Consider the following 141439-nt stretch of genomic DNA (forward strand, 5'->3'; position numbering starts at 1 on the left):
CTTTCACAGTCTACACATACAAAACTTTATCATACAATAATTTAGTCAAATCAAGATGAAGTGAAAGATGGCTTGTGTTTATATTTAACACACCTGCTGGTGATTAGTTATCCTTTAATTATTGATTTCCAGCTGAGGCCGGGTCGCATCTCTGAGGGGTTCAAAACTCGAGTGAAAGTAGAGTGAGGAAAACTTTGTTATACCCGGAGAGAAATGCAAGCTTTGACTCAGAAATAGAAGCCTTGATAGAGAGAGAGAGAGAGAGAGAGAGAGACACTGACAGAGAGAGGGAGGAATGAGAGTACAATACTGTGGCCTGGTTTGTGGTTCCAGAGGGATAGAGACACTTTCGCATTTCCCCTGCAAAACGAGATAGGATGAGCTCTTTTAACACACACACACACACACACACACACTAATATATACACACGCACACCTTGTTCCCTCCTTCTAAGTGAGCCAGGACTAGATTCATGCGGCTTTGTTGTTGAGGCAGCAGGAAACTTATTGCCCCAGATTTAAGCGAACCTCCTTCACACATGCAGCAGCTGACTGTTGCCACACTTCAACTGGATTCAACTCTAGAAGCTTTTTTTTAAATCATAATTTCATCCTTCTTTTTTTTTTGTCTTCTCTGCGTCACTTCTTATCTCAGACATCCAGTAAACTGCGTGTGTATGCGTTTATACGTGTATGTGTGTGTGTAACAGACAGCCTGACCTCTGACCTTCTCCTGCTGTGAAGCTTTCATTCCCATAGGCTGGGGGCTGTGGTTGTCACACACACACACACACTGTTGGCTCTATTGGTATAGCTGTCGCTCGGCCACCCATTCAGGGCTCAGTCACGGCCACTTAGAGCGCAGCAGACTCAGGGATTCAGACGAGCTGTGATCCAATGACATGTATTTATAATGAGGGGGCTGCGGGGACGTCTTTGTTGGACGGACACAATGTCAGCATAACGGTGTGTGTGTGTGTGTGTGTGTTGGGGAGAGGGGGGGTTAAATACAGAAAGAAGGGAAGTGGAGGGAGAGAGTCTGGTAGACCCCCCCCCCCACATACCCTGCACACTCACACCCTCCTCATGGATACAAATTCAGGCTTTTTCTGCGTCTGTTTACACCTCTCCTACTTTTCCGACTCTTTCACACACTTTCTCTGTCTTCCCTTCTTGATCCGTAGAAAAAGATCTACCTCGTTACCATGAGAATATCATCTAAAGACCGACCTTGTCAAGAGGAAGAGAGGAAGAATTTGGGGGACAGACTGGATCAGTTACAATAGTTAAAATCAGACAAGTTAAAGTCCTAAAAGAAAGTGTCAAGTCCTTGCTGTAACTTAAAGTCACGTCACAAGTCTTTATAAGAAAATTGACAGGTCAAGATGATGTCTTTCAGGTGTCTGATCACTGACTATAATCTGTTAGTATTTTATACAGAACAGAACACAAGTCCTTTCAATGGATAGACTGAATAATTGAACATTTAACCTGTGTGGCAGAGGACTGCCTGTTGTTTTCATTTTTTGTTTGGTTTTAGTAACACTTGGATTCTTTTATTAAGTTTCACGTCAAGCCAAAACTTTAAAGTCAAGCATCAAGTATCTGAAGCCGCACAGCAGTCAGGTCCAAGTCAAAATCTCAGCTCTGATTCAAATTAATTTTGGCTGAATCGAGGACATCAAAATCTAAGAATATCGTCCAAAATATTTGTAATGTGACTTATAAATCACCGTAGATAATAAAGTATACAAAACAATCACCGCCATCTTTTAAAAATAGTTTTTAATGAAGGCAAGATAGCTGGAAACGTTTGGTAAATAAGAGAAGCATTTTCATTTTGATGGACCTGCATTGAGGCTCACGCTGTTCTCCACGATAGAAATTGTTAAATCAAGGACAACAAATCTTTTTTGTGTGGAGGAGACAAAGATATTAAAAAATTCTGTGGTTATTTTAGGATTGTTTGACAGTGTACAGAGCAGATGCTAAAATAAGTCATGTTGGAAATGGTCCACCCTCTTCCTCTGACCCTCTGTGTCTCTCTTTGGCTCATATTCTTATTTTTGTCGCTGTTGTGTCACTTTAAGGGCCTCTTAATCTTCTCAAGGCTCCAACCTTCACTCCTGCTTTTATTGAATTTATCAAAACTTCAATATTTAGATAAGAGATAAAATATCCCTGTGAACTAAAAGGGTATGTGTGTGGTGTGGAGACTGGACTGCAGGCTCCCCTCTGCATACATTAGCCAGTCGTTGGGACTGCGTGGGCAGAAGAAGAGCCCTTGAGAGCCCTACAGGCTCGGAAAGGCCCCTCATAATTGCCCAATGTCTGAAACGCTGCATCTATCCAGGGACTGTAGTCTAGCTCTGATCTCCTCAATCACAACTACCTCCTCCTCTTCCTCCTCACAACCCACACACACCTTGATTTTTACTGTCCATCACTCTGTTCTGTTGGAGCATTAATAGAAACAAGAAACCTGCATTTAAAATCAGAGAACCTGAAGTGGTTTTAGGTTTTACAGACGGTTTCGTTGAATAATTAGAACGTACAAAAACAGAGGCAGTGTTTAGTCTGTCTTCTTGTCACTGGTTTTCATTTATCCTGATCCTGATTAAAGTCTGGACAAATTAGGATTAAATCCCTTATCTCTGCTGGTCGGATCCTTATCTTGTTCAGTCATGACGGTGCAAAACCAGACAGCAGAACGGAGTCTGGTGTGTGTGTGTGGGGGGGGGGGTCTTTTCCCTCGAGCATAATTGTGGGGTTCCCTGCTGACCGTGTGTCCTCTTGACGCTCCAGACTTTAGAGGTCAGAGGTGGACGAGTGTAGACTCAAGCACAGACAGATATTGGTAGTCATGAGGAGGGAGTCCCTCCCGAATCTCTACCCCCCCCTTTTTTTTTTCTTTTTTAAAATCCTACTTTCGTCCAAAACTGCTGAGTCAGTCCTGTGACGTGACACATGTGCATGATTATTCTCTATGAAAGTTCAAGTGCAAGTGTATGTTAGGTAATCTCACTGGCTGTAAATAATATGACAATTCTGTTGTGTTTATTTTGTTCTGCGTCACTAATTTCCTCTGTCTTCTTGTCTCTCTGCAGATTGATGATGATGATGATGATGATGATGGTGCGGTGAGAAAAATCGCTGATTGGCTGAACAACTTTCGACTCAAAGAGAAGGACTTTCGGGCCAGATTGGACCAATTCAACCATTTTTTGTTGATTTTGCGTTTTGTGATTTTGTACAATTAAAGCCTCTGACGCAAACATTTTGTGATGGACAGTCGCTGCTGTAAACACACACACACACACACACACACACGTAAGCTGAGCCACTAAATCTGGAACAAATCCAACACAAAGATGCTAACAAAGAGAGACTTGTAACACCAGATACAATTTTCTTTTTTCACCAGCTGTGCCTGAAGTTGTGTTTTTTTACTGATAAATACCAAATGTGTTTTAAGAATTAAGATATTAAAATTTATAATGATTCAAGTCTTTTATTTTCCTAAATATATTATTAATGGTGTTAATTGATGTAAAGTGACATGTGACTGACGGTTAAATACATCCATCCAGGTTTCACTGCTGTGATTGATCCTGTTGTGTGTAGGGTTAGGGACGATATTTTCCCAGAGTTATTTAAAGTGTTTTTGTTTTTACTAAAAGTCGGAGCTTTCACTTCATACTCTGTCTCGATGTCAAGGTTGAGTCCGCTGAAAAATACCCTGAAGTATTTTCCAACTGTCATTTGAATCATTTCAGTTCTTGTAAAACTTTGTGTGTGTGCATTGTCTAAATGTCTCTGTGTTCAATAAAGAGAAGATAGACATTTTTCTCCAGTGAATTTATTCACTTTTCATGCTAAATATATTTTCAATAAATGCTCCTAACTTTGACACAATGCTCCCGCATTTATAATTAAAGCGGGGCAAATGTTTGTTACTGTATCCTCCACATGAGTTGTTTCTATTAAATTCAAATTCAGGTCTAGCGGCGTCATTTAGAAGTGGAAATTGTAAATGGGGGGAATTTTAATTACATAAAAATACGCACTTCTAAGACGTCTATAACATAAAAGACTCTTTTGAATGGACTTTTGAGTTTCTTCTGGGATTCAGACTTGAAAAAAATAAATTATTGTCTATTTGTCCAAAGGCCCAACACCAGCTAACAGAGCTACTGTACAGGCCAGACTCCTCAGAGAAGGCTAATTAATTTAAAATGTCTTCTAACCAGAGCCACAGTTTAAATACTGAATGTGCCTTTAGTGCAAAATTGCAATAAAAGCTCTGCTCTATTCTTATTTTAGTTTTCTTTATTTGACATGAGCTTTTTATCTAAAACAAATGCTGCATTTTCTATTTGAAGCTGAACCTGGGGAAGAAATTTAGGCCTACGTGAAACTATCCACAGGCCCAGAGTACAGTAGGCTTGCATCATTTTATCTATTTGATGTATTTTCAAAAAAAAAGAAAAGAGAAATGGTTCATTATTATTTAAGGGGAAAAAAAGCTGCTTTTACAGCTTTCAACTGCAAAATCAAATAATCTCTAACATGGTAAAAAGCCTTGTGGTTTTCTAACAGAACAACATGTTTCTTTGTGGCACAACCAGAATAAAACATGTATTTTTCATCGATCTTTAATCTTTAGTCTAGTCTTTTTACTGGCCTTTGTGTTAAAATTAAAAAACTTGTTTTAAAAGGAAATTGAGTTGAGAATACATTAGAAATGGAATAAATGGTTGTTTTGCTGCTTTTATTTTAGAGAGAGAGAGAGAGAGAGAGAGAGAGAGAGAGAGAGCAGCCATCATCTGAATAAATGCAAATTGGCTCTTCCTCCACCTGGCATCATGCCAAGTATCTATAGCAACCACATCCTCTGACAGCCTCCGTCCATCCCTCCCTCCTTCACTCTCTAATTAGTCGTCTATCTTCCCTATAGCTCTTTTCTTCTGGCGCTTTTTTTCTCCCACGTTCCCAGAAATCTGTGCACAAAGAGTCTGGTCCGAGCTGCCTGTCCGGTTCAAGACGAAAACCCGGAACAAACCAAATATCTCATCTCATTCAGGCTGAAACACTCCGCAAATAAAATATTTAGAATAAAATATGTTTAGATTTCTTTTCTTTCTGCAAAATGTCGATACATCACCATCTTATCTCAAACCCCGGATGTATTTCAATAACGTCAGTCATTTTAATTAATCAGGACTGTTTTCATTTTGCTCCGTTTCTTCATCGAGGGGTCATGTGTTGCTGTGTTGCGTTCACGGTCAAGTTCAAAGCGCCAGCGAGGCCTCGGGCAGAGAAGCAGCACCATCTGACCCAGCTCACCTCCCCTCAGCCCCCAGCGCCGCGCAGCACCGCCACCTGTCGGCCATCTGTGGAACTACAGCCGGGGGACTTCATTCGTTCACGGGGATGGAGCGTCCTCCAGTGGTCGTTGGATGTCATTACATACCATGTTGTCTTCAGTCTGAACAAAGACACCTTGTTAGGTATGGGGGCCCAAAAGTGACAAGGGAAATAAATATATTAATAAATGAGCACGATAAATTGAAAATAGATATATATTTTTCAGTGTTTATGGATTTTATAGTTTTTTGTCAACAATTATGTATTCATATGTCTATTTATTTCCATTTCAATGTATTTATTTATGTATATTTCCATATTTATGTATTCATTTCCACATGTATCTATTATTTTGTATTTATTAATTGATCTCCACTTTATTTATATATATTCCATGTCTTTGGGCTACAACTCTTAACAGGCCATTAAATTAGCTTATTATTAAGGAATGTGTCCATACAATTTATCTGCTTCAGGTGTTAATTAAAGAACCTGAGCCTTTCACACTTTGTTTATGTAATGTTTTAATTTATTTCACTTTTTGTATTATATTGTATTTTTTCTTACTTGACATTTAGGGCTTAATTTACAATACAAGAAACTATGTGTTTATATATTTTTCAATTAATGTATGCAATGGATGTCTAAAATCTGGATGTTAAGTGTCCCTGAAGACCACACTGAACATACATATATAGAGTTTTAATCTAAAACCAAAAGTAACTCCACAAGTACAAACAGACATTATTCAGGGACAGAATAAAACAGTGAAATAATAAACAATAGATAATCAATCTGTTGTCAACATCCACTTTTATTTGAGAATTTGATATTTCCTAACAGATACACCATCATCACTAGAGACTGGACACAGGGTGTGGTATTAGTAGGTACGTTTACATTCAGTTGGCACACATCAGTGGGATTTACAAAACAGCGTATCACTGCTGCACTGAAACGAAACAATACAAGATGATCTGTTGTAAACATGCAAACACAGTAGCTCTGTACGTCTGCATGTGTGTGTAGGACGACCCACAAATAGGGTTAAAACAGTACAATTTGCTTTTACGAGAGCAAATAAAAATCACATATTTTACCAGTTTTCTGTCGTAGTGTTTCAGTATTTCTCCTCAATAAGCCACTGTCAGGTTCTCAACAAAAAAATTACTTTTCTTTTAAAAAAAAAACATAAAACTGTTTGGCATTTCATGATTGTCTGGGGGTTTTCAAAGCTTGTAGTCAACTCTCCCTTTTAAAGTGTATTTCATCATATATTTACCAATCTCCTTGATCTATAGGTAGATCAATACTCTTTACGTTCTTCCAATTAAAATCAGGGTACAAATAACCATTAAATGTACTTTTAAATTCTTCCTAAATTGGTTGGGATGGATTTCTAGAGTCTGTTAGGGAGCCGAGGATCATGTCTCTCACCCTAGACAGCAATATCATGCAAGGCAGTTTATAAGTTTTACAAAATTCACATACAAAAACTGGACCTGAAATAACACATTCAGTCTCAGAGGTCTAACAATCCCCAAACTTCAAAACCACCTTCAAAACCATCTGCTGCCCCCGTAAATACTCGCAACGTCAAGACCGAAGCAAGGCTAGAAAATGGAAGCAACCTTCAAAAAGGTTAGTAGAAGTAGCTCAGTCATAGTAAAAACTTTACTATTCCTTGCTAGGCACTTAAGAGTCAGTAACCACCTTCACTCAGCTTTCAGTTACTGTGTACTTTCTACTATGAAGCTTTCTTGCACGTTTGAGCTCAGAATGAGAGCAGGTTTCTGTCATTGATCTAAACTCTACACGTTTCCCTCCTGCGTCCTAAGGCAAGGGGTAAAGATAACACACTGATATTAAAAGACTAAACTTGCATCTACTGTTCTGCCGTTAACCCGAGTACATTGTGGCTTTCCACTGTTTGCTGATTAAAATAATATCTGACTATGTTTAGATGTCTGTCACCAGAGCGCTGCTAAAATTCTCCTGATTCACTGAATAATGAAGGAAACAATCAATCAATACGATCAATAAAATGATGAGGGTCTGACTGAGGCAGGTCAGGGGAAGGTGGAGTTTAATGAATGGGGTAAAGAGTAGTAGCCTACTGGATGGGGCTGAGTATCCAATCTCAATACTTCTCAATACCGAGCAGCGAGTATCGAAGCTGGCGACGAATGCTTGCTCAGATTCGTACTAGGTATGGTTTCAGAATTAGCATCAATACATATAAAATGACTCCAAGTCCTAAAATAGAAATAATTAGTCATAAATTGAACAGTTAATGGACAAAAAAAAAAGTATAAATTCCAATTTTGATTAATCTTTTGCTGATTAGAGATTCACAAATGCAAAAAGTTGCTTTTCTACAGCAGAACATAATTAAATGAATATTTCAGGTTGCACGTAAGAAATGTGAAGACATTACTCTATGTGTAGATTAATCAATAATGAAAAATGACTAGTGAAGCCCTAGTAGAGTAATACAGAAAATGCACAGGATATTGTTTTTGGAGTGTCTTTGTTGAGTGTCAGTTGAGATCCTCACACCTGTTTCCCAGAGAACCTGCTTTATTCTGATGAAGGTGACACTTTGCTGCCCTCTGTTCCACTTGGCTCTGCACCCAGCTGCTCTCCCAGCTCAGCCACCCTGCCTCGGCATGTGTGCTCTAATTATAGAAGCCATTGACACTCCTCAACGACCACAGGCCTTCATCAATACCGTTGAAACTGCCTCACATACGGTGAAAAATTAAAACTGTTAAAAAGTCCTGTTTTTGACAGTATTCCACATTTAAACATTGATATGTGAGAATTTCATGAACATTTGAGGTAAAGTACAATACTGAGAAAACTAAAATGTAATAAATTATGCCTGTAACAGAGAACTGAAATGATCTTTTCAATAGGTATGTGTATATTTCCAATCAAGCCATCAAGCCATTAGAAAATACTGCTCCAGCTCTACAGCATGAGTGAAATGCACCCTCGTTATGAAGTTACTTCTATGACGAAAGCTGAACTAGTGTCTTGTCAAGTTTTAAACAAAACACAATGCAGCTGCCATACCAACAGCACATGGAAGACAATATGTGTATACTCAGTATGCGACTGTGTGTGTGTGTGTCCTTTACCAGCAACATGCTGCTTAGAAACACCTCTCAATATGTTGTAGTCCAAAACAATACCATTCAAAGTTAAAACAACACCTCTCACACAGCGTCAACACAACAGGACATTGTAAACTTCATTAAGGTAGTATTCATCGCAGGGTTGTTGTATTGGATTACATTAGACTGTACAGGTGTTCCTACTAAACTGTGTATATGATGACTTATACACTCTGTATGTCAGCAGGAGTCATTTTCAGCAAGTTACTCAACTAGTTCTGCATATCATCTGTCTAATCACCTGCATTAATACTTCACACAACAAAACAGTCTATCACAATTGACAATATTTTAAAAAGCCCATTATATGATTACAGTGAAAACAAACAAAATAATGTGGGCACTCTTCATATCTTCATATCTGTTGGCACTGGCATAAAATATAGCTCATCTGTCTGCTGTCAGCACAGTGGCTGAACTACAAATAAAAGTCTGTGAAGTTGATCTTTAGGAGCTCCACTAAAAGATACTGAACTCATAGAAATTTCAATATATTGAACTCAAACAAAAACTGACCATTTGACGGCAGTAACAATGCAGTTACCTCTGTGCTGGGCAAGATTTTTGCTCTAAACTCTGAGAACTTTTGTGCTTTAATAAACAAACACCGCTAACACCATATAATCTGCAAATACCTCAAATCCTAACCTTTGGTATAATTCCTTAAAACAAACTCACTCACAACAAAACAAATCTCAAGGGGGCATATTTTACTCTTATTAAACCAAATGGATCTTAAAAGGTCAATAATTCAAGGGTGGCAACCTGCATTGCATTGGTCAGTTTTAAGTAGTCACACAAGGCAGTTGGGAAACTTCAGTGTGTGTGTGTGTGTGTGTGTGTGTGTGTGTGTGTGGGTGAACCTCTAAAATCTCTGATTGATTAATACACTCACAGGCCTGGTCCACAAGGGCAGGAGCATTATAATTTATGTGTACACACATAAAAGCATATTGCACTTAGATGTACATGACAACAGTGTGTACAGGTACTCAGTACCATTCAATAGACCTCACGCCTACAGGGACTGTACGTCCCCCTGTTGCACACAGATAAAGCGAGATAATTCATTAATATTACCCTCGCATCCTGAGCCAGAGTGTGTTTGCTTCTATCCAGCACTCACACACACTCTTCACTCACTCACTTCCTTTGTTTCTCTTTAGAGGAGGATGTATGGGGATATTATCACCCCACTATCCCCATTTTGCTCACTCTGTATCGCTATTATCGAGCCGTGTAGCCCATCTGATGCAGCTTCCTCAAGAGAATCTGAGTAAGGTCAAAGGTGGTGAAGCTGATTCCCACCGCAATGGGCCCTTTGACCCAGTTCATACTGAGACCTTTGTAGAGTCCACGGATAACCCCCTCCTCGGACACAATCTCCTTCATGGTGCCCAGGATGGTGCCGTACGTGTGACCCGTGACTCCTGCGGTCTGCATGCGGCGTCGCACCACATCCAGAGGGTAAGACGCCGACTGGCCGATAAGCCCCGCACAGGCTCCAAACGCCAGACGCTCATATGAGTAGGGCTGCGAGCGCCCACTTCGCTCTACATGGGAGAGGAGGATATAAAGAAGTGCCATTCAATAAACAGGTATTTTACATATGCAACATAAACATGAGGTGTGAAAGAAAGGGGTTGTAAATAAATACACAGATACATTTCAACTTGACAGTGGTGGTGCATTACCTGCATGTAATTTCTTCAGTGTCTCATAGGTGAAGAAGCTGAGACCAGCGTAGGGCACAACACCCAGCATGGTGGGAGTAAAGCCTCGATACAACGTCTTCAGGCCCTCTTCTCGGGATATCCGCACAAACACGTGCAGAATGTTGCTGTACCTAAACAGTGGAGGCGCCATAAACAAAAAAATATGACCACAAAACTGATTCTGGCATACCGGCTTTCACTATAAACAATAAACGATCATTTTCAAAACTTTTTTCATTCAGAAAAAAATCAACTCTCCCAGTCCCAGTACAACTTACTGGGCGGTGTCACAGCTTTTGATAAGCCTTCTAAATGTTCCATATTTCATCCTAAACCTGAACCTTGTAGCAACACACTCATACCAATGCAGCCCCTTGTGTTATTGTGCGTATGTGTGATAAATACCCACTGATGATGACTAAAGATGACCTTACATTTCCTTTGGCGTTACAGCCATCCTAGCTCGCACCATGTCCAGAGGATAGGTCAGCATGGTTGCCGTGGTACCAGCCATAGACCCAGCCAGTAACCTTGGAAATGGAGGTAGGGCTCTGGAACACAAAGAAAAACAATTATTATAAGTATGTATACCAGCCTTTCACATTTTTCATTACTCCACAAGACATAAAGAAAATGTTATCAAATTTCAAACAACTTTCCAGATAGAAATCCATATACGAGTCAACAGACCTGAGTAGTAGGTCCACCGGTATAAACTAACACACTTACTTCCCCTGAAAGCCATAGTAGCCTCCCAGCAGCCTCTTGTACTGCTCGTGTGCACAGAACTGGATGGCAGCGTATGGGACAACTCGCACCATGGTGGCAGAGTTCCCCCTCCACAGACTGAAGAAGCCATCCTTCAGGTAGGTGCGGTAGATCAACCTGTAGGCCTCCTGTAATGCACACAGATACACATACATGCTCATACTCAGTTTGAAGTGATGATAATCTATTTTTGTCTACAAACTTGTTCCTGTGATATATTCTTTGAAGGTCAGACTGAAAATGAATATGTTAATAAATGTACGTTGCATGAATCTAAGGGTATGCAAGTTCATTTTAACTGTGAACTAAACTTCAAAACAGGTGGCTTATGTTAAATGCAGTGTATGTGAATTTATCTCTTATTCTGAATGAGAAGCAGACTGTTATTTTACCAAGAAACTCACATTACATATGTGATCAAACTTACCTTTGCAGAGAATCTTGCTGAAGACACTGAAAGACAAAACATATGTGCAGTATAAATAACGTGTGCAATGTTTCTCGTGACATTTTCTGATATTCTCATTGCTATGAATGCAAGAGCAACGCAGCTAAAACATAATATTAGTTCTAGATATAATTCCATGGCACCCATGTGGGTCACTCCTAATCTAAAAACAGTTTCCACTTTTAGGTCAGCAGAGCACCCAACTTGCCTTGGAAGATGATTTTAGTCCTGTCCAATGGGGCGACAGCTGTCTTGGCCACGGCTCCTGCTAAAGCCCCTGAGAAGAGCGAGTTGAGGACAGACCGAGTGTGCTTCAGGCCCTGCACAGCAATGAAGGAATCACATTTAGGGTCACCAACACCAACAGAGTGAATCCTGTAAAAACTGCGTCCTTGCATGAACAAAGTTGTGTTTGAGATGCTGTTGATCATTAAACCGGAGTTATATAAGGATAATAGATGACATCTGACCAACCACCTCACAAAACCTTACAAAGAGCAGATGTCCTTAAATGAACCGAAGACAAAGAAGACACGCTACTAAGCTCAGCTCAGTTCATCTCTTTCACATGCACTACAGCAGAGCAACGAGCAGAGAGAGGAGAACAAAGTTTGACCACACAACGACACTGAAATAGCCACTACAATTCTGCCATTGAAGATAATTACACATATTGTCTTCAATCTACATAATAACATTAGGAAATGTGTCAGGTTCCCTCGACAGGAGCTAATCACAAAAATAAAAAAGGACAACTATGGTAGAATCAACAAACATAAAAGGGAAGGGAAATGTCACTGGGTGACATTCTGTTGTTGTTCTGTTGACACTGCAATAGTCACTCTTTGGGCTTATAGATGCTTAAACATTTTGTTTAAGATAATTCATCCAAAATAGAAAATCCCAATGACTGTATTTGTAGTCACTTTCAAATGAGAAGTTCAAATGATTCCAATTCACAGATTTAAAACTGAGCTGAAAAAATGACATAAATAACACATGGACTTCATTTTTGGGTGGATTCCTGTAAGTGTCGAAGGAACGATCACGTAGATACAATTTACCCTCATAACTTACTTCTGACTGACTGGAGGAAGCCAGCGGCAGCACTTCTCCCTGCGCGAGTGATGCCCGTTGTTCCTGGACGCCATTCCCCATCCCAGAGGACTACACACAGCTGTCACTGAGTGTGCTCATGAATTCAACCACCAGGGGGGCAGTAACACCAGGCACTTAGAGCTACAGAGGGGAAGAAGGGGTCGGAGAGAGAAACAGAGGTCAGTTTTAGGTTCAAATTTAGCCTAAATATAAAACAACGATATTTAGGTGGCTTATTACTCTTGTTACTCTCAGGGAACTGTGTCAGGATCAAGTGACAAGCATGACTCTGACTCTATGAGGATTTGTCATGTAAAAACTTCATCATGTGGTAATCAGTACCAAAGTATTCAAGTCTAACCTTGTGTAAACCTGTAGGCAGAGAAACATATTCTAGTTTAGTTCTTTCTTTGAACTGCTGACTAAAGAACTGTCATGTCAGCTTGTAATGACTGACAGAGGGTGCTTATCTTTAACCAAGAATCTGTAAATACAACACGCACCTCTAGTAAATAAATAGTTACCTGGAGAATAATCCAGTTACCTTTAACCTACTGCTGCACCTTTGAAGGATATATAAAGACACAGAGCAAAGCAGAACTAAACCCAAAGATATCACATGAGGGACAGCGTTGAGGACTTGTAGGTGAAAGGTGTCTGTCTGAGCAAAGCTTAAAAGAAACACAACTGAAGTCCCTCCCTTATCAACATAGCAGATTACAGTCTCACCACATCTTGCCTCTGTAGTCAATGAAGACTTACAGGAGTAGAACATTATCTGGGGCAAATCACCTATATATGCAACCTTCACCCCCACAGCGTTACTGGTCTTCTGTTAAATGCTGCACACGTTTCCCAGGCAAGCATTGTTCAAACTAACTTTACTATAAATCCAAAGCACGTCAAATATGTAAACCTGAATTGCAGGAGAATGTGTTTGCGTGTGTATTTTTGTAAGACTGCAATATTTCATGACTGATTTACCTACTATTTACTTCTTGAATTAATTGTTTTATAACATACATATATACAATCTACACAACAGCAAAATTAGTGAGTTTTATTCTCTGACTGCATTCCCTTTTAATCTTCAGTCAGTGTTTTCCAGGGAGATATTACTGAGTTTATATTGTAAATTTGCTGTTGTAAAACATTGCTGTTTCTGCTGTTTTTAGTTGTTTTTTGTTTATAAATAAATTATAGTTAATTCATTTTTGCACAGTAATAATAAAGAACGGATAAAACTATCAATAAAGTATCAGAGCGATAACAACTATCGATAAGAGTAGTAGCATTATCAAAACTGAATGAATGGGATATCATAACATTCATTACTATATCAAAATCTCAACTGATGTTGACTGCTGTGTTTTTAAGGCCAGTAATAGGCAGAGAGTTTAAAAATCCTGTGACGATATATTTGCTTTTTTTTACATAAACACATGACATACAACAATATTTTTGATAAATGTGGTTGTGAAAATGTGATAAATGTGCTTTAAGGTGGTTATTACAGAATTGTGACCAAGATATGTAATGAGCAAGACAACCAAAGTTGAAAAATAAACTTGTCAGAGCTCCCAGGTGGACAAACTATGTGAAGTACATCTTTGCCATATATCTGCACAAAGCTAATAACAGCAGAGCTAATTCATTGGTTTAACTCTATATCTGAACGATTACAACGGTGTGAGGCAGTAAATGTATTTATTAATTATTTTTTAGTTAAGTTATATAACTATGTATGATGTAGCTGTTTCAGAACTACATTATTCCATTGAATGTTTCAGTGCAGCCACTAAATATAAGCTTGATCCAGCTTCAAAGCAAGGACCAGAACTAGTAGATACAGTGCATTTGTTAAATAAATTCACATTACTGGGAATAAATCCACTTAAAACATCAGAGTTCAAGGAGTTTAGCAACAGTGAGGAGAATCAAGCAAAAGAAGATGGAAGGAGAAAGCCATGGGACAAGAGAGCAAACAGAGGGTCTGCTGAAAAGCTGGGTAGTCATGGGCAACTTACTGGCATCAGTACAACAGAGCGTCAAGCCAGATCCTCAAATAAGCACTTAGACCCCTAATGTGTCCCCTTTTCACCTCACCCACTGTCCTTACTCACAGGCCGTCCCTCACCCCTCCCAGCAGCCTTCTTCCCCATGCATATCATTTTACAGTTCCTTGTTCCTGACTACTAACTATGTGTGTTTGCTGTGCCTCAGGCTTGGCTGCAAACTGCAAGACTTTCCCCACTTGTCATCCATGATCCAATACATTGGGTCCTGTGCTACATACACAGCAATGCAGAGGAAGAGCTGTCCCTGCAGATTAATAGTGTTAATTAAATAGAGGGTAGTGCATTCTTTGTGCTGAGCTGTTTTTGTGAGAAACTTCAGTGAACAACCTTTCAGCTGTAACACACAAATGTATCAGTAAACTGAAGTGTTTTCAGAGTGTGTCAAGATAACAATAACAGCCTGAAAATTATAGCAACTCCGTGTGGAGATACAGGGTGGACAAGACAATAAGTACTTTATCAAATTTGTTCCTTTATTCCAAAAAATAAAATGCTACTTTAATGTGTGAGGCTAAAAATGCAAATCTTTGGGTTGCGACTAACAATAATTTTTCCAATTTATTGTTCAGTTTACAAAATGTCAGAAAATAGTGCTCACAATTTCCCTTAGCCCAGGGTGACAACTTCAAATTGTTGTCAGACCAAAACCCAAAGATATTACATCTACAAGGATGTAAAATAGCACATCCTCACATTTAACTTTCATGCTTGACAAATGACTTGATTGATGATTGATGATGATTTATCGATTATCACAACTGTTGGTTACCAATTTTATGTCGATTGACTATTTGATTAATCGACTAATTGTCTGAGTTTGTGGTGGTGCTGTAGTGAACTGCATTATATTATGTGTTATTTTGTCCGTCTCCTGATATTTGACTGTTTTGTTAGGCCTCGTTAGGAAATAGTTTTGTAACCGCATTATATCCCATATGCTACCATTTTCTTGGCATGTAATGTCATTGTAATTAAAATTATTTGTGCCAACACTGACACTACATAACCACAAACAGGATATGGTTACAATTCAGCAGTATTGGTCTAGAATTAGACATCCATTCATAAAATAATCACCATGCTTCTCCTTCTATCTCACTGCCTGGTGCACCCAGCAGTCCGGTCGAAACTTGTCCACCAACAAAACACAGCCACCCTTTGCAGCCAGCTAGCTGTCACTTGTTACGAACACTAGATTTCTTACCTTACAAATTTGACACCACCTCGGAAGATTTCTGATGCTTTGATATCCCTCACTTGGTGGTTTGTTTTTAAGTCGTTAACAGGTTCCTCGGAAGCTGTTTCTAAGTTAGCCAAATAGCAGGTTAAGTAACGTTAGCTAGCTGTTAGCTTACCGCTACATTTACGTTAATGTTACTCTCGTCGACAGCGTTGCAAGAATATCAACAGTGAACTTGGGTCTTGATAAAAATGGCTCCTGGTGTTGAAGGCACTGGCTTCCACACAGTTCTCAAACTCATTAGCCCTGCAGTGACTTTAAGTGACTGACACCATCCATGCTGTTGTATTTCTACTGTTACAACTCCTGACAGCGACCCGAGGCAGTTAACGTTAGCTTTGACCACAGTGAGGTTTGACAAGGGCGAGCGCTGTGGTATTGTGGGAAATGAAGTCTGAATGAGGAGGGGCACGTTAGGATAGGTCGGTTAGAGGGGCGTGAGTAGGAGCCACACTAGGCAACGACTTGGCCCACTGTAGTTTCTCTTGGGCTTTTATCTTGTCCGTGAAGTACACCGGAAGTTAGCTTCCAGAGTGTCTTCAGCCTCAGACTCACCAGATAAAGTGTATGATATCTACACACAGCCACACAGCAAGATAAAGGTGAAGCACCCAGAGTGAGTTTTATCATAATCATGCATAATATACAGAGTAACGTTGTCAGCGGTAGGTCTAAATAACACTGTAATAATGTATATACAAACTAAAAAGCAAAAAAGGGAATGTTTAGCTCTAGTAAAAGTATAAGGCAGTCAATACATGTTAAAATTTGGCTTTGCAAACATGGGGAAGGAGTCTACACAAAACAGTGCAGTTTAACTATTTGCATAGCAGCAAATTCATTTATACTTACCCTAAGCACAAAACACACAGATTGATATGACATCTCATGAACATAAATGTGGTACGGATGTGAAAGAAAATGTGCAAACAAAATATTAACAGCAAACAAAACAATGTACAATAGGACAACAATAACCTTTGTATTTGTTAAAAACAGAAGGTCTGTAAAAAATGTTCAACCGCTCAAGGGCATTATGTAGACTGTGTGGACAGGAAGCTTGGTTCTTTACACTGCTAACAAGCCTTTTCTACAACAACTACTCTGTACAAATATGCATATGCATTTCAGGCAAACTCATGGTAAGGGTGTATGGTGATGCTCTCCTCCACTTTCAGTTGGTGAGGCTTCCATGTTTGCCGGTCCACAGCTCTCGGAGCTCCACCTGGCATCCCAGATCTCTGAGGGCTGCTTTACAAACATCACCGCAGTCTTGATGGGTCTGCAGTGCCTGAGCTATCAGGGCCTCTGCTCCCAGCTCCAGGATTGGTTGGCTGTAATTACGCGTACGTGAAACCAGGTTTCTCATCAGCATACACGCCTGTTTCTGTTTATAAAGAAAGAAAACAGGGACAGAGTTGGCAGTCACAGGGCCAGTTTTTTCAAAGTAAGCATATGAATTATTAATGACCTCATATTACCTGCACACTGACCACATCAGTATGTGCCTTCATAGCTTGCACGGCTGCCAAGGCACCTCCATTCTCCATGATGACTTTGCAGTTGTTGGGTTTACGCAAAGCAAGGACAGAGAGGCATGCACAGCCCTGCTCACACACCTACAGCAGAATGTGACATAATCTTAGGACATTTGCAGAATTTATTTGTAACTCAAATGTATTTTTATCCAACAAAAAACAAGTGTTTTAGTACAGTTAGCATGTAGGTATGATATTTAACTCACAGCAGAGTTGCTCATGTGTCTGTTCATGGCAATGACAATGAGCTGGACTCCACCTGCATTAACAACTGCATCTTTCACATCATCATTTCCTGCTACAGCTCGTATTGCACTAAGGACCTGCCGAACCAACTCCTGCAAAGAGAAAACCAGTTGCAGTGAGCAGAACGCACATGGAAGTTGAATCTTGAATTTGTATCACAATCCCCTGTTTTTAGTTATCTACCGGTGACTCATAGCTGTCTGCAAGCAGTGTCATCATGAATTTCAGTCCTCCTAGATCACAGATGTCTTGACAGAACTCGTTCCTTACAGCCAGACGGGACAAAGTTGCACAGATCTCACTCAGAACTGAAGTATTATCAAGGTGAGCTGTGAGGGAGGAACACAGCAAATAAAAGGAATAACATGAATCACATCAGAATCTGATTTAGAAAAACTAAAGTAGCTGAAGCTATTGTGCTAAACACCCCCATAAATTAGTCATCAGCTGGCCTTACCTTTCGCAGCCTCAATTAAAACTTTCAGTCCATCGTGCTCGAGAACAATAATCTTGGCGTGTTCATGAGCATGCCCAAACGTAACTCGGACATCATCGTCAAAGGTCATGACCCTGAGAGCCACAGAGGCCTCCTTGACCAGCTCAGCACATCTGCTGTGTTGTGTAGTGGCACCAGTCAGCAGAGGCAGGACGCCGGCCTTTACCAAATCCTGCCTGTTCTGTTCATGTTTCAAACAGCAATGACGTACAGCGCAGATAGCTACACGTGTCACAGAAGAATCTGCCTGGTACTTCTTAAGGACATCCAAAAGGAACTGCTGGCCCTCTGCATCCAACAAGTCTGGTTGTCCATCTGTCAGTGCAGCCAGAGCGGACAGGGCGGTCAACACAACCCCCTGCTCCTCCACACTCTTTTTGCAGTGAGAGAGGATGACGGGGAAGGCGTCTTTTTGGGCAGCCAGGTACCTCTGGGCAAATCCAAGAGAACAATGCTCAGTGAAGCATTTCATGTCTGCCGTCACATCCGTAGCGACAGCAGAATCTTTTGCAATCCGGAGGGAATCCAAAGCCTGCACGTAAAAAAAAACAAAACACAAGTACACAGTGAGACTTTTGATAAGTTTGCAGTAAGCAGACTCTTTTCACAAAACGAGTCAAGACTTACCTGTAAGACCTCATGTGTTTGCTCTTCTTGTTTGTCATCAGATGATACAGCTGGTACAGCTTGTACTATACAACTGAGGTCCACACCTGCATCCACACATAAGTTTAGTGTTAAAGATGGCACCCTCAGTTTTAATACTTCACAAAATAATCTGGATCAACCACTGACAACTGATTACAGAGCATTATTCCAATGGCTCCAGTGAGATGTATCACGACAGACTGCCATGATAAATAATTTAGTAGGTTTTAGTGATTGAAGCATCTGCAGTTTGGCCATCAGTGGTTTAACTTCTTTTGAGGAGCAAAGCATAAACAGACATGCTGATATTTTGCAATTAATGTGTTTTTTACCCATAGACACTACCAGGCAGTCATTGTCCTTTCTAGCTATGTTACCTTGAGACTCAAACTGCTCCACAGCCTCCCTCAAAGCCTCATCAGGATCCATCTCAAACTCTTCCATGTTTTCCCTGACAGCGGCATCAAATGTTTCCTGCGTAATCCTCCGCTTCGCCATTTTCCACACGTTAATTTCCACTCTGAAATGAAGAGTGATAATGGTGTGAAAACATGAGCAACATCCGATATAGCTAGTATTAGCTATTGTTAGCCAATAGACGTTCTGTTTCTGCTCTTGTTGCCAACTGTGGCTATTGAAGATTACAAAGCTACCGTTACATAAAGATGTTGTAGAGTAAGAGAAATATAGTCATAAAAGACGCAAGTAGAATCACTTAACTGTTACCACCGCCCAGTGACAGACAACCTGCTCAACTGTTATGAATGAACCGACAACCACTGTCGATTTACGCACTTTTCGTAGACGGTTGTGCTCGTTACCTCCAGCTCTCAGCAACGAACGCGGGGCGTGAATTATGCGTAAAAATTGACTGTGAATAGTACGTTCCACAAAAGGTCCCACTCGTATATATTCTCGGCTGGGACATAGACTGCAAAATATTAGTTCCACTAATAGCTAGTTTAAACTGAAGACAACGATCTCATAGCTTTTTTTTTTATCAACCCGGTCACGACTCGTGAAAATAATTACGAACGGAGTACCTAGTTTCGTATCAGAAGAGGGAAGCGCTACGTGATTGACCGTAACGGGCATTTTTAAGTGAAAGTTTTATTTTGACGACTTTCCCTCCAAAATAAAGGAGGTATTTTAGTGACTTATAATATCCCCGTGGTAAACTCCCATGTCTAGTGGTTATATACCGTTTTTAGAGGTGGGTAGCTGTAAATATTTTATTGTTGTTACTATTATGTCACAACAATAACCTGAATAGCACGAAAACGTATGTTATGTTTGTCTTACTGTCGCTCATGTGGTTTTATTTCGAAAAAACAGACCGGACATTCTTATTCCTCTTACTAGCTTGGCGGTAGTGCTCAGTTTAATGCAAATGAATGAGGTACAAAACACATGTGTGGCCAGCTGTAGCTGAGGATACATTTGGCGGACGTTGGTCCAGTGATAAATCAGTATGTGTTGTTGTGTTGTCTGCGGACGACTCAAGATGGCAGCGAGCACAGAGGCCCCGGATCCCTGGTACCTAGCCCTACTGGGCATTGCTGAACATTTCCGCCGGAGATCCGTCTGTGCGTCCACTGTCTGCAGGCAGTGTTTCAGTTCAAGCCGCCTCTGAGGGTCGAGTCCCGGACTCGCCCCCAGCTGGGCTCGGTGCTGTCCAGACTCACCTGGAAAAAGTGGTGACCGGCGGCGGTAGCCACAGCGTCTGATACCCGGCATGAAACATGTCCACTGGAGTGTGATACTTTTTTTATCTGTTGCACCAGCTCACTGTCAAACTCCATGCTCAGTGTGGGGCTGACACTAATCATTTGCACTTTTTATCCGCAGTGGTTCATATCACAACAAGTATCATTTTATGGAGTATGATAGGAAATTGCTCACAAACAGATACAAAGTGTGTTACCTCAGCATCAATGCATCATCTCAAATCATACATACATGTTATATAAAGCTGATAATGGGATGATAACAATCCCTTCATGCTTTATATCAGATCTCTCAATGTGAAGTATGAAGCAGCAAGTATCCTATCAGAGTTCTTCTGTCAACAGGTGTCTTCTCTTGCATCCTGTCATCCTGTAATAATAATATAATGTGAAAAGTAGTAGTAGGGAATTTTTAGTATTATGTTTCATCACGTTGAAATACATATTAGGTTATAACTTAAATGCAAGAGTAAAATAATGCACTTTCTTTTGCAGCTTGCTCCATCATAGTTACACAGCTATTGGCTTCTGTTTTCAAGAACTTGGTGGACCAGATTTCTCAGCAAACTCCCTACTGGCACTGCAGACTGCCTTTTCAGCTTTTTCAGCTTCATATTTGGTAAATTGATCTGAAGCATGTATAATTTATGTGTGGGGTGATCTTCTCTCTCTCAGCAGCTACATGCACTAGAGAAGGACTTAGTATCGGCCTGTGATCTCCTAGTAGTCGGAGCAGAGTATGCAAGAGTCATGGGCTCAGAGTACACAAGGTGAACGGATCAGTTTCATGTTTGAATACACTGAGAGATTGCACATCGATCTGTGTTAGAGAGCTCTGCTTTACTAATTAAAAGAATTGTGAGCTTAAATAATTCTCTGCTAATTAAGAGCGCTATTTGTGTTGTTTTCTCACTGTTAAATTCTGTAAACTGCATGTGCATTTGTGGCTCTGCAGCTGCTACTGGTGCACCCTCTGCTGACGCTGTGTGGGACCACTGTAGAAAACTGGCAAGGAAACCCCATTCAGAAGGTGTCACTGCACGTTGCTTTCTTGGTGCTGCAGGTTGCACACTACCTGGATGCTGGACAGGTACAGCTGTATCCATATGTCTCACTACTGGAAGACCACTAAAACCCCACACCAAGAGCTGCATATAAAAGTAAAATAATTTGATTTCTTCGCATTTTTTACACAAACATTTGAACATTTTAAATGCTGTCCACATTCCAAGTCATCCCGCTGGAGCATATCATCATGTGCCAACTGGTTACTGGCCACAAGGCCACGGCTTTACAAGAGGGGTCTCACCTGCTGTAGCACTTCATCTGTATGTTGCCAGACAGATGCTGATTATGAATAAAAGCACAGATTCTTTAACACCAGTTAAGTCTTTATCTTAGCTTTTTGATTGTCGTTTAAAATTGTGATGATGCCTCTCTGTATTTTAGGTTTCTCAGGTTTGTCAGCTTTGCCAGCAGACTCCCAGGCTGTTTACAAATCATGCTGCGCAGCTTCACACACTACTGGTAAGTCTACAAGCAGAGAAAACACAACTTAACAGAAAAGGAAACACAGGTATTCTTATGATGAGAAACATGGGACAAGACACATTTGTGTGTATACAGCAAAAATGTGTTTGCTGTAATAGTGCACTCCGTATTCTCTTCCCTTTTCTGTTCATGGTTTTGTTTAAGTGCCTTGGTTGCAGAAAAAAGAAGCTGCAGAAGTGTTCACTGTTTACAAGATGCATCTGTCCCAGATAATATGAACCATTCACATCTGTTTCCTCTTTTGCTGTGTCAGGGCCTCTACTGTATCTCGGTGAACTGCATGGATAACGCTGAGACTCAGTTCACTGCTGCTCTACAGGTGAGTTTCATCTCGTCAGATGTTAGATCACAAGGTCCCTGAGGATTGTGAACTTTCTGTGACCTCCTGGGTTTATCCAGATCTTTGAACCCCAGTAGAATATCAAAGATATGGTTTCATTAATCCGCTAACAAGTCTGTTTGAATCGGTTCCTGAAAAGTTAATACTTTTTAAGACAGAGGGTGATCATGTGACAAAGATAAATATAACGTTTTTTGACATTTGAAAAGAGATTGGCTACTGGTTATGTGACTCTTAGATGATTCAGTGTTGTCAGTGTTTTTTTTCTGTTAGATGATTCATGTGAAATGTGGACGTTTACTGTGACCAACTTGGCGAGTGTCTACATCTGGGAAGGCAACAGACATCAAGAGGTCTGGGAGCTGCTCCTTCCTCCAGCATTTAAACATGTACAAATGTAGATTTATATGTTTTTTTCTTTTAGTTTGGTTCTAATTAATTCTTTTGACTCCACAGCTGTATAGCCTTCTATAGAGGATTAATCCTGGTCACAACTTTCCTGTCAGGTAACTATCGATACAAGATCACATCTTCCATGTTTTTTTGCAGAATTTCAAAATAATATGACTTTGACCTCTTCAGTTCTCATTGTCTACAAGCCGTAGCGTTTTACATCAGAGGGCTCCTGTCTTTCTTCCAGGGACGTTACAGCGTGCACTCTAAGAGTTACATTCAGTCTTGATGTTCTGTCTTTATGTTTAGTGCAAGAAAGCTTAACATGTAAACTTGCCTCAACAGGAGAGACCCTGAACATGTCTAAGTAGCAAGAAGTGTGCAGCTCTGGTCCTCTGCACTCCTCAAAGGTACAGCGGCCACTCAGCCTTAACTCACAGTGAAGTCAATGTTAGGTTTTATGTTAATATTATGTTATGGCAACATTTTCCCAAAAAGATGGATAGACGATATGTTTTCATTTTGGCCTGAAGGGGGCGCAAGAGGGCCAAAATTGTTTAAGAAAATATATAAACTCAACTCATTATGAAATGTTATTTCATCATTCTCATTTTCATAATAACTATTTTATAAGAGTTTGTTTTTATTTCATAATGGCATTTTCCTGGTAACACTTTTATTTCATGTCACTTTTTATTTCATAATATCACTTTTCATGACTGAGATGAAGTCACAACCCTCTCAGCTTTCAGCCAATCACATGCCCCCTGGCTCTTAAACTGGCAGGCTCAACAACTGTTACCAGAAGTGGCCAGTTAGCACCTGTTAGCTAGAGCAACAACAATGTGAAAGTCGTTCTGAATCAACTAGCTGCTGCTGTAAATAAACAAAATCATATTTCATAATAATGAGTTGAGTTTTATTCATTTGTTTTTATTATTATTTATTTCACAAACTTTTGGTTAATTTGTATATTTAACACAATTTATTCATGTGATAATTTATTTCATAATGTATTTTTTATTGGGTTAATATTGGAGATTTATGTTTGTACAATTCAACACAATGTGTGTCCTTTCCAGCTGACCATTTTGCACCAATATTCAACATACAGGGATCCAGATACAGTTTTCAGTTACAGCATAAATACACCACAGAATAATGAAGCCACAACTGAATTAGAAGTGGACAAGGCTTCAGGAAAACAACGAAGTGGCTGAATAAACTTAATCACTCTGCAATAACTTGATACGTCTGAGCATATTCAAAGGTGGATCTGATGTTAGGACCCAAAATCGTTGAACACAACACTGCAGCTGTCATCAGCGTTCACAGTGATCTTTCCCGCAGATCTGCATAAGGCTTGTGGAAACTCCACGGACGCTCACGAGGCAGCTCAGATGTTCCAGAACCTTTCCCAGCAGCTCCTGCAGGACCACATCATGGCCTGCAGCCTTCCTGAACACAACCTCATCAGTGTCAGAACAACATCAATCAGTCAACCTAGAGATAATGAGTCAATCCACCCTGCCTGGATTTTGAAAGAAGCTATTGTGCAATGTGTTGTGTTTTTTAGTGGACAGACGGCCTCCCCCCTGTGCAGTTTCAGCCTCAGAATGGACCTACTACCAGCCTGGCCAGCCTGCTCTGAGAACAAAATCCCACCCTGACAGGGAAAAGGAGAAGCAGAGGAACATTTGCAGAAATAAAGACATGAAAAGATGAACAGGAAAAAAAGGAGAAGCAGCTGATGAAAGGGTAAGAGGAAGAGTAGGCAGGATAATGAAATTAGAAACTGCACTGCGTCATTTGGCTTCCATTCGATGCATTCCTTCACTTATTTGGGGCACTGGGGCATCACGACTGGATTTTAAGTAATTGAAGTTTTTTGGAAAGCATAAGGTGTCAAGGGAACATTTTTTATTACACTGACACACTTTGGAGTGGTTGTAATAATTTGTTCTACTATCACTTCTTCTTCCCTGCCCTTGCCGGCACATTGCAGCATTTCTTGGCATTTTACCGCCACCTATTGATCAGTGCAATAGTGTGACACCAGAGATAAACAAAACAGGGACCCACTCATAGAAAAACAGCTCCATAGCTCTTCGAGAGCTCTAAAACTCCACAGGGAACCTTTAAATTCAGCTGCTTTAGCTCATCTCTTTACTCTTTCTTGCAAGACCATTATGGAGGTAGTATTAATTTGGATGAAGTAATGTAGAAATGGTACTCTTAGCTTTTAAGATTTAATTAGCGTTAAATTTAAACCATCCATTGGCCAAACAGACAGTCAAATGTGACTCCGTCTATTGTTGTGCATGAACTCAATATCTGTCTTTCCAAAACACTGGTTGGCCAGTTCTCATACACAGTATTTGTTTGGATACATTTGGATATACAGTGTACTATATATCTGTAAGGATCTTAATGTGGTGTAGCGGTATGACTGTTTACTCACTAAACAAATGTGACCATGAGATAGAATTTAAAATGATATTAGATTTACCAGCTAACCATTTTATATAAGTGGAAACGCTGGTTTGCTTGACATCCAATAGTATTTATCAATGTTTTGAAGGTAGAAAGTGTACATGTTTTGAGGCTGTGATGCATCAAATGATTATTTGGATATTTTTTAAACACTGCAATTCAGTCGTCCCACTGCCTGACTGTACTTCCCTTTAGATTTTTACTCTTTCACTCTCACTGTGGTGTACGTTTATATGCAGTGCACATTTTGCTTGGAGGCAAGAAACCAGTAAAGATAATGAGATTGACTGTTACCTGTTCACACATATGTTGTTTCATGATGAAACTCACATTTATATCTTTTCCATGTCAACATTTTTCTCATTTCCAGTTTTACTAATTTCTTCCAGATGATGGCGGTATAAATCTGTATTTAAATAACATTTTATTTATTGTTGCGTTTCATTATACCAGATGCATTTGTTGTTTGCCATTATTGTAGATTACCATTTGATATATTATCAAATAACTGGTAGGATTTTTGATTTAGTTACATTAATGTAGGAACGGTACTTTCTTTTTTTTATCTAGTAAAGATGTTTGTTATACAGATTTCTGTGTTTATTATTTCAAAATAAACACAGAGTTTGGTCACTTGCAAAGTAATTACGGCAATACAAATTACAGTATGGATGCCATTTATTGTATTGGCATTTTACAGTATGTTATAAGATGTAATGTTTGATCGCATGTTCAGCACATTTATATATGTCAAAGTAGCTTTATTGCAGTGCAGACCTTTCAGATTCATCTGCACTACGCTACATTACCACACAGTGATGGATTGCACAACTCAACCAAGTTTCAAGTGTCTGCGTATTCATTTTTATGGCGTACAGAAATTAATGGAAACCACATTGCTGCTTAGAAAAAAATCTGAAACTTCATAGCATTCATTTAAAAATGTAATGCGTACATGATGTATGGTTAAAGAGCTGCAGTTTGCTAACATACTGGAACTGTCCTTTAAGGCCAAACTTTAATCTTGAAATCTAAATTTGAATAAGTGCATTTTTCAACCCCAAGAGCTTACATTTTAATTACAGCCTGTTCTCTTCAAAAGCTTTAAGGTATTAAAGCCTTAGCCGACAGTCATCAATAACAGGTTGAAAAGATAACAAGAAAGTTTAACCATCTGCTGCTAATTAACATCCTTGAGTTAAATGAGTTCCAAACTGAAACTTCTGGATGTTGTTGGGTTAATATGCTCTCTGCATGGCAGTGTCTGCACTATTTATGCCTGACCAAAGATTGTTTCACTGTGTTAAAAGAAAATACAGAATGCTCTGTGTGGTTTTGCTATTCAATAAGACCGACAGAGTGATGAGTCTTATAGGTTAATTGTCATTTTTTCATTTCATATGCAGTGTACTGGAGTACAACGATAAACAATAAAAGTGCTCTCCGACTGCACTGTAGATGTGGACATTGTTGCTGTCCTCAGAGGAACGACTGAGTAAACTGTAAAGGACATGACAAAACTCTGACCGTCACCTGTTTAGAAAAAGGTCATCAAAGGTGTTTCAGATCATAACCACTGGCATCTAACTGCCTGAGAGACGGTTCCAAGCTTTAAAAAGAAAACTGGAAGTTGAAGTTTCTGCCCTTTTGAGAGAAAGAGATACTGAGAACAAACCAGAGAGCAGCACATGTTGGATGAAAAAGGAGATGATGAGGTGTTTGTCCACAACATATTCAAAACCTTAGTATCCCAAATATAAAACAAGACGTTTGGTGTTTGAGCACAAGATAACCCATCAGGCTGAAGTACAATGTTACAGATCATACAGGGTGATAATATGTGCCTGTATATAACACCGTAAGTTATTTTGAAAACCTGCTATTTGCCTTTTGCAGTTGGGTGGACACGCATGCAATGCAAATAAAGTACACCAGGGACACATTTCTGATGTTATACCATCTGCACTACATGTATTATAATAAATACACTTAATACATTTTATAATCAGATTATACTGGTTACATGTAACTACACCAGTGTTATCTGATTATAAACTGTAACTGTGATCCATTACAATTGTTGTAGAAACAGCAATTGACTTTGTGGAGGCAAAGTGGTTTAAACGTGAAAGCAAATACAATTATCAGCTGAATCTATGTAGACTGTGCCATTACATTGCTCTAAACGTATTAATTCAGCCGTCAATTTGAGGATGTCCAATCGGATCCGAAACATAAACTAATTGACAGCTAATAAAAAATATTTGAATTTATAAAAATGATAAATGTGCGTGCTTGAAATATAAATATCCACCATATGGGAGTAAATAATTGTTAGAATATGAAATTAAACTCAGGGCTGAATATTAATTAATGTTAGTTGTCTTGCTTCACATTCAGAAAACATCTTATTGTGACATTTTAGTCATAATCGTCTGTATTTTTCAAGAATGAACTTGAGGTTAAACATCTGCATTCAATGGAGACCCCGTCCCAGAGCTCATCTTTTCTATACAAATACATATTTTGTTAAAGAAAGAACATAATTAGCCGACTGCGTTGTAATATTTCTTCTCTCCTCCCTTATTTCCTCGTGTCCGGGGAAACTCTGCTCTCCGAGGGTGGAGGGTGAGTGAGAAGTGAAAAGTTTCGGGACGCTCTAGGTGTCTTGGACGCAGCTGAAATGAGCCACTTCCTGCCAAATAGTGAGCCCGTCTGATCGTGACTGCAGCAGCCACTTCCTGCATTGTTACAGTACTTAATGAGGATTAAGTTGAAGCTGTCATGCCGTAACGGGCGGCCATTAGGCCTACTCCACACGGAGGGAGGAGGAGAAGCTGGAGACTGACCTTCCTCCTGTTTGATTTCAGAGCTGATCCCTTCACCTGGAAAGGACCTGCTGACTGACTCTGTCCTGTCAAATAGTAGATACAGGCCTCTATATACAGAATATTAAATAATCTCCTTTTAGGTTCAGTGTATAACATTAAATATCTCTCCATGATTACAACACATCAATTCATTTTCAGAAAACACTTGTTTATTGCAATTTCAAATGTCTTACATCATCATTGTTGTGTAATAGTTATAAACAATGAGTAAACATTTACAGTTCTTAAACAGAGGAGGTGGGCAAAGACACAGGACCACCTAACAATATTATGTAATCCAATACAACATCACAAAGTTCAGCCTCAGAAAATGCCATTTGTTTAAAGTGAAGACTATGACCCAGTCTCATGGCTTGACCTTTGTTATGAGGTAGTAATCATTGCACAGCTGTTTCATTGTATTATATTACCAGGTGTTCATGTCAGTTTTCCACTTCTGTATATTTATTAAAAGACTAATTAACCTTTAATTTACCAGTGTTTGCAGGGCCATTGCCAGGATCCAATATAGTGCTGAGGGCGTGAGTCCAATGCCCTAGAAAACATCTTACAAGACACCAAAAGGGAACTTTCTGAAAATTGTTTTAATTACTTGGGTTTTTACTATTTTACTTATTCAACTGTTTGCTTATTGTTTCTGTAAATATTTCACAACATGAGATTTTAAATTCAGTTTGAGATCCTTCTCTATAAAGCCGGGAATCATATTCTGGTGGGGAAATAGTTATTGGACATTTATTTTAAAGGCAAGTTGTCATAAAATGTACATCTGTTTGATCTTCACTGGAATCAGCCATTTCATTACCAGCCATGTGCATTTTAAGCCAGCTCTGCCAATGTGTCTATTATTGGATGGAGCGGCTTTAAATTTTGGACAGACATTCATGGTCCCCAGATGATGAATCCTGGTGACTTTGGTGACCTCTGACTTTTACATTTTTGTAAACATTTTTGTTTTTGAGTGAAATATCTCAACTATTTGGTGCAGGCATTTACCGTCTTTGTGATCTTCAGTGATCGCCTGACTTTTTATCTTCTCATTCGACGCGTTTCAGCTTGTGGCCTTCATCGGGGTCATCATACAGCACTTGTTGTGCCAGAAACCCTCCACTCTACTATAATGTAAACAAAATCCCAGACAAAATACTGAGGACATGACCTCAGTGCCCTCAAGAGTAGCTGGTCTTGATTGTTTGTTGATATAGTTATAACTGACTGAGGTAACGTCTACTTATCCCTGAGTCCACGGGAGCAGTGACAATATTTACAGAAAGGACGTGATTATGAAAAAATGGCCCCTTGGTACAGATTAGGTTGCATTTACACAAGACAATCTGCAGCCTCTGGAGATGGAGTGGTAGGATGAGAGGACAGAAACAATCAGACCTGATGACACAGCATCATCTATAGAGAGAGAGAGAGAGAGAGAGAGAGAGCCTTTTTGTCATTTAAAGAACAGCAGGATAATGCTGACAAAGCACTCAAACACCCCAACCCCCCAGCTGCCCACTTCAGTCTTTATGGACAACTACTTCTCTTAGATCACAGTATTTCAAACACATATGTGTGTGTACATGTGTGTATGTGCATGTATATGGGTGTTTGTGGATGACAGAGGATTAGTTCAGTTCACAGGGATGCTTTGAAGGTCTTGTCATGAAAGAGGCAGCCAGCTGGATCCTTTATGGAAGCTATTCTGCAACTTCTGATGTAGTAACCCGTGTGTGCTCTGGACTTGCATGTATGGATCTGACTGTAACTGCAAGCCTGGTTGACTGGTCATTAATTGCAACCCTCTTCTTAATCCCTACTGTAAAGCTAAACGTAAATACTGTATGTTGTTTAGGTTCACGGCTTAGGACCCTATTCTGAGTTGCAAGGTTGATGTTGCAGGCTTACAGTAATTCTGAATCAAGTATTAAATGGGGGGGGGGGGGGGGGGGGGGGGGGGCTAGCATAGGTCCTTAAGAGCCATGAGGTGATTATATGATGCTGAGGTTGGGATGTGATGCTGATGCAGGTCTCTGTTGAGAGCCGAGAGGTGAACATGAAGCAGAGGATGCTGGTGTAAGACCAAAGTTTGAGTTTGGGGGATAATATGATGACAAACATGCATAATACTGCATATCTATATAATACAGTGGCCATATGAATGCATGTTGTACTAGACATCCGACCTATTAGGGGGGCTCCAGGGGAAAAATTGCTGTTGGTCCCCTATTAACTCCCCACCTCCCGCCCTCAGTGTATACACTCTGTTGCCTCAAAGTTTCCATCCAGTACAATGCACACAGTAGACTATACACAGCCTCAGGTTAACTGTGTGTCGGTTATTGATGTTAATTTGATTTTAGGACTATTTAGGAATATGTGCCATGTAAGCATAATATAAACAATAATTAGGATCTTAAATCTAGATTTAGACACAGGGCCCCTCTATAAGACAGGGTTACAACATTATGGAATAATAAAGGACCCACATTAGCTGATATTATACTCTGGTGGTGCAAGTTCCCTAACAAATTTGAAGTTAATCAAATTACCAAAAAACTGTTAAACCTGGGGCTTTTGAGGCCCCCCTGCAGGGTCTAAGGCCCCGGGGAATTAAATGGATTACAACCTGGCAAACCAGTCTTGCTTCCTGGATGTCTTCCACAGTATGTCAGCTATGTACTGTTAGTGCTGCACGCATTTACAACAGCTGTTCACCCACTGTTTACTATGTAAATTGGTATTGTTCTATATGTTGCATGTTTCTCAATTGTCATGTTTTATGTGTTTGGTATAGCCACATCCCGTATACTCATCATACTGGCACGAAAGTGGTTTTGAGTCCTGACCTGGGGTTGCTGGTTTAGGTCTCTAATGTATGTTAGGACGCAATTGAGATGCTGGTGAGTGTTTTGGGGGAAATGTGTGATGCCTTCATTTTTATAGATCCTTATTGTAACATAGTGTGTGTGTGTGTGTGTGTGTGTGTGTCTGTGTGTAAGTGTGTGTTGGAGGAGATCTCTGTACTTGCTAGTACAGTCATGGGTCAACCCGAGGAGCCTGGGGCCCCTGCCATGGTCGTCCTGCTTTGGCCCTTGGTGGTCAGTGGCTTACATGATGTGATCCGGTCGCCCTGGTATGCCGAGGTGCGCATGCCCACTAAGAGGACGCAGCGGCTCCATGTGTGTTGAGGCGCATTATTTGGCAACAGACGCGGCAGTGGGGAGGGCCGAAAAAAAGAGGATATCCCCTGGATTTCTAAAAAGCAACGATTTATCGAGGTTAACTGCAGATTAAACATTCCTTGGTCGACCATCGGCGAAGAACGGGCAACAAAGCGAGCGAGTAAGTTGACTGAGGTGAAGCTGAAGTTTTTTAGTTAGTGGATCGAGGGGAGCCTTTTATTCGGAGTCGTCGAGAGGAGCCAGGTTTTCCTCCACCTATCTGTGACGATAAAGAAGCTGATGGGCTGTTGAAAAGTAACACTTCTCCGCAGAGCCAAAGGTTGAGCGCTGGGTGGGAGAAGGGGGGGTCTCGCTCAGACAAATATTATTTTATTTTACGTTTTCTGTCGCGTGCCAGCTTGTAACTATGATCCCTGGACTTGATTTTGTGCGGTAGAAGTCGTTAAATGAGGTAAGGATTATAACGTGACATCGCCAGCGGCTCTTTGGCGGCAAGCTCGGTCCGTGGGCCGGTCGATGAAATTTATGAGTTCCGACTCGGTTTTTCCTCTGGAGGGGACACCCAGGTAAACAGTCCCGGTGAGCCACGTACAGCCCCACTTTTTAAGGGCAGTAGGATGAAAGTTTGTGTCCCTCTTTTTAAGCTGATGGTTGTCCCGCATAGGGGTGCAGCCAGGTCAACGATTCGGGCTCGGTTCTGGTTGCGTGGGTCAGGTTGTTGAGCAGCCGCCCGGCTGGAGGACTTTTACTACTTTGACTTGAAGTCGCTGGCAGCCGTTGGTGGTCAGACGTTAGCTGCTCGTGAACATTTACGGCTCCGTGTTGTTGTTTGTGCGGCGTAACGTTAGCTAATGTTAGCTCGCTAACTAATAACACGCTCACCTCCGCTGAGGCGGTGTCAATAATAAAAAAAAGCCGGCTGGTTGCACATGTAGTGTGGGCTGGGTTTAGTTTTTAAAGGGCTGAGTTTGCTGTGGATGGTGTACTGGGTGGTGTAACGTTAATGGTGGACGCTGCTGCCTGCTTTTAAGCCCCTTGGCACCAGTGTTGGTTCGGCTATCTGGTAGCTAATCTTCCTACTTCTCTCTGTGACAACCGTAGTCTTCCTCCTCTTAAAGCTGAACACACACACACACACACACACACTGACACACACCGCACACACTCCCTCTCTGTCTTTTCCTCTCACCCAGACAGGCACACACACATACACACATTTCCAGCCACCACAGCCATACGAGTTTGCAGCGCTTCGGGACAAAGCTGTGGCTCATGATGTGTGCCATCAAACCTGTTTATACTAATGTTTATATTGTCTGTTTATCTGTAAACACTCAGATGGATTTTGAATATTTAATGACTAAATATGACGGAAGCCGGTGTTGCTTATGGTGTGTCACGCATCATTGTACACCGTGTTATGAAGGCTCTGGCTACTGCTGTCAACTTTATTTGTGATAGTTTGAGACTTTAAAGCTTAATTGCACTTTTGATGAAATGCCGGTTTTGATTGAGATTTACTAAGGTCTTATTACATAATGTCTGTACTGTTATTAGAGACTTAAATCAAATGCTTTCTCAAGACTCATTTTAAAAAGGAGTGAATGGCGGAATAAATGAGTGGCTTCAAGTTGTTACATGACTGAATTATTGTATTGGTTAATGTTACTGAGATGATTGTTTTTGTTGGGGCTGCAACTAGATTATTTAATTATCGCTCAATCTGCTTATTATTTTCTCAATTAATCATTTGGTTTATACAATGATCGCAATGTATGATCCAGCCCAGTTTACCAGAGTCCAAGGTGAGGTCTTCAAATGTCTTGAGTTGTCTTGCCAAAACAGTCCAAAATCTTAGGTTCACTATTATAGAAAAGTAGGAAAACTAGAAAATACTTACATTTGTCAAGCTGGAACCAGTGAAGTTTGCTTGAAAAATTATTTTATAAATTTAGTGACTAATTGTTGCTGATTAATTTTCTGTCAATCAACACAACTTTTGCAGCTCTACTTTTTTATATCATCATTTATATCTTATCAGTAATTATTGGATAATTAGGACCTGTGTACCACAAAGCCACTTAAAATGAAGTACTGTACATGCCGTGTAGAGTGGGGATGGTATGGTGGTGAAGTGATCTGCTGTTAGGAGACTTCATTGCCTCTTTGTAGAGATCTGGAATGAGCACTCAGTTGTTCGTGCGAACAAAGACCTTGTAAAGGGTTATGTGCATGTTAACAATCTGTTGCGTGGTTGCATTGTTTATGAACTGTCACTGTGAACAAAATACAGGTTTAGTGAAGGGGTTGTCTAACACTGGCGAGAAGAGAGGAGAATATTTTGCTTTTTCACCAGCACTACTGAGCCACCTGTTATGACAGACAGTGCTGAAGTTGTACAGTATGATGCTCTTGTTGTCCGATCCACCTCAGAGTGATTGCATTCATAGTATTAAAATTACAAGACTGGGTGAGTCAGGAAGTTCTCAGAAGTTTTGTTGTTTTCCAGAGAGCACTGTTCCAATGATCACACACACGACTGATCCAGAGGAGTTGTGTAATCAGCCACTGTTCTGGAAAGGGTCGTCTGCTGGCCACATTTTAAGCCGCTGCACATGATTGCAGGGGTCACAGGGCAGCTGTTTGGTCAAGCCTCCATGACTTCATCAAATATACAGGCAGCAATTTGTCTCTAATTGCCTTTTTTCTGCTTATTTTGTTCAGTCAGTGGTGTTAGGTGCTGCATACAGCACTGGCTTGTTAAGAGCTGAAGTTATTTAATGGAGCAAGTCAGTGAACCACACACACTGACTTTGGCTATGACCAGCTCCAAAGCTAAATTGTTCACTTACACCAACTCAGATTCATTTTTTTCGTTGTGTTCAGGCCATGAAGGTTTTGTTTCTAGTTGGTGCTTGGAGAACCATCATTGGTATTGCTTGTTATTGTGACAGATGCAACAAGATAATTGATAAAAATATTTAGCTGGTGCAGCAGTTTCACAAGGTAGCGTGGTTACACAGCTTTCTGAAAAGTCAGTGCAGTGTAGGAATATGTTTTCACAGGTTAAAGGTCTGTCAGACATTGATGATGGCTGAGAGTGAGTCTGCCAGCCTGAATGAAGGGTGATTGAGTGACTGATGGTTGACATGATCCATGAGCAACTAGATAAATAACCGCCTCGGGTCTGGAAGAATAGACCCTCAGCAGGAAACAAGACAGGTGTAGATAAACTGTAGATTCTGGTGAGCAGGGCCCTGATAGTGGTCGCAACCTGATACGAGATTAAAGTAGGGTTAGGGTACATATTCTGCATTTGTGAAAGCCACACTCGCCAAGAGTCAAGTACCTGCACAGTGCAATCTGGTAGTACGGTAGTGATTTAATTATATTGCAATTTCTAGCAGGAGGATTGAGTTGGAACACTTGGAAAGGAACTTTTTAAAAAGTCTTCAAACCCAAACTGTACAGGTAGTACATGTAGCAAATAAAGCAAGAATGAGATATAACTTAATAACTTAGATCTGGGCTTTTTCTGAGCATCAAAAACGAAGAAGTAACACTCAAAGTATCTACAATGGTCTTTCAGCATGCTGTTGGGTCTTCCATTGAAGGAAGTGCAGATGGAAAACTATTGGTTTGATAAAAATGTATTTAAAGAGTGACAGCCAAAGGAAGCAGTCCCACAGACTTAGGGACACATCACCATGACCACCGCTGCACGCCACACAATGACGTCTATACAGTGCCATTAAATGCTGTTGGAGGATTTCCATCTTATTTGAATATTTATCAGGATAATGTTGTGCAACAACCCTCATTCTGATAATCGTACCATGAAGTTTCTATAATCACACAAATGCAGACTGATAAAAATAGTATAACATTGAAATGGACAGTGTAGCTCTTTATCCAGATATGTTAGTGAACAGTTTACTTGTATGTTAACTTTGTGCACATAGCATGAATTTGTTTGTCAGATGTGTAAAGTTGAGTTTTCCTTTCTGTTTTGGTTGCCTTCAGAGCCTTTGCACTGGTTGCATATGATGTCAAGTTCTTGGGTGGCTGGGTGGGTGGCTGGGGGTGGGTTTGATCCACCATATATTCGTCTGTGTGTGCGTGGGGGCTTGATGGAAATGTGTGTAAACTGCCATGGAGATGAAATGTGAAACCTGTCAGCCATTCAGTTCCCCCGTTACAAAGATAGGGTCAGTGTCCGTGTAAGGATGTGGGGTGTGGGGTGGCGTTCCCCGTGTCTAACTTCATCCCCCAGCATCATTTCACAACTACATGCATCAGAATTAATAATGCCGTCACAACCCCCCCAGCACACACATGCACACATGCGCTCACACTGTATAATGGCCGTCACTGTGGAAGCCAGGCTGTCTGCTCCAGCACCTGAAGGGTTAAAACTAGCTTCAGCTTCTCGCTCAGTCATACACACACACACACACACACACACACACACACACACACACACACTGACAGAGTCACACACACACACTAGCCAACCGGTTTAAACCAGTTCACAGGAAAAGTGCTTTGTGTGTCCCACTGAATCCTGGGAAGGGTCATGTCATGTGTGTCTCAGTGATGTCAGAGTATTTAAATAATAAAAACTTAGTCAGATCTCTGTTATCAGATGATTGCTCTGCATACTGCTATGTGACTGTATGTGTATTGTATAGGTGCATCATGGATACACTGTGTGCTTTATGCTTGCCGCCATAACCGTTGTGAGAACAGGAAGGGGAGGGGGTAGCAGTGTGTACAGTGTGTGTTTCTGAGAAGTAGTAGGTTGTAAGGGTTAATTGTAGTCCTTTTTATCCCCCCCAAAAAACATAGCTTTCTGTAGTGCGTCGCTGGGCAGACTAAGGGCCTCAGCAGACTTGGCAGGAGTGGGTCTCTATTCTGTAACATACATGCATGAATATAACTCAGGACATAACGGTGCTGTATTTGTTCTTCGTGGTCGTCCTGTAAACAGCGACGGTCTGAGTGCACTACATCTCTGAATATCGCATGTGCTTTCTGTTTGAGATTCTGTGAACTTTGAGCACAGGTCGTCTTCATGGGCATGCCATACAGCATGTTCACCTTTCACACATTTGATAGTGACCAAAGTCATTTCAATGAGTGTGTGTGTGTACACGCACAATAGTATCCTGGGTTTGATCTTTGATATGGTTTGATATGACGTTTACATGGAATGTGGTTAGTCATGTCATACAGACAGCATCCAGGTTTCTGATTATTGATGATAATTGAGATAGTGGGTGCATTCGGCATTCACTTTCTTTTCCATATGTGTTATGCTACAAAATAACTACAATAAAAGTTTGTATGCCTGATCCATGGTAAGACTCGAAGGCAGAGTGAAAATCCAAACGTCTCAGAGAGGGACGAGATACGATAAATGTTAAATATGGGGATAAAAGAGTATATTTTCAGACAGTCTCTCCTGGAAGGCACTCATAGGGTTCACACACTATCAGACGAACCTTACCTAATCGTGTGTAATAAAAGATGCTGTATGATAGGAGTGTGGTTGTGTAGTTCTGACCAATCAGTTGACATTAAGTGTCTAGGGGGAATTTGATGCCACTGATTTATCAATACTAAGATTGACTCTCGTAAAGTACACATTTCTGTTGTTATTGTACAAGATGATAAAGCTATGGTGTCTGTTATACATACGTGATTCTTTATACACTGATATGGAACGTGCATCAGATGTGAACACAGAACAATGTGACAGGCCCTTATTTATTTCTTTTTCTCTTATTTATTTTATCAAAACCCTAAAGGTGAACAAGTTGATTTGTTGTACAGGGGATATCAGATGGTGCTCCTCAATGCCTGACCCAAGGAAAGAAAGTTTATACACAAGCTAGAGTGGACAAAAATAATTTCACTTGCACACATAAATGACTAAAACGTCATGGGTCGTTATGAATGTTTTAACAGAAATCATGCTCCAGTTAATTCTGGATATTCCCTTCCAGCTGTCTGATGTCTGCAGCATTTTTTTGTTGTTACCTATGTTTAAAAAGACCTTGTTGCAGTTAAGAGATCCATCGATTTTAATTTTTTTTTGCTTTGCACTGAACATTTGTTTTAAGCACAGTTTTTCTACTTTTGGTTTTTGGTTTAGACTGAAATTGGGATAATTGGATGTTTTGGAATTATACTTGAGTCAACATCTTGTCATGTGACCTTACTAATCCAACATGTTTTGTCTGGGGGCCATTTTAGTCACTGTTTGTCCCCTAGAGCTGATTCAAGGTCAGTTTTGTCTACTGAAGTTCTGCTGTGATCAACTTCATTTTGAAACTGAATCACATTTATTCACCGATAATCATTAATTGTTTACAGATTGCCAGAATGCTCGTCACCAATCTAACTCTAGTCTGAGTTAGAAGCTTGGATGTTGTGATGAACATGACATGACTCTGTTTAGAAGGCTTAAATAATACATTTCTGTATCTTGTGAGATTTGACCTGTAACTTTGATCCTGTTTGAATGTATAAAAATAAAGTAATTTCTTCCTGTATCTGCAGGGGATGTCTGAGGAGGCTGTCCGCCAGACACGCAGCCAGAAGAGGGCGCTGGGGAGGGACGTTGCTCCCGAGTCTATAGAACCCTCCGATGTTGACAATGAAAGCAAAAAGCCTAAACTGGACCCGTCTGAACCCACAACAGTGGCACAAACTAAACCTACACCCGACCCTGTACTGGAACAGGACAGTGTGAACCGGACCGGGAACGGATCAGATCAAGAGAAAGAGCAGGAGCAAGAAGAGAGCCGGTTGGCGTTATCTTTAGTGTTACCTCTGGCCTCTCAGACGGCGAAGGATGATCAGGAGCGCACCCAGAGACAACAGACGGTTGAACCCAGCTCAGACAATCGGACTGACTGTAACGACAGAGCCAGCAGGGTGAAGACAGAGCCAGCCATGGATACAAGGAGCCGGGTACGACTGACGGAGCCCAAGCCGTCCAGTGGTATGCTGGCCGCAGGCGAGGTGAAGGCCACCATCAAAGTGGAAGTTCAGACGGGAGAGCAGCCCGTGGACATGAGCACCTCTAGAGGGTGAGAAACTTTCTTCAGCTGTGACAACCTCATGAAGTTACCTGTCAAAACCGTGATGTTGTAAATGTGCAGGAAACTCCACACAGAAGTTATCTGGTTTCTCTGAAAGACTGCAGGGTAAAAAAATCACTTATTAGAGTATAAAAAAATATTAATTACACTTTATTTGGATCTAAAAAGACTAAAAAGGTTTAAAGTTACTTTTATGATCCTGATGTTCTTTAAACTTACTGTGTGGGGGAGAGGGGGCTGGGGGCTAGTGAGGGGTTTGTTGTCCTCAGAGGTGAACTTTTATCTTTTAGTCTACCTCCATTTTCCTCCCTCTCACCACCTGAACCCTAAAAACTCCCCTCACACAAAATGAAGCCGTGTGTCACAAACCGGTTCCAGCCGGTTGTTGCCATGGTTTCCACAGTGGAAGGAACGGTGAGGGGAGGGGGAGGGGGAGGGGGGGGGGGGGGGGGGAGTGAGCGTGTCACGTGATGATGACTTTGAGGTCATGTGACTTCTTTGGAAGAGTAGTGATTAATCCACAGGAAGTGATGATGGCGGTAAGCCCTGAGGAGAGACTAACACACACACACACACACACACACACACACACACACACACACACACACAAGGAGGACGGAGAGACAGGCCTCACGTTATCATGCGTTGACTTTAACGACTTCTTATGCTTCATAGAAGTACATAATCTGTATAATCACAAGGCCATCCTTGTTTTTTAGAGGAGCATTACTCATGTTCTTCAGTTTTTGAGTGCCACTAGTCAAAGAATTTAGGTCATCCGCTCTCACATATAGCCTGCAGTTGAACTAGTCGCTTAGCAGGAGCAGCTATGTGTGTGCATAATCATGTGATTTTTGTGGACAGAAGTGAGGGTTGTTCCAAACTGCCTCCAAGACATGGTTTAATTTCCTTAGCTTGCTTTGACGCTATGACATAAGTAGCCCAATACAGGTCACCCCCTAATGCCTCAGACGCCCAGTATGCCCTGCCATCATATCCGGTTTCAACAGGAAATATATGCTCTCAAACAACCGTTGCATTGTGAATTGAAGACCTTTACTGGAGCTTTAAGTCCCACCTTGCCCCTCCTTGGCATTCAGGACTTCTCTGTTGTTGGAATAGCATCATGAAGACAAGCCGTGTGGAGAGATGTCTTGACTTGCTAGATTATTGTGGAGTGAATCAGCCCAGGGTCATAAATTATAATTGTGGTTGAGTAGCAGATATGCATGAATACAGACCTTACAAATGGATGCAAATTTTTGAGCCAGTTGAGGTGTACGTCTTTCGTCTTGCCTCAAAAAGCCATAAAATGTTCTTAGCCTCAACCCCTGCACTGGATCAGTCAGTACAAACTCATACTGCGCAGCTAAACATTGTTTAAAGCCAAATAAAATTATTTTAAATTCTAAAGGAGATCTCAGTGTTTTCAAAAATACCAAATATGTCTATGTCTGTATATGTCTGAATTTTTAGGGAAATGTGTATAAAATGATACACGAGGCATTAAAAATATATTCATTTGATGGAATGGTGGCACCATAAAAAAAGTCCTGGCTGTGAATATTTCACATCATAAAGCTTCAGTGACGAGCTGGAACAAGATACATAATATTTATGATACTGTCAGATAGTGTGGAATAAGATAATTTTGACAACCTTAAATCTACTGACGGTTAAATAAAAGGGGGACACTGGATAGTAAAGAGGTTAAAATGGATTAAACAAACTTTTTCCCATTGTGGAAAAAAATCAATGTATATTCTTTTACATTGCAAAGAACATTTCATTTGAATAATAATAATTTTATTTGATGAATAATTTTGACATAACTGATATGATGCTATTTTGTTTTATTAGTGCATGATTTATAAAACACTGAAATATAAATTTGAATTTCATTGTCCCGCTCATGTCCAGCATTATAAAAAGGGAGAAGCGCCCTCCGTCCCCTGAAGATGACGATGTCATCATCCTGTCAGATAATGACTCCCCGAGTCCACCAATGAATGGCCTGAGCCACTTCAAGGAGCTGGACACAGACCTGCTCATGGTGAGACACATCTACACAACACTAGAAGTCGTGCATTTCATGCTGTTATCATACTGAGATGGATCCTGAGACCAGTTTGAAGCAGAGCCTAGGCCTTGTGTATTGGCTGTGGCAAGTTGGATCAGTTGGGACTTTGTGTCAACAAGTTGTTTTCTAACCTCAGAGACTTAAGCTACACTGTAGGCATTTCATTGATGCTCAGAGAAACTGAAAATGAGTGAGCAGATAGGGGTTCAATGTCCTGCTGTTAGTGGACACACATGGACAAGTTGAGGCTCCAACATCCCATTAGTTACTGGAAAGGGTTTTTTTGTAACGCGAGTGGTGTAAGTGATGTTGTGATCTGTCGAGTGTAGAAGAGCAGCCCAGCGGAGAGGGAGCGTATCATTAAGCAGCTGAAGGAAGAGCTGAGACTGGAGGAGGCCAAGCTGGTGCTGCTGAAGAAACTTCGACAAAGCCAGATACAGAGGGAGACTCTCCAGAAGGTAAACAGAACACCCACATCGACACAGTGTCACTCAAAGTCACACATCCCCACAACATAAGCTTCCATGTCAAGCATTCAGTTTAATATCCTCCTCCGTTTCTTTTTCAGCCCTCAGCTCCGTCCGGCTCCTCTGCTCCTCCTCCTCTAATTCGAGGAACAATTTCAAGCAATAAAGGCTCTCAGCAGGTTAATGCTCTACTTTCACACACGGCACTCAGGCAGCATATTAGTGTGAAGGCGCCTTCATACTCTAGTTCATACTGTTTCTGACTGTGTTTTTTCTCTGGACAGATTTTGACAGGCAGGAGTTCAGGCACGGTCATCCCTCCGCCGCTGGTGAGAGGTGGGCAGCAGGTGTCGTCCAAGCATGGCTCTCAGATCATAATGCCGCCTCTGGTCAGAGGGGCACAGGTGAGTCATGGGGAAATGTTAATGATATTATTAGCATGCTAAGATGTTAAAGCTACATTTTTAGATATTTAAATCTTGTCTTTGTCAGGGCAATGATAGTCTGAGTTGTTCATTCTTAATGTTGTTTTTCACTCTCCGAGACAAACTGCAGGGAAATAATAACACTTAAACTTAGGACTTATGATCTCTCTTTGCACCTTTCTCTCTTTGTGTGTGCCCTTTGCCTTGGTGCTTTTGATGTCCCTCCCTTGTCCTCCGCTACCTCTGTCTGTGATGTCCCTCCGTGTCATCCCTCTCATTGTCCTGGTTAGCCCATCTCTGTATCTCCACAGCAGATCCAGGCTCTCCGCCAGCAGCAGCAGCAGCAGTTGGCTGCCTCTGGAGGCTCGGGCTCAGGGCCCCCTCCTCTGTTGTTGGGCCCCAAGACCTCAGCCCCAGCAGGCCAGAGAGGCATGGTCCAGCCAGGCCTCATCAGAGTCGGCAGTAGTGCTAACATGCTGGTCAGTTTCTCACAGGTGCTTTCAAGTCAATTTAAAAAGAGAAAGGGAATATGCACACATGTTTTTTTATCACCCAGGGTGGAAGAAATACTAAAATATCCTACTCAAGCAGAGGTATTTTTATATGCCTGAATATTATTTGTGTAGAGTTACATGTACTGCTGTTCAGGTTGAGAAAATTTACAAAAAGTATTTAATGTCAGTTGTAGCTCTAGTTTAAAGTTGTTGATGACATTCTCATAACATCACATATGTCATTCCACATTCAATTAACTACATTTCAGTCAAAAATGTAGAAATACAATTACAGAAACATTTACTCACTTATATTAACAAGTACTCCCATCCTTGATTACCATTTTGCAATTCAAATGTACCATATTTTTATTTTTCTGAATACCAAGATTGAGGTGTAACAAAGGTGAGCCAGTGAGCCGGTTAAATTTGGCATGCTAACAGTTTAAAGTGATTTCAAAATAAGAAATCTGCCTACCGACACCAAGGTTGACACAGCAAAGTGTTAGCATGATTTTCTTTGCATTCAACGAGCTAGCTAACTGTAGCTGTGTGCCTTTTAGAAATCATGGAAGGAAGGAAGTCATGTTCTAGCTTCTGCTTACAGTTCAGTTAACTTTGTTAAATTAACAGGGTGCTTCATTTTTGTTATGTAGTACAGAAGAAACGTTATGTACATATTTAGTTAAATGTAATAACCAGTCAAATTAGTTTTTAATGTTTCCTAGTGGGTTAAAATGTTGATCAATGGGCACTTGTCTGCCAATCAGTAACGAAACATTTCCATGGCCATGGCAACATTATAACAGTTAGTGCCTATGAAAATATACGTCTAACACTACTAATAACCTTACCTTTTGATAAACATGACACAGTTACCCATAACCAACTTTTTTTAGAGAACTGATGGACAAAGAGTGAAGGTAACGTTGCACTGTGTGAAGTAGCTAGCTAATGTCAGTGACTTCAGATTTAACTTTGTTAGCTTGGTACCTGTGGACTGAACAGGTGGTTTAGCTGAAGATTGTATCTTGGGTAGACACATTAGTTTACATGGTCACAGAAGCTTTGAATAGGGCTACAAATGTCTGATCAGCGTTCTTCTCATTAAACATCTTGCAGATAATCAACATTAACAGCCCTTTGGTAACTTCTGTATTGCTCAGACAAGTCAAAGACATTCTGATCTTTACTGGATGTTTACACCTTTCTTGTTTCTTCCTGTCTTTCCTTGTTTCAAAGGCCTCACCATCCAGTTTGAAGGGCTCTTCCTCAGGAAGCAGCGGCATGTCTCTGGTTAATATGAACGACTCACCAGCCAGCCGCCAAGCTGCAGCTAAACTAGCCCTGCGTAAACAACTGGAGAAGACCCTCCTGGAGATTCCCCCTCCCAAGCCCCCTGCCCCAGAGTTTAACTTCCTGCCCTCTGCAGCCAATAATGAGTTCATCTACCTGGTGGGACTGGAGGAAGTGGTACATAATCTGCTGGATTCCATCCACAGAGGTGTGTTATCTTTAGGTTTGGGTTGCTGGTCGCACACAACAAGCAATTTTGTGACATCTACTCTGGCTTAATTGTGATGGGCATTTTAGATCAAACAGGTAATTTGTAAATGAGAAAATAATCGGCACATTCCTCTATAATTAAAAAAAAATTGTTATTTCAGCCCATAAACATAAGACTGTTGGATCTGTTCAAACAAGCGTTAGCAATTGCCTTGCCCATTTTTATGGAACTGAAATATTGTCCATGTGTAGTCAGGACATTCAGACTTTCACCCAGAATTATATGTCTGCCTGTGTCTCTTTCTTTCTAATTACTTCTTGACGCCATACAATTACCTCTGTCGGTTTTCAATCTGTACCTCTGGGTTTCCCATCTCTCTCCGTCCAGGAAAGACTGGCCTATCTCTGTCCAAGCCCCTTGTCAGAGACCCCTTCATCTGCACCCAGTGCAACACTGACTTCACTTGCCGCTGGAGGCACGACAAGATAAAAGGCGGGGCAGTCCTCTGTGAACACTGCATGTCATCAAATCAGAAAAAGGCTTTGAAAGCTGAGCACACCAACAGGCTGAAAGCTGCATTTGTTAAAGCACTGCAACAAGAGCAGGAAATAGAGCAGCGTATTATGCAGCAGACATCCTCACCAGTCTCCCACAGTAGCTCCTCATCCTCTTCATCTGCCTCTTCGTCGATGAAAGTAGAGCAGCTGGTGTCTCAGCAGCTGAAGCAGGCTCAGGCTAGAGCGTCATCCCTCCAGCACCACCACCAGGCCAGCCGAGGATCCAACCTTCTTCACCGTCACTCAATCAAGCAGGTTGGAATCAGTTTATCTTTGAAAGAGAAACACTTCGCAGTCGATACAGCTGGAACTCAAAACTCCTCTCTGTGTGTCTGAACTCCCCTCAGAGCTCCCAGGGCCAGCTGTCTCATGGTGTCTCATCAGTGGGGTTGAGGGGCGTCCCCCACTCCTTCTCCTCCTCCTCCCAGCTGCAGAGTGCGGTAGCGGCTGCAGCTTTGGTCAGCCGGCCAGGTAAGCATGCCCATGTTTCCCACCGCTCTGTCCAGAGTGCAAAGGTGAGCAGCAGTGGAATCGGCGGCGGCAGGAATATCAGCGGAGGTAGTGCCTCATCCACTGCATGGAAGAAGCAGAGCAACAGCAACACAGGTAGACTCACATTAATAGCAGCCCAACTCTGGCACCTGACATCTGCTCTCGTTCAAATTCCTGTCTGGTCCAAAAGCAATCCTTGAACACCCTAGTGCCGTCCTTTTTCTAGTGTTAAGGAATCTTTATACAAAAGTTGCAATGTAGTATAATCTCACACATTAGAGAAAAAATAAAATATAGTTAAGAAACATGCTGGAGGAAATGTTTTCGGACAAGGCAATCCCACTCTCCAGTGATCTCCATCTTTCTACTTTAGTCCCTCAGTTTGGTGGTGTGGCCATTTTTTTCTGGGTGTCACTAGAGTAGAAATGTTCCCTTTTTTCTCCTTTGTTTCTCTCTGTGTGTTGTGGGGTCAAATCATACTGCTTTTTTTTCACATTCAACTTAAAAAAATGTTTAAACTGGCAGCATGCAGCCAGCTCCACACCTTGACCTGCTGCTCTGTTGCATGTTCACAGGAGTCACTATGGCCTACGTGAACCCCAGCCTGACAGGTCACAAGATGTCAGCCACTGTAGACGCTCGTCAGAGGGAGTACCTGCTGGACATGATACCCTCTCGCTCGTCGATCTCGCAGACTGCAAACACATGGAAATAATTGAAACAGTACTCTACTATTCATTGGTAGTTTTTTTCCAAGTTCCTCAGCTCCAATAAAATGGTCAACAGCAACCCCCGGAGGACTGTTAAGCAAATACAATCTCCTAAAGTGAAGAAACGTTCCTTGCTTACCTTTTTGTATGATTATTGTTTTAGTTTTATTCTTTTGTGTTTATTTTGAGATTCACTTGTGGTAGTTGTGCAGAAACCGTTGATTGATTTGATTGGGGCAAAGACAAAAAAAACACATACTTGAAGGGCTTCCCTGGGAACCTGTGTCCTCCAAACTGGGTGGTTAAATGATGGTGTGATAAGAGGTTATGTACTTTGATAAAAATGAGTACTCTGTTCTGGGCTTATAAGCCCTTTCTGCCATGATGTGGGTCAAACTGACCCAACCCTTTGACACTTGAATGGTTATAGTCATACCTGAGAGTACACATTCAACAAAATACACATTTATTTTAAGCAAAAACAAAATAAGTTGTAAAATGTTCAGTACTTCACCCCTGTTGTTAAAGGTTTGAATTTATTTTGTATTTACAGTAAGTTATTTTGTTTTTTTACTGATGTTAAAAATCACTCAGTATATTGTGGTTTTCACAAATGAAGAGTTTATTCTAGTTTTTTTTAGTTTTTTTCTCCTGTTTAAAAGCATGCCTACCTTTAAACCTCTTTGTTTATTTTGCGCCTTAGCTGAAGAAGCATGGTGTCCTTGCTTAATTCATCTGTAATTACCATCTGTAATTTGCTTATTTTATATTAATGTCAACATTGTAAGATTATTTTAAGTGTTATGTCTTCGCTGAGAAAGTGCAAACTCTGAAGGAGCTGAATTTGCCATACTGGAGCCAGAGATCTTGCCTCCAATTTATCCGACCGTAATCCATGCAATATGCGACATATACTTAGCCCTGGATCAGTTCTTAAAGGGACTGTCTCCCAGCTACCAAGACCCTGGAATACACAAGAACGTCTTTATCTCTTACCCCTCACCATATTGCATAATTTCTCTGCTTCCCGATCTTAACTGCATTGTACAAAATAATGTTTAATTTGGTTTACTTTTTTCCTAGCTCCTAAAGAAATAATAAAAAATATACATTTTAAACAGTTGTTGTCATGTATTATGTGTAGATAATACAACACTGGTATGATATTTCATCCAGAAACAAAACTTTTCAGTGCTCTAACTTTCTCATATGATCAGGGTTGTTGAATCAATTCCCTGGCATTCACTTCTGCATCTTGACAAGTTTTAGTGTCGGTCTAAAGCAAGTGACTCCTCCTGTGTGTAAGTAAGAGTAATGGACATTTCAATGAGCAAAAATGTAGCGTAAAGGCTGATTTGGAAACAACAGTTGACAAGTGAAATGAGAAACAGGAAAGACAGGTGGGTGAGATCACATACCATTATGTTTATTTAAGTCAAGGATCTTGATACCGCTACCACCACTGCTTAGATGTGAACCATTGAGGTAATCTGTCACAAAAGAAAACGTTTCTGCTCAAGTCTACAGGATGATTGTAATGCCAGGTTTATAACGAATGGGAACTGCCTGCGTGGAAGATAGGAAGTACACATTAAAACATCTGAAACACTAGCAAGTATGTCTTAATGTTAAGTTTGTATGGAATTTTGAAAAAATGATTAGAATATACTAAAACAACTGGTATGGTTCTTTAATGTTAGCTGTCAAGTGCCATAAAATGTAAAAGTTATCCTCCAGACCGGCGGGGGCGGTAGAGCTCCACAGAGGCTTTTACGCACGAGAGAAGAAGCGTTCCTGCAGTGACGTTACCACCGTGTTGTGCCGAAGGCTGGAGGAAGATGGCGGGGTCCAAGGTGAAGCAGGACATGCCTCCTCCGGGAGGCTATGCTTCGTTTGATTATAAGAGAAATCTACCGAAACGAGGACTCTCGGGTACTTACATTACACACTCAGTTACCGAAATATACAGATCCATACACGATTTCTTAAATATGCAGTCCGGTATGACATTTGCTACTCTCTTCACAGCGGCTAATGCTAACAGGTCAGCCACAGAAGCTAGCGTTAATCTACTAAAATAAAAATGTTGAAGTTGTTGGAGACTCGTATATTGTTGCCTGTCATGTGGAGGAACAACACATGTGTCATTAACAATACAATATGAAAAATGTTTAAGTGGTTAAACAACATTTTTGTGCGAATTATTATTGACAGTGGTGATGGCTACTTGCTAACTAGCTAACACTGGCAATTGGCTCAAACAGGTTCAGTCAAACATCATTGTTACATTGTTCTAAATGTGAAATGAGCTTTAGATTTTATTAAATACAGTCCATTTCAAGTTCAGCTTGAGTTAAGCATAGACTGCTTAGTTGCTATGTGAGAATCATAAGACCATATATTAAACTCTTTGATTTACCTGTGACTGGTGTTGCACTGAAATCTGAACAATCAGATTCTGTGCTAGTGCGAACAAAAAATGAACGAACAAATATTTTCTGCTGATAATTTGCACTGATATGCAGATGTATGTATGGTATAGTAACCCTAACCCTGCCTCCAGTATGGAAGTATTTAGATGTCAAAAGGCTTGAGAGGACACAACATAATGGAGAACTACTCAGTCAACATTTTAGAGGGCACAGACACGGATTTAGAAAAGCAGAATCAGATTTGTGCGTGAGGGAGGACAACTGTGAGTGTAACAGATTATTCTAGCATGCAAGCAATTGTGCTACTGCATTTAGGAAAGCAACAGGGATTTTCACGCTCGTGATTGCAGTCTGACTCCTGTGTATGGAAGTATATTGAAGACAAAACAAATTCTGAGTGCTACTCTGTCTGCGAGTCAACATTTGAGAGCGCATGGAAGTTACATTACAAGTCAGCTTCACGAGGCGTCCTTCGTGTAATGGGGTGAAACAGATCATTTTGGTTTTTTGTTGATTTTTTTTTTCCAGCTCAACACACTATAGGTGCACTCAACTGGTCCAACGGGTTCTGACAATGTAAATAAATGTCATTTTTCAGATGGGTGTGTAGTTGAGCTAGTAGAAACATTTGTAACACACATCAAATATGTCAAACTGGTTTGATCAGTCGCCAATGTATAGGTGCCTTATGATAGTGTGAGCACATCAGAGGAAAGCTTGGGAAAGTCTAATAACTTATTCTTTTGTCTCTTAACGTTGGTGCTTATTTAAAAAACCCACCATGGTTTCATCTATAATGACATCTAAATAGAGTCATTTTGATACTGAAACTGATCTGATAATGTGGTTGGGAGGTAACTCAAACATTAAATCATTTGTGGGTAGATACAATGGTGCCTCAAACTGTCACTAATTACTTCTTTAATCAACAGGATATAGCATGTTCGGCATTGGCATTGGCCTCATGGTGTTTGGTTACTGGAGGCTTTTCAGGTGGAACCGAGAGAGGAGGTGAGATCATTCTTGTAATTATGCTTTGGGTTTAAGTGTTGGTGACAGTCAGTCTGTATAATATTTTCCAATCAGGCTGAACTAGCGGTGATGTTTGTTTGTGCATTGCAGGCGTTTGCAGATCGAGGAGATGGAAGCCAGGATAGCTCTGATGCCCCTGCTGCAGGCTGAGCAAGACCGAAGGTGACCAAAAAAAAATCTCACCCACACAAACACACGTTTAGATTTTAAATCTGGTGGTTACTCCTGCAGGCCAGCCCTTTATGTAACAGTTGAGTTTCTCCTCTGGCCAGGGCCTTACGGATGCTGAGGGAAAATTTAGAAGAGGAGGCGATTCTCATGAAGGACGTTCCAGGTTGGAAGGTAAAGAAAAGCTGTGATTTCTCTTTGTTGGACTTGACATTTGAGAAATTAACATCCTTGACTTGCTGAGATTAAATGCTGCTTTCAGCCTACTACTGTAAAGCGCCTTGCGCCTGCTACATGCTTCATGTTTAGGTGTCTGAAAACTGATTATAACATTCACTCATTTCATACACAGATTGGTCAAAAATGACCCTGCAGGTGTTTGGGTTTTTTTTAAATAATATTTTCGTGACTGAAATATTTCAGCATTTCATATTTCAGGTATTCTTCAAAAATATTGTTTACTTATATGCATTTCCAATTTAAATTTAGAAGAATAAAGAAGCATTCATCCTACGTATATTTAATTTTTGACCTCCAAAAGATGTGTGTCACTAAATCGATGGACAATTGTCTGTCTGCGTTTTTGGTCTATGGTCTACTTTATGGCTAGCTAACAATACTGTAGTTGACGTATTGTTAGCATAACTAAGTAGTAGCTAAGGTAGTTTAAGCAATAAGCTTCTATAATTTTGTATAAAAACAATTATTACATACTGAAGCTGCCTGGAAGTCTGAAATGGCCATAATACATGCAATATTTATGCTATGAGTAAACATACCAGCAGCAGCAGCACTTGAACTTAGTATGGTATTTTTTACAACATCAGTGTCTCTGATACAAACTCTCTTTCACACTCGCGCAGGTCGGTGAGAGTGTCTTCCACACAGACCGCTGGGTCGCACCTCTGTCAGAGGAGCTGTTCAACCTCCGGCCCCGTGAAGAGCTTTTGCACAAGCGTTTCGGCTTCTTGTGGTACGTGTAAGCACCACCAAGACTAACGGTGTCCTGAGCTCCAACACCTTCCACAGCCAGTACCACTTGGACCTGAGCCCTTGCTCAATTCAGCTTGTAAATGTTCAATATTAAAAGTATCTTGTTTTTTCTGTACCCCATCCTCTGTTTACCCGTTGTCTTTTTTTAATTTTGGGTTGAATTTCACAGCATAAACTTGTTAGACAAGATCATGTCCAGTGGTGGGACATACTTTTAATCAAGTATTTGAGATCGTAGTGTGTTACCTGAATTACATTTTATGCTATATTACACTTCTAACCCACTTCATTTGAGGCAAATATTGTATTTCTTACTTAACCAAATTTATTTGATAGTTATGGCCACAAGTTACTTTTCATTCTCCTCGACAGCATATGATAAGTTTATAACCGTTGGGTGCATTGTTATTCAAAAGACCCAAAAGTTTGTGAGGGAGAAAAAATCTACAAAATTACAAAAGTAAATGGCTGCTTACACAAATGCATCAAGAATGACGATGCAATAAATTATCACATTTAAAATTGTAAATAAAGTTGTACTTGAAATGAAGATCTAAATACTTTTTCAATGTCACAAATTGAACACAACCTCTTTCATCGGTTTTGCCAGTACTAATCAAGTGGTTACATTTGAAGCTTTTCCTTTTGGTTGACAAACATGAAAACATTTTGTTGCATAGAAGAACCAAAATGTTTGAGATATTCACCATTATGATTCCAGCTAATCAGGCTGAACACCAATTTTATCAACTAGTCCTCGACTCTTTAGTTAAAGTCTGGTGATGAACACAGGTTACAGACAAATCCAGAAGTTAAACGGAGAGAACAAACTCACAGGTTGGTGCTTCAACTATAGTAGTGAAAAGTGAGCCATAGTTCCCAACATACTATGCCCGACACGGAGCTTCTTGATCTACATTACTAAAGCCAATATTTCAAGTCTAACCTGAAATGGAATTTTTTGGGGTGCATTCTACATCATCCAGCACCTTGAATTAATTAATAACTTCTTAACTTCTAATTGATAAAGTCCACTAAAAATTGAATGATCCAATCAATGAGTGTCAGTAAATCACCTGAGGCAACTAAAAGAAAAAAAGTGTAAAAGAAAACACAATTGGCAGTTCATGGTTGTCAACCCCCCCACAATTTTATTTTTGAAATTGCAATACAAAAACAGCAGAACAGTTCACAAGTGTCTTGTTAAATTGGTGTTAAAATTATGATAACAGTACATCTTAAATGTAAAAGCCCATTGCTTGAAAAGGGAATTGTTCAGTCACTATGGTGTCCAGGTCTGTCACCCTGCCCCTTTTTCCTCCCTCTTAAAAATCAGACATCAAGGACTTTGGCGAGCAGCCTAACATTTGAAAAATGTCTCTCAGGCAAGCCAACGTTTGATATTCAAAGACCTCAAACTTCTAGTTGCAGGTTCCTCCATGTAGCCACTGCTTACAGCTGCACCACTGATGCCACACGTTGGACCTGAAACAGGGCAGTAAGATAATGTAATCAGCCAGCCATATTTTGACTGCACCAATAGCAAAAAGTAGTGAAGGCTCAATTGTTCAATAAAGCAAGATTTTACCTGATAACAGCATCAATTATTGCCATCTAAAGCCGCACACTTCAGTTGTGGAGATCCAGAGAAGCCTCTGACAGTCAGATTATTCTAGAGAGAAAGATTAACAGATGGATTAAGCCTGGCAACAAACATTTGACATAAGACAAAAACAATAAAATGCATGCAATCCTATACACAAGTCTGAAACTCACCACTTATTGAAATGTAAGTGTACAAAGAAAAACTGAATACAGTCTAGACACCTTGTGCGTCAATTAGGACTGCTGTGAGACATTACTGGAGCAAATTTGAGGACTAGAAGTGAGTGAACAGAAGTGGACTGAGCACAATACTACCCACGACTTAAGAGGCCAATGCTTTTTTTGGTGGACTCAGGAGGTGGAGCACTACAATCCAGAGGAGCATCATAGAAACATTTTCTGAATGGACTTTTAAGAATCAGGGAAGAGGCCATGGCATGTTGTAGGCGACATCTGAAGCAGAGGACTAAAAACGACTAACTTGAAGGTATTCATGGAAACAATGAGAACTGAGTTTGAAGGATGTGAGCAAAGCAAAAGGAGATTTTTACCTCACGTGCATTGGCCTACTTTCTCCACATATGACCTAGGCAAGAGAGCAGCTTTCATCTCTGATGAGCACTTGTTGGTAGGCGCAACACTTCACTCTCCAAGGACTTGTAGGTTTTTGAAGTAGCTGACCTCTTGAACGTAATGAAGCATTAACATGACCAGACACCAGCTGATGTTTTCCCAGCATTTCCATGTGCTACTTTAGGTCAACCCGCACTGGAGGTTTGAGTTCAAATCACTATAGAAGTTTCCTATCAAAAACACATTTGGCTAGTTGATGGTTTTGAGACCTGTACAGGATTCACGGGGCCAAAAACCATCTTTTGTTTCGAAATCTCAGGAAAAGCAGACAGGCAGCTCAGCAAATGGACTTTAGAAAAATAAAAAAAGAAAAAGAAAAGAAAAAAGCACCCAATTAAAGCTTATCCCTCTATCATCTTATCAAGAGAACTAAACTGCCCTCCAAAATAAATCCATGTGTAATTTCAGTGCTTTGAGCAGGTGACTTGGTTCTCACGCAGCATTAGACTCCCCCATGCGATAGTTTTGAAAGGCAAAAGAATCAAGATTATTTTCCACAGTCTGTTTAATAGGCTCCATGAAGCCAAACTGACAAAGAAAAAAAAATGTTGATCATACAAAGAACATAAAGTACAAAACTGTTCCCGGTTGAGATATTACTTTGGGGAAACGAAGTTACATTTTCTTCAATCACTTAAACAAGATTAGTCCATTTTACAGCACATTTAAAATGCAGATGTTGAGCAGAGCACAGAAGATACCTTGGACAGACTTCATGAACAGCCGGCCACTTCGGATGTGTAGTTCACCAGTCTGAAAGGAATTCACTCTTTTGGGAAATTGAACACACAGGAGCCTCAGCTTAACTAAGTTTTTTTAATAGTAAAAGGAATTTAGCATAAAATCCCCCAAAAGCCTGTTTAAGAGTAATTAGATCTTTCCTCACTCAGTTTAAAACCTGGCAAGAGGTCGGTCAGTCAGAGACTGAAAGGGGAAATAAGTAGGAAAACAAAAAAAAACAAACAAGCCCCATCGGATATTTCAATATAAAACAAAAACTAAAGGAATCAAAAATCAGGAAACACTTTTAACGTGCTGGACCAAAAAAAGTCTACAGCAATGGTAGTGGCTGTTCAACGAAAAGCCATGTGGAGAGCCGTTGTTTGATCCCCAAATTGGGACTTAGTACTAATCAGATTACACAGATGCCTTTTAGTTAACAAACGACCTTTGAGGAATAAAGATGCCCAATCAAGCAAGGTAAGAGTCTTGAACTGTAATTTGTAACATGGTTTGTTAAGGAAAGGCTACATTTTTTTTTTTTAAAGATGCTTGAGCTACTACAACAGAACTACAAAACTAAGGTCAGCAATAACACGTGGACATTTTTCTTGAGGAGCGCATCTTTGAAATACAGCCAGCCAAGTGATGATCTTGAATCAGGGAGATGTTTACTCGTGTGCAGCTGAGGATAGGAAGTGGGCACACAGGTAAAGACACTGAAAGTTCCAACACTGGAGTTTCACAACATCCCCTTCAACCCACCTGACAGTCCAAAACCCTCCCTCAGTTTTTGCATTAGGGGATCCATCAGCTTAGATACGAACAATATTAGAATAAGCAACATTCAGCATTCGCTAAGTGTTTCATTGTTCGCCAGCCTCGTTATCAGAGTGGGGCTGAGGGGAGAGAGGGGGGGCTAGCAATTTGGCAACCGTATACAGAGAGGCATCAACTTGGGCTCAGGTACAAGACTGAGGGGCGTACATGATACATGTCTTCATATGTTGGGGCTGTGAAGTTGTCTTAAATTCAATGTTACATGACGCCGAGTGTGATTAGGTGTTTATAAATCTCATCCTAACACAGCCAACAAAATGTTTAGAGTATAACTTTTCATAACGAGTATAGTGTTATACTAGATTCATTAGGTTTAAAATTACATTAGTGTTTAAATGCAGGTTTATTTGGAGCCATTTGAAAATGACAGCCCCAACATAACTCACAGTACATACACAGTACAAACATCATTCATGCTTACCATAGCCATCGTATCCATCGCGGTAGGTTCCAGAGCGGTCACCATATGAACCCTGACCCCTGGAAATTAGGCAAACAAGAATTAATATTGCGTTACATGTACTCTTATGCAAGCAATTCTAGGAGGTCTCATCTTGACATTTAATAAAATGTTTCTTACCTATTTTCTCTGTAGCCACCACCTGAAGAGTATCCTCCTCCTCCACCACTCCTGTATCCACCGCTGCCAAAGTTCCTGTCACTGCTCTGGAAGCTTCTGTCCCCATAACTCCTTTCGCCATATCCCCTGTCTCCGTTGTATCCACCACCTTCAGCGACCATATAGGAACATCGATCAACAAGGTGAGTAACATGGTTGTAAACAGTAAACAGTCCTAAGCCAGTTCTCACCTCTGGCATAACCTCTCCCACCTCTTCCCCTGGATCCGCTGAATCTGCCGCCTCGTGGTCCTGATCCGAAGCTTCCTCTGGAGCGTGCCCCCTTTCCTGCTTCATCCACGCGAATAGTCCGACCATCTAAAACCTGCAACACAAAAGCAATTAGTTATTAGTTTAAAATTCAATATGCCATGTAGCTTCAAACATTAGTAAATTTAGTGTGCATGCATCAGTAAAACACACAACTGTGATCAAGTAAGTGGTTAATACTGATTAATATCAAATTAGCCATTTTGGTATAAAGAGCAAAAATAAAAAACTCTTAACATTATAAAAACATCACTGGTGTGGTGTCCATTTACCTTGCCGTGCATGGCGCTCAAAGCATCTTTGGCATCTTCTGAATTTTCGTACTTCACAAAGCCGAAACCGCGAGATCTTCCCGTCTCTTTGTCTCTGATCACATCCACTAATGGAGGCAATGAAATCACAATTATTGTAAAACACTTAGTTAAAAAAAAACAAAAAAAACACGCTTCGCGTTGTAACAGCAATGATTTACTAACTAAAATAAATAATGGGGAAAAGGATTCGAGGGATTTACCTTTTTCGATGGTTCCGTATTTGCCGAAGGCCGAGGCCAGAGTGTCCTCGCTGGTGTCGAAGCTCAGTCCTCCGATGAACAATTTACCCTCGTCCGACATTTTTAGTGTAGCTAGAAGAAAAACACCAGATTACCTACAGCCAGCAAACATTTACATAAACGACCTCGCTTTATAAAAACATTGAAATTACAGTCTGCTCACGCAGTACTAAAGTAGGTCAGTGATCCTCGTTACACGAGATGGCCATTGTTTTCTCATTATTTTGTAACATAGCGCTTTATTGCTTGTGTAAAACAAGACATTTCCGATTTAATCTTGGGAAAAAAAGTGTTTAATTTATTACCGCAATCGGTATACGCTAATCGAGCCAACGTTAGGCCTCAGGCCCGTAAACGTGGTGCCTTTAAATTAGCGGATTAGCTCGCTAGCATTTTCCTTTCAGCGCCATTTTGTAGCACCGAGCTCATGGTCCTCACTTTTGTTTCACTGGCCGACATAGCAGTTAGCTTCAGATGCGGCTCGATGCCTTATTCCTAGCGTTACGTAACGCGTAACTATTCCTATAAGCGAATAAAATTATATTCATTCACTCACTTATGCACTTTTCCAGCAACACAATACAAACAATTTTAGCACCATTCTAATATTGTCCGACTGTTTTGCGTCGCTATCAAATTTAAGACTACCGTTAGTGTTTTTTTTAAACGTAGCATTTAATATCTAATACCAGGACAATCGCGAAAATGTTAATAATGCCGTGGAAATGTAGATATATGTGAACATGTCTAATTTACTCTTAACATTACAGAAATCCGTAAAAAAAAAAAATGACAAAATAGCCATTACCTTTTCACTGACAGGTTGCAAGTGGTAGTCGCGCGGGGCTGCAGGTCGAATGAGAGAGGAGAAACAGCGCGCTCCGCTTTTCACTGCTCTGCTCTATGACTTCTTCTTCTTTGCTTTATTGCGGGTCACCAAGTAAAATGGCGGGTTTATACCGCCACCTACTGTACCGGGTGGTGTAACGTCATGTCTGTAAGAGTCAAAGAAAACCCTCCAGGAATGTTCTCTGATTTGAATAATAATGTGGCTGTAATGGTGGCTTCTCAACAAAGAAGTGAATATGCAAACATTTTTCTTTTCAAAAGTTAAACTACTACAATTTTATCCTCACAAGAATACTTGTACCTTATCAAAAACATCATGAATTACCAAACTGAAATGAAAGTGTGTGCACTTTCAATTGTAGGTATCTCACTAAAATGTAATTGTTTTATTAAAACTTGCCTTACAGACACTTGATACTTGATAGTTTTGAGTTTGATAAATACTCCATTAGTGAGCATAAACTCATCAGTCTTTTGCTGCCTGGCTGAATACAGCTCCATAGCCCTCCATTTGTACAAACCTGCTCTAGTCCAGCAGCATCCTATGACTAGTAGGACTGCGAGGAGATGGTCACAGGAGACCACTGAAGCTATGCAGGGCTGCGTTTAAGCAACAGACTGCGATGTGCTCTGTGATTCACATGGAGCAACATTGATGAGCTCATGGATTGCAGAACAGGGTACATCAACTTCTGTGTGAATAATGTTGTTCCAACAGGGCCAGCAGATGCACCAAGCTCCTCTTGAATGAGAAGAAGAGGGCCTTCAGAGACGGGGAGAGGGAGGAGGTGAAACAGAGAATTTTAAGGTGAGGATTAAGCAGGGCCAGCTACAGGGGGGAAGCTGGAACAAAAACTCCAGCAGAACAATGTGAAGGATGTGTGGAGTATCACTAGCTACAAGGAGACTGATAGAAGAGCTGGGGGAGGGGGTGGCTATTCACCCCTCCCCCAGCTCTTTGGACCATCTGCCCCCCTCAAACCTCCTGTCCCACTGCCTCCCCTCCCCCACCTATTCTCTCCAACATCACCATACCTGTCCCCCCCCCCCCCACCAGCAGCTCTCAACAACAACTCTACAGGGGTCATCACACCGGCCTTCACAGCGGGGCAGATGAGAACTGTGTAGCCCCCAACCAGGCAAGGCTGCGGGTCCTGACGGCGTCAGCCCGAGGGTACTCAAAGGATGTGCTGCCCAGCTGTGTGGAGTACTCCAGCACATCTTTAACCTGAGTCTGGAGAGGTGCTGTGGAAGACATCCTGCCTGGTTGGCCTACCAGCCAAAGGTGGTAGTGGAAGACACCATCATCTTCCTGCCTCACCGTGCCTCTGCTCACATGGAGAGGCCGGGTAGCACTGTGAGAGTCATGCTGTTTGATTTCTCCAGTGTGTTCAACACCGTCCGGCCTGACATGTCGCAGGGAAAGCTGACGAGGATGCAAGTCGACGCTCCACTGGTGTCCTGGATTGTGGAACAACCAGACTGGTCAGCCACAGTATATTAGACTGCAGGGCTGTGTGTCTGACACCATGTGAACAGCAACATGTGGCACCCACAGGGGACGGTCCTATCACCCTCTTTGTTCACCCTCCACATCTTCAGATACAAGTGTGGGATAGATGAAGGCCACCATGTTACGTGTTCCATGTCTGAAAAGAACTTGACACACAAATATATCCAGGTCTTTCAACTTTATCCTTTATTCTTGGCCATATCATCTTTCCTTCCTCGTGTTTACATTTTAATATTGCATAAGAAAAACTTTTTAGAGGAACATCCTCTGCACCGAACAAAACAATACAGTTTACATTCAAGACATATACGATTAAGGCATTGGAATACACAAATAAACATACGGTCTTTGTACAAAACACTAAGATGTATAACATGAAAACATACATTGTGACTTATGCTACATAACAATGAGAGCCATTGTCACTGAAGGACGGACTCAGATGGGCTAACGTGCTCAGTACAGTGACAGCCGCAGGAATCAGACTCCTCGGATCTTTTGGGCTTACATTCTTCAGAAATGCTCATAGTTTAAAAATAGGAACAAACACATCCCTCTCAGAAACCTTTAGTGGCCCTGAGTGCACTCTGCTGCTCTTTCACCCATTCCACAAGGTCAGAGGTCAGCTCTGGTTTCCACGACAGGTTCCTCCTGGTCTGCCACTGCTATCACAGTGGGTGGGTATTTTCCATCCAGGAGACTAGGGACGATGCTGGTATGGGTGAGGCGTTTGCGAGAGGTGTGAGTTCCTGCGAGTCCGCCTGCGAAGACGCCTCTGATGCATCAAAAACTGCAAGCGCTCGAGCTTACAGTGCAACTCTTGATTCTCCTGTGTGGATGAGTGGAGCGGTTGACTTTCCTCGCCTACAGCAGAGGGAAGAAATAACCACATGTAAAGTTATTGTTTGGTTCAATTTATCATAAGATATATGTTTACCACAACATAACAGAAAAACTGAGAATAAATCAAAAGAGGAAGCAATGAAGAAGTCAAAATAAAGGAAACAAATGGTAATAAAGGGAAAAAAGAAGAGCAGCTGGGGAAGTCATACACACAAAACACTGAGGTTCATGAATTCAGACTCCCCCAGTGGTGTGTGACTGGCCTCTTATCACAGCACCAACAGTTTGGTCAGTGTCATTTAAGCCAACTGAAATATATATTTGCATAAGGGATATATCATGAATGAAATCTTCAGTACCTCCTCCAGTGTATAATATGATGTTTTCACTGTATACAATATACAATGGCTGAAGCTCACCTGGAGTTTTACTGAGGTGCTCTGCCCTCTGAGTCTCCAGTGTTTTGCTTTTTGCTTTGCTTTGCTCCTCTGCTGTAAGCGGTGGGCTGACCGGAAGGTCTGGAGCGGGACAGTGGAGATGAGGAAGGGCGGGTGGAGCCCCCTGGTGGTGGCAGGCCGCTTTGAAGAGGTCATTGAGGATCTGGAGAATGATGGCGATGCCGCTTCGAGGATGGCTGACGCCGTTCTGACTGCATGGGGCCAGAGTGCCTGATGGGAGGGGAAGATGAGAGAGGGATAGGTGGATAATAGTGACAATAGACAGAGAGCTGCAACGATTGTTCAATTGATTGACTAGTGGATCTGTTTTAAAAGCAACTACTTTAATAATAGATTTATCGTTTTAGTCAGATTTGCTGCTCTTCTTTGTCATATAGTGGTAAACTGAATATCTTTGGGTTTTGGACTGATGGTCGAATAAAACAAGCAATCTGAATACATCTCCTTGGGCTATGGCTATTAATAATGGCCATTTTCAACATAATAACACATAATTGTTAGTTGCAGCCTTAGAAAACATAACTGAGCTGTTGTCAATTAACTCTGCTTTAATATACAAGTACAATCCTGCAGCTTGCAGTACAGCATATAATATTATCTACTTGACTTGTAGTACCAATGTACAGTTACTGTCGCTTTCATTGTATATTCAATATCTATATTACAATTAAGATTATTGTCTATCATTAATCTCCATTCTCCGTTTTTATCTTATTCTTATTATTTATATTATTTAGTGTATCTCAGTTATTGTATATAATTTGTATTTTTCTTATTGTATTTTTTTTTTGCCTGCCTCATTTATTTGAGTGTTTTCTGTGACTACTGTACTACTGTATTCTCATTGTGTTGGTGTGTCGTCTTCAGGCCTCTGCAGCTCACACACTTACCAGAAAAAGTCCCGGAAAAGACGCCTGGAGAGTGGCTCATAAAACTTTCTATGACTGCTCCTGGCTGCTTGCACAGCTCTGCAGTAGATGAGGCATGAACATTTCTCTGTAAAACAAGTAGGTAAAGATGATCTCTAGTTTTTACCATTCATTACAAAGAATAAAAACTAGTAGAACTGTTGAACTGAACTGAAAAAATGGGACATTTTGAACTCTAAACTAGGCTTGTTATGCGAGTTATGTTTCTTATACACGCTAATAATACAAGAAACCATGTCAGTGATTGATTTGTGCAGTAGAATATGTTAGGCTAAAGTTAAAACTAACCTCATTGAAGGTTGAGGCTGCCGCTGGACTCCGGGGTCCAGGAATGGAGTCAGTGGGAGGAGGTAAACAGACTGGTGTGGCTGCTTGTGGTGGACAGCTGGGACGTGGACAACCAGAGGGCAAAGAAGAGGTCGAAGGAATAGGAGAAGAAACGTGTGCAGAGTGGGGAGGACAGGACTGATGTGGAGATGTGTGGTGATGGCAGTTCACAGCAGGGGCAGTGGTGGTTGAGTGGGAGGTGGGAGATGTTGAGTTAAAGGAAGTTCTGGGTCTTTGAGCTCTAAATTGGATCGAGGATGTAGAGTCAGAAGAGTCTGGGGCTGGAGTAGAGCTTTGGGGAGCAGCAGGTGAGGTAGTGGATCCTGTGGTGTTAGGGTGGCTCATCTTGACGGCAGTGGGCAGTCCAGCTTGAAGCTCGCTGCTGCTCCCAGCTCTCAAGTCCCGGTGTTGCTGCAGCTCCGCCACGTTCTCTGCAGACAGCTGGAGCTGCACATACATCATGTGGGCTCCAAGTCCCAGGTTTATGGTCAGAGGTGAGCGCCCGGACAGGAAGTCGCTGATCTGCAGGAAAGAAACACCTCAGAGGTAAATTTACAATCCTTAAGATTTCAGTCCTGGTTGATTTACGATAACCCATGGTCACCATGGTAACAGCTGTGCTGTTTAATACTACAGCAAACACTCACTGAGCAGCTGCTTTGTCAAAAATACAACAGAGGAGCAACTGGTGTTCAGTTTACAGCACAGCCAAGTAAACTCACTTGGCAAGACAAACGTCATCTTGGATGTGTTGGATTACATGCATGCACTGTTTCCTGTGAATTCCTCCTTCTGAATTTGAATGGCTGGAATGGCGTACCCCGCCAGTTACCATGAAAACTACTATATAGAGTGATACAGTAATTAATGAATGTAAATACCATAGACTGTATGTCAATACAGTGAGTGGCTATTGCAGAACAAGTGCCAACCATAAACAATTAGGTTTGATTTCATGAAACTCCTGAGGATTATAACTTTAAATAAATTTTAGGTCACAGCACTCAGCTTTATCTCGCTCTTCAAGGGAAACATGTAGCTGTATGACTGATCAGCTGTAGTGTGCACTTCCTTTTTATGTACATGATGCAATAATGTCTGCATGTTTTTTCAGCTAAACAAGACTGTGTGGTCGCTGTCCAATGAAAACCATGTTTCTCCAAATATCTCATTTTTAATTTTTAAAGATAAACTAAAGGATTAAGTTTTCCTTTATGTATTTAGAAAATTAACCATTTGAAACCCCCACAGGGTTATCTGAAGAATGCATTGTCATCAAGCTGAAAACAAACAAAAATTTTTTTTTGAGATACGTGGTTTTCACAGGACAGCGGTGAGATGCTGCGTTACATGCTACTCCACAAAATATGTGGAAAACACACAGCAGTGCATAGTTGGAATTCTTCAAGATGTTTCCCACAGCTCATTCACATATTCAACAAGTGTCTGTTTAATCACAGCACACAGAAAGACATGAAACTCTTACCTGGACTTCCGTTAAACTTTCTAAAACATCCATCATGGTCCTCTCAGCTCTGGCAGTCGAGCACTGTGGCAGTAAGAAAAAGAACAAAACAGTACGTGAAGTCGAGCGTGATTAAAACTGTGCATGGAAGTAAGTGTAATTGTTCTTTCCCTTGTTCTTTCTTTCCCTAGCGTAACGTGTGCTTACTTACTACTAAACCAGCTTCAATGACAGGGACCAGGGTCAGTTTGCTGCCATCTGCTACACCCAGGTCCAACAGTTTCCCTGCAGTCAGCTGCCTGCCACAGACACATTATACAGTCAATATACCAAAGCGTCCTGACGTTTATTTCTGCACGGAGCATAAGACACAACTCACCTGTCTCTATACAAGAGGACGATTCTGTCTGTTTGCAGTCTGAGTTTTCGGGAGATGTGTGTCCTCAGTCCCTCCACAGTCTCTCCTCGGGGGACAATGAGCTCCACCGGGCTGCCGGTGGTCGAAGTGATGGACAAACGCATGGTGGGCTGACCGGCGGACACCCCAGCCCCGCAGCATGCAGACTTTCCCGGGGTGAAGCTACGGAGGCTGCTGCTCCTCCAAATTATAATCAGATTCAGGTCGCTAGATTGACTTGAGGCGAGATGCGACAGTATTTGTCTTTTCAGTCTCGCTCCTCATTCCTCAGTGGACAGTGTGAAGCCTTTCCTTTTCATCTAAAAATGAAGACTACAGAGCGCCTTCACCACAACAGACTGTAACAGCACCTATTTCTGGCTGTGACAGACGCAGCACAACTCCACCGAGCGTAAAACGCCCCAACCTTGTCAGGATAGGCCCCGCCCACCCCTGGGACACACAACCAATAAGCGAGAGCCCCAAGACCAGCCGGCATGTACTGTCCAATCAACACGCCCGCTTCCTCACATGGCTCCGCCCTCTCTTGTGCCTCACTCACCATTCATAAATGATGCAATCCGCACAGCACTACAACATGTACAGATTGTTATGGTGTCGAAATGTCCTGAGACAGACTGTATTGTAATTTGTAATATTTCAAATAGTTATTCACATTATTAAAAACTTACCAGAGATAAATCACAATATTTATGTGCTTTTCCTACAATGACTTATAATCTCCACCAACAACAAATACACTTAGGCTTTGTTTAGATTTGACCTCCTATGATGATCATGATAGCCCTTTTGCACTATAGGGTGTTTTCTCATAATGCACACTTTTAATGTGTGAAGAAAATAACAGGGCGTGTGACATACAGCCTGCTGTGTGGGCTACACTCACTCATCTGTATTTGTGTGGCCTACAAACACAGTGCCATCTACTTTAAATGTGAAACCTTGATTATCAGAAAACTAGTATCAGCACACCTGGAGCTGCTTATCATCCAGGATACTGGACAATTGCTCTTTAGGTGAGTCAAAAAGTCTTCTTAATTTGCTTATTTTTTTAGGTCTAAAGATAGAGGGGGGCCATATGTGGTACAGATTGTGAAGCTGATACAAATATGTGATTGTGTGCTATATAAAGAAAATGCAACTGACTTTAATTACACACCTGTCAACTCCAAGGCACACTGGTGCAGCTAGGAATCACTATATAAAACTACAATGTAAGATACACATTTATGGGACATTTTAATCTGTTAAAATACCTCTGTACAATAAAGAAGAGCTTGTATAGTTTTATGTAGTTATTTCAAACGACACAAATAACCCTTGGAGTCAAGTCAAAAAAGCTCAAAATCACAAATTTGAATTATGTCTTTAAATTTCTAATTTTAATTGGGTTGAGATAAAATTGAGTATATTTATAAAGAGGGTTTAAAGAATATTCTCAATAATTTTTCCTTTTCAAGGTGACATGGGTGCTGAAAGCTGTCCCAGCATGCACTGGGCTGGAGGCAGGGGAAACACCCTGACCAGTGCACCACATGCACATCTATGGATGCGGTATAATCTCACTGCTCAGCTGGTGGGAGGAGACGTTCACAGACAACGGCCGCCCTTTGTGCTCTGCAGTCCTTTTCATCCTCAGCTGTTTAGTATTCGTGTCCCGTCTCCTCTTCCACGGAAGGATCCCGGACTGCACCTGTCACATGATGCACAGCGGAAAGGGGCAGCTTGGAGTAAAGTGACGTAGGAAGCCGGGGAGGGCAGAGAAAATGCAGCTAATATGTGTCTCCTCACGGCGGCTAAAAATAGCTGCACCCACAACACCCCCACTTTATCCAGCCTGCGTCACTCCACTCCCATATCACCTACCTCTCTTCCTCACCCCACCCCCGCACTCACTCCTCTCCACACTCTCCTAAATGCAGACATGTTTGTCTCATTGTGTCTTTCTGTCTGAAAACAACCAACCTGTGCAGTAGAAAAACAGCATCTTCTCCTTTTCTGTTCTGTTTTCCTTTGCATAGCTGTTTCACTAGAGAGTGTTCTCATCTCTATTTGTGTCTTTCTCTAAGTGCTTCATGGAAATTTGCTCTAGAAATATGAGAGATGTCCTTGAGATTACGGCCACATAAATCCAATTTAAACCCACAACTTCATCTTGACTTCACTGGAATTCAAAAGGAATCCCACGCTGATCTCTTCTTGGTCTTTTCTCCTTTTTAAGTGACTTGATGAACTCGATGTTCCATTGAGACTTTGATGGAGCTCCCTGATCCCCCCCTCGCCCTCCTCGCTCCACCCCAACATTGCTATGGCAGCGTGTCACTCCAATGCTTCACCGAGACGAGAGAGAAGGGGAGAGTCTGCTGCTCTACATTCTTCGGGGCCTCGCCGAGAACAATTCCACAGGATGTCCTGCTCTCCAGAGCGTGCACAGACGCAGCTCTGACGTCAACCGTCCAGGAACACACACACACACACACACACACACACACACACACACACAGTGCGTTCACCCTCTCCCCTACATTCCTCCTACCCCTACACAGCCTCTCCTGGCATCATTTCCCAGATGTTTCAATCCTCTGGTATGTTGCACCTTAGAGTCCCTGGAATTTCAGAGATAGAAACATTTGTATGTGTGGAATCAGTCCTGGATATTTCAACAAGAAGCTCATTCGACTGAGAAAATCATCAAATGGCTGTTGCGTTGTCTGAAAATACAGAAACACAGATGGAGGAGAGCATTTATGGCTTTTCACTGATCTTCAACACGTTAGTTTACATCCTTAACTGGGATGAAAATCTGAATGAATTGCTTCAAATGAATTTCTAATCATTGTCTTTACCTCAGCCATCTGTTCGCCCATACATTGTAAAGCACAGCAGACCCTAAAATACTATTTATTTATATTGTATACATATAGCATGGACCAATGCCACAGCATTTATAGTTGGGCCTTTGCAAACGCACAAAACCCAACAGGAAAATACATACAAACCAGTACAACAATGATGCAATTAAAAACTCAACGACAAGCACCACCAAACTTTGACTTGAGTTTAAAATGATCCACATATGGATCCCCCAAATAGAAAAAGATGTCGGTCCAAAGGAGAATTTATGAAAGGGCACCTTGCAGTTTCTTATAGTTTCTGTGTCACTGAGTCTGGTAAACCGCGGCAATGTCTCTAATGAGTCTAAAAACTTAACACAATTGATGCAGCGGAAGCAGAGATATTGCCTTTTTTTAATCCACACAAACCTGGTGCCTATATTACCCACAATGCAACTCAACTACCAAGCAGCTAATGTAGCCTCGAGCCGCTAGCCTGAAAGTAGAAATGAGGAGCGGGCTACAGAGGTCTGCTAACCCCACTTCTTTCTAACTCCACACCACCAGATTCTTTTCATTTTCAAACTTGTAGTGGCTTTATACAACTTTTTTTTTACTCCCCAAGACCTATAAACAGACTTTGATGTGTAAAATCTGTGGAGTTTCCAAGACCAAGATATTCTACTTCTGAAACCTGTTCAATACATTGTCCATTAACCTTTAAATATAACTTATGAACGTCTCACTAGGGCTGCACCCTGGAAGAAAAACATTTGTTTCTTCTAAAGTCTATAAACAAGTCCCAAGTCCTTAAAAACATATGCTATGTTTATGTTTCAGATGTTTCAGAGGTCTCTCAGGCTTTTTGCTCATAGAGTAAATTATGCGAGTGGAAAAGAGACTGAGGAGCTTAAAATGTCCCATAAATATGCTGGAATGTAAGATACATAGCCGGAGAAGACGTGAGAGGCCATAAAAGTTTACACAGACATGACATATGAGACATGTGGTCACATTCCTGAAACAAAAGCATCTCTTCTGCATCTATATCAGACTTCATTATGTTGGTTAACTCCAGTGAGTGAACACATGTAGGTCATTTTGGTCGCTCTGAACTGATTCTCCCTCAAACTGGTCATGTGTGCTGTTATTTCTGTCACTCAACCAGCTGTTCCAGCTTGGAGCCAGTTTTGGATGAAAGTTTTTGTGCAGAAACATAAAATTGGTTCTTCAGACGTCTAACTTACTAACTCAGACCCACCGTCCTCCCACTTTCTGTTATCATACTGGCACAGATTAGACCTTGCATTTTCCATTTGTGCCTCTACTTCATTTCTACATCACACTCGAGAGTGTACACTGCGGAGGGTGTGATTGTATGATTGCAAGAAGCATTTTTGGGATTAGAAGGTGAGTGAAAAAAGTGGGAAAATGTTTGTGATGCAAAAAACACCAGAGATAGACATATTATTATTACAATAATGGAAACATATAACAGAAATAACTTAAATACTGAAACAAATTACAGTTACACTCTTACAAAGGTGAGTTATCTTGGTCATGTTGAATGAACGAAACTCAAATCATCAAAGAGGCCTAAACCTGCAGGTGCATCAATCAATCTGTTATATTATTTTATATATCAGGACACCATAATAACATTGTGCCACAAACACACACACACACACACACATGCTTCATTGATTAAGAGGACACACACACACACACACACACACACACACACACACACACACACACGCTTCATTGATTAAGAGGAACAGTTGTCCAGAGTTGAATCAAGGGTTTGACAAACATTTACAAAAGGGATTTAAAGATGTTGCTATGTTGCAGTTCAAAACAAATATGATGCAATTTTGCAGCAGTTTTTACCATTTAACTTCAAGTAATAGTGTTTACATGTCTGAGTTTGTGTTTTTTTATACTGGATTGGGACTAATGAACCTTCTTTTAAGTAAAAAACAAAATAAATATGGTACGCAATGAGTGCAGGTTGATGAAAATGTTACCAAGAACTATATATTTATATTTATGTAGATAGATTTTGATGAATAACAGCTTTCTGCAGGGTGTATTTGAGGAGATAACAACATTGCAGGAATACATTCTCAAATTTGGATTCATCCTATTGAACAAGAGTGAAAATAAAGTATTCTTTGTCTCGCTTTAGGTCCTCTGTGAGCCTCACGGTGGGCTGCTGAAGGTCTGGATTGGATCTCACTTTGAAAAAAACTGCATGAGGAGCTTCCATCTTGAGTATGTTTAACCTGAGAACAAAAGTGCAACGCTGCCACCTGGTGGTGAAACGTGAGATTACAAAAACCTCCACAAAACGCATCTGTCTGCCTGCACTTCGTATCGCAACAAGGAAACAGCGGCAGACTCAAACAAATGGAAAATATCAGAATATTTATTAGCATGTCTATATCGATATAAAAAAACCCAAACAGAACTGACAAACAATCAATCGCCCTGTCAGCAGCCGCCATTCATGAGCAACTGCTATGAATGAGCACGTGTTTTCTCCTCCATCGCGCATCATCACCACCATCACCATCATCATCATCATCAGTGCTGGTCACGTGGTGCGTCGGGAGCGGGCGGTGGGTGTGTCTAATAGCGTGTGGTTTCATTCATAACTACAGTCTTTATTTGAAGCCCAAATTAAAGTATGCAGACGGGGCAGGCTGCCTGCGGAGCGCCGCTTCATACGGAGACTACAGCCGGGTGAGTCCGATCTTAGTCCCGCTCACACCGGGACCAGTTACTGGACCCGCAGGCGTGCTCGCGGTGTAATGTGCTACTATTTCATTATGTAAAGATGCGGGATAGGTGACACATCCGGCTCTAGATCATCGCAGCAGCGTCTGATTTAGTGAGAGATGTTTGACGCGTATGCAGGGACCACGGCGGAGCCCCCGAGTCGGGCACATGAAGGCTCCCGTGTGACTAATCGTGATTTGACATTCCCCGCAGGCTGACAACAGACGACGCAGAGATGTGGGACAGCCCTGATCGGCGGGTTTTCGGAGGAGAGAGGGAGATGCTGCTGCTGCTGATGCTGAGGCTGCTGCTGCTGCTGAGCGCCGCCGGCTGCAGCGGGTCGCTGTAGGCAGCCTGCACAGAGCGGAGGGAAGCTGCTTCAACACCGCCCGCATAGACCGTAAGATACAGCACATCTGGAGACCTCCATCATCCAGTCACACATCAGCCCCCCCCCCATGAACTACTGATGGTGCTTATAGAGGTATAAAGACCACAAGCATCATTACATGTAGTCCACTGACGGAATGAACTAGAAAGTATGTGGATGTCTGTCTGAGCCGCCTCGTCCACCTGTCTGTCTGCCTGATCTCATGTATGTGGTTAAAGCGAGAGATGATGTGAGGATGTGACATGTCATTAAACCCTAGAAACTAACACACACACTCGCAAGCACGCACACACACACACACACACACACACACACACACACACACACACACATACACACACACACACACACACACACACACACACACACACACACATATCTTGGATTTATATTTTATCCACCAGTCGGGGTCAGTGTTTTCAATTTCATTCTGGTTACTTAACTTCTGCATTAACTGATAAACCAAATGATGGTGAAGCTAATAACTCAAGCTGGTGAACGTCATTAGCCTAATTCATATTAATTACAGCCTACTATTACTAGGATAAATAATTGAATATGTTTAGCATATAGGAAAAAATGTATAGTATATTGGTATATTTATATATAATATATATATATATATATTATATAATAGTTATAATAGCCAGACGAAGACAAAGAAGGTAGTCAACAACTCATAGGAGGACTATAGGATAAACATTACTATGAATGAATGGATAAATAATTAAATAATATAAATAATTACATTTACATTATTTACAAAAAGAATGTAACAAAAAATACAATTCATAAAGGAACTTTGGAGCCATTATTCTCAAAATCAGCATAATGATAATTATTAAATTACATAAACATTACAAATAACATACAATTGTCTGTCCAGATATGGTGATGGACAAAGTAAGTCAATAAATAGAGGAAATGATGAATGAATGAATGTTTACAGTTAATACAGTGAAATCAGTATAAATGGGCTTCTGCTTTGAAACCTTTCAAAGCGGCTTAGTGGCTGTAATAAGAAAGAAAAGGAAAATGTAAGACTGCCAGCATGGACGTTTTTAAGACCTTGAACAATCTATTGCACATGACCATGTCATTTAATTCCTCTGCAAGGAGGCCTTAAACCATTTTAACTGTTTGTTATACAATCAGCGAAGAGGAGACAGATGTTTTCACCACATCTGTCACATCAGGGTGACTGTGATCACGTCACAACAAAAAATCAGGCAGAATCTAGTCTGAAATCACAGTTTTATTTTCTTTTATTAAAATCACACTTTAAACACTTTACTTTAAGTCTCCCTGTTTATATTTATTTATATTAACACACTACAATGTAGATTTAAGTGTTTATTAATGTATTTGTTATCAACTATAACTCCACCCATAAGTGGAGGCTGCTGTATAAACAGATAAAGAATAATAATACAGTAAAACACAGATGTAATAATATAAAATATGTCGTCATAGGAGAAGTTATCATTGTTGATAAATATCGTACATTAATAAACACTTATGTCCCTATATCTGCTTACATTATAGTGCGTTAAACCATTCATTAAATGTTTATATAATATCATTTAGAAATGCTAAATAAAGGTCTTAAAGTAAAGAGTCCAGAATTCAACATGCATCTGTGTGTGTGTGTGTGTGTGTGTGTGTGTGTGTGGTTCTCTGTTGTTGGTGTGTTCCTGCTATTCAGAGCTTCGTAGTTACCTTGAGCTGCTGGTATGTATGAGATGTTACATAAAATATGACTCTCACATGGTGAGGGAATGTGTTACCAGTGTGTGTAAGGAATGCTATCGTGGACTGATGTTACACAAGCTGCACCGCCTTTTTCTTTCTGTCTCACAGAGTCTAATTTTACAGACTGTAGTCCAGAGACCGAGAGGAGAGTTTATTGTCAGGGAGTCTTGTGCTGTAATAGTCCATCTTCGGGAGGTCTAAAGTGAATCTTTAGACACATTAGGGTTTGATGCACAGCACTCAGTCCAGACGACAGCTAGGTTTATGTCACGTTGGTATGTTAAGGGGACATTACAGTAATTTTACACAAGAAGATGAGTTTACTCGTCGTGAGGAGTTCTGTTCAGGCCGTGAAAACATTTTCTGTTGTTCTGAGATTTGTAATGTGTGAGAATATAACCATCAGGGTTATCTCTGCTTTGGATTGATGACAACATTAAATTGGGACAGAAAGCCTTCATTACAAACTGGGACTGAGTAGAACTGAGAACACAATGGTTCAACATTACAGTAACATTTCAGTATGGTGGGTTAATACACTTTTGGTGCTCACTGACGTGTTTTTAACAGTTTTTAAACAACAATAGAGCTCGACAACAGAGGAATAAGATACACCAGCATTTGGCTATAAACACTTGTTCAAGTTCATTTGTCAGTTCATTTTCACTGCATTTGTTCACGTCATCATTTAAATTCTCTGCACTTTGAAGCGGCAGCTCTGTCTGACTTCACTCTCTCCCTCCTCTGCAGGGTTCACTCACGCTGACCTGGACCATGAGCAATGATTTGCCTGTTCTGACAAGTCTGACTGAGAACTCCACTGTGAGTAACTGCTGTGTCTGCCCCTCACTCGCCCCTCACTCTGTCCAACACCATCAACACATGCGCTCCACACCTTCACGGGGGGGGGGGGGGGGGGTGTATCTGAGCCAGCAGCGGTGATTATCGGACAGTTAAAGCTCGTCTGTGTGGAGGGAGAATCAACTGTCGTTTTCCTCTACAGTGTGTTTGAAATGTGGGGCTTCGCTGCTCCATCTGATTGATTGTGTTGTTCGTCCTGTTTGGCTGAGCTTGTAAAAACAGCAGATTTCATTAAGCTACAGATGCTCTGACAAACTGTGTGTGTATGTGTGTGCTGCACACACATACACACACTCATATGTAACTGTGGGTGTATCAAGGTGTGCATGTTGCTATTATGCTGTGATGGAGCTGTTATTCATACACAGACACACATACAGACACCTTCAAACCCATTATACTGTATCTCCCCATAGGCTTCAGCTGAATGTAGGCCACTACAGCATCTAATGAATGTAAAAATATACTGCTTGTGTGACATGAGACTTAGTTTAACATGTTCCGGCCTGAAGCAGGTTTGAGGCTAAATGAAAAGGGGGAAAAAAGAAGTGTTTTCATTTGCTGTAATGCACGTAATCGTCAACCTTTTCTGGTTTCATGAGTAGAAAATAACAGCTTCTTCTGTTCAGCAGCGACTTGCTGCTGTCAGATTGAGCTTGTGATCGAAGTTGACACAGATTGATTGATTGCTTTCTCTCAAGGAAGTACCCTAACCATTTACAGTGAAAGCAGAGTCACCATAAAATCAGCTGTTTTGTGCTCTTTATGACACACACACACACACACACACACACACACACACACACACACACACACACACACACACACACACACACATACCCTCTGTTTTCTAATAATTGACAGAAAATGTATCTGCAAGTCATTTTTCAATCAAAATGTCAAACATTCTCTGCTTCTCCAGATGTGAGGATTTGCTTTTCTTTGTCTCATGTGAAACGGAATAATTTTGGGTTTCTGACTGATTGTCGGATGAAACATCTCATAAAGGGCATTTTAACTCGAGTGTCTGTACATCCAGACAGCAGCAGATTTTGGGTTTTTGCTGTAATGACCTTGCTGCCGCTCCTGTTAAGGTCATCATCATCTAAAGGCGGTCTGTACTCTGAGGAGCTCCTCCACTCCATGGTTTCCTTCGGCACTGCGCACACTGACAACCTTTAACATTTTATATATAACGCTAAATGCTGCAATGGATGAATATTCCATTTGTGGCGGTAAAAAGAGCCCAATTATTTTCACTCTCTTTTGAAACTGACATCGGAAGAAGAGCCAGGAAAGTCTGGTGTGGGGATTGCTCATGTGCGTCTGCATCCTCCTCCTCCTCCTCCTCCTCTTCCTCCTCCGATTTCCATTTTTAGCATGTGGAGGCCTCATTTCCCCCTCATTGAGAAAAGCTGGGAAATTGAATTAAGGGTCTCGCTGACGTTTCGATTAGCATCCCCAGGCTCACTCAGCCAAGACTGAGAGTATTAATCAGAGAGAGTAGAGAAGAGGGCAGTTGTGCTGTCTGTGTGTGTGTGTGTGTGTGTGTGTGTGTGTGTGTGTGTGTGTGTGTTAGCAGGCAGGATGTATATGAGTGTGTGTGGGTGTGTGTGGATAAGAATCACTGGGAGGAGGCCGGGACTTAAGAAAGTCTTTCAGTGTTAATTCCACTCCTTATTAAATATTACGGCACTTATCTGACAGCGTAATGCGACAAAGAGATTCCTCATTGCTGCAAAGCTCAAAGAGAGAAGAATCAATTACTGTCCCAGCAGGACGAATGCAGCCACCGCGCTCGCAACAACAAAACATGACAACACAGATATGTAAGCTTCTGCATTATTGTGCTATTAAAGGAATGAGTTATGGCCTCCCTGCAATGCCATTTGAATACAAGCAGTGGAAATAAAATGTATGCTGTGCAGCGCAAACAATAACAGAGTACAGGGAGCACCAGGGCTCAGCAGATATTGGTTTTGTCGCATGATATATTTTAAAATGTTATTCTTGTCAGCATTATTCTTTAATGTGATCAGTGTGCATGTGTGTGGGTGTTGGTGAGGTGGGAAAAGTGGTTCAGGATCACTGCACGGAGCATTTTTGGTTTGGTATTTGGTTGGTTCATGCCATTCTTGTCACCGTCGCTTGTCTCTAAAATATCTTGAGAGAGAGAGAACAGAAGAAGAAGATGGCAGAAACCACGGGGCAGCTGTTAACAGGACAAATTATATTCTGTCATTTGGTAAATCCTCCTGAAAGAAATTGTCATCTACGTAGATAAATTATTCAGTATATGACAGATAAACTGAGCTCTGGGATCCAGTGGTAAAAGTAGAAATAACACAGTATATATAAACACAAGCCCTGCATTCAAAACTAGAAGCTACAGCAACAGCAGTTTAAAAGGAGAGGGAATATCTGACAGAGTGACGACTCCAATGCTAACGTTGCTTCATATCTGCAGGAAGCATAAGCAGCTTTACGTTAAGACGTTAACTATAACAAGCTTATAAGGTTGGGTGGCCACTGGCAGACATGACACTGTAATATATGTTTTAATATCTTCTTACTATTATTAATGCATTGCCATGTAAGCAGGACGTGGTGGAGGAGGAGCTCATTTTAACTGCTATATATCCTTCATGTTTTATAAGGTGATTAGATTTTTTTTTTGTATGTAAAATCTTAATTTTAGCTGTCAAATGTAGTTGAAAGTATAAACAGTATTTCCCTCTGAAATTTAGGTTTTTTGTTTATTTATGGATCTATACAACACAACAATCTGAGGGAAACATGATCAAGTGAGAACACTTATCTCCAACATTGTCCCAAGATGTTTAAAGTGAAGTAGAAGTATACAGCAGTATTTGACTGAATGTGCTACTGCAGGGGTCCCAAACCGTTTTTTTTTGGCTGCTCTTCTTCAGGATGTGCCTGTGTCGGCGGGCCAGGTGGAGAACTATGTGCTGCTGTTGGTGCTGCTGAGTGTTTTCGCCGGGGGGACGCTGGTCCTGCTCTCCCTGCTGCTCCTCTTCTGTCACCGCTGCTGCATGGGTGGACGACGCTACTCCAGGTGGGTGAGACCGGCTGAGTGACACACCGGCTTGGCTACTGGTCTGCAAACACACGGGGATTACAGGAGCCAACGTGATTGTGACAGCAGTGGATTAAAGCTGTACTGATTATGAAAGTGAAAGCTGCGATGTGACGAGGCGTAAAACTCATTTCACTCTTTCAGAGCCAGCGATGACCTTGAGAAGACAAACACCACCTATGCTGAGGATTCTCAGCCTACCCAAGGTCAGAGCTGCATTTCTTTTAAAAGTTCATACATGTACACGTGTTCTGGCCAACTGTCGTCACCAACTCCATTATTTCTCTCCCTTGGTTTGTCCTCTTTGTCACTCAGAGATCACCATTCATCTGGATGAATCAGACGCTCTCTCAGCTTCAAGCTGTCACGATGGAGAGACAGAACGATTCGTCTCCACTGGGTCCACTGGCCGCAGAGTCTCCTTTAATGAATCTGCACTTTATGAACAGGAGAAGACGACTCAGGACAAAGGACGCAGGTACTGTTCATCTGAGCTCAGGTGAATTTTTTAATTGTTATTTTGATACGCTGTTGATGGAATTAGATTAGATGATTTGTCCTCTTTCTCAGGTACACTCTGACTGAGGGAGACTTCCACCACCTGAAGAAGGCCCGGCTGACCCACCTTCACTTGCCTCCGGCCCCGTGTGACCTGAAGATCCTCACCATCATGGAGTGCGACTCAACAGAGAGCAGCACCGTCAACATCAGTGAGGCTGCAGCTCCCAAACTGCCCCTCACCATCTACCAGGTAGCATGAGACTGGGTGTGATTTGTCTCACAAATCAGGTTTGTTTTCTTGTCTCTAACCTGTGTTGATTTCTCTCTGCAGCCTTCTGAGAGGAGACACCCTGACTGGATGGGACAGAGCATCAGTGGTGGTCTGCCAGGAGACCCGCACCACTCCACCATCCTGGACCAGGGCCCCAGGCAGGCCTCATCAGCCATGAAAACACAGCACACACGGTCCCAGACAGTGAGTTTCACCATTTCCCACTTTGTATTGACAGTTATAAAGTGGTCATTATATATATAGCGTCATCGCTCTTTGGATGGCAATGTTGGTCTGTTGGTTGGTCGGTCCAAACTGAAATATCTCAACATCTACTGGATGGATAACCATGAAATTCTGTACAGACATTCATGATTCCTAGACAATGGACTCTAATCTGATCTTCTGACCTTTACTCTAATGCCACCGTGAGGTCTTGAAAACTACTAGTAGAGTATAGTATAAGAAACTTATATTCATCGTCTCCCTCAAGACGAGTTGTAATAACTTGGTTGATCCCTCAGCGTTTCATCAAGTACCATCATCAGGCCAAAACCTTTATTTGTCCAGTACTTCAGTTTACCTCGAGTTTACCTGCAAAACTAATAGCTGTATTTTGTGTTTAGTGCTAATTAGCAAATGTTAGCATGCTAACATGCTAAACTGAGATGAACATACTTGCTAAACATCAGCATGTTAGCATTGTCTTTGTGAGAAATGTTAGCATGCTGTAGTTTGCTTTATCACTTACACACAACATTTTTTCTCTCAAACAAACCAATTCTTTAATCCTGGAGTCTAGCTGCTACTGAAACAGCAACATTTAAGGGTCTGAGGACTGTCTGTGAGAAAGGTTTTAAATCATAGCTGACATTTTTAGCAAAGTTCCTGCTTGAAACATTTTTTTGTTAAGATGAAAAGAACACATTTCCTCAAAATATGCAAATCACTCATTGTTTTTTGCAGTAAAATTGTAATTAAGCCTGCAGTCACGCTGTTTGGCCAGAAATACATTTGCACAGACAGATTCTTCAGTGCGGATTGATCCACTTGTATCACACATAAACAGAGCTGTGAAAAGCAGCTGCCACAGCCTCAAACCTACTGATGCACTGTGACATCAGTCATCACTGCAACTGAGTGACAATATGACAAACTGCTGTCCCCTGAGGGCTTTGCCTCTGCCCGTCACGATCCATCTCAGCTCGTCTGCCTCAAACCCTCCTTAATCTCTCATCACCTTCCTCCATCCTCCTCTCCTTTCATCTCTTCTGTTAGATGGAGGCTGTCGGGGACAGGGGAGAGGCCGAGAGCGAAAGGGGGATGAGAGGAGAGTTGACTCAAGCTCCGGGCCAGACTTCAGTTCTTCATTTCTTCTCTAAACTGCGGCGCCATGCCAGTCTGGAGGGGGCAGGGCCTTACTTCAGGAGGTGGAAGTTTGATAGCAGTCACCGGGCTGCCAGCCTAGATGCCAAAGGTTTGGATAAATGTCATAAATGGATGAATAAGCTTACATTTGTGGAACTTCTCTAACTTTGTCTAACTTAAAAGAAAGAATAGCATCATAATTAAAAAAAAAGGTGAAAGGGTGAAAACATCAAGTAGACAACTGTCTTTTCATGTGAATTTCTTCCAGGATCCCCCAAGAGAAGGCCCTTCCAGAGACAGAGAGCAGCAAGTGAAACCACTGATCACACCGAAGACGACTCTTCTCCTTTCCGAGATGAGGCCATTGAATCTTTCCCACACACTCCCATCCAGACCAGTGGCCTCCAGTCCCTCTCTGCAGAGTCTCTGTCTCACCCCGCCACTGCACCTCAGTCCTCAGTATTCCTCAGCAGGTACATCCCTCCCCATAATCCCCTGATTTGCACAAGGAAATTCCCAGATTTGTTGATTAACTGAATGTTCTCCATCTGCGCAGGCTAAAACTGGAGGCCATGGTGGAGGTCGGTGGTGGCAGCAGTGCCAGAAGAGAGGATCTCTGTTCGCCAACAAATGATTGTTGCACCCAAAGGCAAGAGGAGGCCACAGAAAATGGAACAGGAGTAGAAAAGGAAACAAAGTTTGGTGCAATTACAAGAAGGGAAGCAGCGGCAGTCGAGCTAGAATCTGTAGAAGATGACGACTTGTTTGGGGCACAACAAGAAGCTGCAATACAGGAAGTACAAGTTTACAAGTATACAAGTTTTGAAGATATGTTAAGGGAAACTAAAGACACAAAGACAGACTGCATGACATCAGATGTGAGGAAAAAGAGTGAGACAGAGGTAGATGATGGAGATGAGGTGGTGTTGGGAGCTGAGGCCAGACAAAGGGCTGACTCAGGCTCATCTCTTTCCTTCATGATTCGCCAGGAGAGCTCGGAGGCTCCTCCCTCCCTGTACAGAGACATTTGGAGTTTGCGAGCCTCTCTGGAGCAATACGCCTCCTCAGACCAAAGCAGCACAGATCGGGAGTCCATCCGCAGTGATGCCGACAGCGTCTCATCCCTCGGCGGTGCAGGAGCTCGTTCTGGCCTGGACAGCTGCTTGTCCCAAGACCTGGACGATGAGCCTGAAGGAGAAGGGGAGGGAGAGGTGTCAGAGGGAGGAATCAGAGGGGCGTCAGGTGGGGACAGTGAGATGGGAAGTGGAGCTGGAGGAGAGGGTGAGGCAGGGAACCGTAAGCTCCTCCAGATGGACAGTGGCTACGCCTCCATCGAAGCACCATCCAGGGCCCCTGAGGAAATGCGCCTTTTTGGGACTCCTGGAGCTCCTCGAGGGAAGACGGCGTCCGAGAGAAGGTTGTTCTTCACCAGCTCTGGGAGAAAAGGTTCGGTGTGTGAGAGCATCGAGGCCAAGCTGTTTCAGGAGGAGCTGGAAGACCAGATGGCCGACAGCACAGAGACAGGGGAGAAACTAAAGGAAAGATCTCAAACTGGCAGCCAGTCTCTTATTCTTCAAGAACCATATCAACTTCTGAAATCAATTCATGCTCAGAAACCTCCAGAATCACAATCACAGCTGATGTCCCCACTGATGAAGACAATCCAACAGCCCTCTAGTCCTCACCAACCTCGTCTCCGCCGCCGCGACTACAGCATTGACGAGAAGACGGACGCTCTCTTCAACGAGTTCCTCCGTCATGATCCGCGGTTCGACCAGCAGGATTCTCCGATGCGCTCCAGGCACCGATCCAGAGTTCATCTCCGGAAACAGTGGCAGAGACACAAGCAATACAGCGACCCAGGGTCAGGCGCTGGAGGTAGGTACTCCCCATCTTTGGAGAGGCAGAGGTTCACTCCGCTGCGGAGAGGTGACAGCGCCGGCTACCCTCTGGACACCCGGTATCACAGCACACTCTCGCGCATTGCGAGTGCTGCCGATGAAGAAGCCAGTGAGGTTGCCACTTGCGAGGAAGCGGCCAAAGAGAGCACAGAGAACAAAGACCTATCAAGTGAAGGAGCTACAGGGGACGCCACTGAAAGTAGAGCCAACGCAACCTCTGAGGGCACTGACGCAACAGGGTCGACTAGTGAAGTCTCCACAAAAAAGGACACAGAAAGCACAACTAGCCAGTCTTTGACCACTGTGACTGCACAGAAAAGCCACATGGATCCGAGGGTCGACAACAGAAACAACAACAGTAGTCAAGCTATTCTATCAGAGAGCAGCCTGACAGACAAGCTGGTCGTGTCCGTGGAAGAGAGGCTCTACGGCCGCCTGCGCAGTGCAGAGAAGCTCGGCCAGGGAGGAACAGAGCGTGTGCTCACTGTGTCTCACACAGCCTCACCTGGCTTCAGTCCCATATAACCTGTCAACAACGCCATCTTCTTCATCAACTTTATTTCAAATCCATTGTCTGTAGACGACAGACTTTAACAAAATGGTCTATAGCACTTCAAACAAAATATGATAGGTACTTGGTCAATTGCTGTGTCCCTTACATTTGGACAAATCTTCAAAATACACACAGTCTGATAACTGATGCACCAGAACAGATATATTCTACAGGACAGAAGTACCTTCTTGATGCCCAATTTTTTTCCAGTATTTCCATTCAGACCTTAATTTCCACTGTGACGCCATGTGACATGTGATGCCCCCCCCCTTTTTTTTAATTGGTAACTGTTCTTAAAATCAAATGCATTCACTTACATAGCTTTGAAAATATAGACCCATCTTTAGAAAAATTAAATATTTTCAGACTTAACTGTGAATTTGAAGCATGCTTACTGTATGTCCAAATGTGTATGTGAATACTGTACAGTTTTAACTTTAAAACAAAAAGCACTTTGATGGGAAGAAAGATAATGATGGAGTTTCTGTCGCCCATTTCTCTCACTTTAAAACCATATCCTCCTGAAGTGTCCTTCTTGTCTCGATCACCATGAGGTTCAATGTCTCCGTGAAAGCTAGCGGTTTCTATATTTGGCGATAGGAAGAACAACACTATGTATAAAACAAACATTATAATGCTTCAGCACTTGTATCCCTCTCTCATTAACACCATATCAGCAGATCTGGAGAATACACACACTATATCGTAAAGTTAAAAACAGAAGGCATACTCAGAGTGTCAGAGTTCATCAAGACTTTTTATACTCATATTTCATCTATTTTTATAGGATTTCTGTTAGTCATTTGTCCCTGATATTCATCATAATTAAGGAGGTGGTATTCAGGAGCTTCCGTGGGCTCGAGTGTTGTGTTGTATCACTGCTGGGACTCTGCTGAGGGGGAGACTGACAGATGATACTCAAAGTGACACAGGAGCCTCGCAGGCTTTTAGACAGATGGTCCAGGGACAAGAGAGTTGAGGCTGTGAAAGTGGAGGTGGAAACTGAATAGCAGTGGCATTGCCTGCTCCCACATCACGGCAGAACGGGATATACTCACTCTGTATTACTAAATAAACGATAAGTCAGGTGATATTCTGTTTTGTCTTATTGTCAACAAATGCCATGAAAAGACACAAACTAACAATTAACAAGCATATATTTGTGATTCATTTCTAAAGACAGACTGTGGAAGTCACAAAGTAACTGACAAACAAACATTCATGGGCTTTGTTGACATTAAGAAAATAAAGAATATTGTAAGCTTTAATCTTTTGAGTAATACTCTGCAGATATCTGTCTTGACATGTCAACAGCTTTCTTTCCACTCCCTCTTCCAGAATGGATGTAAGTGAATAATTTGTTCTGCATTCATGTCGAATTGTATTTCTTCAACATGAGGGGACTGCTACATGTTACAATGTGTGATGAAGACAGTCACCTGGGAAACTGCAGTGGTAGGTACAGATTGTTTCTTTTTCTATCACACAGACTTGGTGTTTGAGCTACGGTACATGTGTGCGGGGATCTTCTTATAAAACTCATGTCTTTGCCCTCATCCATGGTGAACCATCTGCTTTATTGACTAGTGCAGAAAATTCAAATGTCTTGCAGCCTTGACGAAGGCTAGACCTTGTGGGACCAACTGAGGAACATATTCATTTTGGACTGAACATTTTTCTGAATAAAAAAAAAGGGGGGAAAAAATGAGCGTTTCGCCCTACCCATGATTCAATGCTGTTGTAATGTGATTCATGTGAGATGATGTACTGTCAAAATGATCAAAAACTATCATTACCATGAGAGCAGGAAGCAAAACGTGTCCTCATGTACTAATCATACCGCTGAAATGTTCTTCAGCCTCTCTTCGTCCTCACTGCGTTGCTCCTCGTGCGTCTTGCTGAATGGAGAACCTCTCTGTCGACCTTGCTGACGTGATCAGCGCTGCTCCCTCCCTCCCTCCCTCCCTCCGAGTTGTGACTCACCTGCTCTCTGATCTATTCCCAGCGTAGGGCTGATGATGGGCCTGGCTGCGTAAGAGGGGGGCAGGGCTCCCGCTGATGTGATCGGCACAACAAAGAGCATCGCTGGAAAACAGGCGACTGGGTGATTGTGACGACACGCCGCCTGCAGCTGAACAGCATTGCCTCTTGATATTCTAGGATCTGACTACAAACTAGCTGCGGACATCAGAGAGAGACCAGTGTAGTATTCCTGTCAAAATCTAATTTTGTAAAGGACACGTAAAATAATAATGATGATGATAATAAACAAACATCCGTATTGCATAATAAAAATGTGCTCAACTCAAAGGTTTAACAGAAAGGATCATCCAACAAAACAGCCTGTTTGGGACATATTTTATATAAATAATAATTAAAAAATATTCATTGGAAAAAGGAAAAAAAAACCTAAATGGAAATCAAAAATCCCGAACAGGTCAGTGGTGGATCTCAAGGTTTCAGTCTGTCCACAAACCAAGCACTTTCCCTTTCTTTCAGCTCTGTACAGCATGCAGTTTTTTATGTTGGTGGTAGTACTATCATAATTGTTCTCATCATAGATTTAAATATAGAATTATTCATAACTTTTGTTATTTTTTTTTTCTCTTTAATTTTTTTACACATCACAATGTGTCTTAAAAACTGCCATTAGGGGTCTGTAAAAACAAAGGTAGTCAAAGAAACAGAAGGTGGATGGGTGGGATACAGGGGTGATGGTGTTTGTAACGTCCGGTGCAACACTTGGTCCTCCTGGGAGGAGGACAGGATGGAGAGGGGAAATGACTAGATGACAGTTCTGGATGACAGGAGGTGAAAGAGGCCAAAATATGGGGGGGGGAAAAAACAAAACACCATCTTCACAGCCAGTGCTTCAGTCTCAGAGCAAAAAGAACATTTCATGCTGTCCTCCTCCTCCTCGTCACTCACACCGCATCTTCATAAAGACTCTGCAGGCCGGTGGTCCAAGGAGGTATGGGGGCATTAACGTCAGCAGGTTTCTCTCACAACTGTGAGGACTCTGGACACAGAAGGACGGGGACAGATCAACCTGAGAGGGAGCAAGACGGAAAAAAAGATTATAACAGACGTCTGGTGGAGCAAAAAGCAAGTTTGTCCCCAAGTTCAACGAGTATCATAAAATTATAACAAGACAGTACTAATTGGTGCCGTCGACACAGAAAGACTCATCTACAGGGTGAGAACATCTCATAGCCCACTGTATCTCATCCAGGGTGAGTCATCGCCTGAACAAATTAATACACAGCATCTCCTCTGCAGTGCACCCATGACAAACAGCTTCACGCCGTGAGTGGTTCGTATGTGCGAGAGACTGAAAGAGCAAACTGTGGGTGGTAACTGGAAAGAGAGCATGACAACCTGTTAAATTGGTGTGTACGCTCGCAGCATCGATCTGCCCCACTTCTTGGCCTGAATGACGGCCACTGATGAACCCCTGGAAGGATATAATCTAGATACACCCTAACAGAGAACAGAAAAGCAACCCTCCAAGACTGGACCAGTCCAGATCTAGTTTTTGTGACTGTATAGGAAACCGCCCATGCGTTTGCCTGGGGAGTGGTGGTGAGTCAGAGCGCTGCTTTCTGAATATCAACACAGATTCTCTCTCCCCTCTCTGGTTTCCTTTTCCTCCTCCTCCTGCCTGACACTCATCTCTACGTCTGTCTGTTCTAATGCATTCTCATCTCACCGCTCCTATCTTTTTATCTGGATCTGCTGCATCTGCTCTCCTTAGGTGCTTATCTTAATCTTTTTTTTCTCTTTCTACTGTATTTAAACGTGTCCTCTAAGCAGTTCTGAAGCATAATTCAGGTAGAGCTTTTGTTACAATCTACACACTCACCAGGCGGGTTGTTGCCGACAGAGGAAGGGGAGGGGGTCATTGCTGTTTGCAGGTGGAGAGCTTGCGGATCTTGCTGGCTGTGGAGACTCCTTTACGTGAGGGGTTGGATGAGGAGGAGGACCGGCGCTCGGCTTTGGCCTTGCTGTTCAAAGATCCCCCCTCTGTCCCGTTCACACAAACTGGCTTGGCTAGAGCTGGACTGTGGTCAGCGTGCCCCTGATCCCTATCTTCTTCGGCCACTTGTCCTAAAAAGACACACACACACACACACACACACACACACACACACACACACACACACACACACACACACACACACACACACACACACACACACACACACACACACACACACACACACACACACACACACACACACACACACACACACACACACACACACACACACACACACACACACTAGGCATCAAGACAAATCCATCACACAAGTGCTGACTCGACTGCTGCTTTATTGAGCGAGCGTGGGGTAACAGCAGGAGCGTGAGCACTGTGGGTGAAATTACCACAGAGCTGCTGCTGTAAAAACTGTAAACACGTTTTTTGAGAGGGGACCTTTAAAAAGCTAATTTGTCAGCAGCACCAGCAAAATGTCAGGTCAGATAGCCATGAGAAATAGTAACCTACAACAACAGGAAATCCACTGAGTGAAAAATAACCTTAATGAGGTGTGTGTCTGCATGTGTAGCTGTGATGCTCGGAAAAACTGCAACACAGAGGAGAATATTAAAAGCTGCGAGATGTAGTTCGTGCTAGAGAGAAACATCGGGTCAAACTGTTGTTTAATTTAGCGTACACACTATTATTTCATTCATATGAAGCATTCTGTGAGTGGCAGTGCTCAGCATGTGTGGGAGTGAGCCCTGGAAAAACCATTCATACTCCCACACCAAAACCATTTCAAGCAGACTATTTTTGGATCACTTCATTCACATTCTGCAGCTCCATTTGGTTTTTATGTTGGGCACCACTTCTAGATAACTGACACCGACTACTGCATTTATTATTACCGGCTGTTGCCTAGCAACAGATAAAGGATCTGAATTCTGGGGGAAAAGGATAAAAGAAGAGTTGGGAAACACATTAAATCCAATATAAAAGATACTGTCATTATCTATTCACCCCAAAGTCAGTCAACACTCTGATAAGGTTTGTACACACAGTTCACTACTATTTTCTACAACTACATTAAACTTTGACATAAAATGTAGCCAGACCCCTGAATCTATGCCCACATCTCAGCATTGTTTAGCGAATAATAATAAGTAAACAGTTGAAACAGTCAACCCGTCAGAGCTTAGTAGGCGGGTTTAAGAATGGGGACGTCATCTTCCTACATTCATGAAAAAAACAATGGCAGAAAAATTGCAACAAGTGTGGATGAGATCGACACATCTGTACATTAAGTCCAAGTCTTTGATCAATGTCAAAAATGTTAACTGATCCTAACAACCACTACCACAGCTTCTGTGTCAATTGAAAATTATATTGGATATAAAGATATGTCACGCAATACTAACTACATAAACAGAGACATTTCTGGTAAGCCTTCATTTACCTCATAGTATTGCAGTTTTAGGAAGTCGTGGAAATTACAGTTTCATTTTGTGTAATGTCGGACTGAAAATAATATAATGGGTAAGCCACAAAAACAAAACAAAAACAACATAGTGTTTAATTATGCTGGACATTTTGAAAGACATATTTAATGGTCAGTTTATTCCCGTCTTTGGATCTCTGATTACACAGAATCCCGTGGTTTCCTTTAAGTTTTTTTTCCAGCCACTAAAACAACACAGAGCCTAAGCATCACTGGGGGAAAGACTACTGAAATAAGAGAGTACAAGCAGTGTAAGTACAGAGCAGATATAAAGTGAACAATTCCTGTCGCTGCTTTTCACTTTCCAGTAAAGAGAACATGAGTATGGTTTTTATTGCTTTTATGGCTTTTGGTCACAGGCCACAGCTCAGTGTGGGTTAGTCAAAAGTGGATGTAAGTCTACATTTTTAACCACATTTTTGACACAAGGAAGTGGTTTTTTGTAGAATTGCAGTTGTTGTTTGGGCACTGTTCTGTAATGCATTTCTAAGATTCAGTGTTGTCATACAAGAAGAGGAAGTAGCTAACAATGAGACAACAGACAAACAGACAGCTACTCATCTTCTAAAAATCAAACCGAAAGAATAGAGGACAAGCCAAGACATTTACTAATCCCTGATTGCTCTCATACCGCACAATGTGAAAAAGCAACAAAAACACATCTAAATCCAGCCCGAGTTCAACTGTAAGAACTGTCTGAGCTCATGCTTACCTGGCACTGTGAAGTCCTGAGTGTATATGATCTCATCCTCGCCGTCGTAGAGCTCGTCATCATCCTCCTCCGTGTAGCCGTGCAGATCCTCCAGGTAGGGCACCACTGTCATACTCCGCCAAGGATCCCTGCTCTCGGCGCTGGCAGGGATGGGCACGGGGGGCTCAGACGGAGGGTGTTTCTTACGCACCCAGCTGGAAGAGACAGGCGGGGAGAAACGGATATGTAAATGACAGATCAGCCTTTAATTATGTTATAATTCTAGCTGTTGTTCAATAGGATATATGCTGATAGTAGCAGGGCAAAAGGACTGCCATTCATCAGGATACATGACGCATGCTATATACTGAATCCCACTCACTTGTGTTGCCTTATGTTCTGTATGGAAAACCTCTTCGCAGGGTCGTACTCAAGCATTCCTGAAAAACAAACACTGTAAAGGTCAACTGAATCACAACAATCCTGAACAATTTCTCCACTCACATCTCTTTCTGTGGAGTGTTTAACACAAATTGGTAGGAGGCCACAGCAGTGAGGGGGTGAGCTAACGGCAGACAGACGATAAACTCATTCAAGGAACATTAATTAATCAAAGTAATAATCTCATTCATCACTGTGTGTCAAGGCATCCCGAAAAGCTTAAGGAGTCAATGAGGTACAGTAAGGAAACATCAATATGAGTAGCAGAACAGCTGTACCAATGTAATGAAGATTTTGTCCCTTAATTATCATAATGTGAGCTGAATCTGTGGGAAAAGCAGAATGTCAGTGTGATAAGGCAGCAGTGATGCAGCGCCTATCCAGACCTAATAATGTAATTGTCTCCCAGCAGGCAGAGAGGGGCAGCATGCAGAGTGCTGATAGTAGTGCTGCGCCTGCTGAAGGACACCTTTTGTGGCACTGGGCTTATTTTAGACCATGTAATTATGGACTGACTATCTCTTAGGTGCTGCGTCATCACACACAGACGTCACACGCTCACACAAAATGGGGGATGGAGGTCTGATGAGTTATAAAGGCACCAGAATGTGGCAGTTTTTTCATCCCCTATTCACAGTTAAACATTCAGTTCACTGTGAAAGAGACATTGTTCAAAATACCTCCATGTGACAAAGTAATTTCAAACAGAGAAGTAAAATAACAAGATAAAATGGATAACAAGCTGTAAAATTAAGCATTCAGATTTATTAAAGGGTTTTACTAGTTGGTGCAATCATAATCCTCCCAGCATTCTGTTCGGTGTCTACAGCCATTCAGCCGATTATACGTTTCACTATAAAAGACTCTCTGCTCTTTTTTTTTTGTTTTCACCAGTGGCAGAAGCATTGCAGCATTCCACTTGGGAAAAGCAACGCCTGAATATGAAGTGTTTAGTATTCTGCTGCTGGCTCCAGATCAATGGAAACTACGTCAACAGCTGGAGGGATTTCTACAGTTTGGTGGAAGCCTCACATTCTGAGAAGTTGACAGTGACTTTCAATGTCACAGCACCACCTGCTGGATGCACACTGAAAACATCACAGTCTCTCAGTGCGTTCACTACGTACCTGACCAATTTCAAAGTTTTTACCTCCAATCGACTTCCTTTTCTGAAATACTGCACAAACTCTCAGAAGAAAACCTAACCTTTTAACCAAATACTTTCTCACAAAAGGTATTGGCATGACAGATTCACCGACCGTCGTATTTTTGCCATAACAGTAGATGACAATCTATTCATTTTAACAAAGGTAGTGAAAACATTTAGCTTTATACCACACTCACCTCGCAGCAGGTCCGACAGGAGGGGTCCACACTCCTCTGGAATAGTGTAGTCTCCTTTTCCAATGTTCTCAAATAGCTTATAGATGTTGTCCCCCTCAAACGGATACAGACTCGTTGTAATATTGTATCTGAATGGATGGAAGTAGGAGTCAACAAATACTGTGTATCATAAACTGGGACACTGTTAACAGTTGCACTTATCTAATGTTTTACATATGAATTCAGAGAGACCTTTCTGGTGGATTTTAACCACAGCTCTGGCCTTTTCTAGCAGTATAACATGCCTACATACACCCATTACTTGTCAATCCTCTCTGTATCTTGTAGACAGTGTGTCTATTCATTCACCTAAACCCTACTTTTAAGCTTTGCACAGAATGACCAGTACCAGTATTTTTTAGGTGCGTAGAGTTGGACAACAGGGTGTAAATGTGTCCACAGGCATGTCAATGTACAAAGAGATGTACAGAGAGATGACTGAAAATCATTCAGGAGGTCTTTTAAGTGAATCTCTACTAACTTCAGCTGCTCTGCCCTTTGAGCAAGCCTAAAAAAGAAGGACATGCATTTTCTATGATCACTCTTTAAGTACTACAAGCAACCAATATCTAATTTTGTCAGATCTTCCATCATGAAATTTAAAGCAGTCTCTGATTTGTGGGCAACCGGAGGCTCTGACTACTCACAGTGTTACTCCAGCAGACCAAATGTCCACTTTAAACCCTGAAAAGGTGTCCAGTCCATTGGCAATCTCTGGAGGCTGGAAGGCCGGAGAGCCCTGACTGGTGCGACATGTGTCATCCTCTGCAAATGGGTGAAGGGCCTGAAAAATATAAAGTAAATAAGATTAGAATGAGTTTGTGTTTCTCTGTATCTATAACCACAAATGTTAATTATAAAATAACTGGATAATTTGTTGTTATTTCCTTTCTAAGCAACACTATCTACAAAAAATAGGAATTAGTAGATGTTGGATGTGCTGAAATCTGGTAGTTATGGTAAAAGAGAAAGAAAAAAAAGGCCCCTGGATGGTAAACACCATTATGCTGCAGCCTGAGCTCACCTCTGCTACTCCCAGGTCGGAGATTTTAAGTGCCCCGTCTGTGGTCAGCAGCAGATTCCCTGGTTTAATGTCTTTGTGAACTATTCCCTGGCTGTGCAAATATTCAAGGCCATCTAAGAGTTGGCAAAAGTACCTGAAAACAAGAAACGGAGAGATTGATGGACACAATTAAAAGAGGACTGGAAGTGTTCCTTCATACGATAAGTTATGACAAACAATTGGCATATCAAACAATTCAACACTGTGGTCAGATCAATCTTCATCACTTTGTCATTTAACTTCAGTGGATTTCTAGCAGTGACCAGACATTCACACAATCTATGGTCAGTTATTGTAACAGTAGAGGCCCTGCAGTCTTGGATCTAAACTTAGGCCCGTAGCAATGGCTGCAGAGAGGCTCAAACTAAATATAGCAGAGAGACTACGGCAGAGAGGGAGCAGAGAGGGGGAGAGAAAAACAGAGACTTACCCGTGAGCTTGAAATACTGGAAACCTTTTTTCTGGGACGCTGTCCAGCATTTCTTGCATCCCACAAACGCAATACTCCATCACCATATACGTACGTCAGGAGTCAAGGGGATTTGCCAAAACAAACCAATAGATCCTTTAATAAAGTGAGCCGATTATTAAGCTGATAACTAACGAATAGAAACATTTAGACTAAAATAAACTAACAAACAAACATTTACTGTCTAAAATCATTAAAATATAAGAAACCGACTCATATGCACGTTCATTTAGCAACGGAAGGATATATTTTCTGCTTCTCTTCATTGTACAGCACATCCACCAACTGAATCACATTCTTGTGTTGGAGTCTTCTTAGCAGCTGAATCTCCCTATAGATGGACACAAGAACAAAAAACATGCAAAAGATGAATTAATATACATGACAGGGAGTGCTACATCATTTAATACTGGCCCTTATTTGCTGTGAATGTAGGGCATCAGCCCAACAGCACTAATATGGCACTGTACAGCCTGAGCACAAGCGTGTTATTGGTTTCATTACTGGCATTCCTAATACGCTGTTGAGCAGGGCCAATAATTGTTTGCAACTCAAAGTAGTTGCTGTTCTGTGCTTCAGCAACCACTAACCAAATTTGCATATCCATTAAATTAAGAGTAAAAACAAATGTGGGACTGTTCTACAAGGTGAGTCATGTAAAACAGAAGTGCAGGAATGATAGTGTAGGACTCGATACTGCCTGCAGCAGAGTGCAGCAGCAGTCAATTACAACAGTCTCATGAAAACAGATAACCTGACAGTTCACTTCGCTACCCAAGGAGAAGAGGTTTAAATCACCAGCATGGCAAAACCCCCAGGAGACGCAACATTCATCAGAGAGCTGTGAGTGGGGACACTAATGAATTTGGATCTGGATAGGAAGAGCACAAAGTACAAACCACAGCCTTCCCTAGACAGACTACCCACATCCACACACAGAGGAAATGCTGAGGTTTTGCCTAACATCTAGGAATTAGGAATCTTGTAATTAGATTTAGATTCAAATATTACGATTTGTCTCACTGCTACATTGTTCACATTGCTGCATAAGACCGTCAGTAATGTGTTTTAATTAGCAGCAGTTGCATAAAAATGTTGACATAAAAATCTGCATGCTTTACACTACAGTGGATGAAAAACACGAGCAAATCCTTTTCCTGTATTACCGCACAGCCCACTGAAGCAAGACCCTGAAAATTGTGCCCCTGAAGGAGTGGACACTGTTTAAGTCATGTCAAGTTACTTCTTCCTTGGGAGATCATAAAATCCAAAATGATGGCGCTGGTTAAATTAATTTCCCTCCTCCATGTCTGACATCATGACGGCCCTGTGCTCGCAGCAGAGTTTTGTCTTCACCATTTCATCAACACTGCATATTTAGTGTGGCGGAAGGAACCATAATGTTACCAACCTTACAGACTGACAAAAATGGAATAGAATTTCATTTCTGGCCTCTGAATATATTTGAATCGTAGAAGATAAAAATCTTGATTCCCCTCCTGTAAAGAGCGCCTGTGACAAAAAGAAATAAAACTCTCATGGCCCCTACAGTGCCGAGGCATCAACTGTCTTCTTTTTTTTTTACTTCAACACAATCTCACAAAAAACACATTGGAGCCGTGTCAGTCTTCTGCCTTATATGCAATCTTACTACAGACAAATGCATATTCTGAGTCAGTCAGTCTCTCGCCTGCACACACAACAGTTACTGCTGCATCACTGCACTTTGAAAAAAGACATAGCTGCCTCATAGCCACATAAAAACAAACTGATTAAAATATGTTATGGCATAATGAAAAGCCTCATTTTAAAGCTACACATCATCTGTGCTATTCAGGTTAATAATAGCAGATGACGTCTGAAACGTAGCAAACCGAGCTGCATCTGCTTATTTCCATAAAACAAATAATAAAACAGAGGCGGCGCTGCCACTAAGGCACAGTGACTGCTGCAGTCCATCTGCAGTCTCTGAGTTCAGATGTGTGCCGATGGACCTTGTGTGTTCAAGGCCTGCAGGCTGCAGAGCTGAAAGGATTTCAGCACTCAGCGATATGGCAGCCACTCTGGCACACAGCGGCAACATAAACAACAAAACCTGGACCTACACCGTGCTGGTCTGAGTCTGTGTCTAGTTTAGAGTGTGTGTGTGTGTGTGTGTGTGTGTCCATGTGCGCTCCTGTCATTCCAAACAAGGGCAGAGCATTCTTGAGGTGTTGCCGTAGAAACAGGAGTGGCATTGCTCAATCAATGCCAGTATGAGCATGCCCATCTCCATAGCAACCCTGTAAAAGCAGGAAGTGTTTGGCAGACAGGAATGCTAAACAGAGGCTGAATAGGGGGGCTGGGGGCTACTATGGCATCCATGCACAGACAGGTCTTTACAGGCTCGAGGATCCAGCTTTCTCAAGCTGGAAAGCATAAGGCCTCCACCAAGTGAGACAGATGTAGGGGGGGGGGGGGGGGGGGAAAGAGTGACACAAGCATGTAGTCTACAACGGCATCTTTGTCCTAAAAATACAAATATATCCAGGATAAAAAACAAAACACACCTTTGAAAAGAAGAAAAGCCTGAACAGGGCTCCAGACTAACCACCCTGTCACCCAGGACAAGATAAAAATCATTTATGGTATGAGACATATTTGGGACAACTTCAGGATGATATAACAAAAAAGGGTATGAGGTACCTGGCAAAGAGAAGCCAAGGTAGGAGTGGGACCAGTTTTTAAATTGAAATAGCTTTCCATCTGCAGTACACTGCCTGGTATTCACCCTCTTAAAATTGTTCATTTTGTATTCCTAACTTTTAAAATTTGAATGACTAATTTCACATTTCTGACACCAATCAACATTTTTGTAAAAATCAATCTGGACCAGTTGATCCAACATAATTACAAATAGCAAACACAAAATCATGGACTACACATCCCCTTTGACAGCCTTGAGTGTATGTTGATGTCTTTATCAGCTTTGCACATCTGAACATGGCGTTTTTTCACCATTCCTCTTTGCAAAACATGTGGGCTGTGTCAATTTTAAGTTTGGCCACAAATTCTGGGTGTGACTGAGGCTCGATTCCTGGACATTAACATAGTTCTTCTTAAATAATTCCTGTGTAGCTTTGGCTTTAGGTTTGGAGTCTATGTATCGCGGTAACATAAAAATCCTCCACATTTGCACTTTTGCAAACAGCAGTAGGTTTCCCTCCAGGATTTCTCTCAGTTTCGTTTTAACCTCTACCTTGTGGTCATATGAGATTTGTTCAACCCAAACAACATGCACAGTGTATACCATCTCAGTCTTAGAACCCTGCAGCTCCATTCAGAGCCGTAATAGGTCTCTTAATGGTCTTCTCACAAAGAGTTTCTTATGTCTGACCTTACTTAGATGTTGAGTCTTGGAACTGTTCTTGTGAGCTTCTCCTTATTGGTACGTTTTACATAACAACATTACAGATATGCTTGAAATATTCTTTTGTCTTCTTATGACGGTGTAATGCACCAGTGACGATAAGTGAATCATTGTAAAGGGGGTGGATACTTAAGCAGTCAATTATTTAGTGGTTTTGAAAAGAAAATGAGAAGAAAAATAAAACGTCCACGTGACATTAATATTTTTACAGGAACTGTAAGAAGGTTGCCAATTTGTTTTACAGTCTATTTCCCCCCCCACCTTCAGCACCTTAATAAATGGGGAGTTGGGCTGCTAGCGCTCTCAAAACGCGAGTGCAAGGCAGTGCTATGGCTAACTAACTGTAGACTTAGAAGGGGAAATATGGTATCTCTTAACTCGAAGTTGTCTATCTGATCAATACAATATTCTGGGATACATAAAGTTAGTCTGGATATCTGATAAATACAAACTACTACAATCACAACAAAATTATTCTTACTGAGCTGTCACCACAGGCTTTTCATCGTTATGCTGCAGCAGTTTTGACTACGGCCTAAAAACGTGCCAGCTCTTCTTTCCGTCTGTATGAACTCATTTTGACAGTTTTCTAAAGCTTCCTCTATAATTAGCGCAGGCCCGCAGCGAAAGGCTGGAGTAATATTTAATACACTACTGTGTGATTAAAACCTCTGACACTCATCAGGAAACGGGGAGTGCAGAAAAAAAGTTTGAATATATATACACGACAGACAAATCACAAAGGAATTAAAACAGAGAACTGTTAGGAAGATGTAGAAAGTCAAAAGACCAACACTGTTGACAGAAATTCTTCCCAATGATTTCCAAAAGCTTTCTCCTATACTAGATATTTAATAGTCAATACCCTGATTTTGATAGTTATTACTAGCTTTACTTCTTTAGAAAAGACTTCACTTCACTGTGTTAACCAAGTTTCCCATATTCCTTCACCTCAACTACTGCAACCACATTTCATGTCTATGCAATGTTTTTAAAACTGGGTTATTGCAAAAGGTTGGAAATGACCCATTTATTTAAGTGCATGTAAACTCACTGTATGAAGCAGAGGTATATCCTTCTATTTCCCCTCCTTTCCTGTGGACATTTTAACTCTGTTGTCACATAAGTTTCACAGGTAGCCACTCAGTACTTAGCCATACAAATTATTATCTCATTTGTATGAATATGTACTGAACGTCAACACTTTTGAGTACTGACTGAATGGAATCTGCTGCAGTGAGTGTTGAAAGCTGTCCTGTTCTAAATGTTGGCACCGAATGCTTGATATTCTTCATATATTCTTCAGATATCTTCTGATTTGAATCAACATTTTTAATTTTAAATACTTTTCTATACAGGCAAAGTTTTTGAAACAAGATAAAAAAGCTTTTTGTTATCCTCAAGTGACTGGAGTTCCCACCTTGATGCAGTGATGCAGAAATGTATTTAGGGCGTGCCGAGTGCACACTGTTGGGTGTGGTTACAGGTTATAAAGAGCACACTTCTGACCAGAAACAAAATGACATATAAAGTTATCTGTGCAAAATGCTGATGGATTTGACAAGTTTGGCTTATTTTGTTAAATGAGAAAAAAGGTTTTCGTATAAAGTCAAAAAACTATTATTTTGGTATTTGTACTGAAACTAAGGTATCATGGCTGCTTTTTTCTAAACACAGAAATGTCATGTGTCAGAATAAAAAAAGACAACAAAACATCCTATCAATTTCATCTATTTCAAGTGAAATATTTGAATTGCAGGTCGAAAGCAAGCTAACAATTGTGCACATGGAGTGATGGTTAATTAGACAGGCATCTCATTGTGGCACAGTCATAAGAAACCCAGCTGACTGTAGTAAGAGAAGACATTTTCAGTGGGCTGATTCAAATTAATTAACTCACGTTAAGATCAAGCATTACAGTCAAGCTAATGCTACGGTCTCTCAGGATAACTGACTATCTGTAACTGATAAGATTCTGCATCTTAGCATGCTTAAATCAGACTGTGCAGGTCAGTGACACTTGTGTTATGACTTAAACCAGAGTCAGACTGAAGAGGAAAGGCACATTAAGGATCAAACAAAGCAGGTTGACAAACCCAAAAAACACTCACTTTTTCACATTGGCCTCTCCGTTGGGAATCCTCCTCAGCTTCTTCTTCTTCAGAATTTTGACAGCTCTGCGACAAAGTGTCTCTGAGTCCAGCATCTCTTTCACTTTGCCATAAGATCCCTCACCTAGCAGATCCCCCATCAAGTACTTTCCTATCAGCTTTGCCCTCTTCCTCCGTGGCTGGTAGATCACCTCTGTCGAGTCAATGCGGTGAATGAAAGTATCCATCTCCATCAGTTCATTTTCATTTAGATAGTCAAGATGATGCAGCTCGCCGGTACTCATGACTGATGGCAGCCACAGCTTAAGCCTCCTGTGCAAAAATGTTCGCAAATAGCTATGATTGCTGGAAAGTAATCCACTGGTAACCTTTCAGCTCTGAGCCGAGAATTTTAATTCCACAAGATGGAATACAGATGAATTACAAAATACTGAACATGGGAGAGGGAGTTATCTGGCCTGAGAGTCGATGGAGGAGGTGAGGTATCAATCCCAATTTGTAAACATTAGAGCTCTTTTTACTTAAGAGGTGCTAACAGAGGTGAAGAACCTGTTGGGTCCTGTGCCAAGTTAGTGCTTTATACTGTACATTTTGTACTACATCTGTGACAAGTGCAGCGGAACAGAAATGAGAGAAATTGTGATTCTAAAATGTTATACTTCTCCCACTTGACTCTAGATCACCTCTATATGAATTTAACACCATACAGCCTTAGGTAAAGGCAACCAGTCCTGCTTCAAGGCCATGCAGCACAGCATTTCTGTCAAGGGTCCATGCTAAACAGCATAGTTGTCTTCAGGATACATATGTGTGTAGAGCCGGACAGGACCAGATCCAAGCACAGATCTACAGCCAAACACATGCAGCAGTATCAGCCCAGTCTCTGGTATCACCCGGCTCCTCGAGGTCGACTGAACCATCCAATATTGTCCAACCGTCCTCAGGTGTCCTCCATGCCACCACGGTTCTTACTGCCCGGTGCCTGTAAAAAAGGGTCAGTTAAATATTATTGAAAATATACAAATGGCTTTCGCTGGCTTCTGAACGAAATTAGCCCTCTTTGGTAAACAATCTGTCCAGACATCAACACTTGACCGGTTAACCTTACTGGGTTTCCTTTCTGCTGTGCGGTTCACATCAGACACGAAGAGATTACAATTAATATAAAAACATATTTAGCACAATACTTTAAGTAAACAGTAGTAGGTGGGTTATTATTGACACTTTGGTTGCTCCGCTGAAATATATAGCTATATATTTATGAGCGTTAACTATTAGCTAGCTGGTAAGCTAACATAGCACGTCTACTTGAATGAACTAGCTTGCCAACATTAACTCTCACTTTGTGGCTCCTCGATATGCACACCTTCAGCCACCATTACAGGTTTTAATTCAGAAGCCTGCTTTAAAACAGCGGCAACTAATTCAATGTAGATGAGGACTAACGGTAGACAAATGGGGATGATGACCGAAACGTCGTCACACAACTGTAGCTAACGGTGGTTATGCAGTGCTAGCTAGCCAACTTTGCCTGACGTTAAGATTAGCGTTAGCCAACTTCATCTCATTTGCCGGTGGAGCAGCGGCAATATAGGTGACTGGCACAATTTTCCGACTGTACTGCAATATGCTCACCCAATAGCAAAACATCAGCTATAACATCCAAATCCGCATTCGACACCGGAGAAACAAACCAGATACATCCAGCTAACGCAAGCTAACCCGAGTTGCGTTGGCTAGCAAGCCGTTCAGATGCCAATGTAAACTGCTAGCTTAGCTACCTAGTTAACTCCTGATACCGGGTCTCACCTAGATCCATATGATTCGTGTTTCCGTTGCACGTTTTATTTCCTCTTTGTGTGTCCACCCTTGGTGAAGTAAATGTTTCCTTCGGGTCTAGCAGGATATCAGTTAAATTTTCTGACTCTTCGTGTTACTCTTACCACTCAGGTTGTCGCCATCTTGTTTACCTCCCCCCAACTCGCGCTGACAGCCCATACGTTAATGCGTCAAATCAAAGTTTTTCCCCCCCAAACACATAGTGGAGGAACGAGTGTCAACCAGTGCTGACAATAAAGACTTTAAGCAGTAACTTATTCAGTGTTTTAAATTAAATTCAGTAATATGATCCCATTGATATTTAAGGGAATTTACAATAGATATTCCCAGGAGGAGACACACCATAGCTCTCGACAACCGCAGTAATTCTTCTAGAGGGTGTTTTTGTTAACATTTTTAATGAACACTGATAATAATAAGCACTAAAATGAGGCGAAAATGTATTTATTTGAGCTGATCAAATACTTTCCTTCTCTTTATGACCCCAACCCACTTTTAACTGTACTGGCCCTAGATGCGGCTTTGAGGAGTTGTTTTCTTTTGTCTTGAAAGTCAGTTAATTTATTACTTTTGGATTTTGGACTGAGTTTTGGACAAAACAAGCAATTTAATTACAATGCCTTAGGCTCCAGGAAATTGCAGCATTTTGTTTTCACAATTTCCTTACATTTCATTGACGATTAAATGCTAATGAAACCAATAACTGCCGCCCGACATCCAACTAAAAACTTCATCATGCCACCAACCAACCTCCTGCTAAGGCTTAAGTTGCCTCTGACTGATGCTGCTGCCAACACCAGAGTAGCTCTTGCTCAACTGGGATTTCGGAGTTATATTTATCCCGTGTAACCCACCCTGGGGAATGGCAAGCTGAAGGTCTGATTTCACAGATCTGTCACCCCCCTCACCACTGACTCCTTGAGCCTGGTCAACTCTACTCAATGACTCACTGCTGTCAAACAGAAATGAATACTGGTGGCAGTTATCAACATGATTGGATAAATACCTGCACTTAGCACACAGTGCACCATAAACAAGATGAGTTTATCTTGGCTCCTACTTATTTCCCAATAAACAGTGAATAAACAGGTAAGTACAGTAGTTACAAAACATATCTGTGACAAGTCCACATTTCAGGAAACGGCCATTTTTATTGTGAACACTGAAGCATATAATGAAAGGAAGCAAAAATGAGTTATAGCACAGTGAGAAAAAAATACTCAATGCAAGACAATGCTTCCACAGAAGATCGTGTACTAATACTGAGCTGTGTTATTTACTGTAGTTGGGAATGCAAAGTCAAGTCAAGCTTTGAAAGGGAACAAAATGGTAACACAAACTGAAGAGTGATATTAGTATGGACATCAGGCAATGTAGGTCTATACAGTTTAAGTTGTTACAGTATTAAATTGAAACGTAACAAAACAGGTCATCAATTATTTTAAAGAAAACATTTTAGATTTTTTCCCCACTCAAATTAAGCCACAATGGAGAGTCTACCAATCTTTCTCCTAGTCTCCACACACACGCACTTCAAAGTTTAAAATTTCTATTGTGCAACAGTGTCCACTTCACAACCGAGCAGAGCTGTGGCAGCTGCAGAAAACAGCTTTTAAGTTATGATAAACAAGAACAAGTATAAACAAAAACAGTCTTTGACGTCAGTAATATGGTCTCCGTGGATTATTCTGTGAAAAGAAAAAAGAAACACCAGATTAAATTACAATATTATAGCAAAGGACACTTGACCCTGTTGAGTGGATCAGCAGCACAGTAAATGAAAACCTAACAAGTGTTAAGTTTCTAAAGCTAATTATACTATTAAACAATGAGTATGGATTTCTACATGCTATTGCACATTGGCTAACATAAACATGTTACAATAAATTGGTGAAAATTCACAGAATATTGTTACAACTAACAGAAAAGAATATGAGACAGATGGTACCAGTGGGTTGGGCCTGAAGCGGTAAGCAAGCATCATCCTCTTTCTAAAAGCATCATATTCATCGTCACTTTTTGAGAGCTCGGCTGGGCGGTCAACTCCAAACCCTGCTCCGTTCATAGCGGTAATTCCCCTAGAGAACACAGAAGACATTTAGACTTAAATAATAAAATGTATGGCTGAATTCCATTTAGCTGTGTCAGTTTCAGGGTCCTGGTATTGTGCATGCTGATGGCTCACTGTCATGACTACCTCACTTAACAGCATTAAAATAAAGGTTTTTAGTTGTTTACCAGAAAATGACATGTTGAGAAAAGTCAGTGATGTACTTTTTACTGTAATAGACAGTTGCTGGTGCTGGTCATGTATACTTATAATTACCAAAGGAAAAATCTAATTTCATAATATGATTAGATGAGATACATGTTTTAAAGTCACTATGAATAAATCTTATTTATAAAGAGCCACTTGCTGCCTTTAATTGATGCATGTCTTGGGAGAGGAATACACTTTAATTTGATGGGAGGGGATTGTACAAATATCCGTCATGGTTTTAATGGCTCTAATTTGTTTTTATACCTACAGTGGTACATAGTAAGGTAACCTCTAAAAATAACTAATTGAGACATACACTAGAAGAAAAAAGGTGTATATTACGACATAAAAACACACAAAATGGTGGAAGCACGTATGACTCATTGAAAGGCAAATGTACTGAAGATGGATGCTCACTTGTTGACAGGAGCCTTGATGCCCTGTCCTTCATTGCCGAGGCCTTCACCTTCCTTCCAGCCCATCTTCATAAGCATCCGGAAACCGAGATTCTCCACCGTCAACTTGAACTCTTTGTACTCTGAGTAGTCTGGGTCGCGGCCCTCCTGCAAGTCAAGAAGACTGAAGTTGTGCATTCACACCATACACACTGTGTTGCACCATTTCACTGTCTGCTTGTAAGATGTCACATAAACACAATCAACTGAAAATAACTCTTATGGAATTTAAAAAGGAGACTATGTTCGTAATCCTCAGTGAGTCTGAGACAACGACAGACAGAGGAGGGTGGGGAGATTATTGATTACTAATTTAGCATGAGTGAGGCAAGATTTTCTTCTATTATTTAGTTGATTTAGCTGGAAAAGAATGAACACTATCATCCGAGTCCACTCAGTACAGCAGGGTTGGTGTGTCTCCATATTACTCTACACTGGCGGTCTTCACTAAATAAAACCTGAAAACAAAATAATTATATTTTTCTCTTTTCTGCTTATTTTAATTTACCGTTAAACTCAGATGGTATGCCCTGTGGCATTTTACAGTTACATCCTGGGTCTTATGTGACAGCTGACTTTCCAATAACTTCCCATGACTCTGGCAGTGAATTTGCATTACATAAAAAATCTCTATTGATATACTGTGAGGTTTTTCAACTTTTAAAAAGGGTGCCAAGTTGAGTTCAAGAGATTTTCAAACAAACAAGTGGCAATTAGAGTCTCCAACTGGGGATCCCTCAGGAGGAGCTAGAGGAATTTGCAGGGGGAAAAGGTACGTCTGGGTTGCTCTGCTGGCTGTTACCACAGTGCCCCTGACCTGGATAAGCAGCTTGAAAACAGAGACATGGATGGATGATTACAATCCTGTTTACAGACATTTCCAACTGACCCTGATCCTACTAAACTGTGTATGGCCTTCTTGTGGAAAGGCACACAAGAACTCTGAAGGGATCCTGTAGAGAATTAGTGAAATTGCATATTTTCTCTGTACACAATACACCTCTTAAAATGACAAATGAAATTTTTTTTAGGAAAACTGACCTTGAGTGCCTTGAAGGTCTCCATGAACTTTTCCAGCTCCTCAGGGGGCAGGAAGTCACCAATAAAGTGTTTCCCTTTACCCATTTCTGTCAGAGATTCTGCCCACTCTGGAAAAGTATAGACAAGATGTTTTTTTTATTTTACACAGCAACAACTGATCACTTTACCTTGATAACAGCTTATTATCAATCATAGATAGCTGCTAGTGTTGCAGAGGCAAGAACAATTCTCCACACTGATGGCCAGCCTTACCACGGGTCTTTTCCATCTCCAGCTTTCGGAAACGATGCTCCCAGGTGCCTGCCTGCTGGTCCACTTCTTCATCACTGTCATATTCGTGTTGGTGGTCTCTCATGGCCTTCTCCCACATCACCTGCATCTCTGCCATCGCACGCTTGTGCTTCATGATCATGTCATACATCTCTTGCATCTACAGAGGGTGAGAAAACATCACACACAGATATTAGATTACAGGGCCTAATAATCCTGAATTTATGGTGTGATCGACCTGAGTCATCAAAGAGTCATTTAACTATTCTTAAAGACTCATTTAAGAGATTCATTTAAAAACAATAGACACGGAGTGAATATAAGATTTTTTGGGGTGAGTGCTGTTTAAGTATAGTTTAAAAAATCAGTGATGTTATTTTCACTTAATAAATACATTTAGTTGGCATTTTCATACCTCTTGCTGTTCTTTGAGTTGTCTCTTCTGGTCCTCAGATAGTTCTGTCACTCCTACCAGACCAAGAGGCTTCCCCTTCTTATAACCAAGACCTCTCAGCTCCTGGGCTGAAACAGACGTCACCACAAACTTATATATTCATAAATTAATTATGTGGCCAAAATTGCTAATTACAATGGAAGGCGATACTTTATGCCAATTACGTTCTTCTTTCCAATAATCACAGTATCTTCTATGACTCTTGCACATTAGTATCAGCATGTACGTGGTGGCAAATATTAGACAATGTTATCAGCTCTGAAAACATTGAGACTGCCTTCTAAAATGGTTTCACCAAAGTTTAGGTTTTCGTGCACATATTTACTGTACCAGAGAGAGAGGGTGTGTTAGCATCTGGAACATTAATCTCCGGAGGAATGATGACAGGAGGAATGGGCAACTCGACTTTGTCATCCTCAGACCCCCATCTACTCTTTCTTTTTCGTTTGACAGGCGGAGTTTCTGCGCCATGAATGTGGGGTAGAGAGACGGGGTTCAGCGGTGGAGGGATTCCTAGCAATGGCGGTGCAGCTGGTCGCTGAAGGTCTGTCCTAGACTCTGCTACTGGAGGAGAGGAGCTCTGGGAGGCTGCAGCACGATACTCCTGTAATTTCTCTTTGTAGAAGCGGTAGGCTGGACTTTGGTCTTGATATAAAAAACTGAAGGATGGACAGAAGATATTTTGAGTGAGGTGAATGAAAGCAAAGATTACTCAAGTAAAACCAGGTATTAAAAAAAAGAAACACAAAGTGACCTGAAGGCAGGGTTGTTTCGGTTGCGCTCAGCAGCGATGGCTTCCACCTCCGGACCACCCTCTGCCACAAACCTGGCCAGCTTCTCAGCCACCTGCTGGGTTTCCGCGTCCACTGGGGGGGAGACTTTAAGCAGCCTATCAGTACTGGGACTCAATTCACACTCTACTACTGTATCGTACTCAACTGGCCCTCACACACCACCAGTCTAGAGCCAATAGGGGATAAGAAGAGGAAGGAGGGAGGAGGAGCAAGGGGGACAGGGGTAGTGAATGGGGAACTGTATGGATGTGTGGCTTTTACTGTAACAAATGAAGATCTAATAAAGCCCAGAGAGGTTCCACCACACACAGTATGCCTACACTGTGAAACTTGTATCTTTATATATAATGTATGCATAATTAAAGACTAGAATCTTTACTCCACCTTTAACATCTTAATATGATTTAATTAGGCACAACTTAGCGGTGAGCAATATGTACAAAAAATGTGTATATTATATAATTTATTGGCTTGAGCATGGTACTCTATTTGCAGCTTTCAAAGTCCAATCCAAAAACAAATATGGTTTATTAAAACACGAGAAAAACTGAATGATGAACCAGATTAGTACCTTGACTACAAACTATTTCTGTATGATGGCGTGGTCTTGAAAGTCAGTATGCTGATGTTTTGCAACTGAATACTGTCTGTCAATAACAGTTTAATTCAAGTTAGAGACCTCAAAGACGAATCACATGGGTACGGTATTACATTTTAATGAAACAGACAATAATAACTCTTCTATTCATGCAATCAGGTGAAAGTCTACAGATAACAGGGAAAGTTGAATTGGTCCTTTGCTTCTGCTGAAACACTAATAATGGCACACTTACTCTAGTTGGTGACATGCTGTATGATGTCAGAAGAAAATACTGTGTTCAATTTCACCTTGACTGGTCAGTTGTAGGCTAAATCTATTACAGTAACCATGCATGACCCAATCTAATGTACCTGTGTGGGAAGGGTTTGAAGTAAAATATATACAAATGAATCTAAGGCTAGTAGAATTAATCATAATGGCTATGGATGTCCCTGTGAAGTTATATTGTGATAACTGGTAACTGTAATTGAAACAGATGACGCTATATGGTCATACAGTTCACCCCTTTTGCAATTAGATTTTAGTATTTCTGAGAGGAAAAGTGAGATGACAAAATAGTATGAGAAAAGGTAATCTTACCATTATTTGATGTATTCTCAGGTCTTAGCAAATCCTTTCTCAAATCTGCAACTCTGTTTTTGTAGTAGAGATACTCGATGCTGCCCTTATCATATAAAAATCTGAAAGGCAAGGATAACAGTTGAAATCAGATGAGTTTGAAAATACTGTACGAGTAAATAAATCTGGATGAGCTACACTTCAAACTTACGAGAAAACAGGATTGTCCTTGTAGTCCTCCTTGGCCTTTCTCTCCAGCTCAGGTCCTCCCTCTGCCACAAAAGAGGCCATCTTGTCGATAATGAGTCTGGTGTCTGAATCCTCTGGGGGAGAGACTTTAAGCAGGCTATGAGTACATTTACTCTAAGGGCACCTATGACAAAATGTCAGTCACAAGGCAACTGTGCCTCTGGAGTACGCAGAAGATGCACTGAAATGTCCAAGCCATGGCGCTGTCCAGAGATACACTGAAAAACACAGGCCTTGAATTACCTTTCATCTCTAAGAATCTGGAGTAATCAGCCTCTTCTTCCTCGTCTTCATCATCTGGAGAACAAAACACACTTGGCCTCTGGCTGAGAACAGGATTCTTCTTGGACTGTGAGTAGCTCTTGAACTGACTAAGCATGCTGCTGACTCCGAGGCCAGGCCGCTTGCCAACAAGAATGCTCTTTTTTTGGAGTGCGTTTCCTCCTGGTGATGAAGTTGAGGTTGAGGGCATTTTGGTATCACTGGTGGAACCTAGAAAGAGTATGAAACAGGACACATTTTAAAAAATCTAATACCAACCTTCAGGAAAATGCTATTACTCTTTAGATGGTAAGGTTTCTTCCTCAACCAGGTAACCAACACAAGTAAGAAATGTAAGGTAATGGTCATGGTGCCTATTCTAAACTAGTTTCCTTGGGTCAGGATGCCCTCTTTAAAAACCTCTACCTCCCACAAACTGTACAGCTGCCAAGGACTTATTGCAGACAGCCTGAAGCCTCTTTATCTGTCTTTTACATAAGCAAAAACTACAAGGTCCCAACTATTATTCTGTGTTCTAGTGTTCCTGTTGCTGTGTGACTAACTTTTTGGTCAAAACTGTGCAGATCAAGATACTAACCAGACACATTGTTGGATTTCTCCTTCTGCATCCTCATGAACTGCTGTAAGAAGCTTCCATCATTTGCAAACTTGTTTGAGGAAGCTCCTTGAAGACTGGGAGGACTATTGGGATCAAAATGGAAAAAAAAATATGAAATGTACTTTTGAAATGTAATGTTACATGTAATGTCATAGTTTTAGGTCAATGTTAGTGTCAAAGAAAATATTAATGCATAACAATGCTGACTGGCAGGACCAGACAATGCTGTACTGTGCCATATTACCAGGTCCATAAGTACCGTTACCTTGGAGGAATTGGTTTGCTTGTGGTTTGCACATTCTTTTTTGCTTGTTCTGCCATTTTGGCCTCAATCTCCTTCTTCTTCTGAGCTATCAGCTTCTCTTGGCGGAGAATATTCATGTTCATCTTGTTTTTCTGTGGCTGGACAGGCTTGGACTTCCATCCTCCGCGCCCTAAAAAAGATAAAAGGGAAAATGCAATATATGACAACAATAAGCATGTTATATAGCTGCGGAGCTGGCATTTAGTAAAAGGTAACAATGGCATTTACTTATTTGCCTCCCATAGAATTTGCCCCAATTGTTGGATATGTATGGGGTTCAACTTCTTAGAGGGAGATAAATATCGTACCTTCATATGTAGTATTCTGACGTTGCATTGCCAACTATCAAACAAGAAAGCTTCTCTAAATCTAACAACTTCTACCAGCTGTTTGAATTCCGAACTGGGGAATATTCATCTCGTTAAATATGGATATTACAGGTTGCAGACCTAAGGAAAGTCGGGTATTTGTTAAGTTAAGTAAATATAATGTAATATAGCTTAATATAATGTAGTTTAGCTTGCCTGAAAGCTAGCTAACGTTGTACACTGATTACGCCAGCAAGCGAGTAGCCCTACGGCTACATAAGCTAGCTAGTTAACGTTAACGGTATCCTGGCTAACTTAGCAAGCTAGCGTTTACTAAGGGCAGCTGCTACATATATAGCGTTAGCATGTCAGTCAAATTCACGGTAAAGATTTACCTGCATCGCTAGACTCCATGGCCGCAGCAGGAGGAAAAATATATTTGGAAAAAAACGCTCCCGGACTACAATGGGGCCTTTGGCTGCTACCGTGGTGGCTGAGTTGGAAGCAGCTGAGTCCGCTGGAAAACACAAGAACAGCACTTCCGGTCGTAGTTTGTCCAGAATAAAAGCATTGCCCCATAGACTATGATCTCTACAAATCTACAGAACCCCAGGCACTGACTAAAACACTCAATGTTTTACACAAAAGCCAAATTATTATCAGCCTGTACCACGTCTTAACAATTCTGGTAAAAGTCACAAAATAATGTTACCTACTCATATTCCCTCTGTGAATTCACTATATTCACCCAAGTCCCTGAAATTACTTCTTGAAACCTTTACTTTGACACCATAGCATTATCAGACCCCAGTGTTTTCTGTTATGACGGCCACAAAGGAAGGTTTTGAGAAAACATGCATACTGTGCAGTTGTCCCCATAATACCGCTACACAAACTATACTGGGTTAGGTACACTTGCACAGTGTAATGCAATCCAGTACAATTGCACTGCAATAAATCTTGTCTTTGTGAAGGTTATGCTATTCAGTCTTTGTTGACACCATTAGTGCAGTGGTGTTGTATTGCATTGCATTTTATAGAGAGACATTTCTAATATTCTGTTCCCATCATGTATGTAAATAGAGCTGGACAAAACATACCCAGAATGACACCTCTCTGATGCAGTTTCAATAAAACTTGAACTTTAAAGAGGTATTATATATTTTTAATTGCATCAGATTTTACAGGTATACCTAATACACTGATAATCCAGAGTAAATATATCAAAATGATGTGTATTATTTGATACTAAACATAAAAGGAATCTTTTCATAAAATGATATACAGTACAAAGTTGTCACGTATGCAGTGTTCCAGGTGGATAACTAGCAGATGTTGGGGCCCCATACTGATAAGATTCATTATAGTTTGGGAGTCTCCCTTGGAATGTGGGAGTTATGCGATAGAGGTCTCTTTTCCTTGACCCCTAGACTGCTGTCCAAATAACTTGTATATCATAGGTTTTGGGGTACTGAGGGACCCTAGGGAAAGTTTATAGATTTATGAGTTATAATAGGACCCTATGTATGCCTAAATGTATAAAGGACGAGGTTGAACAGTGTTCGAGGCAGCAGTACTGATTCGGCTACGGGTGCTGTACAGGTCAAGATGCGCATGCCTGTTGATCCTGATCTTTGATGCAAATAAAGAATATTATGTGAAAAGTCAGTATCAGCGGAGTCTCCTTCCATCATCAAGTCATCGCCTACATCTGGGGAATGAAGAAGAAATTGACGACAAAAACACTCTTGAGGAATGTACCACACTAAAAACTGGAGAACAGTCTTTGCTGAAACTGTAGTGTGTGCTCTGTATTATCAATTTCTTAGCATGAATGTCTTGTTGGGGAAAATGAGGGCCTGTCATGATCCTTCAACAAAGACTGGGGTCCATGTTTTAGTGTTATTAAGTACAGGTCTCATGGAAAGTACTGATATCCTATGGAAGAGCAATGACAGAAAGACTGTACAGTGTCCAATTGATTTATTTTTTTGTATTCTATATTACTTCTGCACAACACAATATATGTTGCCTCTACAGTTCAAAAACTGCAAATACAATGTGTTTTTATGTAAATCAATACATTTAAATGTCAAATAATACGTGAAGATTGAATAGGATTTTTTTAATTTCTCGCTTTTATTTGAAGGTAAATATTAAACCGGAAGTCTTCCCCTTGGGCATTTTCCTAGATGCCATGGTAACGTTACGTTAGAGTTCGTGTGTTTCCGTTTTCGCCGTGTCTTTCCATTGCAAAAGCAAAAGTCAGGCTTTGTTGTCCCATCTTGCTACCCGTCCGTACCGTACGAACTAGCCTCCTGCTTAGAAATGGCTGAAGCTCCCCCACGGCCCTGCCGGTTTTTCTGTCACCGGTGTTCAGCAGAGATTAGTCCGCGTTTACCGGTAAGGACCCAAGAGACATATTTGCCTACTTGAAGAATGAGAAATTATATTTGGGCTTGTATGGTTTTATGTGTGTGTTTGTGGCGCACACCCGGTCACGTCGACTCATTGCTGCTGTTTAGCTACGCTAGTTGTTAGCCCCATAGGCAACAACGGTCCAGGGTGACAGTCAAGTGATAGTAATTAAGTTGGCTGGTATACTCGCGTATTGATCGTGTGTTTTATAAATATAATTTCAGCAATATTGTTGTATAATGGATAACAGCTAGATAGAGCCCATCTTAACAGCTTCACAGATCTCATAGTGGTGCCGTTTAACGTCAGCAATCAAGCTAACCGAAGAAAGCGTAGGTTCACTTTTCGATTCTGACAGGGGGCGATTAGCAGGTTTTTGATTTGATTTACTGATTTTCAGTCAGCTAATATTAAAATTCTAAATGGAAATGTCTTTCCCGTAAGACTTGCTGTTACCGTATTGTGGTTGTACCGCAAAGAGAAGTAAAACTTTCACAATATCACTTCTATCCAAAGCCAGTCTCAGTCAGTCAACATTGCTGTTGCGGCAACAGCCCGCTTGCCTGCCACAGCAGTCTGTTCTGCCTCAAGCCATTCATGGGAAGCTTCTTGAATGTTACAGTAACAGTTACTTTATTGACAGTCAGCCAGCTGCTTACCTGCGTGACAGCGTGCTCCCAGGAGATTATATGTACTATTTGGAAGTGCTCACAATGTGTTATACAGCATGTGACATTTGTTAAACCGCTGGCTGACTGAATGTACAGTAAGACATCAGAGACAGATGGTACTGATTACCCTGATGGTCCACATCAACATCAGCACAGTCTGAACTTATGTTTATCGGAAAGTATACATTTTCCATTATTAGACATCATATACTCAGTTGCCAGTTCATTGGGTGCACATATGTACACCTATCTAAAACTAGTTCAGTCTAATACAACAGTCCTGCAATAAATCCTACTTGTCTGGAGGTTATAATATTAGGTTTTGGTTGAAACCGTTGTGTTTTTGGTCATTTTGGAGGCTGCTGTTTGTGGGGCTGTTGAATTGTGTTGAGTTATGTTGAGAGGCATTTCTAGTATTTTGTCCACCGCATTTACATCAGTGATGATAGACTACACATTAGAAACACCTCTCAGTATAACACAATACAATTCAACAGCAGCACACAGAGACTCCAAAATGACCATAAAGTTCAATCAACACTCTAAAATAAACTTTATAACCCTCATGAGTGTAGGATTTTTTGCCGAGCTGTATTAGAGTGCATATGTTTTAGCTAGGTGTACCTAATGGTTCTAGTGTATACATACTAGGGCCTACATATTCACATTTATATTTCCACTATAGGACTACACCTGTCCACGCTGTGAATCTGGCTTCATTGAGGAACTACCTGAGGAAAGAAGGTATGGATGATTATTGTGTGTCTCATTAATTTGATGTTTATGTGGATTTCTGAGTTTTAGCTTTTCACTTTCTTTACCACTGTGTTCGTGCAGTTCTGAAAATGGGTCCGCATCCACGTCCTCCACCGGTGATCAGAACCGCCCATCCTTTGAGGTCAGTATGACTTGTTAAATTAGCTGGTCCAGGAAAACATTTTGCATCCTGCACCACAATTTGACATTGCGTCTGTCTTTTCTTCTAGAACATGGATCACCAGCATTTATTCACATTTCCCTCCGGGTACGGTCCGTTCGCCCTTGGGATTTTCGATGAAAACTTTGACCTTCGAACGCGGCTACCAGCAGAGGACAACAGAGAGACAGAAAACAGGAGAGAACGGGAAATGGCATCACGGCAAAGATACAGTGCGCGGCAACCACGGGGTCGCCATGTACCTCGACGACAGGGTGCGCGCCATGAAGGAGTGCCCACATTAGAGGGGTGAGACATTTTCAGCAGTAGAGTGTGTGTGGGAGGTTGTTTTTGTTTGACACAAAAGGATACAGGCAAAACATTTGCTTCTTTTGTGTAAGTATTACGTGCTTTACATGTTATGGTAAATACATACTTTAATAATATTAATTCCAGTTTAAGAATACGGTGACATGATGTGTTTAGATACATCTGAACATAATGTAGAACTTTGCATATCTTAACATATCTTAAATAGCAGTATTACCATTTTAATAACATGCTATTCCTATAAATACCAAACAGCAGTTATCTAGTATTACAAGGTGTATTAAGTATTAATATATTTTTGTGACCATAAAATTATTAATATGTAGAGACCTTTCATCCATTTATGCGATTTAGGTAAGAAGATAGGTTGAATTTTTCAGTTTGTATGAACAAATATTTTTGTGATGTTTCTTCTGGATACAGAATTATCCAGCAGCTAGTAAATGGAATCATAGCACCTACAGCCATGCCAAATATCGGGATGGGACCATGGTGAGTATAAGAAACTGATGCACGTTTCTTTACTTGTTTCACAAAGTAAAATGATGTTTACTGTGTTAAGTCTTATTCTTTTTTTGTTGACTACTTTCTTCTCTTGCAGGGGTATGCTACATTCCAATCCAATGGACTACGCCTGGGGTGCCAATGGTCTTGATGCTATCATTACACAGGTATAAAAAGTGTTTCTTTTTTTACATGACAGTGGAGTGGAAAACTACATATCAATTAGACAGCTATAGTGACCCAAGATATCATAGTTCATAGTATATTTGAATGATCTATTTTACAGCAATATTATTTATTGGGATTCGGTTATTTTTTGTAGTTATTGAACCAGTTTGAAAACACGGGTCCCCCTCCTGCTGACAGAGAGAGGATAAAGAGTTTACCCACCATCTCCATTACAGAGGAACATGTTGGTAAGTCCACGTCTCTCTCTGAGACTCTCTCATCCATTCTACATCGGAAGCAACTCTGTTGCTTTTTTTAGTTATCTGTCAGAACAGAAAGTTTTGATCAGTGTTTCACTGGCCTCATACAGACATACATGTCACCACAACCTTCTTAGCACACCACATAAAGAAAGAAACCCTTGGCATATGCTTTTAAGCCGATTCAATAACAGTATTTCCTCTATTACGAGAAGACAGCTGACAATTAAGACAGAAGATGTTGTCTTTTACATTCATTTAGTTTTATATCATCACAGACTAATGCAGGAAGATTAACTTTTAATCATGTTGTTAGTGGTAGTGAAGTGCAGTGCTTGAATTAAACCTTACACTGCACAACACTGCCTAAACTCAAATATACAGAATCGGTGTGATCACGGTTTTCCATGCAGCTGATGCATGTGACTGTGAGTCTCTCACACACACAGACAGACACTATGTTGTTTTCTGTTTGTGCAGGTGCTGGTTTAGAGTGTCCTGTGTGCAAAGAAGACTACAGCGTTGAGGAGAGTGTTAGACAACTGCCGTGCAATCACTTGTTTCACAATGACTGTATAGTACCATGGCTGGAACAGGTATGTGCGTCTATGTCCCAAACAGAGCTGCTGTGTAGGTATATAACACCAGATTTGTCTCTGATCATTTTTTTATTAAAACCTATTTTGTTTTGTTTAGTTTGTTGACACATTGGAAGCTATTCCTAACACACTGCAATGCAAGAAAGTGAACTGCATAACGACACAAATAAAGAGCAGCCAGCAGTTTCAGTTAAATGTTTTGATACTGACGGAGTGTCGCAAAAGGAAAAGCAGCAATGTCTTTGATTAGAAAATACTAATGCTTCACCACTTGAATGTAACAAGCTACCTGTGTGAGATGATGACATCCCCATTCTAAACTCCGTCTACTAAGCTCTGATTGGTCAGTTGTTTCTCAAACAAGGAGAGACAGCCTGTCAATGGGTACCGGAAATGAGTTGGCATATTTAAACTTCCAGTTCCCTCATCTCGAAGTCAATGGGTTTTTTGAATGGGTCTTTGGTCAGTTAGATGCCTGAAATAAGGTCTGTCGTTAACACAAGCTTAAGAGATTTTAACGTTTTGTTCTACGACATAAAATTACATCAGTAGATACCCCACTCGTGAATTTTGTTGTGCCGGACATTAACGACTTGATGCCAAACACGGAAAGTCATCTACTCACTAGTCCGCCTTTACTGTCTTGTTGTGTTTATACTCTATCTGTCTGTTTATATATCTATATGCTCTTTAAAGTTAAGCTTAGTGTTGGTGACGTCAAGTAATAAGACCATGTTGTAGTTCGTTTATAGCCTAACATTAGCGTTTTACTTCTGGCAATTCCATTTACGCTTCAAAAGTCATAAAGGATTATCTTGCTGAACAATACGTTTAAGTATCATAAACTTTTGTTTGCCACAGATTTTTTGCAATAATCCAAAATCCCATTGGCTTTTGGTCGAGGGGACCAGTGTGATGCTAACTTCTGAGTTGACCTACAAAAATACGTCATCCCTGCAGCACTCTATTCAGAGGTCTGGAAGCAGGCTACTGTTAACTGTCATCATATTGGTTTGGCTTCAGTGAGTGTGCATAGTGCAGTTGTATTACGTTACGTCTGTAGCAGAATTGGATACAATTGTTTGTTCAAAAAAACAATCAAGTGAATTTGTTCATGTATTGAAAATAATTAGTTTTTACACGAGTCTCGTTTATCCTTTTTTCCCTCAGCATGATACGTGTCCTGTGTGCAGGAAGAGTCTTAGCGGACAGAACACAGCCACAGACCCACCAGGGTTATCAGGAATGAACTTCTCTCCCTCCTCCTCCTCCTCTTCCTCCCCCAGCTCACCTAGCAATGAGAATGCTGCTAGCAACTCATAGATTTTCACCGTCACCGCCACCTCACTTCTGAAAACCTCACAACAAACGTCAAACGAGACACCACGTCTCCTCTCTACTGCTGAGACCGGGACAGTTGTCCGTTTCAATTCAAGGGGACGATATGAGTCGAGGTGAACTCTGAATCTGTTGCAGACTGTTTGTCGTCATTCCTCCCCCTGTGCTGAACGGACGCAGGGTCCAGCTCCTGCTGCTATTGTTGCTGAGTATTTGAAGGGTGGGACTGGCCAGTGTTGAGGATCCAGAACGGATGTGAATAATAATAATACGAATAATAAAAGTGGGATTGAGAACTGGAGCGGAGTTTGAGCCAGAGTGGACTGCTTTTTGATGGAGACGTGTCTTTGCTACGAGGCTGGGATACATTTTATATTTTAAAGACAAAAGGCTCTTTTTTTAAAGACATTTCCTGTGGTGGTGCAGAGTACATAGATGTGTAGATAGAGAATTCATTTTGAACTGTCAGCCACTGTACAGCTAAGGGATCAAACTAAAACCTTGTGGAAAGGAAACTGAGTGTATGCATCTGATTTTTATTTATTTGCACCTTTTTAGTTTTTTTGATTTTGCACAAAATTCTGTTTGATGTTGAGAATGTGAATTTGGTTAAACTACTGAACAGAAAAAAAAAAGATTTTTCACATTTTTGCATTGAATAAGTCTTTTAGGACTTGTTTTTTGTCTTTGTTAGAGCTTGATCCAGTGTACTTGGTGTATCTTGACAAGGTAAAGATCCACACAGCTCCAACAGTGGACACATTTTTATTCCGAGTGAAAAAAGTCATAAACCTACTTATTTATTGAACCCTTGCCCAAGATACAAATTGAGCATTGTAAAAGGAAAAAAAGACGCATAAGAAAAGGCATGGGATCATCTTACCTCTATGGAACTGACCAAATGTGTTTCACAAAACAAGTGTTTATTATTTTATTTACTGATTTTTCGTACGGTCACAATAAAGTGCTAAACAAATTTGGAAGTTTCTGCTGATAATGTGCAGTTTCAACATGTTATCCTACTGATACTGTTTAATTTTCCACATTTAATAATGCTTCAGTGTTGTTTTTAATTAGGAGAAAGACTACTTGCTCATTAGAGAGGGAGGAAGTAAACAATGAAAATGTTTCTCTCGATCAGGACTGTCTGTTCTGAGGCTAACTTGTCAGTAGATCATAAACATGATTAGACCATGTTTTTATAGATGGACCCTGTGATATTTTGAAATGTTTAATGAAAGCTTTACTGATCATGTAAGTGCTTGTCAGATAATTAATCATAACTCAGCCTCTTTTTTCTTTGCTGCGGTGGTGCTTGTTTTCTGCCAGCTCCCAAATCAGATCTTATTCCCAATAACACAAATAACTGTGCCTTTAAAAGGATTAACCCTCCTTGGAAGTTTAGCCTTACAACATTGAATCAAAGAAGATTTAATGTGGCAGTTGCAGCCAGTTTTTATGGTGGACATTGTGTTTTACAAAGCAGAAAAAAGCACAGGTGGAATTGATTTTAAAAAACACTTCCAAGGGGGTGACTAGTTTTTATAGGCACTGTAAGTCTCTCCTGTGTTGCTATGCTGACAAAACTCAAAATTAATGTTGATAAAATCAAGTCTCCAAGTACCTCCATGAAACTAGGCAGCAGGCCAATCTTACATTTAGGTGATCAAAGTACAACAAAATATATTTGTCACATTGACTGTGAGCCCAGAAAATTTATTGCAATAATTAACAAGCAGGTGGCTGCTGAGTCACCGGTCCAGTGACCTGCGAGATTTTCATATTCAAATAAATAGCAATAACAAATTAAATTTATATTCCTGATGGTTCCAACGTTGCAAATTTGAATAGATGAGGTGTCGCCACCGGCTGCAAATGTAAAAAAAGCTGATAGGTTGGTTTTAATGGCTTATTTACATGACCGTAACAGAACAGCGGCTCTGGTTGGGAACGCTTAATTTGTTTTAAAGCCATGGGAAAGAAACGCAGATAATATGATTGCTCTCATTTCAGTTTTACTAGTTCAGGACATACGTGTGTCTTTTGGTCCACACCAATAAGGCCATCACTTAATCTTCCTTATATAGGTTAACACTCTTCATTTTGATTAATAGATAAACCCTTTTAGCTCTGTGTGGTACTTTAACATTGCCTACTTGTCTGGAGTTCGTGTTACACTTCTTTTAATTTCATTGCCATTTCAGTGAATCACTGTGTCTTTTTTGATCTCTTATCATTTGTTGAACACTATCTGAGAGCGTCACACTGCTGCATCACCCTGCCAGGAAATTAAACTGAGCCTTGGTGCAGCTGTGTAGTTTTGACTAATGAAGTGGAGAGAAGATGGCAGAGAGAAAGAAGAGGGGAGGGAGAGAGCGATGATACTTAGGACTTCCCAGCACTGATGTCAAAGGGTAAGAAATTTGCAACAAGAGGATTCAATAACTTGAAGTTGAATTCTCATTTGATTTTTCAGGAAAAGTTTGTGACATAGATGATAATGTACATTCAGTGCTTGGCACCAGTTATACAGTTATATCGCTGTTGTCAAGTAGGCCTATGTGAGTATATGTACAGTATGTAAAACCAAGCAAACACGTGACCAAAATTAGACTCAACCAAAACTAGATCAAAGAAAATAGGCTGGCTACTTGGTGACAGAGCCACTCGATTATCATGGCCCACATCCTCAATGTGTAGGGATAATGCTCTGCAGCTTTGCAGCTTTGGCACAAACATGCATTCAGGCTATCTTCTATTTTAGTGTAATATCTTCCAGCAGGGATGCTGATGGCGATGCATTTACTACTGTACTACACACGTGGAACCAGCTGTTTTTATGCTCATACCATGTGGTTTAAACGAGAGCACCAAATAGCCCATCAGTGATGCTGAACCTGCATCTGAGTGCAACAGCAGCATCCTTCTGTCAGTGTGTGCACTACATAAATACCTCTGCTGTACTTGTTCACCCTTGTTACAGGTAGTATCTGCACGGATTATGCAGTAGCTGACAAAGCTCTGCCTCTGAATGTTAAAGTGTTTTGGGTTGTCAACAGTTGAAAAAGGATGTGAAAAGCTAATTGATTACTCCACTCCTCAGTGTTTCCTATGTGTTTTGTCATACTCACACTTTTAAAAATTAAGAACCAAGTATGCACAGTACCAAAACACGTTTGTTGCTTTGATTGTGCAAAAAAACCCTACTGTACCTGTGTCTCTTAACTAACATGACCAGACTCCAAGCAACAGAAATAAAAAAAAATGTACCTTGTGAGAAAGTACAGTATGTTCCCTCAGGGACATGAACCCAGATACAAGCACCCAAATGATCAGACAGCTTTAGAGGCAAGGTGTGACAATAAGAGTAGAGAAATTTAACCTATACCCTGCAGACCTGTTCCTGTTTCTGACCATGTACCTTTGACAAAGGTTGACACTTCTGTTGTGTCAGAATCACATAATATTGAACATGTCTTACACCTTTGTACCACCTCTTCACGGCCACTAGGGTGCGCTAAACACCAACTATGGCTGACATCAATTCAGGGAGCTTGTCATTGAAAACACCTTCTAAAACATATGACATCATAGGAGGTTTCATTAACACGTGGTAATTAAACTTTTGATGTTAGTATGTACCGTGATCGACGACATGTTAAGCATCTGTTTACATGTGATTCTTTGGAAAGAGCTGCTTGAGGTAATTCAGGCTTCAGGTCATGGCTGAGAGGCCTCAGCTGGAAGCAGCTTGAGCTGAATTAGGAGCAGCATACGCTAATAGTTTAATGATATTTGACGCAGTCAAAGGGCTCAATTAGTTTGATGCCTGAGCATCTTTGACACAATGACTAGTGAAAGTAAAAGCGCAGTAGTTTGCAAAGAAGTCACGTCCACCCCTCCCTCTGTCCCTCTCTCCTTCCTCTCTCCCTCTCTCCTCTTCTTCTGTCCATCTCCCCTCTATCTCTGATTGGTTTTCTCCAAAGATAATTGGAGGCAAAATTTGATATGCTCAATGTCATGGACAGGAATGAGGTTTCACCGGCGTCTGCTGCCACCATGAAAAAGAAGGCGGTTGGCGGCAGTGGATGCAGCCGCATCAGCGCACCCAAGGCTTCCGCGTCCAAATGCACGAGAAGCAATAGCAACCAGAACTGTCTGGACTCCGGTTCTCCCGGGGCACCGAGCAGTAAGCAGCCCGGTGCGGCCAGCAACGTCGTGATGGACGAGACGGAGGACGGAGAAGAGGAGTCCAAGTTTCAGCATCCGCGGTTGCGCCGAGCCGGGGGGAGCGGCAGTGGCGGAGGTGGAGGAGGAGGAGGCGGCGGCAGTATCAGGATGAAGAACTTTACGCCAGGAGGGGGAGCCGCGTCCTCGGGTTCCAGGAGAAACTCCAACAAGGAGCCCTGCCATACGCACACAGAGGACGCTCCCGCCGCCCCACGGCCCACTGCTGCCTCCAGAGCTACCGAGACCCAGACACCCTGTCCGGGCGATGCTGCCCAGCGCGGCGAGACCAGCAGAGCATCTGGGGCGGAGGCGTCGGAATCAGCGGTCGCGGTAGAGATTTTAAACGCGACAGCGGGTGATGGTTGCAACAGCGTCGGTCCAATTTCCAGCATGAAATGCAACAAAAACGGAGAATGCAGGAGGGACTCGGGTACCGGGAGCCTGCGCTCAATCATCTCCAAGCAGGAGAAGCAGACAGGAGGGTCGGGGAGGGCCGAGGACGGAGGGAGCGCCAAGCGAGGAGCCTGTAACTCGACCACCGCCAGCATGGACGGCTCGATCACACCAGGCGGGTCCCTGACCGGGGGGCACGGAGGAGAGAGCGCAAACCCCGGCGCTACCCCCGTGTCCAGCGGTGTCCCCGAGAAAAAGGACTCCAAGGTGTCCTTCTCTAACGCACCAAGCCGGAAAGCCTCGTCCTCGCTGCACGGCCCGACTCAGACTCAGACCCAGCAGCCCAGGAACTCTGTCACTTTCCAGAAGCCGGAGGATGGACCGCCAATTGTGCCCGCCGAGGATGCGGAGCCTCGGGGCAGCCAAGCCAGCTTCATGCAGCGGCAGTTTAGTAGTATGCTGCAGCCTGGAGTTAACAAATTCTCCTTACGCATGTATGGTAGTCAAAAAGCAGTGGAGAGAGAGCAGGAGAGGGTAAAATCAGCTGGAAACTGGATTATCCACCCTTACAGCGATTTCAGGTAAGAGCTGGGGCTGCCATTGGTTGCACGTTGAAAGTCATGAGGGGCCCGTATGGGTCCTCATTGTCACCTACAACTCACTTTATAGTGAGTAACCACTGTGGCTCCGTGGAAACACATGCATGGTTATTGTTCAAGGCTACAGGCTGCTGATGTTTCATTTCATCCCTTATGACTGAATCTGCAGAGATTTGAATCGATGCATTGCAACGTGCTGCCTTTAATCCCCCAAACAACCTGTTGTCAGGCAAAACGACTTTAGCAGAGCGTGCCCTTTCAAGGTTGTAAACGAATCCTATTCCAGTCTGCATGTACAGTAGCATGTCTGGGATGCTGAACAAGCCCGGCCTGCTAACACATCTCGACTTTTCGTTGCGGTAGGCCTACGCTCATATTTAACAAAGAGGACGGCGCTCTGACGCTAATTCGGGGCTCATTTAAATTGCCATTGTTTTCCAAGATCTGGTTAACATTCGTGGTAGTATAAGCTCTGCTCTGCGACAAGAGCCGTGCTGACAGGATGTAGGCTATGCGCGCACGCGTGTATGTGTATGTGTGCATACGATGCACTCAGTAATGGAATGTCACCTTGAGCCAAGTGTGCGAAAACCTCAAGCATGCTCACTGGAGACACATCCGCCTGTACGACTCCCCGGATCCTGTATTTTAATGACGGCTCTGTTTATCACGGCTCAAACACTGATACTGACCCGGCTGGACATCCAGCAGCTATTTTGTCATACAAATATTTACAGAAATCTGCGAGCCAAGAAGGCTCCTCGTGACCTGGGCTTTATGAATCAGCCCGTGAGCCCCCCCCCCCCCCCCCCTTTCCCGACACGTACCAGTCGCTGAATTGCATTTGGGTCATAAAATCAGTAGGTTTTGCTCTCGGCCGGGCTGCTTGGTTTCAGCACCACACGGACTGGACAGCTCGTGTCTAATTTGGAGTCGGCTCGCGCGTTTGAGCGCCACCTTCAAACCCCCTCCTTCACAGCACCATTCATGTTTGGCCCATTTGTATCACATAACGCCGAGTCAGTAGAGCACTAAAGGCTAAACTTGAGACACGTCTTCAGCAGCAGAGATGTACATTTGACGACAGGCCACTTTTCTACAGTCGCTAACTCCCACAGCCACAGCTCCGTGATCCTGATGCTAATTAATGCAAAGTTGAAGCAGCAAAGTTGCTTCAAACATTATCATCGGGGCGTTTATTGTTGTTGCAGCGGAGTGGAGGAGCCGGAGCTTGTTGCATAAGTCGCAGTGTAATGACTCAGCGCTGCACCTGTCCTGCAGAGCTTCCTCTGACGGGCTCAAACCTCACTACTTTTACTGTCTGCCCCATCCACCGAACCGACAGTGACCAACAGGACAGTCTCCTTCTTGGTATCCATGTGTACTGAAAGGTCGATAAGCTTCTGTTCTGTCCTTTTTAACAGCTCAAGAAGCATACTTAACATGTTTTTATCAGCTTAATACTTACTGACTTTTCCTAATTAGATGAGAATTGAGTATAAACCCAATTTAGTGTGCTACAGAATATGTCAGAAAATGACTTCTGTTTGGGGCCTCAGAGGCACTGGCTGTAAAATATGCTTAAATATGTCAATTTCATAAAAAAAAGTTTTATGGTAATTTCTTCAACAAACGTCTGAGTTTGTGGCAAAGGGAAGAGTGATTACTTCAATGCTTTTCAACATATTGGGTCAGAAGAAAAGAAAAATTGCAATTATAGTTCCCTGTACTTATTTTTTACGCATACGGTAAGTGTAGCTTAAGCCAATGTCAACGAAACAGAGGGGTTAAGAAAGGCGGCTGAAAGTTGCTTCTATCTTTTAACACATTATTTAAACCTGAAAACCACATTCACTTCAGTCAGCCAGAAAACCTGCATATTGCAGAAAAACACGTCATAGTTCTGCCTTTAAAATGTTGTCTTTTCTCTATGAGGAGAGACAATCATAAGATTCCTTTTGTCGCATTATAAGAATATAAAATGCATGGAGAAATGACTTATGATTCATTGTTATAGTGTGTGCATCTTGGCAAAAGTGAGTTCAGCAGAATATCTCCCTCTCATTGCTTTCTGCATGTTCAGGCAGGCAGAGTGTAGCTCCTGCACCTCCTTCACACTTTTCCGTCTTGAGTTTGTCTCTTGTGCCTATCGGCTTTCCACAGCAACTCCCTTTTCTTATCTGACTCTATTTTTGTCTTTTTTTCCCTCCTCCCCCCTTTTCCCCCTCCTGTACTCACACACACCCTTGTTAACACACTGTCATGTACACACACACACACACACACACACACACACACACACACACACACACACACACGCCTGCTAGGTTCTACTGGGATTTCACAATGCTGCTGTTTATGGTGGGCAACCTGATCATCATCCCCGTGGGCATCACCTTCTTCAAGGACGAGACCACTACGCCCTGGATCATCTTCAACGTGGTCTCCGACACCTTCTTCCTCATGGACCTGGTGCTCAACTTCCGCACTGGTATCATCATTGAGGACAATTCAGACATCATTTTGGACCCTAAAACCATTAAAAAGAAGTACCTAAAAACTTGGTTCATTGTGGACTTTATCTCCTCCATCCCAGTGGATTACATATTCCTCATAGTGGAGAAAGGGATCGACTCGGAGGTGTACAAGACTGCTCGGGCCCTGAGGATCGTCCGCTTTACCAAGATCCTAAGTCTTTTGAGGCTGCTGAGGCTCTCCAGATTAATACGCTACATTCACCAGTGGGAAGAGGTAAGAGCATACATTTCATCTCTCCCTCAGTAAATATTATATTAACTCTAATCACACAGCTCTCAGCCACAGAGGAAGAAACACCCAATCTAGTTGGTGATAAAAGGTCACTGATTTTCCTCCAATATGCTGATGTTGGCTCGTGACCAAACCAACAATCTGCCTCTCTGTCTGCTCCGAGCGGCCTGCTCTCCTCCGCCTGCAGGCTCCATATTAATGTTCTCACCTGCCACCTGGTGAGAAATGTATGATGTCAGCAGGATGTTTGAGCTTTAACAAACTTTGCATTCTAATTACTGTTATTGTCACACACACACACACACACACACACACACACACACACACACACACAAACATACACACACCCCTCTGTCTCCCTGTCTGACCCGGCAGTCCCACAGGTGGCATCAGACGGTCTAATAAGCAGCCTATTACCAGGGCAAACACAGTTAATCAATTAAAGCGCCAGAGGAAGAGCAGGTGGGGTAGAGGGGTGATGATAATATGCAGCACTAGGGGGCTGCTGACTGTGATTATATATGTCACTAATCGTTCATTTAAAGGGATCGGAGAGGTTAGGCAAGCTGGCATTTCCTTAGAGGCCTGACTGGCAGACTTTGGATGTGAAGATGTGAAGAAGGATCCTGTTGCTAGGTAGATTCCCCATTTCTTGTAGACTGAAGTCAAACACCAAAGTCCTGCCCTTCCTGGCCACTCAGCTTTTATTTACTCTGTGAGGGATGCACGTTGTCGTGGCCCTGCTCCAGCCTCTCCTCGGACTCCTTCCTCAAACGAAGGAGAGCAGCCTGGGAGACAGGAGGTCCAGCGATGTCATGAGATCACTCGACGTTTCGTTTATGCCAGTATTGGCAGCCTGGTGTTGGCATTTTGCAGTGGTGAGCAGCGCAGTGGGGCTCGGCTGCTAACTTGACCTTTGGATAATTGGATTTCTGAAGATATGATGTGATGCGCACACATACATACGCACACACACACACACACACACACACACACACACACACACACACACACACACACACAGAGTGGTGCGTGATGGGAAGTGATACTTGGCATGCATGGAGAATGAGAGCAGATATGTGGTGGAGAGTGAGACACTGACACAGGAAATGCCCAGTTTAGTCTGTTTGATGTTATCTGTCATAGTTTATTTTGAAAATCCAAGAACCTAAACTACGTTTAGTTCCTGTAACTCTCTTGGAGCTGTCCATGGTGCTGAACATCTCCATCAGGCAGCACAACACCACTGTGTACAGTTTTTCTCATCGTCAGTGACGAAGATATGACAAATTACTCTATTTTGTCAGTTTCTGATTGATAAAAACCGACAGTGAAAGGCCCATAAAGGTTAAAGCGGCATTTAGAAAGATCAGCACATGTGATTCATGTCCAGTCTCATTCCTCACCACTCCCATCACAGAGTATCACTTCTCCCTCAGCTGCACTGAGTAACAAATGACCCATTTCTCATTCCTTCATAGTGGACTTTATCAGACCTGCCTACGTGTCTCACTATGAAAAGTATTGTGATTTCTACAGATTTAGACCGTATAAAGATTATTATGGTATCAAATGCAGCCATTAAACTGTTAAGCACCAACAGGGAGTGGTTTCTTGAAGTCAGTCAGGTGATACATGATTGGCCTAAGTGACTGTCCAGTGACTCAGAATGATTGATGTGTGAGACGACATAGACTATCTGTTGTTAAGGATCATGATGGTCCCTGTCCATCACTGTCTATGTATGCTTGACTGTGTGTATGTGCATGTGTTGGCTGTCTGTGTGTGTTGTTAGTGTATCAGTGTGCCCGCAGGCTTGCGTGAGTGTTTGGTGTGTGTGATTTTTGAGCCTCTGATTGATGTCATGTATCTCCGTGTAACAAATGTCTTGCCTGCTCCTGCTGTGTTTGATTTGAGACTGATGGGAACCCGTCTCCCCTACTCATTAATCAAACTTGGTATAATCCAAAGGAGACCGCGGAGGCGAGTGGGAAGCCAGTCCTGCCACTGAGATATGAATTCTGTTTGTGTTTGACAAAGTTATGAAATTGAATATGAAATATTCCAAATCCAACATATTCTCCATCTCCACATTTCTCAGCCCAGTTTGAACTCCCCTCCCTGTCTTATTGTCTCGCTCCAGATCTTCCATATGACCTATGACCTGGCCAGTGCTGTGATGCGGATCTTTAACCTGATTGGTATGATGCTGCTGCTGTGTCACTGGGACGGCTGTCTACAGTTCCTGGTTCCCATGCTGCAGGACTTCCCCTCAGACTGCTGGGTGTCCCTCAACAAGATGGAGGTTTGTGTCAGGGAATCATGTCTGCGCATACCAAGTTGCACATATGACCCCTGAACTGGATTTGCATCTTTTATTCAGAGTTGATTGGGAAAGAGCTATCGGTGGTCACAGAATATTGATCGAGGCTTCTGACCGTCATCAGAAAATATTGGCTGAATGTCAATCAATATTTTGTGACCATGATAAACTCTTTCTTGTCTTTACTAAGACAGAAACCCCGGTGCTCTAGTGAGGGTGCTGTCATCTACAGAGAAAAGCCTCATATATCTGTATGAACTTTTGCATTTAAAGGAGCTTTATTGTATTTTAAAGACGAGAAAATGGGTTTAGCACATCGCTGCTTTGAGCTAAATGCTAACATCAGCATGCTAACAAGCTCACAAACACAATGCTAACGTGCTGATGTTTAGCAGGTATAATGTTTACCATGTTCACCATCTTACTTTGGTGTGTTAGCACCGACCTGATGATGGCTTTACGTGAAAAGTCAGGGGATCACGAATGTCTGTAAAAAATTTAGTTGTTAAGATATTTCAGTCTGGACCAAAGTGGTGGGCTGACATTTCCTCCTGCTCTGCCGCTCGCGTGGTTAAAAATTAAGGGTCCTCTAGGTTAGCGGTGATAGTTATATATACTGTAATTTGGATCAATATGGTCCACTTTGAAAACAGTGCACTGCACTTTTCAGGGAACCATTATCATCCCACGCGATGCCTGTTGCAATTATGCTGTTACAGTTTCGGGGGGAAAAGTCAGTGTTTCCATCCAACAAATCAAGAAAATAACTCATATTGCTGCCCTCTGCAATGCATTCAGCCAGTGTGCCAGACATAGAAAACAAGCATAGGATACCAATGAAGAAGCTGTGGCAAAGAAACCAGTGATTTAAGCACACCTCTAGATCCTCTTCAGCATGGTGGGGTGATGACAGGAAAGATAAAAGGGGAAAACAGAGGGGGGGGGGGGTGTATGGCCAGGCAGCTGGGCTCTTTGTTGCTGTGTCTCTCTCAGAGAGATAAAAGCTGGTTGTTTATAGGTCTGTCTGTCAGCCCAGCTTTTTACCGAGTGAGGGGGAGACCACACTAACCCAGACATGAGGCACAGGTCCAAATGGGGTTTTAAACAGATTGGGTCCCGCTCCCCGACATTGTCAGGGCCTGCCATGACTACTTGTAAATTTCCAATTTGAAGTATCTCCTGGATGACAGCGGTGGCTCTTGTGTTTTATTGCTGTACAAAAGTAATTCTGGTGAAAACAAGTGAATGTGGTGATGAGAATGAATGTCCTCTCCTTTATGTTGATGAGAGGGAAGGAATTCCTCTTTGTTTAATGTGTCAGACAGGGGCATACTGCAGTTTTACTGGTGCTGGACAGTATTGACAAAATCATATATTACAACATTGACTCAGGATCTCAGTATCAATAATGTGGGGACATTGGGGGTCTGATGGATGGTGCTTTAGTGTAATATTTAATCAAAATTAACTGATGGTGACATGATCGCAGAAATCTATGGTAGCGAAACAGGTCGAGGCCTTTGCTATTAGTTAATTTAACATCAGACAGTAGATTCACATTACTGCAGTGTAACCACTAAGATAATAAAAAAGAAAACATTTAAGCTACACGTACCTCATTGTTACAATAACAGGAATGCAGACTTTTAGATCAGGTGTGTCCACTATCCCTGAGGCTGACTCTCCACCATATCCTCACCAAGTCTTTGATGTTATAAACTATTAAAAACTCTGTAATGCCTTTAACTGCATCATTCAGCTGTTTACTCTCTACTGAAACACATACACACACACACACACACACACACACGCACACACACACACACCTACATGAATGTTACAAAGCAAAGCAAATACTGAATCCTTGTATCCATGTATTTTCTTTGAAAAAATACAAGCAATAAATACTATAAACTAAATGAAAACAAAACAGTAAAGCTGAGAGATATATTGATGTAATTAGAGCTGAAACGGTTAGTTGATTCATCAATTAGTTGATTGAGAGAAAATTAATCAGATATACTCAATCTATTGATATGGGTTTTCTTTTATTTCATGTATGATGTAAAAAATGACATAAACCGTGCTGATCTTCCCTATAAAGCAGCGCAGGCACCACAACTTCAAGAAAAGTTGAAATATTTCTGCTTTTATAAACTTACATGATGCACAAGAGGACAACCTTGGGTTTGAAGTCCAGGATGATGAAGTCCGGGGCTGACAGGCCACCAACTCCTCCGTTGCTCTCTAGCTCTGTATAATCAAAGACAGTCGGTCTCCAGAGTGCCGTCACTCTCAAACTAAAGGGCTGCTCTGGCATGGTACAGGCTGCCTGCAGCCACCTGAGACCACCCCCCTATTGAGAGGCTGACAACTTGTAACATTAGCCACTGTGTTGCAGCCAGGCCATCCATCAAGCCTCGCACCCTACAGTAGCTCCGGTGGTGTGGGGGGCCCACAGGCAGGACCCATGGAGGGCGTTGAGAACACTGTAACTCTGGATGACATCCACCAACCAGTAATTGGATTCAGTCTAACTTGTAATACCCCAGGGAACATTTGTTGTTTTTGCAGCACATCTCAACTTCTATCTATTTATTTCATTTAGGTTTAGCATTAGCTTTATGTAGATTTGTCAGCCACATGGTTAATTTCCATGGTAGGTGGCAGAGCCTCGCTGTGTCAGTACAGAGGCGACTGGGTAATAATAGCGACAGCAGTGCTAACTGACAGACACAGGGTGTATAGTTTCAACTCTGTAATTACAACTGTGTGTGTACCCATCCCTTACTGTATCCACATCACAGAGACGTCTCTTTCTTATTATCCCCCACTGGCTTCAGCAGGAGGGGGTTTTGCAGTACAGTGGTCTGCTGTCTTGGAGAAGATAAGCCGGTAATTACTACGCATGGTGTTAAATCACTTTATTTACCCACAGAACCTAGTTTGACCAAACAGTATTACAGGATTGATTTAAACTACTCAACCAGTTCTGTAACAGCATATAAGCATGGAAGGTGAAAGCTGCTGTCTAACCTCTGTAAATGGACTAGACATTAGGTGATGTTTGTTTCCTGGGCACAGAGAGAAAAGGATGTGATTATCTCAGTCCCAGAGGAACTCAGGTGTTTTTGCTCTGAAGGATCTCATTGTGCTGAGGACAAGCAGTTCTGCAATATCCTGCTCGAGCAAAAAGTAAAGTTACTGCACTTCAACATTACTCAAGCAGCAGTAAGCTTACATGTGTTGAAAACTACTCAAGCAGAAGTGCAAATGTTGTCTTAAAGAGTTACAGTTACATATGTTACATATGTTCAAACTGAAAGAGCCAATGTGGCAACCTGATAGAAACATTTTCAACATGAAAACATTCTTCCAACCAAACCCTCTCCAGTTCAGTGATGCGCTAGTATTGATCATCACATCCCACAAGATGTTTTCTTCAAAGATGGCCTCATGAGAAAAAAAGATGTTCAAAGCAAACTCAGTGGTACAGACTCCAGACTGTGCCATAACAACAGAACTGGAGGATTAATAGTTATTATAGCTTTTCCAAATGCTGCTGAATTCGTCACAAATCTTCCCAGACTTCACACATTAAAGAAATATGTAACAACATAAACATAACTAACTTCACATATTTTACACATAAAGGTCAGTTTACTAGTCACGGTCATTACCACTCAGCTTGTCAAAACAATGGTGTTCTCTATACTTTGTCAAGTCTAAAAAAATAACTTCTGATAATGTCATTGGGTTTAGCTCGACTTGGAGGCCACATATTTATCACTAAAAGCCTGAGTTACAAACTGGAGTCATGGAGTTTCAAAGACGTGGGCATTGACCAAGCGTTTAACTTATTATGTTGCATTATGGAAAATGTAGGATCCTATGGAGTTTGACCCATACTAGAGACTGAAAGTCGGCCTCTGCTGCAATTGATTTTGACCTTTTTGTTTTTACAAACTGTCTAATTCACCCAATTTTATGGAAGTACAGTACTACATTTCTGGAGTACCCCTTTAGAAGCAAAATTATTGATTCATACTCCATAATGCATCTATCCATCATAGTGATGAAAGTATTTGTCAGTAGTTTGTTATATTTAGCAATGCCAGATACTAGTGTTATGTACACATGCATGTGTTAATGGAATACTTTTCCATTAATTTTGGGATTGGTATTTTGGGAAATATGCTTATTTGTTTTCTTATCAAAAGTTAGATGAAAGGATCAATACCACTCTCATATCTGTGTGTTAAGTACAGAGCTGGAGCCGGGGGATGGTTAGCTTAATGTAAAGACTGGAAGTCGGGGGAAACATATATATGTGTGTGTGTGTGTGTAGCCATCACATGGTGTTCATGTTGATGGATAGAATACTGAGTGCCACTTTTCTTTTGACCTTAAAATGAACTGTCAGGGGACAGAGGATGCCTTTCCTTGCACATACAGAAAACAACACATTTCTCTGCCCACCCAACAGATTATACAGAGACCACACACACTCACTGAGGCAGACGAGAAGAAAGGAGGGAAGAGAGGGAGCGAGAGGAAGCAGGAGACAGCGCTGACTGTACAATATACTCAGATAAGCCATTGTAAACTAAACCTGTGTGTGTGTGTGGCAGGGCCTGGCCGGCCAGAGGCTTTGTTACATGTGTGTCGATTATCTTTTGATATTTGTCCAGCTTATCGGCCGTCGGACACACATAGTGATTGGTCATTCAGTGTGATATAACTCCATTTTTCTTTATCTGCTTCACCCCGTCTCTGTCACTTCTTCTATCCCTGCACTTATCAGTCCTGTACAGAGCCTCCACCCTTCAGCCCTCGGTGCAGGGAGGTGTGAACTGAGGAGACTGGTAACAGGGCAGAAGTTCATCTTGTGTAAGTCTCTGGGTGTACTTTTGGCCATTTTTAGCCACACTAGCAGTGTGGCTCTAGGGAGATGTGGGATGGTCAGTCAGTCGGTTGGTTGGTCCACCACTTTGGTCCAGACTGAAATATCTCAACAACTATTGGATGACCATAACATTTTGTGCAGACATGCATGGTACCCAGAAGATGAATCCTGATGATTTTGGTGACCCCCCCCTGACCTTTCCTCTAGCGCCCCTATGAGGTTGACATTTGTGGTTCAGAGTGAAATGTCTCCACAGCTATGTGTATGGGTTATCATGCGATTTGGAGCAGATGTTCCCGTCTTAATTAATGCCTCTCTCATCAGCCTCGGCTGTACTTTGTGCCATGTGCCATTTTATGCTAACATGCCAAACTAAGGTAGATCTATCTAGATAACAGTAGATAGAAAAACGTGAAAACACTGATGATTTTAAACATATTATTTGCATAATTGTTCAGGAAAAATAAGGGCGGTACAATACAATATCAATTTTGCTTACACCATCCTCACACAAGTACATTTTGTAATACTGCCACACATTCACATCTTTACACTGTAATGCACTTGACAAAGCTTTGATAAACCTCTCTGATATATGCTGCCAAAGACCTATTTCTGCTAAAGATTAAAAAATAATTTTGGACTTTTTTCTAACTAGCATTTTTTTTTAAATATCCTGAGCCCAAATGCTGTTACATTTAGTTACTTGTGGAAGATACATACAGTAAGTAACTTGCACGTGGTCATTCTGTTTTGGCAGGTCAAATTTTCTCCTGCTGCACCGCAGGGTCGCGGCGGCATATACAAAGAGGCATTTTAGGACACTGGAGGATAAATTTAAAGCCCTTTGCGTTGTCAGCCAACTTCAAACAGACTATCTGCAGCTAATGGAGATGGTGATTACCAACAAAGCAACGGATAGTTCCCAAACTGAAATCTCTGGGGGGGGGGCTGTTGAGACTTATGAGGATATGGAGTCTCTCTCTCCCTCTCTCTTGCCTGTGCTATTTCAGAATCAAAGTGCTCATCGTTCATCTATTATTCAATCTGTTTCACTCCACTGTTTCTCTTTCTGTTTTCACATACACCATTTAGCCTCAGCCCACTTGGTGGAGCTAGATTTATTTTTGGAGTCTTTATTTTCTTCTGCTCATGACGGAGAAGTCCTTCTATCACTGTGTGACCATTTAATGTCGAGTCTCTAAGATGAAAACAGACCTCTGCACAGGAGACACCTGCTGTTGTATTTGACATGTATTTTGTCCATTTGCTCTATATTTCACCGATTTAGTGTTGCAACTAATGTTTCATTGAAATCAATCAAGCTTTTGTGTTTTTTTAATTGATTTATTTATCATTTAATTAATATAACCTCAAAACATGGTAAAAAATGCCTGTTACAATTTCCCAGAGCCCAAGGTGATTGGCCGACCAACCATTTAAAAACCCTCAAAATAACGAAATGCATGACATAACAAAGAGAAAAGCAGCAAATATTCACATTTGAACAGCTGAAACCAGACAATCTTTGCTTAATAAAAGACTTCAATCAATTGAATATCAAAACAGTTCTCAATCGACTAGATTCATCATCTAATCAGCTATACACTGCTTTATAATAATACACAGTACTTTTAAAACAATCATTGTTGCTAATATTTGAGTACATCGCCGCTTTCCAGTAAAAAGAAAAAAAAGAAAAATCTCTGAATTTGGTAATTTTTCATATAAAAAGGTGTTCCTTTATGAGTTGGGAAAATTCTCATACTTCTTAATCTAAATAAAGCATTTAAAAACTGACTGTATTGTCTGAAAAATGTATTGCCTCACAGCTGAAAACAGCGTTGTTTTTCTTTGCTCATGAAAAGTTGATGGATTTAACCAGACGGTGACGGGGCTAATTTAGTTATTTGAAATAATCCAGGGAAAGGGAAGTGTGTTTTATAAAGTGATAGCAAATGCACTAATAGACTGCTAATGTACTTCTATAAGTTATGAGAGAGGATATAGTTAATTGCCTTTGCTATCTTTGCTACAGATTGTTTTGTGTAGCCCGGTACAAATTTAGAGAGGAGGTGTGTGTGTGTGTCAGGAGCCATAATAGAAAATGTTGTTTTTTTGTGCCCTTGAAGCCGGGCTCTAAGAGGTTTTCGGGATGCTGTTTTTTACATAATTTTTCCATGAACAGAAGCTGTGCTTTAATAATACAGTTTCATTACACAGGATACTAGTTTCTCTGGTAGAAAAATTGAAAACAAAAATACAAACAAAAAACCTGTTTCAATCCCGGCTTTTGGATTTACCTTGAATTAGTTGGCATCAATATGTTCAGGCACCGCAGTCACCACTCAGTGCTAATGAAAGGAAAAAAGGGAAACAAAGAAGGCTCGGTGGTATCAGAGTATCAGATCAATTGTGCTCGCTCGGTTTGCTCAGTCACCCTCCTCTTCTGTGACAAAGGGAGTTTTGGCATAAAGCTACAGTGGAAGAACACTGAGCCACTATTTACTTGAGTGTTGTTCAGATGTTCTCAAAGTGATCCAACAACATGACTAATGCCCCTTGATGTTTTTGTAAGTTACGACCTGAGGTTTGTCCCTTCATGAATCTCAGCACATGCAGCCTGGTGGCCGCTGTCTGTCTGTCACTGCCTGTAGTAGATTCCTATTCACACGGCTCTGAAAGGGCATACTTAATGACCTCTCATTATCATTCCTCTTTGAGGAAATAATTTCCGAACCGTCTCTACTCTACTGATTAGGCCTCGAAGGATTCCCCTGATGTCGTTTCCACTTCCTCCCTCTGTCTTTCTAATGCAACTCTGTCCCTGGAGTTCTCATTTGTATAAGTGCTATTCCATGACCCCGCTGTCCCCAAAGCTTTTCTCCTGGTTCCCTACTCTCTGCCGCCACTCTCCTTCAAAACATGCCCTTTTATGTAACATTGATGTCTTTAACTGTTTGTTTATCTCCCTTTTCTCTCTCTCTCCGTAGAACGATACCTGGTCAGAGCTGTACTCCTTCGCTGTATTCAAGGCAATGAGCCACATGCTGTGCATCGGTTATGGCCGGCAGGCCCCAGAGAGTCTATCAGATATCTGGCTCACCATGCTGAGTATGATTGTTGGAGCTACTTGCTATGCTGTTTTCATTGGCCATGCAACAGCTCTTATCCAATCCCTGGACTCCTCCAGACGGCAGTATCAGGAGAAGGTGAGGAGCGTCATTAAATCAACTCTGTCCCAACTGTTTGCTCTTTCCTGTTAACCGCTTAACATCCAGTTTTCCACTTTTATTTCCCCTTAAAGGAAAGGTTTGACCTTTTGGGAAATATGCTTATTCGCTTTCTTGCTTTAGATGAGAAAATGAGCACCATTCTCATGTCTGTACAGTAAAAAACAAAGCGTAAAAATTACCAAAATATTTTTTGTTACCTTTGGACAGAACAAGGCTAGCTGTTTCCCCCCTTTTCCAGTCTTTATGCTAAGCTAAGTTAGCTTGTCTTTCTGAGAGTATCACAAACATTCATTGTATAAGATGTGAAAAATTCAAACCCAAGACACTAGATGTCTTGTGCATCATTTTACACAAATTCATTCATATTGGGACATATTGGGATCTCCATTAGAATTTAAAATTAAGTTGAACTTCTCTCTGCACCAATACTGATCTTATTAGGTGGACAATCCACATTAAACATTATACATAGAGTAGATTGTGTACCAATTATTTGCTGGCAGGGGTTATGCAAGGTGCTATGACACTGTTGACAGTGACATGCATGGTTAGCGAATGCTGCCAAAGATTAACTCCATGTAGTTATAGATTTGCATGGATGAAATTGATTTTATGACATGTTTAACAAAGCTGGATAAAGGAGAGATGCTCTGAAAATGATGACTTGCACAAGCCTAAAAAGATGTCGGTGTATGAACGTCTCTTATAGTTAAGAACTGATATGTAGTTACAGCCTCACGTTATATTTATATATGTTACAGATTTTAAATTTGGGAAAAGAAGTAGAAGAATCACTGGTATCAGATTGATACTTGCTCAGTATCCGCTGATACCTTTAGTTTGGGTATCAGAACCTGTATGGGGGGAGAAAGTGGGATCGGTTTCAACTATATGGCTACACAGCGTGAGTATTGTACTGGCTGACGGCTGAGGATGAAGAGCTCCTTCAGTGATCAATTCTAAACTATCTCTGTTGGTCAAAACAACAGTACAGCTCATTAACACATGCATCTTTCTCTTTGTTAGCTTTTGGCTGCAGCAGATTTTACATTATTGAATATTATATGCTGCTATTGATTAATTTATGTATAATGCAGGATGTGAATACAATGGATATGAAGTGCACAATATTTTCTATAACTAGGTGTATTGTGGGGCACCAGCACAGTGTAGCATCAGGTGATTAACTCAAAGGTTATGACCTTAATCACACATTATCAGGTCCTGTTTAACCTCTCATATATATTGTCATTAGATAGTATTTTTCTCTGACTATCAGATGTCTTTTGAAACAAGGATGGGGGATCAGAGCAGTGCTGCAGCAGTGGCCTGTAGTGGTAACAGCGCAGCCTCCCTGTTTCCAAGCAGAGTCTCGCTGGCTGGGGAGCAGGGGGAGTGTTGCTGGCTTTCAGCAGCCAATCAGAGGCTGCGGGTGTGTTCGGCCAGGTAGAGCCACGTCGCCAGAGGCTGTGCGTGCGTGCGTGCGTGCGTGCGTGCGTGCGTGCGTGTGTGCGTGTGTGTGTGTGGTGAGGCTGATGTGGGTGAGAGAAAGAGAGAGAGTATGAGACATAGAGTGTGTGTGTGTGATATGATGTCCCCTTGGGCAGCAGTAGAATTGATGAGGCAGCAGACCTGTGTGTCCTGCCAATGTCATCCTGAAGGTGACGTAAGCAACCATGGCTGCCTCCCTCTCTCTCTCTCTCTCTTCCTGATCACTCACTCACCTGCACTCTGTATCATCTGTTATGCGTCTTCAACTATTCCTCTTTACATTGTCTCATCCCCTCTTTTCTATTTTCTTCCCCTCTGCCTCTTAAATATCTCCACCTGATTTTCTGCTTTGTCTTCATCTATCTTTCTCTTCTCTCCCCTCGGACTGAATTTCTCTCTCTTTCTTCCTCTCTTCCCCTCTCTCTATCCTCTCTGGTGGTGGTGTCCTTGAGAGGTGCAGTGCTACTGCTAACTGTCTGCTACAGGGAGCAAAGAGAGGGGGAGGGGAAACCTGTGGGAGACGGTAGGGCCTTGTTGTCGACACAAGTCCTGGTGCACTGCAAGATATTTGAACACTGTCTATCTCACATCGTTTAGAGTGTGTTTGTCTGGCTGGCATTGTGCGGAACCTCGTAGGGTTTTTTCAGCCATGTGTCTGGATGCTCAGGTATAAATCATGTCCAATAAAAGGTTTAGAAGACAACGATTCAGCAAGTTTAGTGCTTACTGGTGCTCTTGTCTGTTCTGTGTGTCCTGGATGATGGGCGTTAAAAGGCTACCGAGAAATCCATTGTGTTTCATCTGTGAGGAATGCTTTTACTTGGCCCCCTTTTCCTGTTGCTGATGGTTGAAACGTTTCACCTCAGTTTTAAAATATCCAGTTAAATTTGCACAACAAGCAGTCTGAACACTGACAAAAAAACTGACGTCTTATGTATTTAAGAGCTGTGATGAGTGTGTATAATCCTCAAACAGCCTGTATTTTAATTCAGTTTAAGGAGGTAAGAAACATACATGCTTTCACATCAGAAATGTGCTCATAGTGCTGTGTGCTCTGTGTGTATTCACTCATATTTAGTAATTTTCTAATGCGTCCTCACCCCGTCCCAGAATATATATTTTTTTGTGCTGAGGACAGGGAAGTGCATTTCCCCAGAACCCTTTTTCTGACCAGTTGTCAGATTTTCTCTTTTTCTGCTGCTCTGTGAGGATTAGTATTTGAGCTGAAGACGTGTTTATTAAAAAAAAAAACCCCGTAGAGCAGAAAAGTGCCAGCCGTGCCAGAGAGGCTGATGCTGATGCTGCCGGGTGAATTCGCCACGCCTCCAGATAGTCACTGTGAGTGACATTTTTATCATTTGGAGAATGTTAGCAAAACACGTCTGCTGGCAGTCTTTTACGGCCCCAGTGTGGCTCCAGCTAGCATTGTGTGGAGGTTTCCATTTCAGCCCAGCAGTAACGTCAGACTCACAATCCAGGCTTGGTTGCCATGCCATGGTTAAATTTAGGATTTGGCTTGGTGGCTTTGGTGCAGAGACCTATGAGTTATTTATACATAGTACACACAGCAGAGGGGCAGATAGACTGACAGAAAGAAGCAGCCTCACTGGTGCCAACTTTAATGCACCTTTGAAAACAATGCAAGTAACTAGAAACAAATTTAGGAATTAGTTTCAAGTGACCACAAAATTTGGCTTTGAGCTTTTGGGAATTTGCATGTCAGAGTTCATGTTTGTTGATGTCTGATCTGCAAACCTGCAGGATTGGCCAATAGAAACACTTCTTCTCTTTTGTGCATCATATTCTGTGATTCTGTGATTTGATTTTTGACCGCTCCTGCGCTCTATGTTCACTACCCTACCCACGGTATTTCCTGTCCCCCCTGCTTTTGGCCACACCCCGCAAGTAAATCTCGCCAGACGGGTTTTGGTCCGACTGCAGCTCATCGTATTGATTGCTGCTCAGTGCATTACATCATTTGACAGATATCTTATCTGGTTTGATCAACATGATGACTGCGTTTAGTTCAGTGTGCCAATCTGAAATCACCCAGAAGCAGCTTTAGAAAAATGTGACTTCACTCCCAGTTTTGCTGTGAAGTGTGAATCAAATTTGTGTGTTTTTCACAGCAGACATTTTGACTATTCATAGTAGGAAAAGCACATTAACAGGCCAGCATGCACAATATCAGGACCCTGAAACTGAAGCAGCTAAATGGAATTCAGCCATCATTCATTTCTATTATTTATAGTTGTGCGTTTCCTATTCTGACATGTCAAAATGTCTTCTGTGAAAAGGCTTGTTGAAATACATTTTTTTCAACAATATGCATTTGAGGCATGCTCACATAATTAAAGAGTTTTAGTTGTAGATCTGCATGTTGTGTGTCACTATTCAAAATATAGGCCTATTCTACTCTTTTATTCACAAAATACTGAAACTGAAACCTCTCACTGCATCAAAAATACTGCAGACTTACTGTATTTAGTCATTTTTGTTTTAGAGGAAAATAGCAAATTACAATGTTGTGTTTTGTTTTTCGGTAGTCAGGCTTTTCTTTAGATCGTAGATTGTGCCTTTAAGACATGCAACAGACAGTAGTCTAGTCATATAACTCCAATCAGATGCACCTTTTGCATCAATAATCAGCTCTTAATGGCCTCGCAGGGGGTTTTACATTGAACCAGCTCTCCTCTCTTGTAGTCGTAGAGACTAACCTCAGTCAGCAAGACGGAGATCTCTGCCATGATGAGGCACAGGACAGGATACAAGATTGTTTTCTACCTCCTCCTCCACTCCCTCTTCGTGCCTCTGCCACCATCAACAACAGTGATCTGTCTTCCCTTAGCCAGACTGCTTGTCACTGATCGCTCCAATTATCCAGAACCAGGCTGACACTGCAGAGATAGTGGCCAACGTCTACAACAAAAACAGTGTCCCCTTTAGTCATGCCAAATGATATTCACTACTCTAGCAGAAAGAGTGTCTGATGAACAAACCCTTATCAGCCAGTCTCCTTTGGTCGCCAGTCCCTTTAACTGAATTATAGGATTTTCAGTGTTTCCTCAGAAGCCTCATTTCATTTAATGAGACTTTGTACTGTGTGAGACCCCACAGTGTGTTGTTCCTCCCTGTGTACACATCCCCAAATTGAAGAAAGACAAGACGAGCTCTGACTTACCACTATCTGATTTTCTTCTCTTTGGTGAATGTGCTTTATAATATAATGAGGCGATCTTGCAGGGAATTAAATGAATGAATTATACATCCACATGGCCGTTTGGGATGAACCTGAATTAGAATTTTCCAATGGAGAGACGTTGTGGGATGAATGAGCAGGAGGAGAGGAGAGGATGGGAGAGGAGAGTGGAGGAGTGGAAAAGAGATGAGAGGGGAGGAGAGAAAGGAAAGGAAAAAAGGAAAAGAAATAAAGGAAAGTAGAGGAGATGGGAAAGGAAGGCAAAGGAAGGGAAATGAAAGGAAAGAAAGAGGGATTAGGAGAAGGAAAGGGGAATGATAAAAAGCTGATAGTTATGTTTGGTCAGTCAAAGTGGAGAAATATAATCAAAGTCAAAGACAAATCTCTCCATACATTTTCGTCTGAGTAACAAATCACCAAAACAAGTTCCCAAAAGCAGCCGTTTCGATGACAAAACGTCAGTGGAGCGTTTTGCTGTCATCAAAGTGACACAGAAAATGGATGTCATTTTCACTCTCATTTGGGTGTTTGTCAGTCCCCTCTGGGTGCTGTGATGCACCGGCCAAACGCTTGCTCCCTCTCCTCTGTGTCACTGGAGAGATTGGTCTGGGGATGATCGATACGACGCTCTCAAAGTCAAGTCATTAAATGCCACCATCTAAGTTCAATCAGACAGGCTTTTGCTGCCTCATTCGTTCGGACTTGGCCGAGTCACAACCCACTGGAGTGACTTTCATGTCTAACCACAGCTGCTTGGTGGCTGCACCTCTGCGGGGGAGTGAGAGGTTTTCCCTCGCTGCCAGACTACCCCACACCTCCACTTTGTTCACAATCAGCACTTCTATTCTATGAAAGGCACACCAGCTGCAGCGTTGGCTTTGACACGTCGGGTAAAGAGTTGTGACACGGGGTCATTTCTTCAGGCCACCCTCCATCTGCAGATGTCAGGAAGCAGAGTCACTCATGCAGGTGAGACTGTGTGTTGTGTAACTCCATCAGGAGGAGCTGCTCCCGCCCAGGAGACTTTTCCTTACGTAAATGCTGAATAATTCAAATGTTGCATGTTTAGTTTATTTATGTTTATGTTACATGGCAGGAGGAAGCAGAGTGGGTGACGGTATCAGTCAGAAAAATTACATTTTCTGGGCAGAGTGACAAAACATTTCCTGCCTGGCACTGTGGGGTCATGGTATACCAGCGTCCCCTCTGCAGGAACAGTATGTGGTGTGAATTAAACCTCCATGCAATTCAGAAAGTATTTGTTTTCACTGTTTTGGATCTGTAATCCAGCACATTGGACTTAAAATAGAATAGGGACTATGAGGCTTTTAAGCTTTTATCACCTACTGCTCTTCATGTGAGATGCTAGCATTACGTCTGTGGATTAAACTCTTGGCTTTTCAAAGTGGTCACACACAGCTACAGCCACGCCAGCAGCTCTGTGAGGCTGTACTGTATGGCACAGCGGTGCCTTGAGCTAAACATGTTGTAATTAGTGCAAAAGAATACAGTACAGCTGAGGTTGATGGGAATGTCAGTAGTTTTTTAGGTGTTTGGTCATAAATTAAAGTATTGGACAAAGTTTGACCTGAAATGAAAAGTCAGGAGACCGCCAAAGTTCTTGCAAGTCATCGTGAATGGGACATGAACGGTGAATGTCTAAAAACCTTAAATCCATAAGCCAGAAGATAGCTGAAGTACAAACCTGGCAGAACATCAGGGAAGATGTTCCTGCTGATGTCTACGGGTCATAGAGTGCAGCCAGCCATTGACAGCAAAAGATTTGCAGCCAAATATGAAATATGAAGATCTTATTTAAGTTTATGTTGACTTTTACTTTAACTTTAACGTTTCTTTCTGTCTCCTGAAATTGAAGGAATGTGTATAAAAAGTTCATCTGCTGTGGATATAATCCAATTATCAAATCCAACAATGCAACAAAATGTCCGCTGTAACTACATTCTAGTAGAGTAACTACAATGCTTTTTAGCTCAAAATGTGAGTTAGTGTACTGCTGCCATGATGCCAGGAAAGTAAGGAAAGTGGGGATTTCACTGCCCTGTACTGCAGGATTCTCTCTGTGTACACAAGTATTCAGTTATGTACAATCTTTGTTTGCCAAATATGTCTCTCTTTTGAAAACAGGGAGCCAGTCTGTTTGTCTCAGAGCACAAACAATTTCCAATGTATGCATTTATCTGATGCTGTTGCGGATCCAGAGCTTGTAACAGAGTGTGAGCAGGTGGACCTCATTGTTGTGCTGGGGGCCTCTGACAGGACGCAGAGTTGTCTGCAGCAGAAGTGAACCTGGGACCTTCCAGATACTCTGGAGCAAACCTGCTGAAGACTTTGTCAGGAGGTGTCACTTGATGCCAGCTGACTTATTTTGTGGCGTTCATCTACCGCACAGGTAGAGGTTTAGGACAGACGGGATAGAGGCGGTATGAACGACGACTTCCTCAGTCCCTGGAAGTTGTGAGGACACAGTATGTGCCAGCCCGCTGAGCTGTCACGCTGCCTCTCAAAAGGTTTGTTTCGGACAGCTTTCTTTATAGGTGCAGGGTTGAGCTTTGCTTCTTATGAAGCTCTCCATTTGAGCTGGGTTGAAGTGCAAACAGCCTGACAGCACGTACAAGGAGAAATCTTTCAGCAGTTCAATCTCTGTTCTGTCCACATCTATCACTCCCCTCTCTGCAGCCCGGCCACGTACTTTTTGGTTTCTCAGTGGTCACTTTGGATGGATCGTGTTTAGCATATCTCAACAATAGAAGCTGATTGTTTGTGTTGTTGCCGTGTTGGACCCTTCACTTTCTATTGATCTGGCATTGATTAACTTCTAGGTAGCATTGATCAAAGGGTGGGTGTGTTCATTTCAGTTGACAGCTGAAGGGCGTGTGCTTGCACTGTTTTGTGTGGTTGTTTGTGTTTGTTGACTGAATGGAAGAAATAAAACACTGTTGCATCATTCTCAGGAAGATACCTCTGTTTTTATTTTCATTGATGAGATGCATCCCTTTTGTAGGCTATTGTTTGTGGTGCTGTTGATATTATATTGCGTTACACTGAGAGGTGTTTATAATGCTTTGTCCACCCGCAAATAAATTACTAGAAAAACCTCTGAGGATAATGCAATACAATTCAAAAGTACCATAAACCTCAGCCTCCAAAAGGCCCGTAAATTTGAATCAGCACCTCTCTGGAACAGTTTCAAGATAAACTGGACATTATAACCTTCATGACAGTAGGATTTATTGCAGGGCTGTTGTATTACACTGGTAACTCAGTGTAGGAAACAATGTAGTTGAAAAACAAACGTGTAACTGTTTACTTAATATATCAAAGTGTATATTCTGATGTGCTTCTGAGGCGGCTACATGCAACAATATCCAAAGACCTCTGCATACTTTCAGCATTTGTATTGCAGTTCCTGCTGTATTTAAGCAGTGTGTGTAAAGATATGTACACACATGATCTGATCCTCTGTGCTTTAAAACGTGTGTAACGCTTTGCATCATAACCTTACGAATATTTTTCAAGGTTAGTGGGTGACTTTGTCTTTTATGCATAGCTTTTTTAATTCTTTTTGTTTGGTTGTTTGTTTATTTAAAGGAAAAAGCTGGCAATATTATAATTGTCAACAAATTCCATGAAAAGGCCAAAACCAACCATGTGTTTGTCTGTTTCTTTACCCTATCTGTAGCTCTTAGCCCCAAGCCCACTTGTTACTCCTCGATGTAAGTCTTTAAAAACTGGTCACATTAATTTCTTAGAAAGGCTAAATATTTACTAACACAGCTGGGCACTGTAGTTTTTAGCAAATGTTACTCAAACAGGAGTAAATAGTGCATTAGTTGGGGACTATTTTCAGCTGCAGAGAAATATACATTTGCTTCTTTAGTGGGTATTTAACAGCATCAGGATGGTGTATATGGGATTAACTTGAAATAACATATAGTGCCCATTTTCCTCATTATGAAGGAACATGTCACCCAGTGCAACAGTGTGGCTCATTAATGTTTTTGACAACACTGTGGCACAGAGTAACAAGATATATATAAGACTTGTTGGTGGGATCAATTCATTGTTGGTTTTGAGAACACAGAATATCACCACACTTACTCTTTAACAAGGGACAATACAATTAAACATTCTCACAGTGGAAAATGAATACACTATGTTTTCAAAATGATTATATGCACTGCATTAACCAAACATTATCTCTGTCCGTCCTGCTCCCTCTCAGTACAAACAAGTGGAGCAGTATATGTCCTTCCACAAGCTGCCTGCCGACTTCCGACAGAAAATCCATGACTATTATGAGCATCGATACCAGGGCAAGATGTTTGACGAGGAGAGCATTCTGGGAGAACTCAGCGAGCCTCTCAGAGAGGTAAGACGTAAAAACAGAATAAAACACACAATTTCCTCATATAAGTCTAAACCTTTTTATAGTACCATACATTGAAGTTGTAGGATTATTTTTGTGCTTGAGATACTTCAAAGTATTCACTGTGATCTTCCTTTCAGTGATGTACCTGATTTTGAAAACACAATATACCTGAACACGCCATTCATGCACTTGACCGCAGTGACGTACCTGCGTTGCACATTTGACAGATATTTCTCTTGTCCGTGTATGCTCCAAACAATGTGTCTTTTCTTAGGAAATTGTAAACTTCAACTGTCGCAAGCTGGTGGCATCCATGCCGCTGTTTGCCAACGCAGAGCCCAACTTTGTGACGGCCATGTTGACCAAGCTGCGTTTTGAGGTATTCCAGCCACATGATTACATTATAAGAGAGGGCACCATCGGGAAGAAAATGTACTTCATTCAGCACGGAGTCTGCAGCGTCATCACTAAGGGCACTCTGGCAATGAAACTCTCTGATGGCTCTTATTTTGGAGGTAGGATACAGTTTGTGGCTTACACGGGATTCTTCTGGTGATGCTGCTTCTTTTTTTTATTTAGGCCATTTCACTCTCTCCTTCCTCGTTTCAGAGATCTGTTTATTGACGAGGGGTCGGCGAACAGCCAGCGTGCGAGCAGAGACTTACTGTCGACTCTACTCTCTGTCTGTTGACCACTTCAATGAGGTGCTGGAAGAATATCCCATGATGAGACGAGCCTTTGAGACAGTTGCTATTGACCGTCTAGACCGCATAGGTAACAAAACAAACAAAATGAAAACTATAGATTCACTAATTTAGGAAGATTGTATTGCAATGAGGGAAAGGTTCCTCCAGTGCATGCTTACATTAGATTACACATATGGGTACATGTATGCAGTCACTGACTAGCAGTACAAAAACATGTAACATCTGTATGGCTTTATTGCTAGTCTCTGCATACAGCTCTTTGTTCAATAAAAAATAAACAAAGCACTCTAAAATGAACCCCATGTACAGAAATAGAAAAATAATGGTGCATAGGAAATGTTTCCAGATTATTAGTGTTGAAACAGGAAGTAAAATGAGCTTTGCTGTTCTCTCAGAATGACACGGGACACTGTAACAATAGATGAGAGTACAGGGTGACACATCCATTTTCCTGCGGGCTTGTTCTGCTAGAGGATGTACCTGGTGTGAAGGACATCACATGCTATATCTAACTCATATTGTTCTCCCTTTCCAAATCCTCTTGTTTCCATATATTAATGCTTTGTTCTGCTTTTTTGTCCTCTCCGTCCTGTCCTTTCTCTTTTCCCTTTGTCTTTAATAATCAATCCATTTATTTCTTTCTGCAGGTAAAAAGAACTCCATCCTGATGCACAAGGTTCAGCACGATCTCAACTCTGGTGTGTTCAACAACCAGGAGAACGAGATGATCCAGGAGATTGTCAAGTATGACCGTGAAATGGTGAAGCTGGTGGACCTGCAGCGGCCGCGGGCCATGTCCATGACCCCTTCCATTGGCGGCATCTTCGCTCCTCCTGGCCAGCCGCAGTCAGGCTCTGCCATCGCCACTCTGCAGCAGGCTGTGGCCATGAGCTTTTGTCCTCAAATGGCGAGTCCCCTGGTAGGTCCAGGGACTCTGCAGTCCCCTCGTATGGTGCGCAGGTTCCAAGTGATGCAGAACATGTCCAGCCCAGTCTCCATGTCTCCTCTTCAGTCTCAACCCCCCCAGGCATTCGGGGGGGCGTTTGGATCTGCAATCTCCAGCCCGCCTGTCCAAAGCCCGCTCGCAGCTTCAGGACGGACTTTCCAGTACATGGCGAGCGCAGGACCCTCTGGTTCCCAGTTGTCCCTAGTACAGCACCATGCACCCAGTCCCACACAGACCCAGCAGAGGCCTGCCTCACACAAGAGCACCCACTCCCTTCATACAGGTAGCTTGAGCCAGGATACCCGGGCCCTGTCTGCCTCCCAGCCTTCACTCCCCCAGGAGGGAACGCCACAAGCTGCCTCTGCAGCCCCCAGCCCCCCGCCATCCACCCGCACCTCCAACAACTCCATTGGTCCCCCTCAGCCCCCTCACCCCAGCCTGCCAGGGCCCTCCGGGGTGGGGAGATCGGCGGGAGCTCAACAGAGGGTGGCCTTTGCCTCCACACCTCCTCCCGGTGGACCTGCCGGAGCGGGGGCAGTAGCAGCAGCTGCTGGATCAGGACCTCCAGACTCTGGAGTTCCCAAGAAAGATTCAATTGTCAGCCTTCCAGAGCTAGACTCTGCCAGATCCCGGCTGTCTTCCAACTTGTGACCCTGGTAGAGTTCAGGAAAGAGGCCTTTTTTGTAGGAGAATCTGTTTGTTTTAGGTCAGTCCAGCTGATCTGTCAGCCTGCTAAATGACCAATCAGCTACCGCCAGCGTCACCAGTCATTCGACCTGGATGCACTGTGTGCTGGAGTCAGCAGAAGGAAAAGAGCAACTCAAAGTCTTGAGACACTTTGGCTAGGAGGAGTCTATACAATTAAACTAGTATAACTTAAGGTTGAACTGGTCTAGTCTACTGTGCCAGCACCTTTAGTCTTAGTATCACCCCTTACACTCTTCTGCTTCCAAACACCTACTGTATATCGCTGTCTTTACTGTAAAGATATGAAGAAAAGTATGATTAATGTAACTATTGCATACTGTGTAGAATCCATGCAATGCAATCTAGCAGGAGCTGGACTTAAAAATGAAAATCAGGGACTTGAGGTCAAATGACAATGACATTTTAAGCGTTCAAAAGTGTTTGAGTGTATTTTTTCTGTATAAGCTGTCGTAGCAAAAGAACACATTGCTCTTCATATTGTTTAAACTAGTAGTGAAAATAGTGTTTTAGACCGCTGGTCGATCTTACATCGATGTGTAAATAGTTGATGAAAAAAGTACTGAGGGATATTATATTCATTGTATCTACCCAAACCAAAGTTGAGCTCGAACACAAAGTCTGGTTGTGTCTGTATCAACTAAAAAAGAAACATAGAAGAAAATGCCATTTATTTAACTGCCTTGATTCAACGTTAGAAGCCATATATTTGGTTTGTGTGTATGTATATATGTGGGTGTAAGTTTGTGTGCGTGAGTTTGTTGGTACGTTTTGGTTCTATTTTCAGAGAATGGACTCACACACTCTCCACACTGCTTTGTCAAGCGCGATGGTTTGACATGCTGACGGTGGCACTGACCTGTTTTCACAAAACATCTGGGAGGCGGTCAGTTGTTTGGTCGGCGCACTGATTGTAACCCTGAAGGCAAAGGTGGTTAAATAATCTGAGCTTTATCGAAAGGAAACATTTGTGAACAACCCATACTGTATACTTGCTTGTTTTTGTCTAGGTTTATTGATTAACACATGCAATATAATTCTGCAATACTCTACCCCGCCTATATATAAATAT

General features: G+C 41.7%; 11 protein-coding genes and 2 pseudogenes across 16 annotated transcripts; 7 read left to right on the forward strand and 6 right to left on the reverse strand.

Annotated features, from left to right (window-relative positions):
• Window positions 1-9773: 9773 nt before the first annotated feature.
• Window positions 9774-15943, reverse strand: slc25a42 (solute carrier family 25 member 42). The gene is made up of 8 exons (XM_070918923.1): window positions 15858-15943; window positions 12555-12716; window positions 11686-11797; window positions 11457-11482; window positions 10991-11157; window positions 10696-10812; window positions 10241-10392; window positions 9774-10099 (listed from the first exon to the last, which is right to left on the reverse strand). Exons 2-8 carry the CDS (start codon window positions 12633-12635, stop codon window positions 9774-9776), a joined length of 981 nt encoding a protein of 326 aa, XP_070775024.1. The 5' UTR covers window positions 12636-12716; window positions 15858-15943.
• Window positions 15944-16921: 978 nt separating this feature from the next.
• Window positions 16922-19335, reverse strand: armc6 (armadillo repeat containing 6). The gene is given in 7 exon segments (XM_070919521.1): window positions 16922-17280; window positions 17375-17512; window positions 17638-17769; window positions 17804-18006; window positions 18135-18647; window positions 18737-18886; window positions 19199-19335. Coding segments are annotated over 7 exon segments (1470 nt in total). The 5' UTR covers window positions 19320-19335; the 3' UTR covers window positions 16922-17067.
• A 990-nt stretch (window positions 19336-20325) lies between these two features.
• LOC139296406 (MAU2 chromatid cohesion factor homolog) lies at window positions 20326-21680 on the forward strand (annotated as a pseudogene).
• An 81-nt stretch (window positions 21681-21761) lies between these two features.
• On the forward strand, window positions 21762-24483 carry LOC139296407 (MAU2 chromatid cohesion factor homolog; annotated as a pseudogene).
• A 6963-nt stretch (window positions 24484-31446) lies between these two features.
• LOC139296371 (transcriptional repressor p66-alpha-like) lies at window positions 31447-46351 on the forward strand. The gene is made up of 11 exons (XM_070918757.1): window positions 31447-31552; window positions 37957-38489; window positions 40422-40554; window positions 40911-41039; window positions 41150-41227; window positions 41333-41452; window positions 41764-41952; window positions 43210-43471; window positions 43862-44286; window positions 44379-44637; window positions 45099-46351. The coding sequence occupies exons 2-11, from the start codon at window positions 37960-37962 to the stop codon at window positions 45236-45238; spliced, it is 2265 nt and encodes a 754-aa protein (XP_070774858.1). The 5' UTR covers window positions 31447-31552; window positions 37957-37959; the 3' UTR covers window positions 45239-46351.
• Window positions 46352-47036: 685 nt separating this feature from the next.
• ndufa13 (NADH:ubiquinone oxidoreductase subunit A13) lies at window positions 47037-49978 on the forward strand. Its single transcript, XM_070918946.1, has 5 exons — window positions 47037-47165; window positions 48598-48676; window positions 48788-48859; window positions 48970-49039; window positions 49729-49978. Exons 1-5 carry the CDS (start codon window positions 47072-47074, stop codon window positions 49846-49848), a joined length of 435 nt encoding a protein of 144 aa, XP_070775047.1. The 5' UTR covers window positions 47037-47071; the 3' UTR covers window positions 49849-49978.
• Window positions 49979-52583: 2605 nt separating this feature from the next.
• cirbpa (cold inducible RNA binding protein a) lies at window positions 52584-56000 on the reverse strand. Of its 2 annotated transcripts, none has more exons than XM_070918457.1 (7): window positions 55906-56000; window positions 55059-55169; window positions 54817-54923; window positions 54488-54599; window positions 54237-54384; window positions 54078-54136; window positions 52584-53501 (listed from the first exon to the last, which is right to left on the reverse strand). In XM_070918457.1, the coding sequence occupies exons 2-7, from the start codon at window positions 55156-55158 to the stop codon at window positions 53488-53490; spliced, it is 540 nt and encodes a 179-aa protein (XP_070774558.1). In that variant the 5' UTR covers window positions 55159-55169; window positions 55906-56000; the 3' UTR covers window positions 52584-53487. The 2 variants fall into 2 exon arrangements, with proteins under 2 accessions (XP_070774558.1, XP_070774557.1); XM_070918456.1 differs by having other exon boundaries at window positions 54467-54599.
• A 1628-nt stretch (window positions 56001-57628) lies between these two features.
• Window positions 57629-62377, reverse strand: LOC139296408 (midnolin-like). The gene is made up of 8 exons (XM_070918807.1): window positions 62286-62377; window positions 61861-62073; window positions 61693-61780; window positions 61503-61565; window positions 59978-60538; window positions 59651-59756; window positions 58722-58970; window positions 57629-58323 (listed from the first exon to the last, which is right to left on the reverse strand). Exons 1-8 carry the CDS (start codon window positions 62375-62377, stop codon window positions 58160-58162), a joined length of 1536 nt encoding a protein of 511 aa, XP_070774908.1. The 3' UTR covers window positions 57629-58159.
• An 8054-nt stretch (window positions 62378-70431) lies between these two features.
• On the forward strand, window positions 70432-78181 carry LOC139296409 (voltage-dependent calcium channel beta subunit-associated regulatory protein). The gene is made up of 9 exons (XM_070918808.1): window positions 70432-70479; window positions 73449-73594; window positions 73766-73821; window positions 73931-74093; window positions 74186-74366; window positions 74448-74591; window positions 75666-75864; window positions 76024-76228; window positions 76312-78181. Exons 1-9 carry the CDS (start codon window positions 70432-70434, stop codon window positions 78179-78181), a joined length of 3012 nt encoding a protein of 1003 aa, XP_070774909.1.
• Window positions 78182-80551: 2370 nt separating this feature from the next.
• On the reverse strand, window positions 80552-95207 carry stk11 (serine/threonine kinase 11). Of its 2 annotated transcripts, none has more exons than XM_070918958.1 (11): window positions 95066-95207; window positions 93257-94238; window positions 87984-88067; window positions 87698-87787; window positions 87229-87361; window positions 86852-86988; window positions 86166-86293; window positions 84763-84820; window positions 84402-84595; window positions 82072-82316; window positions 80552-81258 (listed from the first exon to the last, which is right to left on the reverse strand). In XM_070918958.1, the coding sequence occupies exons 2-10, from the start codon at window positions 93538-93540 to the stop codon at window positions 82108-82110; spliced, it is 1317 nt and encodes a 438-aa protein (XP_070775059.1). In that variant the 5' UTR covers window positions 93541-94238; window positions 95066-95207; the 3' UTR covers window positions 80552-81258; window positions 82072-82107. The 2 variants fall into 2 exon arrangements, with proteins under 2 accessions (XP_070775059.1, XP_070775060.1); XM_070918959.1 differs by lacking the exon at window positions 95066-95207 and adding an exon at window positions 94892-94927.
• A 1028-nt stretch (window positions 95208-96235) lies between these two features.
• sugp1 (SURP and G patch domain containing 1) lies at window positions 96236-103750 on the reverse strand. 3 transcript variants are annotated; one of them, XM_070918832.1, is made up of 14 exons: window positions 103665-103750; window positions 102923-103091; window positions 102637-102740; window positions 102021-102269; window positions 101740-101863; window positions 101550-101650; window positions 100330-100441; window positions 99906-100234; window positions 99537-99643; window positions 99104-99281; window positions 98852-98958; window positions 97773-97918; window positions 97044-97173; window positions 96236-96783 (listed from the first exon to the last, which is right to left on the reverse strand). In XM_070918832.1, exons 1-14 carry the CDS (start codon window positions 103681-103683, stop codon window positions 96757-96759), a joined length of 1902 nt encoding a protein of 633 aa, XP_070774933.1. In that variant the 5' UTR covers window positions 103684-103750; the 3' UTR covers window positions 96236-96756. The 3 variants fall into 3 exon arrangements, with proteins under 3 accessions (XP_070774933.1, XP_070774932.1, XP_070774935.1); XM_070918831.1 differs by having other exon boundaries at window positions 100330-100453; XM_070918834.1 differs by lacking the exons at window positions 96236-96783; window positions 97044-97173 and having other exon boundaries at window positions 97867-97934; window positions 100330-100453.
• A 1847-nt stretch (window positions 103751-105597) lies between these two features.
• LOC139296788 (E3 ubiquitin-protein ligase RNF126-like) lies at window positions 105598-111434 on the forward strand. Of its 2 annotated transcripts, none has more exons than XM_070919302.1 (9): window positions 105598-105672; window positions 107044-107102; window positions 107196-107256; window positions 107345-107583; window positions 108028-108096; window positions 108206-108275; window positions 108431-108524; window positions 109017-109132; window positions 110306-111434. In XM_070919302.1, the coding sequence occupies exons 1-9, from the start codon at window positions 105598-105600 to the stop codon at window positions 110456-110458; spliced, it is 936 nt and encodes a 311-aa protein (XP_070775403.1). In that variant the 3' UTR covers window positions 110459-111434. The 2 variants fall into 2 exon arrangements, with proteins under 2 accessions (XP_070775403.1, XP_070775404.1); XM_070919303.1 differs by having other exon boundaries at window positions 107345-107498; window positions 108024-108096.
• Window positions 111435-114481: 3047 nt separating this feature from the next.
• LOC139296184 (potassium/sodium hyperpolarization-activated cyclic nucleotide-gated channel 2-like) lies at window positions 114482-140313 on the forward strand. Its single transcript, XM_070918523.1, has 8 exons — window positions 114482-115677; window positions 118023-118446; window positions 120608-120769; window positions 128687-128905; window positions 137863-138009; window positions 138284-138524; window positions 138619-138783; window positions 139364-140313. The coding sequence occupies exons 1-8, from the start codon at window positions 114482-114484 to the stop codon at window positions 140311-140313; spliced, it is 3504 nt and encodes a 1167-aa protein (XP_070774624.1).
• Window positions 140314-141439: the final 1126 nt, after the last annotated feature.

The sequence above is a fragment of the Enoplosus armatus genome, chromosome 14, assembly GCF_043641665.1.
Source record: "Enoplosus armatus isolate fEnoArm2 chromosome 14, fEnoArm2.hap1, whole genome shotgun sequence".
NCBI lineage: Eukaryota > Metazoa > Chordata > Actinopteri > Centrarchiformes > Enoplosidae > Enoplosus > Enoplosus armatus.

What these genes read in the sequence shown, in the direction of transcription:
- slc25a42 (XM_070918923.1), bottom strand. Translation starts at nt 12,635, where the DNA reads ATGGGGAATGGCGTCCAGGAACAACGGGCATCACTCGCGCAGGGAGAA. An exon ending in GCTGTAACGCCAAAGGAAAT is followed by an intron (nt 10,393 to 10,695) that starts GTAAGGTCATCT and finishes TCCACTGTTTAG; the next exon opens with GTACAGCAACATTCTGCACG. An exon ending in ACTGAAGAAATTACATGCAG is followed by an intron (nt 10,100 to 10,240) that starts GTAATGCACCAC and finishes TCTCCCATGTAG; the next exon opens with AGCGAAGTGGGCGCTCGCAG.
- LOC139296371 (XM_070918757.1), top strand. Translation starts at nt 37,960, where the DNA reads ATGTCTGAGGAGGCTGTCCGCCAGACACGCAGCCAGAAGAGGGCGCTG. An exon ending in AGAGGGAGACTCTCCAGAAG is followed by an intron (nt 41,040 to 41,149) that starts GTAAACAGAACA and finishes TTTCTTTTTCAG; the next exon opens with CCCTCAGCTCCGTCCGGCTC. An exon ending in CTCTGGTCAGAGGGGCACAG is followed by an intron (nt 41,453 to 41,763) that starts GTGAGTCATGGG and finishes TGTCCTGGTTAG; the next exon opens with CCCATCTCTGTATCTCCACA.
- ndufa13 (XM_070918946.1), top strand. Translation starts at nt 47,072, where the DNA reads ATGGCGGGGTCCAAGGTGAAGCAGGACATGCCTCCTCCGGGAGGCTAT. An exon ending in AGGTGGAACCGAGAGAGGAG is followed by an intron (nt 48,677 to 48,787) that starts GTGAGATCATTC and finishes TGTGCATTGCAG; the next exon opens with GCGTTTGCAGATCGAGGAGA. An exon ending in CAGGCTGAGCAAGACCGAAG is followed by an intron (nt 48,860 to 48,969) that starts GTGACCAAAAAA and finishes TCCTCTGGCCAG; the next exon opens with GGCCTTACGGATGCTGAGGG.
- cirbpa (XM_070918456.1), bottom strand. Translation starts at nt 55,158, where the DNA reads ATGTCGGACGAGGGTAAATTGTTCATCGGAGGACTGAGCTTCGACACC. An exon ending in TGAGCGCCATGCACGGCAAG is followed by an intron (nt 54,600 to 54,816) that starts GTAAATGGACAC and finishes TTTGTGTTGCAG; the next exon opens with GTTTTAGATGGTCGGACTAT. An exon ending in TGGGAGAGGTTATGCCAGAG is followed by an intron (nt 54,385 to 54,466) that starts GTGAGAACTGGC and finishes TGGTCGCTGAAG; the next exon opens with GTGGTGGATACAACGGAGAC.
- LOC139296408 (XM_070918807.1), bottom strand. Translation starts at nt 62,377, where the DNA reads ATGCCGGCTGGTCTTGGGGCTCTCGCTTATTGGTTGTGTGTCCCAGGG. An exon ending in CTTTTCCGGGACTTTTTCTG is followed by an intron (nt 58,971 to 59,650) that starts GTAAGTGTGTGA and finishes CCCTCCCATCAG; the next exon opens with GCACTCTGGCCCCATGCAGT. An exon ending in GCACCTCAGTAAAACTCCAG is followed by an intron (nt 58,324 to 58,721) that starts GTGAGCTTCAGC and finishes CCTCTGCTGTAG; the next exon opens with GCGAGGAAAGTCAACCGCTC.
- LOC139296409 (XM_070918808.1), top strand. Translation starts at nt 70,432, where the DNA reads ATGAGCAATGATTTGCCTGTTCTGACAAGTCTGACTGAGAACTCCACT. An exon ending in GTCTGACTGAGAACTCCACT is followed by an intron (nt 70,480 to 73,448) that starts GTGAGTAACTGC and finishes GCTCTTCTTCAG; the next exon opens with GATGTGCCTGTGTCGGCGGG. An exon ending in TGCCAGCCTAGATGCCAAAG is followed by an intron (nt 75,865 to 76,023) that starts GTTTGGATAAAT and finishes AATTTCTTCCAG; the next exon opens with GATCCCCCAAGAGAAGGCCC.
- stk11 (XM_070918958.1), bottom strand. Translation starts at nt 93,540, where the DNA reads ATGAGTACCGGCGAGCTGCATCATCTTGACTATCTAAATGAAAATGAA. An exon ending in AATGAAGAGAAGCAGAAAAT is followed by an intron (nt 87,788 to 87,983) that starts ATATCCTTCCGT and finishes CTCCTGACGTAC; the next exon opens with GTATATGGTGATGGAGTATT. An exon ending in TCAGGACTTCACAGTGCCAG is followed by an intron (nt 82,317 to 84,401) that starts GTAAGCATGAGC and finishes GTGTCTTTTTAG; the next exon opens with GACAAGTGGCCGAAGAAGAT.
- sugp1 (XM_070918831.1), bottom strand. An exon ending in GAAATCCAACAATGTGTCTG is followed by an intron (nt 102,270 to 102,636) that starts GTTAGTATCTTG and finishes TACTCTTTCTAG; the next exon opens with GTTCCACCAGTGATACCAAA. An exon ending in GCTTCAGGCCCAACCCACTG is followed by an intron (nt 96,784 to 97,043) that starts GTACCATCTGTC and finishes TTCTTTTCACAG; the next exon opens with AATAATCCACGGAGACCATA.
- LOC139296788 (XM_070919302.1), top strand. Translation starts at nt 105,598, where the DNA reads ATGGCTGAAGCTCCCCCACGGCCCTGCCGGTTTTTCTGTCACCGGTGT. An exon ending in GGAGTGCCCACATTAGAGGG is followed by an intron (nt 107,584 to 108,027) that starts GTGAGACATTTT and finishes TTCTGGATACAG; the next exon opens with AATTATCCAGCAGCTAGTAA. An exon ending in TTGATGCTATCATTACACAG is followed by an intron (nt 108,276 to 108,430) that starts GTATAAAAAGTG and finishes TATTTTTTGTAG; the next exon opens with TTATTGAACCAGTTTGAAAA.
- LOC139296184 (XM_070918523.1), top strand. Translation starts at nt 114,482, where the DNA reads ATGCTCAATGTCATGGACAGGAATGAGGTTTCACCGGCGTCTGCTGCC. An exon ending in ACATTCACCAGTGGGAAGAG is followed by an intron (nt 118,447 to 120,607) that starts GTAAGAGCATAC and finishes GTCTCGCTCCAG; the next exon opens with ATCTTCCATATGACCTATGA. An exon ending in TGTCCCTCAACAAGATGGAG is followed by an intron (nt 120,770 to 128,686) that starts GTTTGTGTCAGG and finishes CTCTCTCCGTAG; the next exon opens with AACGATACCTGGTCAGAGCT.